Source organism: Palaemon carinicauda, chromosome 1, assembly GCF_036898095.1.
Source record: "Palaemon carinicauda isolate YSFRI2023 chromosome 1, ASM3689809v2, whole genome shotgun sequence".
NCBI classification, from domain to species: domain Eukaryota; kingdom Metazoa; phylum Arthropoda; class Malacostraca; order Decapoda; family Palaemonidae; genus Palaemon; species Palaemon carinicauda.
Window position 1 is genome coordinate 9,247,646 of NC_090725.1, and position 143,254 is coordinate 9,390,899.

General features: G+C 45.8%; 3 protein-coding genes across 9 annotated transcripts in view; 1 reads left to right on the forward strand and 2 right to left on the reverse strand.

Moving 5' to 3' along the window:
- Adar (Adenosine deaminase acting on RNA) overlaps window positions 1-1,239 on the forward strand; it is an 83,857-nt gene extending 82,618 nt beyond the window's left edge. For all 6 annotated transcript variants that reach the window (XM_068379868.1, XM_068379875.1, XM_068379864.1 and 3 more), the window contains exon 13: window positions 1-1,239. This exon is cut by the window's left edge and continues 446 nt beyond it. The gene's annotated coding sequence lies outside the window, so the exon portion shown is untranslated.
- Window positions 1,240-23,582: 22,343 nt separating this feature from the next.
- LOC137641429 (serine/Arginine-related protein 53-like) lies at window positions 23,583-120,607 on the reverse strand. Of its 2 annotated transcripts, XM_068373970.1 has the most exons (6): window positions 120,449-120,607; window positions 66,051-66,176; window positions 45,736-45,864; window positions 45,335-45,513; window positions 41,061-41,284; window positions 23,583-24,749 (listed from the first exon to the last, which is right to left on the reverse strand). In XM_068373970.1, the coding sequence occupies exons 1-6, from the start codon at window positions 120,508-120,510 to the stop codon at window positions 24,660-24,662; spliced, it is 810 nt and encodes a 269-aa protein (XP_068230071.1). In that variant the 5' UTR covers window positions 120,511-120,607; the 3' UTR covers window positions 23,583-24,659. The 2 variants fall into 2 exon arrangements, with proteins under 2 accessions (XP_068230071.1, XP_068230078.1); XM_068373977.1 differs by lacking the exon at window positions 66,051-66,176 and having other exon boundaries at window positions 120,449-120,605.
- Window positions 120,608-120,616: 9 nt separating this feature from the next.
- LOC137646329 (small ribosomal subunit protein bS6-like) lies at window positions 120,617-121,104 on the reverse strand. The gene is made up of 2 exons (XM_068379440.1): window positions 121,021-121,104; window positions 120,617-120,904 (listed from the first exon to the last, which is right to left on the reverse strand). Exons 1-2 carry the CDS (start codon window positions 121,102-121,104, stop codon window positions 120,617-120,619), a joined length of 372 nt encoding a protein of 123 aa, XP_068235541.1.
- Between the last annotated feature and the right edge of the window lie 22,150 nt (window positions 121,105-143,254).

Sequence of the window (143,254 nt, forward strand, 5' to 3'; positions counted from 1 at the left end):
TCATTTCATGCTTCTCATACTGTGTTTTTTCATATCCAGAACTGAACCTTTATACTGTATAGTCATATAATCATTTACAATCACTGTAGACTACAATATAACATTGTGGAAAATTACTCACCGTCACCCAAGAGGAGGATATCTCTCGAGGTTAAATTGGCTCTCGGTTGTAGATTAAATAGTCTAGTAATTTTTCTAAGAACTATTGCCTTTTAGGAGGAACATTTAATTTTTACGCATCTGCACTAGTTGCTATTAAATAAAAAAAATTGGGTAGTAATTTTTCTTGATATGAAATGCCTGTTTATTTTATTTTTTTTTTGCCACCACCCCCTTTTCATAGTTATAGCTTTCGCACAAGTTCATAGGTACTATATAACTTTAATGATTTTATACACTGTTGCATATTAGTAATCTTAATGTACAGTACAAATCTGTATTTATAAAAATTAAGGGACTGATAGCGAATTTTAAGTAAATGCTGCCTAAAATGGATTTAATTACACCAAGAGGAAAAGTAGGTAGCTGCTAATAACTTTACCTTACTGTAATAACTAGTGTAGTAGACTGTATTACTATATTAATGTTGATCAGTATATATTTTTATGTGAAATGTTATGGTTTTCAAATGTCAAAAAAGCTTAATTTTATTTCCAATTCCACAAGTGCATTGAAAATCATTGAATTGGATTATGTTATCAAAGCATATGGATGTTCTATATATTTTCCAAAGTTGTTTAAATAGTTCAAGACAATAAGTTTATTCCTATACCATAATGCTGAGATTGTATGTATATGTGCAACTATATAAGTTTAGCAAGTATGGAGTGGTTAAACATGACCTTGTATCTGTTGGTTCTTTTTACACCTGTTAGATTGAGTGCATGTATTACAATGATTGAGTTAAAAGTTGTTTGTGAAATAGGAATTGACACAAGGGAAAAAATTAACGGGTTTTAAATTAAAGAATCAAAATTGGAGAACTATTTAACTTGAAAATGTTTACAACTTTTCTAGAAAGTGTGTGCGCTTACACATGGAGTTCCCAACTGGGTATGACCTATTATATTGTGGAACTGTTTTGAAATCTACAGCCATCCATTGATCAATTGTATTTGTAAGAGAAATTAGTGTAACTTAGTTTTATCTGTATTGTGCAAAGAAGTTTTTAATATTGAAAGCTATTGGAAATTGTTTGTGTATGCTGTAAGAGCACAAATCAATATACTTTTCACCCTGTTTAATATATTATTAATCCTGACATTATTTGTCCTTTGATTAAGGCAGTTTTACTACTTGCAATGTATTTGAGTTATTTGGTATTATTCCTCTTTTAACATCATCCAGCACAATCCCAGATGAAGCTGGTGGGGGATGGGTAATCTATTTAAAAGGGACTGCTAGGAAGCATAAGTCACAACTGGTGGTCAGTCTTATTGCCACTGTAGATTAACTGCAATGTTAAAACTGTTTTTCAGGACAATCCCAGGTAAAGCCAAGAAAAACACAGAAAACTTAGTGTACAGAAATACTCTGATTAAAACTTAGTTTACGGAATTAAACTGATTCAGCTATTGACGCAGTCTTTTACCACAAGTGAAGCAGGAGATGTTTCTGAAAAGCACTGAGGAACCAACAAGCGCTGGTCGGAAAACGACCATAGATAAAATATGAGTTTGTTCCAACACGGTTACTTACCTAGAACTACCTTCTTAGGAGTTACTGGCTAACTCTACCTAACCGACCAGCTTTTTGTATAGTTTATCTCCCTCTTCTCGTTTTCTATGGGGTCAACCTCTGACAGTGTGGTACATGCCCGAGGCGACCCCGGGGTCAGGCATCGTGCTATCTCAGGTCGACTCTCCAGTAAGTTTCTGGTCGCAACGTGATATACATTTCGCCGCGCTCTCTTACCTGTGCGGTAAGGACCCTCATGTCCCCCGATCCTTTGTGCTTGCCGCGTGTTGCCCACGTGTTTTCATTTCACTTTCCCGTTCATCCTTGTTTCTCTTGGTGTGTTAGCGTTGTGTTATGGAGCATCCTCGTCGTTGCCCTGGGCCTGTGGCTGGGAAGTCTTGCGAGGCTTTCCTCTCCAAGCCTGAGGTTGATCACCACTCCCTATGTTCCACGTGTAGGGGGAAAGCGTGTTCCCCTACCTCTACGTGCCCGGAATGTTCCAATTGGACTGAGATCCAGTGGGTGCGCTTCGGGACGAAGAAGAAGAAGGCAACTAAGAAGATGCCTAAAGATTCAAGCATTTCTTCGCCTGCAGGTTCGCCAGACGATTCGGCAGACCGTAGCGCCCGCTCTTCTTCCCCTACCCAGCGTAGGGGACGGGGTAAGTCCGTTGTGGGGAAGAGGCCCATTGCCCTTCCCCAAGAGTCTGATTTTCCTGTGGGGGATGTGTCCAGTGTGGGGCCTGAGTGGAGTGCAGAAGTGTGGGTAGGAGGCGAGAGCCTGGTGCCCGCAGGTCCCGTCGCCTCGGAAGATCCTATGTGGGGTAGGCAGAGTGCCGATACTTCCCCTTCCTCGTGGCGTGTTTCGAGTGCTTCGACCACGGGGGGAGACACGGAGAAAGGTAGTTAGACGTCTTCGGACCCCGCCACGTGGGTGAAACCTAGGACTCCCTTCAGGTCTCCCGTTAGAGAGCAGGTAGCTCAGTGGCTCTGTAAAGGACTCGCGGGGACCCCTCCGGCTCCCTCGGCTACGCTACCCCCCATGTTTCTGCAACCGCCCGCACCTGAGAAACGACGTGATTTTCCCCCCACGGTCTTGGACGTGTCGGCCGGTCGGAGAGCTCCGTCCTCATCCTCGTCGTCGTCGTCATCAGACTCTTCGTCTTCTTCGTCATCAGAGGACGAAGACAGGAACCTGATCAAAAGGAAGAGGAAGAAAAAGTCTCGTTCCCGCTCGAGGCATGGTAGGAAACGGTCGAAGTCCTCTAAGAAAAAAGCGAAGAGGAGTAAGTCAAAGGACTGGGTGAATGTCACAGTGCCCCGGAGCGAGCTGTTTAGGTTTTCCACAGCCGCGGCCGCTTCCGGGTGGCTCCCTAGAGCCTCGCCTTCGTTGTGTCACCCTCCTAGCTCCTCCTTCGACCTAGCCGTCCGGTGGGAGGACTCAAACCGAGACCCCCGTGCATAGTTTAACCCTACAGTAGCCTCCGCCCCTTCTTCCCTTAAGAAGGATATAAGGAGTATGAAGGAAGGCTTAGCGTCAACCACGGGCACCTTGGAGGCCTTCCTTAAGCACCAAGGGCGCCCGTCGGTCCGCATGGATCCCCCATCCACGGAGCCCCCCGTGGAACAAGGTACTCCCATGACGGATGCCTTTGTATCCACGGGGCAGACCATACCACTGGCAGGCTCGGAGGACGTTGGTACTCCCATGACTGATGCCTTCGTCCCCACGGGGCAGCCCGTACCACTGGCAGGCCCGTCGGGCGTTGTTTTTCCCACCGTCACGGCTTACCCCCGTACGGAGGAACTGGTGACGGAAGACCTGGTGGAAGGAGGGGAGTGCTCGACGGACGACATCTCCTCCTACCGTAAGGTACTGGCCCTCATCCGAAGACACCACCGGTTGGATGAGCCCAAGCCCTCAGCTGCAAAGGCAGTACTTTCCGGACTGTCCAGGATGACCGACAGTCCGGTACAACAAAAGCCATCTCTGTCTCTCCCTCTCGCTCAAGACGTAAAGCTGGGGATGGAACAGATCGATGTATACTTGGCAGGACTAGCAGAAGCCAGAGTTTCTCCAAACTTCTGCCGATCCTAAAATCCCAGAAACGTTTTTACGTTCCCGAAGAGCATCGCGGCGGTCCCCGTGCGGTGGAAGCAGCGGTGTCCGCGCTGAACCAGGGAACCTCGGAAGACGGCATCCACGGCCCCCGTGTGCTTTTCCCCGACGGAAGCATCTATGATGGAGGACATGGCTCAGGACCTGGTCTACGTGTCCTCCTGGTTGGATTGGTGGTCGTGCGCTTTGGTGGGTTTCAGGCATCACACGACCTCTCCCTTCCAGAAAATCAGGCCATGCTGCGGGACCTTGTTAGCTCTGGGGGCAAGGCTTTTATTGACTGGGCTATTCTTTACAGATTCTCCTGTCTTCATACCCCTGACAACACTGAGATTACCAAAGAATTCTTCACCCAAGGGGTTACTACACTAATTGTTCGATTCTTATCGTCCCAGTCTCTGTCGGTAGCTTCGAACTTGGGTCCTGAGAAAATAGAGATACTGTTTTGAGCAAACTAATGCGGAAGTTGCCTGACAGGGAAGCAAGGAGACTGAGAAATTCCTCCGTGTGGGGAATGACATTTTCCCCATCAAGTTGGTAGAGGATACTATGGAGAAGGTGAGGAAAGTGAGAAGAGACGGACCTTAGGCCCCCCCTATGAGGAAGACCACGTTTAGGAGAGCTCCAACGGATGTCCCTCACTCCTCACACCCTTGCTTCCCAGAAGAGAACTTCCTTTAGCCCCTTGGCTTCAAGCCTCGCAACAGCCCACCCGTAGGACCACGGTAGGCCCTCAGTCAGCCTACAGACCCTCCTATGGTAACGCTAGGAGAGGTAGATCTGGCCGCTCCTCCTGGAGAAGGTAGGAGGAGAGGCCCCCCTACTCCTGCAGGAGCCCCTAGTAGGGGGATGCCTCAGACATTTTTGGCAAGCATGGCGGGATCTCGGTGCGGATCCCTGGACGGTGACAGTCCTGAAGGAGGGCTACAGACTCCCGTTCCTGGAAGAGCTTCCCCCTCTCATCCCAGCCCAGAGGGCCGATTGGCTGGTTCCAAAGGACCCTTTGAAGAGGTTGGCGCTACAAGAGGAAGTAGTGGCCATGATCAACAAGGGAGCTCTGGAGACAGTGGAGAACCCCGCCCTGGGTTTCTTCAGCAGGCTCTTCCTTGTGGGGAAATGGACAGGAGGGTGGAGGCCAGTCATAGATCTCTCAGCCCTCAACAAGTTCGTCTCAAAGACGGAATTCAAGATGGATACCCTCAAGACAGTGATCGCAGCCTTGAGGGAGGGGGATTTCCTCATGTCTCTCGACCTCAAGGATGCCTACTTTCAAATCCCTGTACACCCCTCCAGCAGGAAGCTCCTCAGGATCAAGTGGGAGTCCAGGGTCCTGCAGTTCAAGACCCTGTGCTTCGGCCTCTCGACGGCCCCGCAAGTGTTCACGAGAGTGTTCGCCTCGATCTCAGCGTGGGCACACGAGAAAGAAATTCGAATACTCGGGTACCTGGATGACTGGTTGCTGCTTTCTGCCTCAAGGGAACAACTGAAGGAGCAAGGCGATATGTTGCTCGACCTCTGCAAGGTGTTAGGGATCACGGTCAACCTAGGGAAGTCCCAGCTAGTCCCCAGCACCAGGATGACTTACTTGGGGATGGTCCTGGACACCCAGTTAGTAAGGGCCTTCCCCTTAGAAGAAAGGTTGGCCAACCTGGAAAGTATCCTTCAACCCTTCCTGACGGGACAACCCAGGAGGGCCAAGGACTGGCAGAAGTTACTGGGTCACCTGGTTTCCCTGGAAAAATTAGTACCGCAAGGGAGACTCAGGCTCCGCCCAGTACAGTGGAATCTAAAGGAGTCGTGGGTCCAAGGCAAGGAACCCCACAAAGTAGTGCCAGTCCTCCCGAAGACAAGAGAGACCCTTCTTTGGTGGAGCATCAGGTCAAACACGGAGAAGGGAATGCCCTTCGCCTCCGACCCCCGGAGATGCTGTTGTTCACGGACGCATCGAAGGAGGGCTGGGGAGCGCACCTGCTGGGAAAATCAGCAAAAGGGCTGTGGTCCAGCGAGGAGGCGTCTCTCCATATAAACATCCTGGAGATGATAGCAGTTCTAAGGGCGTGTCGACAGTTCGTACACTTACTGCGAGGGAACACTGTGGCGTTAATGTGCGACAACGCCACAGTAGTGGCGTACGTAAAGAAGCAGGGAGGCATGAAGTCAAAGGTCCTCTGCGCCCTAGCCACGGAACTGTTGGAGTGGGCCACAGAAGAAGGGTTGAAACTGACGGCAAGGTTCATTCCAGGAAAGAGGAACGTGATGGCCGACGGCCTCAGCAGGGCGGGCCAGGTGATAGGTTCGGAGTGGACCCTACACCCGGAGGTAGCTCGAGCAGTCATCCTACTGTGGGGCTCCCCAGTGATAGACTTGTTCGCCACATGTCTGAATGCCCAACTCCCCGTGTTCTGTTCTCCAATCCCAGATCCGTCAGCAGCGTTCGAGGATGCCTTCCAACATCCCTGGGACGGTCTTGATGTGTACGCCTTCCCTCCCTTCAGTTTGATCAGGCAACTGCTGAACAGAGTGAGAGGGTCGTCCAACCTGTCGATGACTTTAGTAGCGCCCTGGTGGCCGGAGAGAGACTGGTTCGCAGACCTAAAGGAATTAGCTCTTCGTCCTCCTTGGCCGCTTCCGGACAGGCCAGACCTGCGACAACCTCACTTTCACAGGTGGCACGAAAACCCTCGATCCCTCCGCCTTCACGCGTGGAGGTTATCGAGAAGCTCCTGAAGAAAGAAGGATACTCATCGAGAACCGCGACAAGGATGTCTGGGTATCTACGGCGTTCCTCGGCAGTTGTCTACCAGGGGAAGTAGGCAGTCTTCCTGAAGTGGTGTGCTTCCAAAAACATCAGGCCCTTAGGGGCTTCGATCCAGGACATTGCAGACTTTCTTGTGTACCTGAGAGACGACGTGGGTTCGTCCATCCCAGCCATCAAGGGAGTTCGAGCAGCCCTAGGTCAAGTCTTCCTCCTTAGAGGCATTGACTTGGGAGCCTCGAGGCACATCTCGATGCTCATCCGTAGTTTTGAGCAATCATGTCCCCCCCCAGGAGGTATGGGTTCCGCAGTGGGACTTGGCAAGAGTCCTCAAAGTTCTGTCAGAATCGCCCTTCGAACCTCGCAGGAACTTTTTAGACAGAGAACTCACCCTTAAAACAGCTTTTCTTTTAGGCCTGGCCTCGGCGAAAAGAGTTAGCGAGTTACATGGCCTCTCTTACGAGGTCTCACACTCCAAAGGGTGGAGGGAAGTTGTCTTTAGGTTCGTCCCTAGTTTTGTGGCGAAAACGCAGAACCCAGCGTGTTGGGATCCTCGGTTCGAGGGTTTTTCGGTGCCAGCCATCCCTCGATCCGGCAACCCTAAGGATCTCCTCTTATGTCCCGTACGAACTATAAGAAAATACCTGGAGAGGACTGAAGATTGCCGCCCTCAGATCAAAAATTTATTCATCTCAACAGGACGGGTGAAGAAACCGGTCTCGAAAAATTCCATCTCTTTTTGGCTGAGACAAGTGATAAAGAGAGCCTACGAGGCTTCTGGGATCCTTCTACCTGGAAAACCGAGACCTCATGATATCAGGGCTCGGAGCACCTCTCTGGCTTTCGAGAAGAACATGGCTGTGGGTAAGATCCTGAAGGCTGGGACCTGGTCTAGACAGTCCACCTTCACGGAACATTATCTAAAAGATTGTACGAGAAAATCCTTGGACAAGTTTTCTATTGGCTCGGTCGTGTCGGCCCTTCAGGAGATCTAAGGTCATAGCCACAGGGTAACCGGGGGTGTTAATGCCAAGAGACACTAGTTCCTTCCTTAACCTTACCCCCCCCCCCCCCCTTCCACTTTTTCCTTCCTTCCCCGGGTCGAACGGGCCAGGAAGATGAGGAGAAGACCTTAATCACGGAAAGGTATAACCTTCATGAAATTGGTTTTGAAAAAGGTCAGACATTTAGACACTAAGTGAGTTTTTTGGATAGTTTTCCCCTACTTTTCGTGCAGTTTTCAAGTGGTCTTAGAATCAAGACCTCCTTAGAGGTTCCCTCTCTCGCGTGCCTCCCCGTCGAATCCTGATTCCTGCAGGACACTCCCACCTCCTAAAGTGTAAGTCTCCTAAGAAGGTAGTTCTAGGTAAGTAACCATGTTGGAACAAATCACAAATTTTTAAGTAATTTGTATTTTTCCTAACATACTTACCTAGAACTACCTTCGGGTTATGGCCCTCCCATCCTTCCCCGAGAACCTGCAGGATCTAGTAATACCTATTCCAACGAAACTTACTGGAGAGTCGACCTGAGATAGCACGATGCCTGACCCCGGGGTCGCCTCGGGCATGTACCACACTGCCAGAGGTTGACCCCATAGAAAACGAGAAGAGGGAGATAAACTATACAAAAAGCTGGTCGGTTAGGTAGAGTTAGCCAGTAACTCCTAAGAAGGTAGTTCTAGGTATAAGTATGTTAGGAAAAATACAAATTACTTAAAAATTTGTGATTTTTTAAGCTCGGGAGATAATGTACAAACTATTACAAAGAACCAAATGAGATTCTGTGTCCACTGTTTTTTTTAAGCTAGGGAGATTATGTACAAATTGATTACAAAGAACCAACCGAGATTCTTCTGTTGTCAAACACCCGCTCCTTATTGAGATACAGAAGTGCTATATAAAGCCGGGTGAAGCTGATGGGATCAATTCGGATCTTTAGGCTGGCTCCATCCACACGGAATGAGCTTTGCTCGACGAACTTTGTCTTGGGCGACGTAAGAAGCTGCAAGCAAAGTTAGTATAGGTTTTTTCGTATGATTACCGAAGTAACCAGAGCTATGCTCGTTGGTGGTTAAACACGAGATGCCATTGTCAAACATACAAAGTTTATGCCAATGCTATATTTTTTTTTATCCTCTACTAAACTTTAAAGTTGTCCACGGTACCAAAAAATTGGACATGTTTAAAATTCGAAACTCGATAGTTGTATAAAAACAACCCCTTTTCCGCCTTTAGGGTGTGAGGGCCGATGCTTACTGAAATTGTGATGCAATTTTTTTTATGGGCTGCCAATTATTCATAATTCTTAACCAACTTCTGCATTCAGATTTTCCTAGACTACCATTCTGTACATAGTACTAGGTATGTAATTAATTCCAACAGTTTTGCCTTAACCTTGAGGCACATCACTACCCAGTATTCTAAGTTTTATTCTAGCTGTGACATAAAACCAGTCTAACCTTGAGGCACATCACTACCCAGTATTCTAAGTTTTATTCTAGCTGTGACATATATATATATATATATATATATATATAATATACGTATACATAGCAAATTCCACCCAGACTACAGATCAAAAAATAAATTATGTTAATGAGAACGTATATAACCCAGAGAAGAATATGAAATCAATTAAGTTAACACTTTAAACACTGATGGCCCTAAAAAATGAAAAAATTACATTCGCCGAGTTACGAAAAAACCCTACCAGTGATTAAATCAACTATGGCATCAACTACAATCACTGACCAGAAAAATGAGGTTGAAAATTAGCTTGAGGATCAATGAGGTGGACTCTGATGGAAAAGTTATGCAAACATTGCTGATGAAGAGATCAGAGATGAAGCAGTAAACAAGATTGAAACCATGGTTGCCAACACTGAAACAAGGAAAATTGGAAAATTAAAACTTAAAATACAGTAATACCTTGAGATACGAGCTTAATGCGTTCCGGGACCTGAGCTCGTGTCAATTAGCTCATATCTCGGATCAATTTTTCCCATATAAAATAACTAAAAAAAATCAATCTGTTCCCACCCTCTGAAAAAACACATAAAAATGGTACATTACATTGGAAAAACATTTTTTTAATTGTTCTAATTCACATTCTACACTCACAAAATAACAAATACCTACGTACTGGTTATGATCTGCAATAAAATGTACACTAAACTTTATTCTAATTTTGTTTTAATTTTAATTTTTTTACTTTTCTTCTTCCAGGTTGCCTCTTTTTGCCTTGCCTTTTTTACTCATTCACCTTCACTTTTTGCCGGCCTTTTAAAAGGGACCTATCTAGGGATGTTTGCTTTTGTCTCCCCTTCAAAATGTTATGAAAATGACGTACACAAGTGTCGTCACAAAAAGCTAACGCACGACCACATTCCAACTTGTCCGGGTGCCTCTTCCATAAAATATGAAAACTCCTACCACTTTGCTAATATGTCTCCGATTTCAATCGTAGAAAGGCAGTCCACCTCAAATCCTGTGTCATGAGCTCTTCCTGAAGCTCCTCGACAAGGTCATTCACGCTGCCTCATCTACCTCCAGCCCCATGGACTTTCCAAGACACCATTTCATCCACCACAATAGGTTTGGGGTCATCAGGGTCTGGCGTAATGAACCCTTTCAAAGTCCCTCTCAGCGACGGATGCTGGCCACAATTTCTTCATTGCTGAAGTCAGAGTTCTTCGTGTGACACCCTGCCATGCATCGTCAATAATTTTTAAGCAATGGATGACGATATTGAAATGTTCCTCCAAAATTCACGAAGGATGAGATTGTAGATGTCTCTGACATCGAAGCATTTCTTGAACAAATGCTTTGTGTACAGTTTTTTAAAGTTGGAAATTACTTGTTGGTCCATGGGCTGGAGGAGTGGCGTGGTGTTGGAGTCTCTTCTCCTCTGCCGTGATGAATGTCCTCGGGGCATCTTCTTCCTCAAAACAGATTTTGAGCAAAGTGAATAATCTATTTTTGGGCTCGGGCCATGTCGTCCTGATGGAAGGGTTCCTTTAGGTAGCCTTCTAAGGGATATTTGCTACAGTGATACTCCCAAGAAATAAACAGAAGGTCTCCAGGATTCTAACTCCTGGAGCGAGTATCCAATTAAGGATATATCGCATTATATCAGGGGACATATTTTTTAGATACGACACATAGCAATCTTCATCCCGAATAGATTTAACTCTTTGATGTAAGGGGGAAGCGTGGCGAAAGAAGGGAGTGCCATTCTAGGTACCCGGTGGACCTCCTATCCATACTACTACCGGCCGCCAATCCTTTACTTGTAATTAAGCAGAAATAGCCGCAGATAAAGTAATTTCGGGTGGGGTCAGCCAAAGGGTGGGTCCATCAGGACGGCATGGCACTCTCACCCAAAAATAGATTTTTCACTCAGCTCAAAATCCGTTTTTTGGGCTCGGGCCATGTCGTCCTGATGCGTACCAGAGAATTAACTTGAAAGTACTATATCCGTGGGTTTGTGTATGTGCCTTCTACCTTGAATGGATTTCCTTATCTAGTCTCCTAGACCTGTACATGAAATTCCAGTTAACTCTCATTTCCACTAAGCCTGGAACTGGCTTAGTGCTTCCTGGCCCCTGCGGGGAAAGTGTCGACTTCGACAAAAAGGATTCAAGGTTTGTATTTCCATAGGAACAAAAGGGAAAACTAGAGCTTACCTTTAATTACCATGGAAATCTGTAATGATTTCCAGTTCTCTATATTTATGGGGATTAAATAAAACTTTGGCATGTTTCATTTGTATGCAACTGAGGTAGCAGTAATAAGACGCAGATACGTTTTTGTATCTTTATTTTGCAACTAAATTATCAAATGTAGTTACAACAAAGTATGAATCTGATCCAGCATTAATACACATCAGGGTTCATATTTTCACCTGTAAGGGAAAATATATAATTTCATTATTGGAATAATGCCACTCAATGCAGATGTAAAACCAAATCTGTCTGACTTGCTCAGATTATGGACATGCATAAACACTGTGATGCAAATGTTCACTCGGCACTGGTTTATTGGTCAGATATCGACCTATATGGAACAGTCTGTTAATCATCGTTATGATTTGTACTAGAAGGTACGTATACCCATGCACCCAATACACTGTTATGTCCCAAAACAGTCCACTGTTCATCGCAGCACTAGACGACGGGTTTTATGACACTACCCGCCACCACCACAAAATGTTTTATTTGATGTACTGTACTTGCTTCGCATAGTGTTTGTAGAAGACCCTGGATGATCTCCAGTGTATGAGCGGAGTCTTTCAAAGTCCATATGTTGAAAGAAGTTCAACGAAGAAGCAACTTTCCTCGGATCGTGATCTGCGGGTGTACTGTCAGAATCTGCTCTGCAAGTAAAGTAGGTGAGGTTTGCTCTCAGTTGTCTTAGAGATAGGTTTGATCCTGAGGTTTCACCTTTGAAGAGCTGTCCTCCCTTGAAGTCTGAAGTTCTTCGAAGATAGGCCTTAAGACACTCTACTGGGCATAGAGAGATATCTTCCTTCAGTGGTCATATTCTCCAAGGACCCCATCTCTTAGTGGGTAGCTCATTCTTGGCAAGAAAGGCAGGATCAGGAAAGAGGTTCAGTTCTCCTGTGTCTAGGAACTGAATATGGCCTTCGTTTCTGGATAAGGCCACTATTTCACTAACTCTAGTCCCTGAGGCTATTGCAAACAGAAAGATGACTTTCTGTGTTAGATCCTTTAGAGTACAATCCTCATTGTTTAGGTTTGAAGCATAGTGCAACACTTTGTCCAAAGAGCACATGAGGGGCTTTGGTGGGGTTGCTGGCTTGAATCTAGCACATGCTTTTGGGATCTTATTGAAGACTTCACTACAGAGATCCACCTCAAAAGCATACAGAAGTGGTCTAGTCAGGGCCGACTTACACAAGGTAAACGTGGTAGAAGCCAGGACTTGTTCGTGTAGAATGTGAGACAGAAATTTATCGATATTTCTGTCTCAGCGACGGAAGCTGGCCACAATTTCTTCCATGCTGAATTGAGAGTTTGTCTTGTGGCACCCTGCCGTGCATCGTCAATAATTTTTAAGCAATGGATAATATTGAAATGTTCCTTCCAAAATTCATAAAGGGTGAGATTGGTGTTGTCTGTGACATCGAAGCCTTTCTTGAACAAATTCTTTGTGTACAGTTTTTTGAAGTTAGAAATAACTTGTTGGTCCATGGGCTGGAGGAGTGGTGGTGTGTTGGGCGGGAGATAAAGGACCTTGTAGAACCTGAACTCATCAAGAATGTCCTCTTCGAGACCAGGGGGGTGACCAGGGGCATTGTCAAGGACCAGGAGACATTTCATTGGCAGGTTTTTCTCGGCCAAATATTTTTTGACTGCCGGACCAAAGCACAGATTAACCCCTTCTATGAAGAAATGCCGCGTAACCAAAGCCTTAGCATTAGTGCGCCACATTACTTGCAGTTTTTCTTTCAAGATCCTTTGACTCTTGAAAGCATGTGGGTTTTCCAAATGGTACACAAGCAGTGCCTTGACCTTACACCTTGGCACACAAGGCTAGAGTTAACCAGTCCTTCATGGCTTTATAGCCCAGTAGTCTCTTCTCCTCTGCCATGATGAAAGTCCTCCTGGGCATCTTCTTCCAGAAAAGGCCAGTTTCATCACAGTCGAAGACTTGAGGGGGGATGGTCGGGCGATAACCGAGGCAAAGGTTGTGACGAAGTACACCGCGGCTTTCAAGTCGGAACTTGCTGCTTCCCCATGCCTCACAACCAAGTGTATCACAGTCCAGTTTTTGAAATTATCCTGCAAGCCATGACTGGCTTTGAAGGTTTCGGCTGGCGTCAAAGTCTCCTCTCTCTCGGCTGCTTGCTTCCCTTGCAAGTCATCATAGATTCTGCTGACCTTTTCACATATGATCGTCTCAGTCACACTATCTCCCGCCAACTGTTTCTCCTATATCCATAATGAAAGAGGCCTCTCCATCTCGTCAAGAATATCACTGCACAGCTTGGAAAGGATGGTTACTCCTTTGGGAGGCTTGGTGCTCTTTATAGCATCCTTCTGCTTGAGGATGGTACATATTGTCAATGTACTCCTCTCATATTGGCACCAGCTCAGTCACTTACGCCACTCATGTTTTTACATTATTTCATGCTTCATCTTCTTTGTCATCATATGCATTTTCTTTTCACTACCCTTGTTTGCACTCGCTTGCTTTGGACCCATTGGTTATTTATTTAATTCTGCACTGATTAACGCAAAAAAACACGTATAAAAAGCAAACACTACAGCCGATGTTCGGAGATAACTTTACGCGACGGAGATCGGATGGGAAAGGCCAAGCTATGCTGTCCTGGTGAGAAGCCTCTCACACACTCAGCCACCTGGCAGCCGCATAGGGAACTACCTCATATCTCAAATTTTTTCTCGTATCTCAGAACAAAAATTTGCTCGGAAATTTCCTCGTATCTCAAATTTCTCGTATGTTGGGACACTCGTATCCCAAGGTATTACTGTACATTGATACTCAAAAGCACTTTGTGCTAGGACAAATTATCTCAAGAAAAACCAGCATCAAGTACGTTCCATCAAAGAAGAATTTGGTTGATCTCTTTACCAAGATCATCTGCAGAGAGGACCCAAGAATTAATCACCAAGTTGGGACTATGTCTGCTGTAAAAGACCATTTTTTTGGGCTCGAGCTATGTCGTCCTGACGGAAGTTCTTCAAATGCAGCTTTCTACTTGGGATAATTTTACGAGTAATATACCCGAGAATTTTACCTAAGAAGTATCACAGGGTTCTATCACCTGAAGTGAATATCCTGAGAGATATTATTTATACAACAATGACGTATTTAAAACAAGCTACGCTTATCCTTCCCGAATAGAGTTAACCTTGTCTCGAAGGATGTAGGATAGGATTGGATATGTGGGCGAGAGAGCCGTTACAACTTCCGATCCCAGTGTGCTACTACAAACATGTTTCCTGGATTCTAGCAGTGCCACCTTGATGGTTGTTTGGAGTTTTTCTGTCATTTTGTAGCTTTTTTGAGTGATTTTGCGACCATGGATGCTTTTGCTTCTTCCTTATCGACCAAGTTGAGTACCATTTTCGTTTGTGTTGAAGAACTTTGCATCTCCACTCCGTTACTTTTACGATGTGCATGCTTTTTGTTGCCCGCGGCTGTTGCATGGTTGACGCCGGCGGCTCATGTATCCAAATTGCTCAGAAATGCTTAGTTATTTTGTCATAGTATTGTGACCGCAGGGGCATAAAAACAATTAGAATAGCGCCAACGTATCCCTGCATGTCATAAGAGGCGACTAAAAGGGATGGGACGAGGGGGGTGGGAACCCCCTCTCCTGCATTATAATCCTGTGAGACATCAAAGAGGTGGAGCTGGGGAGAGAGTGACTGCTCCCCACACTCTAGATTTGGGGTGCTTGAATGTAGTACGATAGAGAGTAAAAGATGTAAGATTGAAAGTATGTTTAGGAATAGAAGAATGGATATATTGGCTTTGTGTGAGACAAAGATAAAAGGGAAAGGTGAAGTGATTTTTGGTGAAATGCCTGGTAGTGTCTGGGATTGAAAGAGGAAGAGCAAGAGAAGGTGTGGCTTTATTGCTGAGTGAATGGATGTTAGGTAAAGTAGTGGAATGGAAGGAGATATCATCTAGGTTAATGTGGGTAAGGGTTAGGTTGAGTAGGGAATGTTGGGCTTTTGTCAGTGCGTATGGGCCAGGTTGTGAGAAAAGTGAAGAGCAGAATGAGTTCAGGAATGAGTTAACTAGGTGTGTAGAAGGACTGGGTAGAAGGAATTATGTAGTTGTCATGGGTGACTTAAATGCTAGAGTGGGCGCTGGAGAGGTAGAAGGTGTCATTGGGAAGTATGGTGTACCAAGTGAAAATGAGAATGGTGAGAGACTGGTAGATATGTGCATTAAGAAAGATAAAAATAAATATACATTGGTAAGAGTGGCAAATGGAAAAGTGGTAGAAAGGGCATTAATGGATTATGTTTTGATAACTAAAAGAATGTTTGGAAGATTCAAAGACGTGCACGTGTTTAGGGGTATGGCTAACGGTATGTCTGATCATTTTTTGGTGGAAGGAAAATTAGTTGTAGCAAAAGAGGGGGGGAATAGAGTAGGTGGATGTGAAAGGGAGCTAGTGAGAGTTGAAGAGCTAATAAAACTGGGGGTAAAAGGTAAATATCAAGAAAGGTTGAAAATAGCATATGAAGAAGTGAGAGTAAGAGAAACTGGTAATTTAGAGGGGGAGTGGAAGTTGGTAAATTTAAATTTGGTTGGGATTGCAAGTGATGTTGTGGCAAGAAGTTTGTTGGCGGCAGCATGAGGAAGGGCAGTGAATGGTGGAGTGAAGGTAAAAGTGGAAGAGAAAAAGAGGGCTTTTGAAGAATGGCTGCAGAGTAATAGTGTAGAGAAGTATGAGAGATATAGAGAGAAAAATGTGGAAGTAAAGCACAAGGGAAGTGAGGCAAAGAGGACAGGTGACCTGAGGTGGGGTCAAGGATTGGGTCATTCATATGAAGAGAATAAAAAGTAGTTTTGGAAAGAAGTGAAAAGAGTAAGGAAGGCTGGTTCATGAATTGAAGAGACAGTGAAAGATGGAAATGGAAGGTTGTAAAAGGAGAGGAGGCAAGGAAAAGGTGGGCGGAATATTTTGAAAGTTTACTGAATGTTGACGATAATAGGGAGGCAGATATAATTGCTGTTGCAGATGTTGAGGTGCCAGTAATGGGAGATGAGAATGAGAGAGAGATTACAAGAGAGGAAGTGAGGAGAGCACTAGATGAAATGAGAGTAGGAAAAGCGTCTGGTATGGATGGTGTGAGACCTGAGATGTTGAATGGTTGGTGAGATTGTTTAATGTGTTTTGTGTTGTCAATGGTACCAATAAAATGGGTTTGTGCATGTATTGTACCACTATATAAGGGTAAGGGAGATGTGCATGAGTGTTGTAATTCAAGAGGTATTAGTTTGTTGAGTGTAGTTGGAAAAGTGTATGGTAGAGTATTGATTAATAGGATTAAGGATAAAACAGAGAATGCAATCTTGGAAGTACAGGGTGGTTTTAGAAGAGGTAGGGGTTGTATGAATCAGATTTTTACAGTTAGTCAGATATGCGAGAAATATTTAGCAAAAGGCAAGGAGGTGTATGTTGCGTTTATGGATCTGGAGAAAGCATATGATAGAGTTGATAGGGAAGCAATGTGGAATGTGATGAGGTTATATGGAGTTGGTGGAAGGTTGTTGCAAGCAGTGAAAAGTTTCTATAAAGGTAGTAAAGCATGTGTTAGAATAGGAAATGAAGTGAGTGATTGGTTTCCGGTGAGAGTGGGGCTGAGACAGGGATGTGTGATGTCGCTGTGGTTGTTTAACTTGTATGTTGATGGAGTGGTGAGAGAGGTGAATGCTCGAGTGCTTGGACGAGGATTAAAATTGGTAGACGAGAATGACCATGAAGGGAGGTAAATCAGTTGTTGTTAGCAGATGATACTGTACTGGTTGCAGACACAGAAGAGAAGCTTGACCGACTAGTGACAGAATTTGGAAGGGTGTGTGAGAGAAGGAAGTTGAGAGTTAATGTGGGTAAGAGTAAGGTTATGAGATGTACGAGAAGGGAAGGTGGTGCAAGGTTGAATGTCATGTTGAATGGAGAGTTACTTGAGGAGGTGGATCAGTTTAAGTACTTGGGGTCTATGGTTGCAGCAAATGGAGGAGTGGAAGCAGATGTACATCAGAGAGTGAATGAAGGATGCAAAGTGTTGGGGGCAGTTAAGGGAGTAGTAAAACATAGAGGGTTGGGCATGAATGTGAAGAGAGTTCTGTATGAGAAAGTGATTGTACTAACTGTGATGTATGGATCGGAGTTGTGGGGAATGAAAGTGACGGAGAGACAGAAATTGAATGTGTTTGAGATGAAGTGTCTAAGGAGTATGGCTGGTGTATCTCGAGTAGATAGGGTTAGGAACGAAGTAGTGAGGGTGAGAACGGGTGTAAGAAATGAGTTAGCAGCTAGAGTGGATATGAATGTATTGAGGTGGTTTGGCAATGTTGAGAGAATGGAAAATGGCTGTCTGCTAAAGAAGGTGATGAATGCAAGAGTTGATGGGAGAAGTACAAGAGGAAGGCCAAGGTTTGGGTGGATGGATGGAGTGAAGGAAGCTCTGGGTGATAGGAGGATAGATGTGAGAGAGGCAAGAGAGCATGCTAGAAATAGGAATGAATGGCGAGCAATTGTGATGCAGTTCCGGTAGGCCCTGCTGCTTCCTCCGGTGCCTTGGATCACCGCGGAGGTAGCAGCAGTAGGGGATTCAGCATTATGAAGCTTCATCTGTGGTGGATAACGAGGGAGGGTGGGTTGTGGAACCCTAGAAGTACCAGCCTAACTCAGTTGAGTCCCTTGTCAGGCTGAGAGGAACGTATAGAGGAGAGGTCCCCTTTTTTTGTTTCATTTGTTTGATGTTGGCTACCCCCAAAAATTGGGGGAGGTGCCTAGGTATATGTATGTATGTATGTCTGTATAGAAAAAATGTGTTTTAAAATACTGTATTCTTTTACAATTTTGGGATGATTATGGGTTACATCCCCTTTTTCTATTTTCTGCATGTGCGTATTTTATCAATCTTGACTTGTGCTAACTCTACCATGACTGGTAAATATGTACTTTTGCACCATCCCCTTCTATCACTTAACCTTACGGGGTTCGTGAGGCTGCCCCCCTCTCCCATGCTATTGATGAGTCCTAGTGGGGAGTTGCAGCCCTGAATGTCCTCCTGTTAGCAGTGGATAGTGTTTTACAGTTATCCAAGGGTTACTGTTTTTCATTCATCTCCTTAACCTGAGTGTTTGGCCAGGCAGCACGGGTTATGGGAACTTGTTCCCTGTGTCTAGTTCTTGTTAATCCCTTAGAATGCACTAACCTTGTTCTAATGCTGACAGATAGACCTCCCATTAGTGTCACCTTACCCATTCCTAGGCTTCCTATCATAGTTTTTGGTAGGCTGGCAGTCGTTTGTGAGGACTCGCTCACTGTGCCTTCTTACTGCAAACCATTTAGAATGCCATATTAGTTCTAATGCTAAAGTTAGGCCTTCCTGTCCTGCCATCTCACCTTTGCAATCTGAGAACCAGGTGCCCCTTACCTTCCTTTCATAGAACTCAAGGACCTCCTATTTCTAAAAGCTGAGGTGACTGCTGTTTTTGGTCACCAGATTTGGCGACAAGATACTGACAGTACAACTCCCGCCAGTACGCAGATGACGAAGTTTGGGACACTTTTCAAACGACGAGCCTAGAGGTTGACGACATGCCGACAACTTCTTCTGTGACATCAGACAGGGAAAGGATCCCATTGAATATGGAAACCTCTGATGAGTCCCTACATGTCCATCAGGTAAGTACTGTGCCCAGTACTTTTCGGCTCAATCTCCCATCTCTGTATCTGCTGTCCCCGCCTCCACTCTTACTTCCATTCCTACGCTAAGTACAACTTTGTACCCTGGTCACTTGGAGTTTATGGCATTTATGAAAGATATACATACCACACATAAACGAGCTCAGGCGTCCTTAGAAGCAAAGATAGAGGCTTTTCACCTGGCACCTATGTCCAAGGCTCTACCATTGTCAAACCTACCAGATTGCTTGGCTAAGAATCCTTGGCGTTATGCTGAGCATTTGGCTCTGAGTGAGGGGTACTTCCAAATTGGAGAAGGTATGGAGTCTAGGCCTGCTTCCAACTTTAAATTCTACCCCTCTATTGATAATTATCCTTACTGCTTTGTAAGACTACTCTCGGAAGCGCCCATAAGAGATGATACGATCCCTGAGGAGACTATCACTCTGGACCACACATGGCTCAATCCTTATTGGTTAAGGAACTTAAGATGGCCAAATTCACCAATACTCAACTTGGCGGGCCACCTGTGTTGCTCCCAAAGATACTGTCTTTCCCTTCGCCTCAAAAGTTTAGAGGTTGTGAAGATGGCAATAATGGAAGGTAGACCATTGACAGTATTAGAGGAATGCAAACCAGTTTCCCTAGCCCTTCCTTATGACTTGGATGGTTGGGAAATACGTCCAACACATCTTTGCGGTCAGAAAACTGGATAGGGACACTGGCGACAAACATTTCAATGAAAAGTTGACTAGAATTCCTGAATTCCTTTTGAAGGAATAATTGGAAGTCAAAAAGAGGCTATCTGCTTCTTTGTACCACCAGTCCTATCTGGAAATGTTGACTGGGAACTATTCCAAATCAGAACTATTCACAGTCCTAGCAAAGACTCATCTGGTTACAATCCCCCTTCATTAATCACAGGTTCTTGTTTCGCGGTTTTGTTTTTTCGCGCCCAAGGAAAAAAAAATTCTTTATGATGATTGTTTACCCAACATTAAGAATTTGATTTTTAATAGTTTGTAACAGTATTGGGATGGCCAAGAACAGTGGAATATCTATTAAATAAAAATTCTCATAATAATCGCGATAAAATTTAAGCTAGCCGTTGACCATAAATGAGACTAATTCATCCAGGACTCCTCTTTTCTGCTTCAGGGGAGAGGAAGAAACAAAAGTTTCTCTGCAGGAAAGAACCATGGATTTTCGCCTTGAGTTCATAGAAAGAGAGGAAGACTACTCCAGGGGGATACTGGGCGTTTCTGACAGACGAGCAGGCGGGATATCTGTCGCAAAGGCTTGCGTGACAGCTCAACCAAGGTTCCTGATCAATAGCTGCACTATAGGTAGTAGGGTGGCCAAGGCACCAGCCACCCATTGAGATACTACTGCTAGAGAGTTATTGGGTCCTTTGACTGGGCAGACAGTATTATATTGGATCCCTTTCTCTGGTTACGGCTTATTTCCTCTTTGCCTACAAATACACAGAATAGTCTGGCCTATTTTTAACACATTCTCCTCTTTCCTCATACACTTGACAACACTGAAATTACCAAACAATTCTTCTTCTCTCAAGAGAATAACTACTGCAATTGTTCAGTGGTTACTTTCCTCTTGGTAAGGGTAGAAGAGACTCTTTAGCTATGGTAAGCAGCTCTTCTAGGAGAAGGACACTCCAAAATCAAACCATTGTTCTCTAGTCTTGGGTAGTGCCATAGCCTCTGTACCATGGCCTTCCACTGCCTTGGATTAGAGATATCTTGCTTGAGGGTACACTTGGGCACACTATTCTCTCTTGTGTCTCTTCCTCTTGTTATTTTCAAGTTTTTATAGTTTATATATGAAAGATTTATTGTAATGTTATTATTGTTCTTAGACTCCTATTAGGTTTTTCCTTATTTCCTTTCCTCACTGGGCTATTTTCCCTGTTGGAGCCCTTGGGCTTATAGCATACTGCTTTTCCAACTAGGGTTGTAGCTTGGCAAGTAATGATAATAATAATATCGGGAAGTTCCCTTGAAGGGAACAACAAAGAGGGCCTCCGCAAGGAAGTCTTGTCTGCTGTTGAAGAAGCTCTCGAGGAAGGCTGCAGTGCTGATGTCTCCTTCTTAGGAAAAGGAATCGGCCATGAAGGGGGGTCCTTCAGAACCTTGAACTCCTGCTGCATCAATGTCTTGCCTTTTCCCGCTCTCCCCAGCGAAAGTGATGTTCTGTATTTGCGGAGAGGAGAACAAGGCAAAGGAGAATAATGGGGAGAAGACTTACATCTCTCTGAAGAGAGTTCGGAAGCTCAAAGAGGAGAAAGCTTAGAAAGCTTCTCTTTCCCCGAAAGGCACTGTTCATTAAAGTAGTGTCGTTCTGGTAAACGCTGGCGACAATCGGAGGCTGGTTCCTGGGGTCGCTATACTGTAGTAGCCAGGTCACACATAGCTGTCTGTCTGCCAGCTGTTGATGGAGACTGTAGGTCGTTTGACGATTGTCAAGGCGATCAGCAAATTGGCGAACAACGAGCAGCGCGAGGCTGGTGTTGTTTGCCTTCTGCTCTTGAAGAGCAACGAGTCGTTGGGGAACGACAAGAAGCTGAATGTCGAGCAGATAAATAGTGCTAATAAGCTGGCAAGCAGAGGGCTGCTGGCAATCAGTGAGTTAGCGATCGGCAAGTTGGAGATTGGTGGGTCGGAGATCAGCGGGCTAGAGATCGGCAAGTAGGTGATTGGTGCGCAGATGATCAGTGACCAGGCTGTGACCCTTAGGAGAGCGGTAAACCCTGGAGAGGATTGCAAGCGGCCACCGTCAACGAACGACGAGCAACGAACGACGAGCAGCAGCTTGTAGACAAGTCGGTGATGGAAGATTGACTGGATGGCTGGAACCAGCTGGCGAACCACGAACTGGAATTCGTTGGCGAGCGGATGGCGAGGAGTGATGGTCTATCGAGTGCTGCAAAGCTGGCAAACTAAGAGAACACGGAGAGTCCGTACGTACGGGCGAAGTTCGGGAGCTAGGAGGGGTATTAAGTGCCAAGGGTAAACCTCGTGCATTAACCCAGTTGTTGATGGAGAGTGCTTGGTTAGTTTCCCAGAAGGGAAACTGCGTTTAACTCCTTTAACTCTACTTGGGAGAGCTACCGAAGTAGCGTAAGCTCAAGAGAGAGGTGAGAAGACGATCTATGTCGTCCACATGAGAGCACTCTCTGAAGAGAGACTCGGGAGCAGCTCCTTCATTTATACGTGGGAGGGCCACCAAAGTAGCGAGAAGAGAAGACGATCTTGAGCTGGCTTAGTAAATAGCATGAGCTGGCGAACAGCAGATGGCGAGTACGCGAACGGAGAGCTGTCGATTTTTAAGAAACGGCAAAAGATGAGTCGTCAAACACTGATCTGTGAGTGATACGATTGGTAAGAAGTTGGAGATTGTCTAAACATTGAATCGGTGATTGGCAAGTTGGCGAATTGGAAATCTGGTGACCCGCAAGCAGGCGATCGGCATGGCATGGCAATCGGTGATCTTTGAGCTTGCAATCGGCGATCGTTGAGCTTGCAAACAGCGAGCTGGCTAATGGTACGCTGGCGATCAGAAAGCTGCAAATACTGTAGGCGAGCTGCTGGCAATCGACAATCAGTTAGTTGAAGACCAGCAGTATGGTTCAACGATTGCTGAGTTGTTGATTGTCAAGCTAGAAATCGGTGATCGGCAAGCTGACGATTGGCGATCGGCAAGCTGGAGATCAGCGATTGGCAATACTGTAGGTCAACGATTGGAGAAAAATGAGCTGGCAATTGGCGATCGGCGAGCTGGCGATAGGTGATCGGTGATTGGCGAGCTTGGGATTGGCGAACTGGAGACTGACCATCAATGATGGCAACCCACGAACAGCAGTTTGATTGTGAGAGGTCGGAGGGAAGTGTTGGACAGGCAAATGCCGCAAGGCTGGCGAAGGGCGCACCATTCTCCATACGAACCAAAAGAAAATAGAAGTACAGTTACAGGTGTGTGAATGAAATGGATAGCTACTACCACTAAAAGTCTAATGGCTTGTCTTTCAGCTTTGCCGAATGTAATACCCCTATAAAAAGCATTGTATTCCAGTTACAGTACAAAATACAGTACTGTAATGAAGATGTATTCTGATGTCACGGTGTGTATTACCAGGCCTGTTTTGATGTATCCCGACATCATCCTAGCGAAGGGGTTAAAAATAACAGAATGGGTCATTAGAGATTGCAAAAGAAGCAGGGGAAGGAAGAGAAGATGATGGATTGACGAAGCTAAGAACATTTGCGGGTGTGGAGTGGCATAGAAAGATCATAAACAGACCTCTAATTATTTGATTTACCAGATGAAATGCACTCCTCTTACCAGATGTAACTCATCTCACCAAATGCCAAATATCCTGAAGGAAACTATCTGGTTTAATTAATCTTATAAAGCAAGCTTCATAAAATTGTAAGTAGAGAAATTTCTCAACATTCAAACCAGCTACTAATAAGGCTAACACTGATTACCTTTACAAATAAATTATACTTACTTCACTTACACAAGTTGAATTTGGCATGTTGTTAAACAGTTTCTTCATGAAAAGGTTGTAATTATATTGTGCACTATATAGTCTTTTTATTTATCATGAAAATCATCTTAATTGTTGTTCACTCTATAACAATGTACAATGTACACAAATCTACTCTAGAAATCTTAGAGTAAAAATTGAATATGAACAGGTGGTGCTACAATACAAGATAAATTATACTTGTAAGTTACATCACCTAATAATTTTTAACTAAAAATTATAGTTAATTTCAATTAAAGGCAACAATATATATGCTAAAGTTACATACCTAATTGAAAATTGGGAAAATCTAAATTCTATAATCAATCTACAAAAAAGTCCTTCGCATTTAGAGTTAATATATTTAAGATCATTTGCTTTAATTCATTGTTAATAATTTAAACATGAAAAGCAGAATGGTAATTTTAATCATTACCAAGAAATGCTTCACAAGCCATTGTTGACAATTTAATCAATACTTGGATAACCCACCTAATACTATTCTACCACGTATAATGGATTAAACTACACCAGCTTTAACTAGGCTTGTACTAAAGTCAAAGAAGGGTATTTTAATTATGTCTAGGTTGTACCTGGCACAAAGCTCCTTTCCCTAATCCTGTCGTTCCTAGTATGTGGGTACAATTATGTTAGGATACATATTCTCTGCATCAATGTCAAAACATCTTTCATTTCTTGTGAGCACCATGCCAAGATAAAATGCTACAAGAAGCTGACCAATATTTATGCCAATGTTTTAACACATTCTGAATATGGTAATTTTTTTGCTGCTGTGGACTAATTTTTTTGCTGCTATGGACTTGACAAGGAAAGGTAAAATACATCTAATGATTACTTCTGGGCTAGCAAACTTAAAATGATAAATTTTTAATATTCAGGGGTATCTTAATTTATCAGCATAGTGTTCTTCCACTTTCCCTAGGGAAGGAATTATCAAATCCAATTAATGAGACAATTACAAAAAAAAATATTGAAAATATATATGCAGTCAAAAAAGAAATTCAAATACTTACTAATAATGTACATAAAATATGAACTATTACAAAATTACAGTAACTTTACAGCAGTAGGCTACACTTACCATAAAGAATATTAAACATTAGGTCTGTAAAGTAATTACAAAGGCTCCCCCAACAGGGCTTTCTGTCTTAAGGAAAATATTCGGCGCAAGAACTTTTCTTCGCGCTCTTCATAGTCTCCAAAGAGCTGTGGAAAGGAAAATTATTATTTAATTTCTCACAATGAAACCTTAAGGGTAATATAAAATATATATATAAAAAAAAATAACACTGAGTTTCACAAGGGAATACCTTATGGCCACACTAGGAATGCACTGTAACATGATGTACAATACATAATAACCCTTTTACCCCCAAAGGACGTACTGGTACGTTTCACAAAATTCATCCCTTTACCCCCATGGACGTACCGGTACGTCCTTGCAAAAAAATGCTATAAATTTTTTTTTTTTCATATTTTTGATAAATATTTGAGAAAATTCAGGCCTTTTCCAAGAGAATGAGACCAACCTGACCTCTCTATGACAAAAATTAAGGCTGTTAGAGCAATTTTAAAAAAATATACTACAAAATGTGCTGGGAAAAAATAACCCCTTGGGGGTTAAGGGTTGGAAATTTCCAAAGAGCCTGGGGGTAAAAAGGATAATCAAATCAGTGCTACATTCATCATGAGGTGATTTTGGTAAATATAGCTACAATGATGAAGTGTAAAGTAAAGTAATGTTCAGTAAAATTGACATGGCACAAATTATCACAGTAAAAGAACACATGAAAGTGAGATCAAGATATCACTCAACTGACAATTACACTTGGACAAGGAAGCCTTTCAATCTGTTAATCTGAGTTTTGTCATGCAAAAATACAATCTATATTTGTACAGTATATACTTTAAACATTTACATCTAATAATAATAAAAAAATAAGTTTTTGGTTTTGAAAAAAAAAGTAAAATCTTTGCAAGGGTTGTAATATGACAAATTCGAAGATAATTTGTATTTTTCCTAACCATACAAACCTTAGCTATTTACAAAGGGTATTACTTTTAGCGTAGCTGAAATGGCGAGCCATTAGAATTTAACGAGGGTGTATTACCCCCGCGCTAGTTAGCGGGGGGGTAGGGGAGTGGTAGCTAGCTACCCCTCCTCCCCCTCACACACAGGTGAATACTCACTTTCACTTAGAGGTAGGACTTGTCTTGGGGGACAGGGCTGGCGGGCAAATATGTGTAAATAGCTAAGGTTTGTATGGTTAGGAAAAATACAAATTATCTTCGAATTTGTCATTTGTTCCGTAACCGAAATACAAACCACGCTATTTACAAAGGGTGACTTATCCCTTAGGAAGGGTGGAAAGTCCCCAGCCATACTGGCTTTGGCTTTACCCGGGGACTCAGAATCCGAGTGAGTCGCACTCGAGAAAAGGAGTCCCTGCACCTCACAAGTTCCTTGCACCGCAAGGAACCATGTGGCCTACGTAAGCTTGTGTGTGAAGGAAGAAGTGTGACCCGTCTTAGGCAGTTGACCTGGAGTTCCAGAAGGAACTCTGGGTTAGGACGTTCCCAATACCACCTCGTCAGGGTATGGGGGACGCGACAGTATTGACTCAATACTCGGAACACAAGGAAGCATGGTTTACCTGCAGAGGTTCGAGGTCAGCTATGCAGAGACCAGGATGCTGCTTCCCCGTAGAGGGGATGATGAAGAAAGAAGTAAGGGCCAGACATACTTCTTTCGTTCATGCAGACTAAAACCTGATAACAATGCCCTCAACCTTCTGCTACCTGTCCAAAAAGGAGCCTGAGGTTAGACCAGCTGTTGTGTAGCCACCACAGAGCGATAGAAAACGTATCGAGACTCCTGTGGGTCACGCCCTGCAGGAAGCGGGCTGCGAAGGTCATCAGACGCTTCCAGACTCCAGCTTGTAGCACCTGCGTCACAGAGTAGTATTACTCGAAGGCGAGGGACGTTGCGATGTATCCAACATCGTGCTGTAGGGAGACGTGACGGGGGAGGGTCTGAAGACAGGTCGAGATGAATGTCCTTGAGTCCGGGCTGAAGAGGTGTACTGGTGACTCTCCCCCCATGTCCTCCTTGTGTTCCCAAATCGGCTGCAACTGAGGCCAAACTGCAGCTGTTCCCAGCGCTAACCTCTCGATTCCTGTACTGGCAAGAAAGAGAAGGTCTTGGGACATCAGACACAGAATGGAGACTCAAAATCTTGAATGAATCGGACCGAAGGGTCGGGACCCTCAGATTCTGAGTCTAGCCAACAACTCAGGAGCGAGCCTGAATGTTGCCTTCCCCTCTTCCTTAGAAAGGGGGGGAGTAGTAAGAGACCAAGAAGATTGCTTACACACTGGCCGTGGCCAGAGTGAGCAGAAGACCCAAGGCGGAATACAATCCGAGGCCTGTCGTAAAAGGGTCTTGAGAAGATCTCTTAAAGGACTAAAAGTCCGAGCCATGCTCCAAGTTGGAGGTCTTCCTCCGACTAGGGCAGGGACGATCGTAGCTTCGCATGAGCGAGAATAGATCCAGCGGGCAGGAAAAAGTTATTCCTTTAAGCCTGAAGGTCAGGGAAAGGCTGAGCGACAGGCTTCATTGCCAAGAGCGGAAAGGAGTTTCCTCCCGCCGAAAGGCAATAAGACCGTTATTGCTGGAGAAGAGGCCTCACGGGAAGAGGTATATCTCCCACGGCACCAACCACCTTAGACTCTTCACTTTGCCTGGGAGACCCCTGTGGATGACTATCGCAGATGACGCGACCTCCGTACCGCGACTGTAGCGGGTTGTCTCTTCTAGAGGAGGAAGCGTAGTGTCTCCAGGCATGAAGCCGAAGCGACGCCCCGGTTCGGGAGAGATGTCGCAGTGTGGTTGCTTGAGTAGCCTGCGCCGTGGGAGAAGCTCTCCCGGGAGTTCCGTCAGGGGAAGCAGAGGGTCCAGAAACCGTTCTGCGCATAGTCCCAGTGGAGCTCTCCCATTGAAAGGTTGACAGACAACCTGGTTTTGTTGAGACCCATTGTCCGCAGACAAAAAGGAGGGAAGACGCAGGCGTCGAAGTTGTCCCACCATCACCGGAATGCATCTTGCCAGAGTCTCGGGGTCTGAGACTGGGGGGAAAACTAGCGGAAGCTTGAGGTTCCAAGCTGTCGCGATCAGGTCCCCCAGATCAGCACTTGCTGGTTACCCAAGGTCAAAGACCCCTAGGTACACTCTCTCTATGAGGCTCTGCTTGGATAGTCTGAGAGAAACATTCCCCTGCCTGGAATGAGAGAGCCGATGGTGGAATTGAGAGAATCTCAATCATCCCGGTATCTCTACTGCAAGATGTGAAGGTGTGAAAATGCGTCCCCTGCTGGTTAGCATGAAGTCGACACGCAACGGGGCGACTTGGCAGGAGCGGTAGGACTGAAGAGGGGCCAGACTAAGGCCCTTAAGCCTGCCTGAATGATGGAGAGGTATCCTTCAGGTCTTGACCATAGGCCTGGACCGGAACATGCCCCCCCCCCTTTCCTTTGACGAGTCCGAGAACCGCATCAAGAATGTGGGGAAAGGACGAGAATATCTACTACCATCAAGAGGCTCCATAGGTCAACACCCATTGCAGGTTTAATAGTTCCGCTGGTCCCATAGGGCCAGGGAGTCCGGTTAAACATTGCCTGAAGCCACCGGAACTTGGATCGCCCCACATGGAACTTATCCTGAGGCGACCGTTCGGACTATAAACGGGTCAATGAGGAAAGAAGAACTAGGAAACGTTCCAAGGTAGGGCTGAAAACTCTGCTTGACTGAGAACAGGTACTGCGACTCTCCTCAGTCTTGCCACAGTCAACCGAAAGGAAGGCTCGGAGGATGTGGTAACAGAATCTGGCGTCCCCAGGTGGTCACCCATCCAAGTGCCGACGTTGCTTAACCTCGCTGGACGGACGAGAAGCGGGGTTTCCAACGTGGTAAGGCGGTTGACTCAATATCATGGCCAGATACTCCAGATGTTGAGGCAGAGGAAGAGAAGGCTCCAAGCAAAATACCATGAGCCCACACTCATGGTCAGCATTCGGAAGCTTTTCCCGGCGCTGAAGAAGGTCGAAACCCGAGCCTACCGGAGTTGACCAGCCCTCCAAACAGCAGAGGAGGCGGAAGTCTGCACCTGAGCGGCCAAGAGGAAGGCGGGGAGAGTTCTCTGGGGAAACAAACCTGCTATGCCACGGCGGGATAGCCACACTGCATCATAAGCAGGAATACTTGCAGTTTAGGCTGAATTCGACGAGCACCCTGGAAGATGGATGGAATGGAAACTGAAAGTACCCGTCCTTCCGATCCAGGGTTAAAGGAGTCCTGTCGCCTCGTTACCAGTCTGATCGATTCTGCTGGTCTACGCTGGCCGAAGTTTGTTCGACAAACTTGATCAGGGCTGAGAGGTCGACTATGGACATCCCCTCTCAGATCCTTCCTTACAAGAAAGGATCGACTGAGGGGGCCGGGGGTAAAGCCGTCGATGATCCTAAGGAAGACCTTCGCCTAAGGTATGGATCATTCTGCCCAACCGGGCAACTCTGCTGATGCTATGGCATAGAGGTTCAGAGACACTGAATTCGCTGACAGAGACGGCAGGCGCGATATCCTTGGCTACTCACAGAGATTGTGCGGGAATGGGCATCGGGAAGCTGTCATTCGGATGAGTAACCTTAAGCATCCTCCCAGCGAAAAAACCTGCAATCCTAGAGTTCGTGAACTCCTTTTAGGACTATGCCCCCCCGGGGGAGTCTCCCGTGCCATCTGTTCCTGACAGGAGGAAACTGCAATTGGACACCTTGTCCCAGTTGTCGTAGCCGATAACTTAGGCCGACGTGGTTGAAAGAAAAGGGAGCTGGAGCCCTGCAGAGTCTGGAAGAAAGCGCCTTGGAGGAGTGAAACCGGAAGTCGATTTACTCCGCACAGCAGATGTTTAAGTCTCTGTCCTTGGGCAAAGACAAAACTCTTCTCAAGGATGGAAGGGTGTCTGAGGTCGTTGACCTCCACAGATGAGACACCCGAAGGAAGCCTTCAGTCAGTGCGTCCAGATGGTAAAACATCGAGCTTGTCCGCAAGTAGATACTTAACGACGAAAGGCCAAGGTGCCTGAGCTCGAGAGGAGGAAAGTACCCTTGATCTTCCTGTAGCTTCCTTGAACCAAACCTCGGGCCGTAACCGAGGAGGGAAAGGACCTGGTAAGCTCCCAGAGGAAGAGGTAAGCAGTCACCCCTTGTCCGATGGAGAAATCTTCAACGGAAAGCCCCCCCGCCAAAAATCCTTCCAGGGCGGGAGAAGGGGAGAGTACTCGTGCAGGAGAGGGGACCCTCGAGACCGACCTCTTGGGAACCAACTTCGCCCTGGGGGAAGTCACCACGAAGTCCACTCCTCTCTTTCTCTTCAGCGTAGGAGAGACAGCCGCTGGTTTGTTACCCTGGCCGGTGAGTGCTGGTTTCATAACCCTCATTAACGCCCGTGCCAGCGGATCAAACCATGTCTGCTGCTCCAAGGACACAGAGTCCGAAATCCTCGCTAAGGTGAAAGGGATCGGGCGATCCTTTGGAGAGGACACGACGGTTCCTGCCTGAAAAGAAGGTGGGAAGAATGCTGTACTGACCTGTCTTCATCCTGCACTACCAACCTGTGCTTGGATGGAGGTGATCCCGAGTGCCGCCTAGGAGCACGCGTCCCTGCTGCTACCACCGGCTGTGGAATTCGCCGCGAACTATGGTCGCGCGAGGGCGAACGGTCGCGCAAAGGCGAATGGTCGCGCGGGCGCACAGGCGAGTGGTCGCGCGGGCGCGCAGGCGAGCGGTCGCGCGGGCGCGCCGGCGAGCGATCGCGCGGGCGCGCGGGCGCGCCGGCGAGCGATCGCGCGGGCGCGCCGGCGAGCGATCGCGCGGGCGCGCCGGCGAGCGATCGCGCGGGCGCGCCGGCGAGCGATCGCGCGGGCGCGCAGGCGAGCGATCGCGCGGGCGCGCAGGCGAGCGATCGCGGAGGCGAGCGATCGCGCGGGCGCGCAGGCGAGCGATCGCGCGGGCGCGCAGGGGAATGGGCGTGACGGCGAGGGATCGTGCTGCCGCGTAGGTGAAGAAGATCGCTGGCGGTAAGCGATGGCGAGCAGCATGTGTAGGTGAATGATCGCGTGATAGGGTGCGATGGTGATCAGCATCCGCAAGAGGGCGAGCGTTCAGGGTTGTGCGATGAGGAGCAGCATGCGTAAGCGGGCAATCGTTCAGGGTTGTGCGATGGCGAGCAGCATGCGCAGGTGAATGATCGCGTGAAAGGGTGCGATGGTGATCAGCATCTGCAGGAGGGCGATCGTTCAGGGTGGTGCGATGAGGAGCAGCATGCGTAAGCGGCCAATCGTTCAGGGTTGTGCGATGGCGAGCAGCATGCGCAGGTGAATGATCGCGTGAAAGGGTGCGATGGTGATCAGCATCTGCAGGAGGGCGATCGTTCAGGGTTGTGCGATGAGGAGCAGCATGCGTAAGCGGGCAATCGTTCAGGGTTGTGCGATGGCGAGCAGCATGCGCAGGTGAATGATCGCGTGAAAGGGTGCGATGGTGATCAGCATCTGCAGGAGGGCGATCGTTCAGGGTGGTGCGATGAGGAGCAGCATGCGTAAGCGGGCAATCGTTCAGGGTTGTGCGATGGCGAGCAGCATCTGCAGTTGAGGGTCGCGCGATGGCGGTCAGCATCTGCAGTTGAGGGTCGCGCGATGGCGGTCAGCATCTGCAGTTGAGGGTCGCGCGATGGCGGTCAGCAGCTGCAGTTGAGGGTCGCGCGATGGCGGTCAGCATCTGCAGTTGAGGGTCGCGCGATGGCGGTCAGCATCTGCAGTTGAGGGTCGCGCGATGGCGGTCAGCATCTGCAGTTGAGGGTCGCGCGATGGCGATCAGCATCCGCAGTTGAGCTAGTAGCTGGCGAACCATGTTCCTTCAGAAGTGTTGGAGAACGTTGGTGTGCCAGCTGTAACACACGTGGGCGATCTGGAGATCGCTGGCGAGCTGATGATCGCTGGCGAGCTGATGATCGCTGACGAGCTGACGATCGCTGGCGAGCTGATGATCGCTGACGAGCTGATGATCGCTGACGAGCTGATGATCGCTGACGAGCAGAAGGCTACGCGTGGAAGCCTGCGCAAAGAAGAAGAGTCCTTGACCCCGACCTGAACCGAAGTTCTAGATCGCGAGGGCGAACGTGGGCGCACAGGGCACGTAACAGGAACCACAGGGAAGATCATCTTGAAAGCGCTGACGAACAGGAGAGCGCTGACGAACAGAAGGGCGCGCAGGGAAACCCTGACACGCAAGGGAAGAACCCCCGTGGGGGCAACCCTTTGCCCCGAAGGGATCGTTGTCCGCCGGGAGACTGATGTCCGTCGGAAGACCGCTGTCCGTCGGGAAGACCGTTGTCCGTCGGGAAGACCGTTGCCCGTCGGAAGACGAGATTAGACTGCTGTCCATCTGCACCAAGACGGAAGATCGAGAAAAAGAAGTTGTAGGCTGCAAACGGAGATTCAAAAAGGCGCCTCAAGCACCCTTATAGGGAGATGAGAGGCCCTTACGACGAGGCGGACGGAGGGCCTTACGGCGAGGGAGGCCAACAGCAACAGAAGAAACCTCCGAAGAGGAGTCTCTATGAGTGTACTCTCTCGCGAACGAAAGAGAAACACTTCGTGGAAGAGACTGGTCAGCCAGTGACCTAAGAGGGGCAATCCTCCGAAGAGGAGCTCCTGCAGTTGCCCAGCCCCTTGAGCGAAACTGCAGGTGCGACCGCTCAGCACCAAGAGCATAGTCGCACGAAAAAAAGGCAAGAGAAGAACCCCCCAAAAGAGGAAAAGCTCAAGCCTGGACAGGAAAAAACTTCCCTCGGAAGGAAAGTTATCCGCCCAAGGAGGCAAGCCTCCTGACTGTTCTAAAATGAACTGGAGAGCTGTCCGTCGACACGGGAGTACTACCAGTAGAAGGAGACACGCCCCTGACGACAATACAAGGGGGGAGGCAGCAACAGCCGAATCCCCAGGACTCAACCAGACAGCTCACACCGTTGCTATATTACAGAAACGAACTAGATCGGTAACTGTAAAAAAAATAAAACAAATAATATTAGTACACATTCATTCCCCCGGGAAGGCTCCGAAGAGGAATCCCGAGGAAAAGGAACAAGAATTACACAACAGGCACGTGCCCTCACAACCACTTACACTCGCGGAAGGAGAGCTGTAACCAAAACAGAATTATAACAATTATAATTATGTAACTATGTAATTATGTAATTTAAAAATGAATGAACACTAAAGAAAAAAACGAAAACCCCGAAAGGAATCGTTCTACAAGCTGAAAAATTAACAACTACAATTAGATTCATAAACTAATTGAGACAAAATGTACGGCGTAGCAACCCCACCCACACGGGAAGGAAGCTACAAGGGCGTAGTAAAACATAGTAAAAGGGTGAACGACCTCAAGAGAGAGAGAGAGAGAAAGACCGAAGTCAAACTCGATCGCAACCCATAAAATTAGGCCGTGGTGGCCTAACTGCCGAGGCCTCCACGTAGATATCGTACACTACACACACACATCTGAAAAGGAAACTTACTTATTTCTATACTCAAATATATATACAAACATGAAAACATGTTTACATATATATTGAGTAAAAGAAAAGTAAGCGATTAAGTAAAGACAAAACAGACAATGGCTGCCAAGCGAGGACCAAGACAGACACGTCTGTCACAGTCCGAGCCAAAAGTGAAAGTGAGTATTCACCTGTGTGTGAGGGGGAGGAGGGGTAGCTAGCTACCACTCCCCTACCCCCCCGCTAACTAGCGCGGGGGTAATACACCCTCGTTAAATTCTAATGGCTCGCCATTTCAGCTACGCTAAAAGTAATACCCTTTGTAAATAGCGTGGTTTGTATTTCGGTTACGGAACAATTGTCATTTTCAAAGAGCAAAACATTACCTAAAACAATCTTTGAAAATATCTAATTTCATTCTAAACATTAATGGAGATAATTCTTTGAGTAGTACTTAACATCTTCAACGAATTTATTACCATTATATTCCTATATGGAAGACCTGAAAGACTTGTATGATTATTCTTGCCATAAGTTGATATGATTGCTTGAGTTAGAAGACCTTCAGGAACATTTGTCATAACATATGTTTCTGAATTACTGATACTAAAGCCACCAAAATCCTAATCGCATTTATGACATTGAGATGAAACTGCATTATCCACTACATTTATTATTATTTATTGATTATTAATCATTAATTATCAATTATTAATAAAATTATTAGTTATTAATTGCTAAGCTACAACCCTAGTTGGAAAAGCAGGATGCTATAACCCCAGGGGCCCCAACAGGGAAAATAGCCCAGTGAGGAAAGGACAGTAACAACATTTAAATAAATATTTCCTATACAAACTATAAAAACTTTAACAAAACAAAAAGACAAATTAGAAAGAATAGTGTGCTGAGTGTACCCTCAAGCAAGAGAACTCTAACTCAAAACAGTGGAAGACTATGGAACAGAGGCTATGGCAATACCCAAGACAAGAGAACAATGGTTTGATTTTGGAGGGGCCTTCTTCTAGAAGAGCTGCTTACCATAGCTGAACTCTTCTACCCTTACCAAGAGTTAAGTAGCCCCTGAACAATTGCAGTGCAGTAGTTAACCCCTTAGGTGAAGAGGAATTGTTTGGTAACCTCAGTGCTGTTAGGTGTATGAGGACAGAGGAGAATCTGTAAAGAATAGGCCAGACTACTCGGTGTATGTGCAGGCAAAGGGAAAGTGAACCGTAACCAGAGAGAAGGATCCAATGAAGTACTGTCAGGCCAGTCAAAGGACTGTTTTTAGAGGAATTGTGCATGCTGTATAATGCTTTTCATAATTTTTAACATTTCTATTTGCAGCCAATTCTAAGTCTTACATTTTCTTTCATTACTCTCAATATTACAATGTATTCAAGAAACTTTATTTGGTTGAGCCCAAGTTGTGAAATTATCTTCCTAATCATATACAGTACATGATCAATGATCATCTTCGTCTATCTATTACTACAACTACTTTAGTATTACTTTAATTGTAAATAAATGATTACTAGACTAAAAGGAAAAATATTTTATGATCTGTTATTTATTTACCAAAATGAAAGAAAAATAAATTGCTAATGTGGCTAATATGCGTAGTAGCATTGTGTGTCCGTACATACCAAACAGTACAGTTCATTGTGATTTTTAATATATGTACTTATTGTTATAAAATTATTTGTAAATAAATAGTTATTAGATTAAAAGGGAAAATACGTTATGATCTGTTATTTATTTACTGAAAAAGAAAAATATATCGCTACAATAGCATTGAGTAGGATAATGAGACCCCAAAGGCTCAGCGTAACCGTCACGAGAACCCGAGGTGGAGGATTTTTTGACCCCTCATCACCCTAGGGGTGCTCCTCCCCCTATGGTAAGGAGACGCCCAGGGTGACAAGGGGTCAGAAATTCTTCCCCCGATGGACCCCGAAGGTGAACGCCTAGCAGGTTCCTCAGGAGAGGGAGTCTGTTCAGTCACAAGAAGCCAGTCACAAGCTTGCTCTCATGAACAAGAGTAATGTTCTCCCGATGGAGGACATTGCCCAGGACTATGCTTTCCCCCAGCCCTAGGTGGAGAAGCATAGGCATAAGTCACATGCTGGTCGCGGTTTACTCTTTCTCGCTGACAAGAGAGACGTCCTCCCAAAGGAGGAGCTTGCCTTGGACTTTGCTCTCCCACTGCCCCAGGAGGAGAAGCGTAGTAGACCTCGGCGTCGCCTCTGACTGACAGCCAGCAGCACCAAAGTGATCTGGTGCCGTGTCCAATGGGAAGACTCCACCTCCTTAGAAGTAGGAGTGCGCTTCCTCTCGACACCTAACTGAAGAAGTTCAAACAAAACTTCCTTCGAAGGGGGAACATCAACATCCAATGAAGGCGAAAACTGAACCGAATCAATAGGGAAAACGGTACTATTCTTCGATCCTCAAGGTAACCTGGGGTTAACAAAGCTGCGCCGCTACTCTGCCATTCACCAAAGAGGACCGGGGAAGGAACAGATTCGGGAAGAGATTGGGGAGTCAAAGAAGAAGTCCGCGATTTCTTCGACTTTGAGAAGACCACGAAGGAGAAGAATTTCGTTTAGATTTCTCATTTTTCCTGCGCCTAAACCTCTCCCACTGGGAAGCAGAGCACTCCCCCCAACACTCAGGACAAGTATTATACCAATCACACCAATGGTCCCGGAAACAAGGAAACAGCAGGTGCGGGTCCGTCTCAAGGGCGGACATGAAGTTACCGCAGGAGTGGCCTTCAGGACCAAGACAGGTATACATGACCAAAAAAGAAACCAAGCACACCTGAAAAGAGAAAGTAATAAAAGTATTATTTAAATGGCAAATCTTAACAGCAGGAGAAAGCAGCAACGTCCGCACTCTACCAAGACAAAAAGCAAAGTGGGTGCTCACCCAAGGTATGTGGGTGAGCGGGGTAGCCGGCTACCCTACCCTTCCCACTAACTAGCAGTTGGGACAAAGTCTTTGCCTCACGCACTACAGTGTGATACATATGACTTTGCACTGGTCCGTCGCCCTTGCTGGAAGCTCATCTTACTTGAGGACTCCTTTAGGCATGAGTCTAACAGGTTACTTAAGGCCTCGATCTGGGGAGCAGACTTCTTCCCAGAGGACGTGGTACATAGCACCCTCGGAGAAGCAGCCAGAGTCAACCAAAGCCTCAGAGTCCGGTGGGGTCTAATTCCAAAAGAAAATTCGAGCCCACCGGACCGCAATCACGAGGCAGGAGATGACCAAGGAAGTTTCAGTCCTTCCAAAGGCCACAGGCTCAGGATGTGCTAAAGGCAATGCCAGTATCCCAGGTGAGCCAGCCTTCCACCTCAAGAACCCAGCTACAAAATCAATATGTGTGGGTAAGCCGACCACCTCAACAACCGATAGCCACTACTCCGTTTATTGCGTCTCCAGCGTATCATCTTTCCTTCGAAACACAGGGAGTGTTTCACGGATATAATATGCATGCGAGAGGTAATAGAGCTAGGGGAGCCTTCCTGCATAGGGGACTCCCCAAGTAGGAGGAAGGCTGTACTTCTTTCGGAGCCGTTGGGCGTTCAGCAATTGGCATACAACGTCGTAATGAAAGTTCTGGAGTGGAGATGGATGAAAAAAGCCCCCTCCACCAACCAGTTTTTATCAGATTCCAACGGCAGACTTAACACTTTACACAGGAGATCTTCTGAAGAAAGCAATAAGAGGTAATATGCTTAAAAATTTCAAGCACGTTTGTTCAGAGTGCCTAAGAAAAACTCGGACAAACGAAGAGTAACCTAGATCTGTCCTATTTGAATACATATATTCAATGCGACTAGTTCCATATGATGACCGTCTCACAGGTGAGGACCTTTTGTCCTCATGGGGCCGTCACCACCTCTATAGATCTTACAGGTGTTTATTTTCATAAAATAAGAAAAAATTATAAATCTCATCTGTAATGCCTAAGGTAAGATGTCACTATTAGCTAGAGAGAGTGGTGTAATTATTCCATGGTAACGTAAAAAGACTAAAATAGCTCTCCCATATTCAGAAATAAAGGCTAGAATCCTAAAAACTTAGTTGGTTGACTGAAGACAGGAGGAAGAGGGGCTAATATTAGGGAGAGGAGATTTATTAGTGAAATTTCCCATTGTGAACTTATGTGATATGCAGCCATGTGCTAGACTCTTTTGTAGCTTATAATAATAATAATAATAATAATAATAATAATAATAATAATAATAATACATACATATATACATATACCAAGGCACTTCCCCCAATTTTGAGGGGTAGCCGACATCAACAATGAAACAAAACGAAAAAGGGGACCTCTACTCTCTACGTTCCTCCAGCCTAACAAGGGACTCAACCGAGTTCAGCTGGTACTGCTATGGTGCCACAGCCCACCCTCCCCCGTTATCTACCACAGATGAAGCTTCATAATGCTGAATCCCCTACTGCTGCTACCTCCGCGGTCATCTAAGGCATCGGAGGAAGCAGCAGGGCCTACTGGAACTGCGTCAAAATTGCTCGCCATTCATTCCTATTTCTAGCATGCTCTCTTGCCTCTCTCACATCTATCCTCCTATCACCCAGAGCTTTCTTCACTCCATCCATCCACCCAAACCTTGGCCTTCCTCTTGTACTTCTCCCATCAACTCTTGCATTCATCACCTTCTTTAGCAGACAGCCATTTTCCATTCTCTCAACATGGCCAAACCACCTCAACACATTCATATCCACTCTAGCTGCTAACTCATTTCTTACACCCATTCTCACTCTCACCACTTCGTTCCTAACCCTATCTACTCGAGATACACCAGCCATATTCCTTAGACACTTCATCTCAAACACATTCAATTTCTGTCTCTCCGTCACTTTCATTCCCCACAACTCTGATCCATACATCACAGTTGGTACAATCACTTTCTCATATAGAACTTTTTTTACATTCATGCCCAACCCTCTATTTTTTACTACTCCCTTAACTGCCCCCAACACTTTGCAACCTTCATTCACTCTCTGACGTACATCTGCTTCCACTCCACCATTTGCTGCAACAACAGACCCCAAGTATTTAAACTGATCCACTTCCTCAAGTAACTCTCCATTCAACATGACATTTAACCTTGCACCACCTTCCCTTCTCGTACATCTCATAACCTTACTCTTACCCACATTAACTCTCAACTTCCTTCTCTCACACACCCTTCCAAATTCTGTCACTAATCGGCCAAGCTTCTCTTCTGTGTCTGCAACCAGTACAGTATCATCCGCAAACAACAACTGATTTACCTCCCATTCATGGTTATTCTCGCCTACCAGTTTTAATCCTCGTCCAAGCACTCGAGCATTCACCTCTCTCACCACTCCATCAACATACAAGTTAAACAACCACGGTGACATCACACATCCCTGTCTCAGCCCCACTCTCACCGGAAACCAATCACTCACTTCATTTCCTATCCTAACACATGCTTTACTACCTTTGTAGAAACTTTTCACTGCTTGCAACAACTTTCCACCAACTCCATATAACCTCATCACATTCCACATTACTTCCCTATCAACTCTATCATACGCTTTCTCCAGATCCATAAACGCAACATGCACCTCCTTACCTTTTGCTAAATATTTCTCGCATATCTGCCTTACTGTAAAAATCTGATTCATACAACCCCTACCTCTTCTAAAACCACCCTGTATTTCTAAGATTGCATTCTCTGTTTTATCCTTGATCCTATTAATCATTACTCTAACATACACTTTTCCAACTACGCTTAACAAACTAATATCTCTTGAATTACAACACTCATGCACATCTCCCTTACCCTTATAGTGGTACAATACAAGCACAAACCCAATCTACTGGTACCATTGACAACACAAAACACATCTTAAACAATCTCACCAACCATTCAAGTACAGTCACACCCCCTTCCTTCAACATCTCAGCTCTCACACCATCCATACAAGACGCTTTTCCTACTCTCGTTTCATCTAGTGCTCTCCTCACTTCCTCTATTGTAATCTCTCTCTCATTCTCATCTCCCATCACTGGCACCTCAACACCTGCAACAGCAATTATATCTGCCTCCCTATTATCCTCAACATTCAGTAAACTTTCAAAATATTCCGCCCATCTTTTCCTTGCCTCCTCTTCTTTTAACAACCTCCCATTTCCATCTTTCACTGTCCCTTCAATTCTTGAGCCAGCCTTCCTTACTCTCTTCACTTCTTTCCAAAACTTCTTCTTATTCTCTTCATACAAATGACCCAATCCCTGACCCCACCTCTGGTCAGCTGCCCTCTTTGCCTCACGTACCTTGTGCTTTACTTCCACATTTTTCTCTTTATATTTTTCATACTTCTCTACACTATTACTCTGTAGCCATTCTTTAAAAGCCCTCTTTTTCTCTTCCACTTTTACCTTCACTCCATCATTCCACCATTCACTGCCCTTCCTCATGCTGCCTCCAACAACCTTCTTGCCACACACATCACTTGCAATCCCTACAAAATTTTCTTTTACTAACTTCCACTCATCCTCTAAATTGCCAGTTTCTCTTACTTTCACTTCGTCATATGTCATTTTCAACCTTTCCTGATATTTACTTTTTACACCCGGTTTTATTAGCTCTTCAACCCTCACTAGCTCCCTTTTACATTCCCCTACTCTATTCCCCCACTCTTTTGCTACAACTAATTTTCCTTCCACCAAAAAATGATCAGACATACCTTTAGCCATACCCCTAAACACGTGCATGTCTTTCAATCTTCCAAACATTCTTTTAGTTATCAACACATAATCCATTAATGCCCTTTCTACTACTCTTCCATTTGCCACTCTTACCCATGTATACTTATTTTTATCTTTCTTTTTGAAAAAGCTATTACTTATCACCATCTCTTGCACGACACACATATCCACCAGGCTCTCACCACTCTCATTTTCACCTGGTACGCCATACTTTCCAATGACACCTTCTACCTCTCCAGTGCCCACTCTAGCATTTAAATCACCCATGACAATTACATAATTCCTTCTACCCAGTACTTCTACATACCTAGTTAATTCATTCCAGAACTCATTCCGCTCTTCTTCACTTTTCTCACTACCTGGCCCATACGCACTGACAAACGCCCAACATTCCCTACCCAACCTAACCCTTACCCACATTAACCTAGATGATATCTCCTTCCATTCCACTACTTTACCTGTCATCCATTCACTCAGCAATAAAGCCACACCCTCTCTCGTTCTTCCCCTTTCAATCCCAGACACTCTCCAGACATTTCACCAAACATCACTTCACCCTTTCCTTTCATCTTTGTCTCACACAAGGCCAATACTGTACATCCATCCTTCTACTTCTAAACATACTTCCAATCTCACATCTTTTACTCTCTATCGTACTACATCCACGCACATTCAAACACCCCAAAACTAGAGTGTGGGGAGCAGTCACTCTCCCCCCAGCTCCATCTCTTTGTTGCTGTCTCACAGGATGTATATACAGGAGAAGGGGTTCCAAGCTCCCTCGTCCCGTCCCTTTTAGTCGCCTCTTACGACACGCAGGGATAACGTTGGCGCTATTCTAATTTTTATATGCCCCCGCGGCCACAGGGGACATAATAATAATAATAATAATAATAATAATAATAACAATTAACAATACTAAAAATGATAATAATAGTAATAATAATAATAATAATAATAATAATTATAATGATAATAATAATGAAGATGACTTTATCCTGACATCACCATATGTATTACCAAACATGTTTTGATGTATACCGACGTCAACGAGGCGAAGTGGTTAAACTATTCCAAATTATCTCAGGTTTTTAAGGTCTGATTTATACAAATAAAAGAGTCATAAATAATTTCTTACCTGAGGACTAAACAAACTGTCATCACTCATAGAGATGAATTTTCCGCCTTTAGCTGATATTTCAGCTTGAGTTCCAAAATTAAATTCATCTCCATTATTGGCATCAACTTCTTTGTTTTCAGGCTTATTGCCTCTTGATGACTTGAATGCTTCTTGTATAAAGGAACCTGATCCAATTTCTTCTACAGCATTGTTAAAGGCAATCTTATCACTTTCAGAAATATCTGAAAAGATATCAAATGAAATAAGGCAAAATTTATATAGTAAGTGTGAGCACTAATGAAATCCAATTGATAAAATGCTAGTTATTGAAATTCTGTTTTCTAAAGTATCATCTTCTTTTACTAAACAAAGCAATGAAACTAAGCAAATATTTACCCTTGCCTACTTCCCTCTGGTGATATGATAACATGTTTCTGCATCAATAAATATTTTGCCATAAGTGCCCATCAAACACTTTATTTCATAAAAATATTCCCAAAAAATCACTGCTTCATCCAAGACAAAGGAGATTTATATCTGAGTGAAGGCAGGTTCTGGGTGTAATCGCAAGTGTGTACAAAAATCAGATAGCAAAAACGCATGCATAGGATTGGTCAAGCAAATGTTCAGTACTTAGAGAGCCATTCACCTTGCTTACTAGTGCCAGGAGCTGTCATAGTAAAGATTTTCTTACAGCATACTGACAGTGATCGGGGAATGCTCTTGCAGTTTCTATTCATAAAAAGGTGATTTCTACATAATTTCTACGTAAAAGAAAGTCGTCTAACATGAATACATTCTTTATGGTATTAATATTTTAAAAAGGAAAAATTTTTCACGTAATTTTCATGTTTCATTGCAAAGATATTCTGCTTACACCATGGAAAAGTTCAATTATTCCTCAACGTAATGGAATAAACTATAAGTTCATATCTGTTAAAGGTTGGGAGTTCCAAGGCTCAGAAAAAGTCTCTCTGCCAGTGTGTAAATTGTGCTTCTGCATGTCATTGTAACATAAAAATGTAAAAAAAATGGCCTAAAAAGAAGGAAAAAAACAAACTCTAGCAATCTTACCTGGGAAGACTTGTCTTGATGTATGGGACTCCAAGGGAGGAGACTGAGAGAAAGGCTGGTCACATGCACACTGCTTTCACACTGCCAACCATACCATAAAAATCAAGACAAGAAATTCCCTGTCCCGGAGGAACTGGAGAGGTCAGACAATAGCTTGAGCCACTACCAAAAGGCAAAGAACAAAGGTGTCCAAGGATTTGTGCATGAACTCCCTCAAGTAAAAGGCCATAAAGGTGGTCTGGCGTTTCCAAATGCCAGCCTTCAGCACTTGGCCTACTGCAAGATTTCTCTTGAAAGAGTGTGGGGGCAATGCCCCTGGTCTCGTGAGCTTTAACCCTCGCTGATGCTTGGACTCGAGGAAGTTTCATACGCCTTGCGGATGGTTTCACGGATCCAGAAGGATATCGTGTTCCTCGACACCTCCCTCTTGGCTCTGCCGGTGCTAACGAAGAGTCGTCGAGATTCAAGTCTGAGATGCCGAGTTCGCTTAAGATAGCGCCGAGACACCTGAACCGCCACTCGCCGCATCTAGTAAGGAAGGAATAGTGAAGGCCTCGAACCTGGGATCGTGGATCGCTGGGTTCTGAGTCTTGGCCACGAACTCTGGCACAAAACTCAAGGAGATCTCCTTCCAACCCTCTGCATGAGTGACATTACAAGAGAGGCCGTGTAACTCCGCGACTCTCTTCGCCGATGCTAAGGCTAGCAGAAAAACAGTCTTAAGGGTCAAGACATGCATGGCTCAAGGATTCGTATGGAGCACGAGTAAGAGACCCGAGAACTAGAGTAACATCCCAGTGGGGAACTCGAAGTTCCCTTGGGAGACACAACTGTTCGAAGCTCTTAATGAGCATAGAAATCTCTGGGGCGTTGGAGATTATGCCCTTCAGACGGAACAGCGTTGCAAGGGCAGACCTGTACCCTTTAATGGCAGAAACTGAAAGCAGCTTCTCTCTGCGAAGAAAGACTACGAAGTCTGTGATCTGAGTCTGAGAGGCTCCGACCAGAGAGATACCCCTTCCACTACACCAATCACAGAAGACCAACCACTTTCCCTGGTAGACTGAGGAGGAGGATCTTCTAAGGTACCCTGACATCTCTCTCACAGCAAGTCGCAAAAAGCCTCGCATTCTGAGGAGATGCTGGATAGTCTCGCATGCGTGAAGTCTGAGCAACTGCACCGCCCGGTGGTACCTGCTCGACAAGGGTTGCCGAAGAAGACTGGGCCAGTGTGGTAGCTCTCTCGATGCCTCAACCAGGAGCGACAACAGATCAGGAAACCACTCCATGTGTGGCCATAGTAGAGCAATGAGAGTCATCCTGAGTCCTGGGGTTACTAGGATACGGGACAGGACTACACAAAGCCAGCAAAAGGGGCGAAACGCGTAGCAATCCAGTCGATCCTAAGGATGTTGCAGTGCGTCCTCGACCGCAGCCGCGGGATCTAGTACTGGAGAGCAAAACACGGGAAGCTTGGCGTTGTGCCGTGTTGCGAATAGGTCGATGCATGGTTCTCCCCAGAGGTCGAGTACTCGACTCTCTACCCAAGGGTGAAGAGACCATTCTGCCCCTATTACCGGGTTTCTGCAACTTAGAGAGTCTGCCAAAACATTTCTCTTGCCTGGAATGTACCTGGCTAACAAGGTTAGGTGTTGACTCTCTGCCCATGGAAACACCCGCCTCGTCAATGGCTGCAAGGGACGTGAGAGCGTGCCCCTTTGCTTGTTGACGTACGCAACCACGGACACGTTGTCGCTCATCAGCACTACTGAGTGCTCTCTCAAACGAGCCTGGAAATGAATAAGTGCTCTCGAGACTGCCATCATCTCCAGCACATTGATGTGCAGGTGTTTCTCCTCTTCCGACCACACACCTGACACGACTAGGTTTCCCAGGTGTGCACCCCAACCTTCCGTAGATGCATCTGTGAAAAGACGGAACTGAGGTGGAGGAGGGTTTATGTGAAACCCTCTCATGAGGTTTCTCCTTGTTTAGCCACCAAAAGAGATCCTCCCTTACCTTGCGTTCCATGAGAACTGGATGAGAGGGAGGATCGGTGGCTGCCGACCACTGCTCCTTCGGACACCACTGAAGGGAGCGGAGATGGATCCGCCCGAAAGGAACGAGCTTCTCCAGCGAGGAGAAGTGACCTAGAAGAGCTTGCCACTGGAGGGCTGGAGGTTATTCCTGCAACAGGAACGGCTGCGCAACCTCTCTGAGTCTGCTGATCCGTTCTTCCAAGGGAAAAACGCGAGCTGCTGCCGAGTCGATCAGCATTCCCAGATACTTCACCTTCTGGTTGGGAATGAGGTTCGACTTCTTGTAGTTCACCACGATCCCCAGATCGCGACAAACTGCCAGAAAGGTCTCGTTCCTGAATCAACTGCTCCTGCGAGGGAGCAAGAATCAGCCAGTCGTGGAGGTACATCAGTAGGCGGATCCCCCTCAAGTGGGTCCAAGCTGCTACCATCGGGAACACTCGCGTGAACATGTATATGAAAAAAATCCCAATTTCCTCTTATTCATTGAGAGCTTTTCTCTACCTGAACAGTACACATATCATCTGTACTATAAATGAATTTGGTGGATACATAAGATGAATATTCTGAATATAGCTTGGCTGTTTATACAAATTTGTTCAAAGACCTCAGTGCAAAAAAAGGTTGAGCAAAATTTAATAGATGTCAGAACAAAATAGGCTAATGTAAGAGGCAGTTTGAAAACAATAATATGAGGCCAATAGAGCATTTTAAAAATCTCTTGAGTATGGAAGATAGAAGAGAAGCAAGTCTTAATGAAACAAGAGTGGAAAGGTTTCAGCTAAGCATAAGCCTTTGTGGAGGTAAATGTTAATGTAAGCATGACAACTGAAGGAAACTTAATAAATCAGAACTTCATGAGATTTCCATAAAGATATTGTAGTAGTGATGATATTCTGCTTACAATCACAATTTTACTACCTTACATGATCAGTTTAACAAATACACTCTTTTAACAGTCATACTTGTGCTCTTTCAAGCAACCTAAGTCTTCCTGACAATACAAGCAATACACAGAAACAATTACAGAAAATTCTGTCCAGTTACTTTTCCCCGCTATTATGTCTCCTCCTTTTTACTCAAACCATGTATATTCAAGAATCTATGATTTAGTAGTCTATTCCTTCTCTGAGGAAGCCTAAATGAAATTAATAGGGTTTTCACAGAGATGCTTCTTACCTATTTCAACTACTTTCTGCTTAACTGGAGGGGGTGATGGTGATTTTACTTTTTCTTTATTTTTCTCCACTTCTTTCTTTTCTCGATCTTTTGTTGATCCTCTACTACTGTAATCTCTATCTTGGCTGCTTCTTGCTGATCGGGACTTGGAATACCTACTGCTTCTTTCTGATCCAGAACTGAAAAAAAATTTGCCGGTCATCAAATATGGGTATATAACTAAGGGGCTGAACAAAATTTATGACTCCTTTTTCAAGTGTACTGTACTTTCTAAAATGAATGATTTACTGTGAATAGATTACTATTTATGTGTGCACTAACCACAACCCAGAAGGGTAGAGAGTCCTTTTCTTATACAGTTATATACAATATTTCTAGTAAAAAAATCCAAATTAACAAACCTAGAGCTCCTTCTCCTTCGCTTATGCTTTGATCTTTTATGCTTTCGACTAGATCTGTCCCTTGAGCGACTTCTTGAGTAACTACGCCGACGTCGGTGACGATCACGATCCCTACTTCTTGAACGAGTCCTAGGGAAACACATAAAATAAAATATTGTTAATATATCATTCAAATACAATATAATCTTACTACAATGGACCTTTCACTAATATACTGCATTTTGGTAAAAGAATGATTTGTAATAAAAAAAATATAATTCAATAAAAATAGATATGATGTATAAGTGTGAGTGCACTATGTAAAAGTGTAAGTGTTACACAACCTGGGAGCGGATGCTACTTACTATTGTGTATGAGCAAGGGAGATACAACAGCCTAATTTGACTTTTGCATTTTGCTCTACAGTACTCTCCTTTATGAAAGAACTTTAACTAATGCACACAACGATTTCTATTCACTTTCTGGATTCATTCTCGTATTAATATTATGTCAGAAAATTAGTAGTCTTGAAAGTAAAGAAATGCATTTTAGTAAAAATAATGAACTGTGCAAACTCACAATAGAGTTAAAAATATGTAGGCCAAAAGTTGAAGAATAAGGTTACTAATAAGAATAAATAGATGAACCTCTAAAATGTACATGGCATACATGTATTACGTTCGTATAACATTTTATAGTACAGTACGAATGGAATGATAAAAATTCCTGTAATAATTGATATAAGGTAGAATATTCTATATAGGTTCTAATTTTATGCTCAGAGTGAGGAGTGATTCAAGTAAAAGTGTTAGCCATCAGCCATCATACTGATTACTCTCTCAACGAAAAAGAATTTTATGCAATTGGGGAACATGGTAAGAAATGTAAACATGACATCATTTACAAAGACTTTCTTATCATTACACAAACATCAAACAGGTCATCATTGGTAATTTTGGAACCACATTACAGTCAGTTTCAACCATCATAGAAAAATTCAGAAAGCTCTGTTCACTTACAAGTGTTGTAGTTCAGGGGTGACTTTTATATGATCTGCCCAGTTTTTAGGTTCTAACTTCTACCGTATTCGTTAACAATTACCTTTCCATGCAGCAAGACAGTCTTAAGAGTCAAATCTTTATTTGATGACATCCTCAAAAGCTCAAACATGGTATTATTGAGGAAAAAGGTCATATCCCACTCTGGGGGTCTGAGATCCTGGAATGGGAAAGACTGTTCGAAGCTCCCCATGGGAATGACAACTCTTAGGAAGCAAAGACGTCTATACCCTTCAGTCAAAAGCCCTTACAGCTGAGCGGTAGCCTTCCGTGGCCACAACTGAGACACTTATCTCAGCAAAGGAAGACAAGGAAATCTGTGATCTATGCTAGAGAAGAGTAGGCCATAAGGCCAGTTCTCACAGGACTTTAACCTGAAGAACAAGCAGATTGGGATACCACTCAGCATAAGGACATCTGGGAGCTTTCATGGTCACCCTAATTCCTGGCATAATCAACACTGTTGATCCCAAGCCAAATCAGGCTGAAAGGCGTAAACATCCAGATGATCCCTAAGGTGTTGGAAGTCATCTTCGAACACAGCCCGTGGGTCACGAATGGTGCTATTAAAATTTGTTGTGGGTTGCAAAATAATAGAGTTGCTTTTTACTTTTACATTTAAATATTGTATTTTCATATTCTGTATACTGTATCTCATCTACCCTAATATTTTGTCTATGAATTATCTTCTTGCTTCAGACTTGAACAACACCCTACCCCTAGTAAGGTGTATACTTTATCATCAGCTAGTAATGAGAGCTAGTAATATTTAAGAAGGTCTAAACGTGATAGCACCTTACATCCCGGCCTGGGCCGTAGTGCAAGACCATGAACCCGGCCACCACGGAGCTGGGAACCAGCCGGGTGACATCCACCCCTCTCGAAAGAGAGGTAGTGTCGCTGGGAGACATAATCCTGTAACTGTGGCTGCCTTTCCTGGACTTCTTTGACCTCTTCCTCTTCTTCAGCTGAAGAACTCGGGTATAAAACCCCACTCACAAGTAACAGCAAAGCATATGCACATATGAATATACAATTATACATACATGTGTATTATAGCATATATCAGAAAGATTAATATCACAAAGACATCTATGATATGAAGTATATAATTTATAAGCCAAAAATCAGGGATTTATCAAGTTAGGTCAACTTTAAGAAATAAAAATTCATGAAGCTTGTGAATCTCTTTGCATAAGAATGCATTGAGTTTGTACATTCCATGTCATATATTTAAATTAACATAAAAACTTTCTTTTATAAAACTAGATTCTACAATATTTTTTTTCTAATGTGTTATTAAAATTAACCAATTTCTTTGTACATGATCAATTAGTTCCCAGGCTCGTCTTCTTCCCTCTCTCGAGCAGACAGGACACCAAAACTCCCCAGTCATTTTTTTGGTGAGAGACCAATGGGGGGGTGAGCCAGAGATGTATTGACTGACTGGCCAGGTTGGTTAGCCAGTCACAACAGCTGCTCGTGCCCAAATGGGGCAACACTCAGTCATGTGGGTTCAAAATTAATAGTGTGATCTTGATCACTAACATAAACTAAGGTTGCATTATTATCGTGAGCATATCTTACATTTTTCTTATACTGTACAATCTTCTTTTCAGGGACTTTACTTGATTGACCAATATAAAAATTTTTCACATGAATGACAGGTGATATGATATATTCATCATTTGGTAATTTCAGACAAATTCTTTATGAGTTTCAATTTGGTATTGTTCTTAAATGATACATTAACATTTTTTAACAGTTGTGGAATATCTTTAACATGACAAATTCGTAGATAATTTGTATTTTTCCTAACTATACAAACCTTAGCTATTTAATAGGGGTATTATTTTCGGCGTAGCTGAAATGACGAGCCATTAATTTTTTAACGAGGGTTGACTACCCACACCGCTAGTTAGTGGGGGGGGGGGTAAGGAGGGTAGCTTGCAGCCGCTCCCCCTCACACACCTGTGATTGAGCTCACTTTGCTTGGAGGTAGGACTTCAAAGGGGATAGGGCTGGCGGACAAGTTTGGTTAAATAGCTAAGGTTTGTATAGTTAGGAAAAATGACAAACTTGTAACAGAGTTTGTATTTTTCCTAGCATACAAACCCGAATTCTTTACTATAGGAGATATTCTAGCACGAGCTGGAAAATACAGCAGAAAAACCTTAACAAGGTCATTAACGACCAGGCAGGTAATTACCCACCTGTTAGTGGTGGGGGGACCGCTGGTCGGTAGCTGCTGTTTACCTTCAATCGGATTCTAGCTTGGACTGTCCTAGGGGGCAGTGATGGAGGGAAGATTTGTGTAAAGAATTCTGGTTTATATGTTAGGAAAAATACAAACTCTGTTAAAAGTTTGTCAGTTGTTCCTACACTTGATACAAACCCTTATTCTTTACTATAGGAGACTTAGTCTTGAGGCCAGGGTGGCCAAGGAGTTCCCTATTTCTAGGGAAGATAGTCCTCAGACTAGACTCTTTTGAAGCAACAATCTTACGTTAATCTTCTTTCTTTGTAGATGCCCATAATCTCAGTACGACTGAAGGTTTGTAGCTTCGAGGAAACAAATGTTTCAGGATGAAGTGGGTCAGGAACCTTCGACTCAGACTCCTTCAAACTTAGGATTCCCCCGACCTTGCAAAGGGGAAACCTCGTGACCATGAGTATAACTTATACCCTGTGAGAGGAATCAGACGAGTATCATACCTTATTTCCATTGGTGAGTCCATCTGAAACTGGATACAGACTAGGATCCCCAGATGGGAGGGAGGAGGAGACGAAGAAGATAGATGGATGTCCTTCTTAAAACCTAGCGTAACCCAGTATCCTCAGCCAATGGTTACTGTCCCCTGAAAGGGCGTAAGGTAGCTACAGCAACCGTTCACCTGTCACAATAAGCCCTATAGAAAAGGTGTCTAGAGACCTATGTGTCACATCGCTCAAATAGTGAGTGGTGAATGTAGATTGGCGTTTCCAGACCCCAGCACTTAAGACTTGGGAGACTGAGAGATTTCTCTTAAACGGCCGTGAGGCAGCCACTCCCCTAACATGATGGGCTCTGGGTTGTGCTGCCTCTGGGTCTCCGTGAAAAGACCTCGCAAAAACTTTCTTGAGCCTGAAAGGGATGGTCTTGCGAGAGGTTCTCTTCTTTTTTTCTGGCATGGTCTTGCGAGAGGTTCTCTTCTTTACCTTGTTGGTAGTAAGGAAGAGATGACGGAGACGTGGTCTGAAAGGTCTGGTGCGCTTCAGATATTCCTTTAGTGCCCTGACTGGGCATAGTAATGAGTGGTCTGTATCCTGTGTTACCTTATTGAGGGTGGAAAATTGAAATTCTCGAAATCTCTCATCGGTGGATGAAGGATTATGAGTCTAGCCACCAAGCACAGTACGAAGTTGTGAGACACTTCCCCCTCCCCATCCCTTAGAATGGGTGACGACGTAAGACCGGCCATGTAGCTCACTGACCCTTTTAGCCGAGGAGAGAGGTACGAGGAAGATGGTCTTAAGGTTCAGAGAGTAGCCTGAGGCCCTTAAGGGCTCATAGGGCAGACACTTAAGGGAACGTAAGACACGTCTCACGGTGATGGTTTAATCTCAACTGGGGGCCAAAATCACTCAAAACCCCGAATCAACCAAGGTGATGTCTTCTGAGGCGGAGAGGTCAACCCCTTTTCAGTCTACAGATAAAGCTCAAGGCTGAGCGATAGCCCTTGATCGCCGAGACTGAGAGGAGCTTTTCCTCACTGTGGTACAAAAGGAACTACTGATTCCTTCCTTTTGAGAACCCAATTGCTCCACATGGTCGCTGTTGTAGCAGTTAAGAAGTCCATTGTCTTGGCCCCAGCAGTTAGGACTTCCTGTAGGGACTGCCTGGAGTCTTGGTTTGACAAGTCCTCGTGGCTCGCGAGGTAGCCGACTGTATCAGACCACGTGTCAAGCCAGAAGGGACATTGAAGTCGCTTCCATTGCCGAGGCTTCTGTGACTGAGAAGAGCCTGGAAGAGTAGTGTCTCTTCGAGGATTAGCCCGGTGTGAGCCTCGCCGTGAGGGGATCCAAGATCAGAGGAGAAGGGTTGATGTCTCTGATCTCGGCGAACAGACCAGGTTTAAAGGTTTAAAGGTCGCTCAAGAATGGCAGAGGCAAGGGACAGTGACATTGCACTAGCAGTTAGGACAATGCCCTAGAGACTGACCATATATTATATGGTCAACGACCAAGCCTCCTCTCCATTCCAGCTAGGACCAGGGAAGGCCAGGCAGTGGCTGCTGATGACTCAGCAGATAGATCTATAGGCTCCCCCAAACCGCCCAACCTTAGCTCACAAGGATGGTAAGGTTGCAGGCACTAATGGCACTAACGAGTCTGAGCGGAACTCGAACCCCAGACTGTCAAACACCAGTCAGAGACGTTACCAATCAAGCCCCAGCCAGAAGATCAATTCTGGTCTTAGGGTTTGGGTTGGACGACATAGCCTGTCTAAGGCTGGAGCGTCAAGAGGTTGAGAAGACAGATGCAAATCGCCGAGGCATGAGATATTACACATAGTTCTTAGAGTCCTTAAATAGGAGGATTCTAAATCCCTCGACGGCAGCTCTCCCGAGGAATCCTCAGGCTGTGCTAATTCCTCGTGTGTTATTACAGGGAAAGTGGAGACGCGAGTAGCAGACAAACCTTATGTCTTACCCCTCGTATCTTTCTTATCGAAAGGGGAAGAACGGTAGAAGTCGGAGTGTCTGGAGGTAATGGCGAAGACCGTTGACGAGAGTCGGAAGACTCTGTCATAAGAGTAAAACTCTTTATGACGATGGTTGCGCGCATAGCGCTAATTGCGTGCGTGCGCGGACCCTCTGTGCTAATTGTTACGAGAGCCCGACGACTCAGCGTAACTGAAACTCGAAGGTTCAAAGTCGTGTGAACTCGTAAGTCCAGCGCGACAGAGGCCCGAAGGACTCCTAAGGTCATGAGAACCCGTAGGATCAACATGACGAGAGTTCAAAGGCTCCCTATCACGCCCGTTGAAAGGGTGATCGTCACGAGACCCCGAGGGGTCAACGTGAGGAGAACCAGTAGGTTCAAAAAGACATCTCCTTACAGCACGAGGGGGAGAACATCAGGGATGAAGATAACTCCTCCGCAGGGTAGATTTGTTCTCCCGAAGGAAAATGTCGCTTGAGACAAGGCTCTTGCTTCGCCCCTGGAGGAGAACCAAAAGCGTAAGGGGGAGGAGCGTGGATCAGCAAACTCCTACAAGTTTTCTCTCGTGAATGGGAGGAAGGTTCTCCGGAAGGAGATCACCTAAAACAAGCTTTCTCCCTGCTCTATGGGGAAAAGCGTAGGCGTAATAACCTCTCTCTCGCAAACAAGGGAGAAGTCCTCCCGTAGGAGGATACTGCCTAAGGCAAGATTTCTCCCCGCTCTATGGGAAAAAGTGCAGGCGTAATAATTTCTCTCTCGCGAACGAGGGAGAAGTCCTCCCGAAGGAGGACATCGCCTAAGACAAGCTTTCTCCCAGTTCTATGGGAAAAAAGCATAGGTGTAACAATATCTCTCTCGCGAACGAGAGAGAAGTTCTCCCGAAGGAGGACATTGCCTAAGACAAGCTTTCTCCCAGTTCTATGGGAAAAAAGCATAGGCGTAATAATCTCTCTCGCGAACGAGAGAGAAATTCTCCCAAAGGAGGACATCGCCTAAGGCAAGTTTTCTCCCAGTTTTATGGAAAAAACGTAGGCGTAATAATCTCCTTCTCGTGAACGAGAGAGAAGTCCTTCCGAAGGAGGACATCGCCTGAGGTAAACTTTCTCCCAGCTCTTATGGGAAAAAAAAAGTGTAGGCATAATAATCTCTCTCGCGAACGAGGGAGAAGTTCCCCCCGAAGGAGGAACAAGCCTTAGACTTGCTTTTTTCCCAGCTCAAGAGGAGAAAGCACAGTCTTCGGGGACAAGAGAGCAGAGGTAAAACTCATCGAGCTGTTCGCAACTCTTCACGAAGGAGGGAAGGTTGCTGAATGGCTGAAGTGGGGAAGCTTTCCCTCGGAAGGGGGTAGTTTTCTCACGCAGCCCAATTCCGAGGAAGGTTATCACACCCTCGTAAGGGGAGGTTCTCTAACCCCTGGAGGCGAACCTCCTGGTAGCAATCTATGTTTCCCAACAAGTTGATCAAGTTGCAGGTTGACAACGAGTGCTACCTCGTAACATGGGCAGCACATGAGCTGCCACATGAAGCGCAGGATAACGAACAGAGCGGCCGAAGCCCTCGGCATTGTGTTCTACGTCGCTGCTATCTGGGTGTTTTCTTTTAGCCTCTCTAACACGTTTCCTCTTTCCCTCCTGCTCTCAACCGAAGAGAAGAAGGGCCGAACCCCTGCATCTTCTTCCGAGGTTTCCGAGAGACTCGTAATCCTTAACTCATTAGGGAGCAAAGGAACTGGGTAGGTTGTCCTCTCTGAAAAACGAGAGCGAGGGAGTGACCCCGCGAGTGTATGACCAGATTTGCATATGTGGCGCTAATTGCGTGCGAACACCTTGTGTGACGGGAGTCTGAAGACTCTGCCATAAGAGTAAACTCTTGATGGTCATGGGCGCAGTGCTGGTTGAGCATACACGAACACTCCGCGCGACAAGAGTCCGAAGATTCTCTGTCATAAGAGTAAAACTCTTAGTGACTTGTTTCACGAGAACCAGAAGTTTCAGCATGATCATGTGTGCCCCTCGAGGTTATGTTGCAAGAACCCGAAGGGCCAGAGCAACAGGAAATGGAAGTTTTCCTTGTCACGAGACACCGAAGTGTCAGCGAGACTAAATGCACGAGAGCCCGAGGTTTCAGCAACTTGGGCTGCGAGAAAACAAAGGGATAGCGCACCGGGAAACCGAAGTTTCCTTATCACGAGACCCCAAAGGGTCAGAGATCGAGAAGTCGAAGGCGAGAGCGATCTTCTCTGAAGATAAGGAGTGAAAGCGAGGAGAAGCGCTCTATCTGACTTTTCTAGAGCGAACGGAGACCCTCAAACTATTATGTGAAGAAGAGAGTTCGAGGTCAGGACGTGCTTTGCCCTTGGCCGCGCTCCTGGGTTCTTAGATGATCCCTCGCAAAAGAAAGACGACAGCGAGGCAGAACGATAACGAGAGGGAGCGTCCTTCTTAGGTTTGTGCAAAGAGCGCATATAGTCTCGAGGCGAGACATAAGGCGAGGAAGAGCGAGAATGATGATGTCTCTTTCTATATCGCTTGTCTCTTCGGCGAAAACATCTAGGTGAAGGCGTAAACGGGCGCGCGGGAGAGTGTTCTCGCATGTCTGTGCCAGCCGTATGGCGCGCGTGCAGAAGAAAGTTCCCTAGCGCGCGGGCACACAGTGGATTCATGCAGGGCGCGCGGGAGAATGTTGGCGCGCATCCCTAGGAGAGGATTCATGAGCGTGTGCATGGCGTGTGCACATATCCTTGTGGATTCGCGCGGGAGAAGGCTGGCGCGCCGGTAAGCACTGGCGCGTTGATAAGGGTTGGTGCGCGGGAGAAGGCAGCATGGCTGACTTGTCAGAAGTCCTGCTATCAGTAGAAAGTTGGCGCGCAGGTTTTACCTGGCGCGTAGGATGGTGCGCAGTATGGCGCGCAGAAGTGAGATGTTGGGCACGTATGTGCACGTGCAGGAGAATGTTGGCGCTGGAGAGCGCTGGCACGTAGGAGAGCACTGGCGCGCAGGAGATTGATGGCGAGCAGGTGAGCGCTGGCGGGCAGGTGAGCGCTGGCGGGCATGTGAGCGCATGGCGCGTGATGAAGCTATGCTCTTGTTGGAGCGTATCCACATGTTGGTGCGTACGCTCTTGATGCCCTATGTTAGGGTAAGGAGGAAGCACTCTTCTTAAGTTTGTGACGAAAGCGCTTATAGTCTTGCGGCTAAACATCTCGTGAAGAGATAGAAGGCGAGGAAGAGCGAGAACGATTATGTCTCTTCCTATGTCGCCTGTGTCTCCGGCGAGAACGTCTGGGCGAAGGAGTGAGCTCTTCTTTTCCTCTTCTTACTCTCCCTCCTAGCCTCCGAAGAGGGCGAGGACGATGAAGAAGAGGAGGAGGAGGTACTGCGATGTCCACTTCTACATATTTAGCAGGGGGAGCCTCAGAACACCTATGACCTCTGTAGCCAGGGCTTAGGGAAAGAGGATCCACCTCCAGCGGCGACATAAAGGCGCCTGGAACACTTCCTCGTAATAGAGGACATCACATCTAACAAAGAAAAATGATTAATCAAAAAAACAAAAAAGAAAGGCTAGTCTGCCAGTCAAATAAAAGCAGGAGCAGCGGTGTTACCAATGCGACGGCTAGAATTCGATTGAATGTAAACAGCAGCTACCGACCGGCGGTCCCCCCACCACCAACAGGTGGGTAATTACCTGCCCGGTCGTTAACGACCTTGTTAAGGTTTTTCTACCATATTTTCCAGCTCGCACTAGAATATCTCCAATAGTAAAGAATGAGGGTTTGTATCAAGTGTAGGAACAAATACAAATTATCTACGAATTTGTCATTTGTTCCGTAACTGGAATACAAACCACGCTATTTAATAGGGGTGAATCACCCATTAGGAAGGGTGGACGTCCCAGCCAATCTGGCTTTTTAGATTTACCCGGGGGCTCCTTATCTGAGTGTGTTAGCACTCAAAGAATAAGAAGTCCCTGCGCCTCAATAAAACCTTGTTACGCAAGGTTCGCGGCCTACACAAGCTGTGTGTGAAGGTATGTAGAAATGTGACTCGTCCTAGAAAGTTATTCCGAGTTCTTTAGACGGAAAAACTGTGCACTAGGACTTTCCCAATGCCACCTCGTCAGGGTATGGGAACACAAGAGTATTAATCTTAATATTAGGTACACAAGGGAGCATGGTTTACCTGCAGTGGTTTGAGGTCAGCTGTGCAGAGAACCCAGGATGTTGCTTTCCCCAAGAGAGGGGAGAATGAAGAAAAGAATAAGGGCCAGTCAAACCTTTTCATTCATGCAGACTAAAACCGGTTAACAATGCCCTCAACCTTCTGCTACTTATCCAATAAGGAGCTTGAGGTTTTAAACCAGCTGTTGTGCAGCCACCACAGGACCGATAGAAAACGAATCGAGTCTCCTGTGGGTCACGTCTTGCAGGTAGTGGGATGTGAACGTTTTGATGTTTCCACACCCCAGGTTGAAGAACCTGCGTCACTGAGTAGTTTCTTTTGAAGGCCAGATACGTAGCTATGCCCCTGACATCATGTGCTCTGGGGCGACATGACGGAAGAGGGTCAGGATTCAGTGCAAGGTCAATGACCCTGCGAATCTATACTGAGATGGTGTTCTTGGTGACCCTCATCTTGGTCCTTCCTGTGCTGACGAATAGTGCAGGCACACGAGGACGGGCTGCGGCTGTTCTCTTGAGGTACAGCCTCAAACTCCTTAATGGGCACATTAAGAGATGGTCTGGGTCATCTGTTACGGTACGGAGACTAGAAATTTGGAAGGAGTCGAATCGAGGATCCGCTACTCCCGGGTTCTGAGTCTTAGCAATAAACTCAGGGACGAAGCTGAACGTTACCTCTCCCTTTCCCATTGAATGGGCGATGTCGTATGAGAGACTATGAAGTTCGCTGACTCGCTTCGCCGAGGCCAAGGCTAGCAGGAACACCGTCTTCCAAGTTAGATGGCGATCTGTTGCCTGGCGTAATGGTTCATAGGGAGGTCTCTTAAGAGACATGAGAACTCGAACCATGTTCCATGTGGGAGGTCTCACTTCTGACTGGGGGCAGGTAAGTTCATAACACCGTATGAGCAGAGAAAGTTCTAGCGATGAAGAAATGTCCATTCCTTTCAGTCTGAAGGCGAGGCTGATAGGCGCATATCTTCACGCATATACACAAGGAACTCTGCTATTGCTGGAATAGTGACATCGAGTGGAGAGATACCCCTTCCACGACACCAACCACTGAAGACTTTCCACTTTGCCTGGTAGACTGCAGCTGATGATTTTCGCAGATGTCCAGACATCCTAATCGCAACTTGTTGCAAAAATCCTCTCTCAGAGAGGAGATGCTGGATAGTCTTCGGGCATGAAGTCGCTACAGCTTTGTAGAAGATTTTGGTGTGTGGTTGTTTGAGTAGATCGTGTCGCAGAGGGAGTTCTCTTGGTAGCTCCGTTAGGAGTTGCAGAAGGTCCGGGAACCATTCTGGGTGATGCCATAGCAGAGCTATGAGGGTCATTGAAAGATTGACCGATGTTCTGGTCTTGTTGAGTACCCTCCTCATCAGACACCGTTGGAAAGCATCTTGCCAGAGAGCCTTGGGGTCTGGGACTGGGGAACAGTACAGCAGGAGCCTAAGTTCAGGGCCGTTGCGAAGAGGTCCACAGTCGGAGAACCCGAGAAAGTCAAGACTTTGTTGGCTACTAGATGATCCAAAGACCACTCGGTACTCACTATCTGAGATGCTCTGCTCAGGTTGTCGGCGAGCACACTCCTTTTGCCCGGAATGAAGCGTGCCGATAGTGGTATTGAGTGGATTTCGGCCCATCTCAGTATCTCTACAGCTAGATGGGATAGTTGCTGCAAAAAAGTACCTCCTTGTTTGTTGATGTAGGCCACTACTGTGGTGGTGTCGCTCATCACCACCACAGAGTGACTTGCCAGGTACTGTTGGAACTGTTGAAGGGCCAGGAATACGGCCTTCATCTCTAGGAGATTTATGTGGAGGTACTTTTCTGACTCTGACCAGAGGCCAGAGGTCGTGTGGTGCAGCACGTGGGGCCCCCACCCTTTGTTTGAAGCGTCCGACAACAGCATCAAATCCGGGGGGAGGACGAGAAGATCCACTCCTTTTCGTAGGCTCTCGTCTGCCACCCACCACTGGAGATCCGTCAGTTCCACAGGTCCCATGGGGATCTGGATGTCCGGGGAGTCGTACGCTTAATTCCACCGGGTCTTGAGTCGCCACTGGAGGGACCTCATCCTGAGGCAACCATTGGGAACTAGACGGGCCAGCGATGAAAAGTGACCGAGGAGACGTAACCACGATTGGGCTGGAAGTTCTTCTCGTCTGAGAAAAGATCTTGCGACCTTTCTCAGCCTTGTTATCCTGTTGTCTGATGGGAAGGCTTTGTGGAGATTGGTGTCTATAATCTTTCCTAAGTATACCAATCTCTGTGTAGGAAGCAGAGAAGACTTCTCGAGATTTACCATGATCCCCAGATCCTGGCAAAGCCTCAGAAGTTTGTCTCAGTGTTGAAGAAGGGTTGACACCGAGTCTGCTAGGATTAACCAGTCGTCCAGATAACGGAGGAGACGGATGCCAATCCTCTGTGCCCAAGATGATACTAGGGTGAACACTCTGGTGAAGACTTGTGGTGCTGTGGAGAGACTGAAGCACAGCACCTTGAACTGGTACTTTCTGTTGTCTAGGCTGAATCTTAAGTACTTCCTTGAAGACGGATGGACTGGGATCTGGAAGTACACGTCCTTTAGGTCCAGTGTGCACATGAAGTCTTGCGGTCTTACTGCTAGTCTGACCGTGTCTGCCGTCTCCATGCTGAACGGAGTTTGTTTGACAAACTTGTTCAGAGCTGAGAGGTCGATAACTGGTCTCCAGCCTCCAGATGCCTTCTTTACAAGAAAGAGTCGACTAAAGAAGCCTGAAGATCCGTCGAGGACCTCTTGGATAGCGTCCTTCTTCAACAGTGTCTAGACTTCTGCCCGAAGGGCTTGCCCCCTTGCCAATCCCACAGCAAGGGAGTTCAATGACACTGGATTCGTCGTCAGGGGAGGTAGAGATGTTATGAACGGGACGCGATATCCCAGACTGATCACGGAGATTCTCCAGGAATCGGCCCTGAGTTGCTTCCACCTGTTTGAGCAACTTTGTTGGCATCCCCCCTCTGGTGGACATGCAGGGGGACTGGCTATCCTAGCGTTTGCAGCCTTGGCTGCTCCCTCTAGGATTCTTGCCTCCCCTGGAAGACTTTTTGCCTTTCCTTTCTTTGACAAGAAAGGGCTTAGACACCAAGGTCTTCGCTCCTGTTGTCGTCTTAGTGGTCTTGACTGGACGGGACTGCTGTGGTGATGGAGGTTTATGGGGCTTGGATGTTAAAGCCCTAAGAAGGAGGGAGTCATGATGAGACTTCCTCCACCTCTCAGCGGCATGTTCCACATCCTTAGGCTCGAACAAGACGGATCCCTCTAGGGAGGAATGTGTGAGCCTATTGATCTCGGTGCTAGGGACCTTCTGATGGAATCTCTCAGCTACTGCATCCCGACGTTTCAGGATGGTATTTGCCCACAAGTTCGAGACTTGGCGGGCCAGAAACTCGATCGTGCGAGTACCTGAGAGAAGGAAGGTTTCCATAGCTTTCCTGGTACGTTCTTTGGAGAAATCCACAGAACGTATCAGGATACCTAAGGTCCCCAACCAGATATGGAGCCACGAAGTGGCTTGCATAGCACACTTCACAACTTTCTCCTGGTTGAGGATCTCGGCTGCCGAGAACAAGACCTGGCGGTTGGAGAGTCTCTCAAGAGGGACTCCCCTGGTTAGCTCTTCCAGCGAGTGGTGAAGAGGAAGAGCTAAACAAGGCTCCTCAATGATCTCGAAGTACTTCCTCTGCTGTACGCGAGGAAGTGGGAGGAGGTTGTTGGTGGCACTGGAACGGTTGGAGGAGGACATCTCGGAGAGCTGTTGTGAGATCTTGTCCCTGGTACTCTTAACCCCTTGAGACCAGGGCAGTATTGCACTGGTCTTGGAGGGTTTCTGAGCACCAAAGACAAGGTCCAAGACTGTGTCCTTGCCCTCTCGAAGAGGGATCTCTGGGTCGGAAAACCCGTTGAGAGCCCTCATTAGAGTCAGAACTTGCCAAAATGCATGTTCTGACTCTTGCTGGTCTCCTCCTGCTGTAGGACTTGCAGCGAAGTCTCCTTCTATCCCCAAAGGCTCTTCTTGGGGAGAGTCGTGGACATTCCCTGAGTGGCTAGCTGGCTCCATCCTAGTCCTAGTAGAGGACTTCGGCAATGTTTTGGAGTCCTTAGATTCCTTCCTGGGAAGGATGTAGGACTCCAACATTGACGAGGGTGGCATGTTCCTTTCAATCCCCGACTGAGTAGACCCCTCGGCGCGAGGAGAGGTTTCCCCCATTGGTGCGATGGGGGAAAGTCTCTCTTCGCGTGATTCCCTTGGGGACGGGAAATCTTCGTCCGAAAAGGAAGGAGAGGCAATCTGAGGAAAAGAAGGAACCTGCCTCGAAGGTCTGCGTGGAGTCAATTTCGCCCTTGGGGAAGTGACCGCGTCTGGAACTCCTCTTTTTCTCTTCGAAGGGATAGAAGAAGCCATGGTTCTGTGTCCCAATTCAGAGAAGACAGGCTTGAAAGCCTGCATTACGGCTCTGATCAGTGCACTGAACCAGGGCTGTTGGCTGAGATGCGCTGTCAGACATGCCCCTTGCAAGGACAGGAATTAAAGGATCCCTGGGAGGAATCCCCATCATTGGTGGGTTCGCTTGTGGTGGCTTTGGGATCCTGGACCCCTCTGGATGTTTCCCTTCTCCCACAATGCGCGGCGGTATGCGCTTGCGGGGAGGGGAATGAGGCGATCGCGACCTTGCCGTGTGTAGTTCAGTAGTCTCGCGCGCGGGAGGATGTTGACGGGCGCGCGTGCGTGGGCGTGCAGGATTAATACGTTTAGTGCGCGGGCGCGCAGTTGAATCATGTGGGGCGTATGGGAACGCAAGAGAATGTTGGCGCGCATCCTTTGGAGTGGATGGGCGAGCATGCGCAGGGCACACACTGGGACGCAGGAGAGCGCCATTGCGCAGGAGGTTGATGGCGCGCAGGTGAGTGTTGGCGCGCAGTTGGGCGCGGGCGCGTAGGAGAGTGTTGGCACGTAAGCGCAGGGCACGCAGGCACGACCTGGCGCGCAGGAGAACGTGGGTGCATATGTGCATGAGGGCGCGAATATCGAGTGATGGAGCGTATGCGCGTGTTGGCCCATACGCCCTTGATGCCCTGTGTTAGGGTATAGTGATGGGGCTTGACGAGCTACTAAGGAGCGTTCGTCAGGTCTCGTTGGCGCGTAGCGCGTGTATGTTTGGTGCGCAGTAGCGTGCTTAGGTGGAGCCTTGTTAGGCCCATGTAGACATGGAGACGGCAGGTCGGCAGGTCGGCAGGTCTGTCGGATGGAAGATCGACGTGTCCTTTAAAAGGACGACCTTCCACCGAAGGAGATCGCGAACGATCTGCAGAAAGGTCCAGGACCAGTGCAGGAGCAGTGATAGATGATTGGTCTCGAGGCTCCTCTGCGGTGGACTGCATCGAAGATGTTGAACCAAAGAGGCGCCTCCTCACCGCAGGTGAAGGAAGGCCTCTAAGGCGAAGAGGAAGGCGAGCCTTCCGACGAATGCGCCCTCTGGATGCCGTTGGATCAGCAAGCTGACCTTCTGCAGTCCTCCGAAGAGGAGTCTCTATAAGTGAACTCCCCCGAGAAGTAGAAACACTTGCAGGAGAGACTGACGATGGACTTAGTTTCTCCCTCGTAGGTTGAACAGGAACGGGAGAAACTAAGCCATCAGCTACCGTAGAGTTTGGAGAGGCAGAGGTGATGGGTGATACCACATTGGATACCTGTGACACCACAACGTCGACAAGAGACTGAGGATCAACCTCTGACGGTGACGACGATTGCTTGACAGCGGCACCCAATCGGATGTAGTTAAGCAAAACCTCCTTGGAGGGCGAACCCGTAAGCCCCAAGGAGGACCAAAGCTGAAATAAGGAGGTTAGTGACATATTCTCCCCCGGGGGGAGAGGTGAAGTTGCTTCGCTAGGGGAAGCAACATCATCTCTCGAGTCCCAAGTTGGTAAACAATACATCAGTCTACGCTGCCACTCAACGGTCTCTCGAAAGAGACCGACCGAGTGGGAGCTTCGGAGGAGGTTTGGGCAACGGAAAAAAAGGCCTTGGGTTTTTCTCCTTTCAAAGAAACCTTCGAAGGAGAAATATCCCGTTTGGACTTCTTCTTCGGTCGTCGCGAAAACCTCTCCCACTGGGAGGTAGACCACTCCCTACTCTCACTACACCTGTTGTTGCTATCACACCGTTGGCCCCTACAAGAGGGACAAAGGGCGTGAGGATCAGTCTCGACCGCCGACATGAATGTTCCACAGGGGCAGTCGGGAAACCCAGGACAGGTGCGCATGATCGCAGAGGCCAACTTCACATATACAGAACTAGAAAAAGAAAAGACAAAAGCAATTAAATGGCTGCCAAATGACGGCGAGGATGAGAGCGGACACGTCCGACCACCATCCGAGCCGAGAGCAAAAGTGAGCTCAAGCACAGGTGTGTGAGAAGGGGGGGTAGCAAGCTACCCTCCCCTACCCCCGCTAACTAGCGGTGTGGATAGTAAACCCTCGTTAAAAATTAATGGCTCGCCATTTCAGCTACGCCGAAAGTAATACCCCTATTAAATAGCGTGGTTTGTATTCCAGTTACGGAACAAATACAAATTACAGTACAGTCCTTTAAAGGTTTGTCATTTCACTGAAGTGTTTCACAAATGTTGGTTATAGTTATGGGATAACACTTTCCTTCATGCACATTGCAGTATGAAATTAGCCTAAGATATAGAAACCTTTCTTATTTTGGTTATTCTTACATGTGATTCATATTGCTAACATCTGTGAAGCCAGAGCTTCTTGGTCTTAAAATAGATAAAAAAATTCTTCTTTCTACCCCTCGACTTTATCCATCCCTTCCAAGAAACAGCCAGCACAGTTTCCTTCTACTACTGGAAAAATGAAGTCAAGCCAGGTAGTCATACGGGGATCTGCAAAAATTCCTTGAAGAGATCTGTAGTTGCAAATATCCATATCTTTCCAATTTTATAATTTAAAGACCATGACTTGACCCATTAAAACGATGTTTTCTTTGGGGTTACTTCAAACTCAATCTACTTTTTTGTTTTTCAACCAATTTTTTTAATCTATAAACCATTTGAAAGATAATTTTGCATACAAAAAGGTGTATAGGACTTTGGAAAATCTCTAGCATTTTAATTCTCTATCTTTTCATGTCTGAATCACATGCATGTTTTTACCCTCCCTGTACCCTATATATTGTAAAAATCTGTCATTAAATCATTCCTCTAGAAGAAGTCAAAGATTAAACTAATCAGCATTCACTCAATATTTTCATTTTCTATTTATTTTTGCTTTTAAGCATCATGTGTCCCTGTGAGATTATGCAAAGAGGAATATCATACGCCTCTTTCAGACTTTTTGAACTATCTATCCTGTCTTGGAATATGTCCTTAGAGAGTTTTCAGATGCCTCACATGAGCCCATACCACCAAGAATACCTGTGGTTCCTTCATAGAATGTTGCGATGACCAAATCATTCTGAAATGCATGATAACAAAAAGCCCATTGGAAATAGATGATAGACCCTTTGGGGATATACAAAAAATCATACTAGAAGAACATATAGGTGTAAAGAAAACTGAAAACCAAAGTTCATTTGGAGACCTTGCAAAAAAAAAAAAAAGCCATTTTGAAGCATCAATAACATTGGAATAGAAAGATATAATTTGAAGCCTTTGTTATGAGGAAATGAGTAAATAAGTATGCAGAAAACTGAAACAAAACCTTGATAAGAAGATAAATGTATTAATAAAAAGAAGTCCTTAGACCATTAATCAGGACTGTGTTGTTAGCCTGTCAAATTAATGCTTAGATCATAATTTGAAATCGGCCTTGGTGGTACTGTCTAAATTTTTCCATGTCATCGAAAGCTATAATGATGAAGAAATTATAAAGGGAATGTGCAACCTTGAAAATTTTGTGATATTTTTGTAGAGCAAGGAAATATGATTAAGGGAATTACGCTATATATGGCAATATAAAAAAAAACAAAAAACAGTGGTCCCAGATTACCCAAAAAAGATTCAAGAAAGCCATTGCAGAGATAAAGGGAGATGTAGATATGAAATTGTCAAAAGCTGACAAATCCGGAACACTTATAATTCTAGATCAAAATGATAGCATACAAAAAATGGGAAACCTCTTTGAGTGATGAAAAACAAGCAAAAAATTCGGAAAAATCCTACTGATACTGTTAACGGTAGTTACAGTAAAAACAGTGAAATAGTTACTGAAAAGGAATGAAGGGTGGATAAAAAGTTTTGTGCAATCTCACCAACACTACCATATATGTATGGGACTATTAAAAGCCAAAGGCCAAATTATCCTGCTTGGCCAATAACTAATTCTATGGGTTCAGTAGCATATAACTTATCTAAATAGGCTGCCTAATTAATATCCTCAATCCTATAGTTAGTAGCATGAACCAAATGTAAAAAATAATGTAGATCTAACAAAATATTGAGAGTATAGATTATCAGTTCTTCTATGCTTGTCAGTTTTGAAGTAGAGAGCAATGGTGCAGCACCAACTGCTGATCTGTGGGCGAGTGTTGATGCGGCAAACGCTGACGTTTAAGCAAGCACTGATGTGCGCTTACTACTAGAAACTCCGTAAACACTTTACGCGATGCTGGGCGGTGGTCTGTAGGAATGTGGGTGGCCAAACGCCATTCCGACGTTGAGTTGCTTTGAGGGGTGAAGCGTGGGGACCCAACGCGTTGGTCGGTAGGAGGACAATGGTCGGTAACCTCGGGACGAGCAGGCGAATGATGAACAAGCAATTGACGCGCAGGCAATTAATGAACAGGTGATTGGCAAGCGGAAGGATGACGAGAACCAGGAGACTAGGAGACAGACGAGCAGGAGGTCAGCGAGTATGCTATCAACGAGTTCAGTGATAAGCAGCAAAGTCTGTAGGAGAAGGTCTGGAGGTAGGTGAAGGTCGGGAACCAGGTGAAGACGGATGATAAGGCTCCTCCGAGGAGAAGTGCTGCAGGGACGAGGCTGACGAGCCAAAGAGGCGTCTTTTTGCCGATGGCAAAGGAACACCTCTAAGGCGAAGAGGTGGAGGGGTCTATGACCACGAAAGCACCCCATGGGAGCCGGTGGATCAGCAAGCTGACCGTCAGCAGCAGCAGCAGTCCTCTGAAGAGGAGTCTCTATGCGTGAATTCCCTCAGGAGGGAGAAATACTCGCAGTAGAGACATGCCTAGGACTTTGTTACCCCCTCCCCCAAAGGATGATCAGAAAGGGGGGAAGCGCAGTCTTCAGTTACGTCAAAAGAAGCAGGAGAGGCAGGAGAGTTAGCCGGTAGGGCAGCAGACAAGTCCTCTGACACCGCACTGTCGATGAGGGCCAGAGGATCCACCTTTGAGGTCAGAGAAGGCTGCAAACCAGCACCCCGGTGCAGCAGCTTCAACAGCACCTTCTTGGAGGGCAACCCGGTAAACCCCAGGATGACCAAACCTGAAAAAAAAGATGAGAAAGAGTCATGGATACCCCGGGAGGAGAGGAGGGGCCTCTTCGCTAGGGGAAGCAACACTGTCTCTCAAGGACAAAGGTTGTCCAGAAGTTAAGTGGCCTGTGCTACTGCTCGACGGTTCCCCAGAAGAGGCTGAACGAGCAGATGCTTTGGAGAAAGGTTGGGAAGCGGATGAAGAAGCCTTGGGTTTCTTTTTCTTCGAAGTAACCTTCGAAGAAGAAGACTCCCGCTTAGACTTTTTCTTATGCCGTTGCCCAGACCTTTCCCACTGGGAGGCAGACCACTTCTGACACCCATTACACTTATTAAACTTATTACATCATTGACCCCTGCAGATCGGGTAAAGGCTATGAGGATCAGTGTACTCAGCGGACATGAAAAGTACCGCCGGTGTTGCCCTCAGGACTAGGCCAGGCACGCATATCCGCAGGGAAGGCGTCAACACACGCAAAAACACTGAAAAGAAAAAGCAAAACATTAATGGCAGTCCAAAAATGCAAGGATGAAGAGCAGCAACGACCATTCATCTTCCGAGCCAAAAGCAAGGTGAAGCACAGTCACAGGTGTGAGTAAGAGGGGTAGCTAGCTAACCCCCTAACCCCCGCTAACTAACTTGAGAGGCGGTTAAGTCTCGCTAAATTTTAATGGCTCGTCCTTTCAGCTTCACCAAAAGAATACCCCTATAAATAACATAAGTTTGTATTAAAGTTACGGAACAACTGAATTTCCAAAATTCCAAGCAGAGGTTTTGAGTCGCACCCCTTAACAATTCAATTACCGTTCTAGTGATGCTGAAGATATATCCCTATTTCAAAGGATGAAAGGTCTTTATATGAGTAAGAACAAACACTAATGAAATGTCTTCTAATTCATAACTCACCTACGCAAATAAGATCCACTACGAGATTGACTCCTAGATCGACTAGAAGAATGTCGCCTGTGCCGACGTGACTTCTTGTGGCGGCGATGATGACTTCTGGAGCTTGAACTACTACTACTGCGAGACCTAGAAAAACTTTGAAATCAGGAGAAACACTGTTGACGTAAGATGAATAGTTAGCTATAAAAAGAGTAGATATGGATGTAGCATGCTAGAGACCAATAGTATGGCCCAGATATCACGGAGAAAGACCACATACAGGAACCTTAGTCAGATGTAAATTCAGGGGGAGGCTATATTAAAAAATTTTGGTGAGAGATAATTCCATGTCTAAACCAATGCAGAGAAAATCTGCACCTAAAATTAAAATGATATATTTCCAAGTACATTAGAGTAATATGACAAATTCGTAGATAATATGACAAATTCGAAGATAATTTGTATTTTTTCTAACCATACAAACCTTAGCTATTTACAAAGGGTTACCTTTTAGCGCAGCTGAAATGGCGAGCCATTAGAATTTAACGAGGGTGTATTACCCCCGCGCTAGTTAGCGGGGGGGGGTAGGGGAGTGGTAGCTAGCTACCACTCCTCCCCCTCACACACAGGTGAATACTCACTTTCACTTAAGAGGTAGGACTTGTCTTGGGGGACAGGGCTGGCGGGCAAATATGTGTAAATAGCTAAGGTTTGTATGGTTAGGAAAAATACAAATTATCTTCGAATTTGTGATTTGTTCTGTAACCGAAATACAAACCACGCTATTTACAAAGGGTGACTTACCCCTTAGGAAGGGTGGAAAGTCCCCAGCCATACTGGCTTTGGCTTTACCCGGGGACTCAGAATCCGAGTGAGTCGCACTCGAGAAAAGGAGTCCCTGCACCTCACAAGTTCCTTGCTCCGCAAGGAACCATGTGGCCTACGTAAGCTTGTGTGTGAAGGAAGAAGTGTGACCCGTCCTAGGCAGTTGACCTGGAGTTCCAGAAGGAACTCTGGGTTAGGACGTTCCCAATACCACCTCGTCAGGGTATGGGGGACGAGACAGTATTGACTCAATACTCGGAACACAAGGAAGCATGGTTTACCTGCAGAGGTTCGAGGTCAGCTATGCAGAGACCAGGATGCTGCTTCCCCGTAGAGGGGATGATGAAGAAAGAAGTAAGGGCCAGACATACTTGTTTCGTTCATGCAGACTAAAACCTGATAACAATGCCCTCAACCTTCTGCTACCTGTCCAAAAAGGAGCCTGAGGTTAGACCAGCTGTTGTGTAGCCACCACAGAGCGATAGAAAACGTATCGAGACTCCAGTGGGTCACGCCCTGCAGGAAGCGGGCTGCGAAGGTCATTAGACGCTTCCAGACTCCAGCTTGTAGCACCTGCGTCACAGAGTAGTATTACTCGAAGGCGAGGGACGTTGCGATGTATCCAACATCGTGCTGTAGGGCGACGTGACGGGGGAGGGTCTGGAGACAGGTCGAGATGAATGTCCTTGAGTCCGGGCTGAAGAGGTATACTGGTGACTCTCCCCCATGTCCTCCTTGTGCTCTCAAATCGGCTGCAACTGAGGACAAACTGCAGCTGTTCCCAGCGCTAACCTCTCGATTCCTTTACTGGCAAGAAAGAGAAGGTCTTGGGACATCAGATACAGAATGGAGACTCGAAATCTTGAATGAATCGGACCAAAGGGCCGGGACCCCCAGATTCTGAGTCTAGCCAACAACTCAGGAGCGAGCCTGAATGTTGCCTTCCCCTCTTCCTTAGAAAGGGGGGAGTCGTAAGAGACTAAGAAGATTGCTTACACACTGGCCGTGGCCAGAGTGAGCAGGAGACCCAAGGCGGAATACAATCCGAGGCCTGTCGTAAAGGGTCTTGAGAAGATCTCTTAAAGGACTAAAAGTCCGAGCCATGCTCCAAGTTGGAGGTCTTCCTCCGACTAGGGCAGGGACGATCGTAGCTTTGCATGAGCGAGGATAGATCCAGCGGGCAGGAAAAAGTTATTCCTTTAAGCCTGAAGGTCAGGGAAAGGCTGAGCGACAGGCTTCATTGCCGAGAGCGGAAAGGTGTTTCCTCCCGCCGAAAGGCAAAAAGACAGTTATTGCTGGAGAAGAGGCCTCAAGGGAAGAGGTATATCTCCCACGGCACCGACCACCTTAGACTCTTCACTTTGCCTGGGAGACCCCTGTGGATGACTATCGCAGATGACGCGACCTCCGTACCGCGACTGAAGCGGGTTGTCTCTTCTTGAGGAGGAAGCGTAGTGTCTCCAAGCATGAAGCCGAAGCGACGCCCCGGTTCGGGAGAGATGTCGCAGTGTGGTTGCTTGAGTAGTCTGCGCCGTGGGAGAAGCTCTCCCGGGAGTTCCGTCAGGGGAAGCAGAGGGTCCAGAAACCGTTCTGCGCATAGTCCCAGTGGAGCTCTCCCATTGAAAGGTTGACAGACAACCTGGTCTTGTTGAGACCCATTGTCCACAGACAAAAAGGAGGGAAGACGCAGGCGTCGAAGTTGTCCCACCATCACCGGAATGCATCTTGCCAGAGTCTCGGGGTCTGAGACTGGGGGGAAGAATAGTGGAAGCTTGAGGTTCCAAGCTGTCGCGATCAGGTCCCCCAGACCAGTACTTGCTGGTTACCCAAGGTCAAAGACCCCCAGGTACACTCTCTCTACGAGGCTCTGCTCGGATAGTCTGAGAGAACATTCCCCTGCCTGGAATGAGAGAGCCGATGGTGGTATTGAGAGAATCTCAATCATCCCAGTATCTCTACTGCAAGATGTGAAGGTGTGAAAATGCGTCCCCTGCTGGTTAGAATACGCCAGAATCATGAAGTCGACGCGCACGGGGCGACTCGGCAGGAGCTGTAGGATCTGTAGAGGGGCCAAACTAAGGCCCCTAAGCCTGCCTGAATGATGGAGAGGTATCCTTCAGGTCTTGACCATAGGCCTGGACCGGAACATGCCCCCCCCCCCCTTTTCCTTTGACGAGTCCGAGAACCGCATCAAGAATGTGGGGAAAGGACGAGAATATCCACTACCATCAAGAGGCTCCATAGGTCAACACCCATTGCAGGTCTAATAGTTCCGCTGGTCCCATAGGGCCAGTGAGTCCGGTTAAACATTGCCTGAAGCCACCGGAACTTGGATCGCCCCACATGGAACTTATCCTGAGGCGACCGTTCGGACTATAGACGGGTCAATGAGGAAAGGAGAACTAGGAAACGTTCCAAGGTAGGGCTGAAAGCTCTGCTTGACTGAGAACAGGTACTGCGACTCTCCTCAGTCTTGCCACAGTCAACCGAAAGGAAGGCTCGGAGGATATGGTAACAGAATCTGGCGTCCCCAGGTGGTCACCCATCCAAGTACCGACGTTGCTTAACCTCGCTGGATGGACGAGAAGCGGGGTTTCCAACGTGGTAAGGCCGTTGACTCAATATCATGGCCAGATACTCCAGATGTTGAGGCAGAGGAAGAGAAGGCTCCAAGCAAAATACCATGAGCCCACACTCATGGTAAGCATCCGGAAGCTTGTCCCGGCGCTGAAGAAGGTCGAACCCGAGCCTACCGGAGTTGACCAGCCCTCCAAACAGCAGAGGAGGCGGAAGCCTGCACCTGAGCGGCCAAGAGGAAGGCAGGGAGAGTTCTCTGGGGAAACAAACCTGCTATGCCACGGCGGGATAGCCACACTGCATCATAAGCAGGAATACTTGCAGTCTAGGCTGAATTCGACGAGCACCCTGGAAGATGGATGGAATGGAAACTGAAAGTACCCGTCCTTCCGATCCAGGGTTTAAGGAGTCCTGTCGCCTCGTTACCAGTCTGATCGATTCTGCTGGTCTACGCTGGCCGAAGTTTGTTCGACAAACTTGATCAGGGCTGAGAGGTCGACTACGGACATCCCCTCTCAGATCCTTCCTTCCAAGAAAGGATCGACTGAGGGGGCCGGGGGTGAAGCCGTAGATGATCCTAAGGAAGACCTTCGCCTAAGGTATGGATCATTCTGCCCAACCGGGCAACTCTGCTGACGCTATGGCATAGAGGTTCAGAGACACTGAATTCGCTGACAGAGACGGCAGGCGCGATATCCTTGGCTAATCACAGAGATTGTGCGGGAATGGGCATCGGGAAGCTGTCATTCGGATGAGTAACCTTAAGCATCCTCCCAGCGAAAAACCTGCAATCCTAGAGTTCGTGAACTCCTTTTAGGACTATGACCCCCCCGGGGGAGTCTCCCGTGCCATCCGTTCCTGACAGGAGGAAACTGCAATTGGACACCTTGTCCCAGTTGTCGTAGCCGATAACTTAGGCCGACGTGGTTGAAAGAAAAGGGCGCTGGAGCCCTGCAGAGTCTGGAAGAAAGCGCCTTGGAGGAGTGAAACCGGAAGTCGATTTCCTCCGCACAGCAGCTGTCTAAGTCTCTGTCCTTGGGCACAAACAAACTCTTCTCAAGGATGGAAGGGTGTCTGAGGTCGTTGACCTCCACAGATGAGACACCCGAAGGAAGCCCTCAGTCAGCGCGTCCAGATGGTACAACATCGAGCTTGTCCGCAAGTTAGATACTTAACGACGAAAGGCCAAGGTGCCTGAGCTCGAAGAGGAGGAAAGTACCCTTGATCTTCCTGTAGCTTCCTTGAACCATACCTCGGGCCGTAACCAAGGAGGGAAAGAACCTGGTAAGCTCCCAGAGGAAGGGGTAAGCAGTCACCCCTTGTCCGATGGAGAAATCTCGAACGGAAAGCCCCCCCGCCAAAAATCCTTCCAGGGAATGACGGGGAAGGGCTAACCCAGGTTCAGGAAAGAGGAATGTTGCTCAGATCTCCCTTAAGTTTCTCCTATTCTTGCAAGTGCCATGCTCTGCGTTTACGGGGTGAGGCCGTGTTCTGGAAATACACTCCAGAAGAACTCGCCAGGCTGGCCATGCTGCGAAAACCCCATTGGGAATTGTGGTCGCAATCGCCCTGGAGCTCGCGCGACGGAAATTCAAAGAAGGTGAGCGAAGGAGCACAGAAGGAGGGCGAGCGTGGTAGGAAGGGCGAGAGCTGGTGGTCGGCGAGCGATAACCCATAGACGAGCAATGGATACTGCAAGAAATAAGCTGACGTTTGTGCGAAGAAACACTGTAGGTTCGCGCGATGGAACACCATCCGTCTGCGCGATGGAAAAACCGTTGGTTCGCGCGTGGGCGAACACTGGAGAGCATGGGCGCGGACGCGCATGAGCGTAGACGTGCAGGCACGTGGGCGTGTGGGCGCGCAGGCGAATGGTCGCACGGGCGCGCAGGCGAGCGGTCGTGAGGGCGGGCAGGTGGATGAGAGCGAGTCCGAGGCGGCGAACGCAAGCGTTAGCGCGATGGCGAGGAAACGCGCTGCCACGTGGGCGAGGAAGACCGCTGGCGATATGGATCAACAAGCGATCGGTGGTGAGCTGGTGAGCGCTAACGCTCAGGTTGGCGATGGCGCGTTGTGTTATGCCGACGCGATGGTCGAGCAGCATGCGCAGGTGAGCGATCGTGTGTTGGCGAGCAGTATGCGAAGGTGAGCGATCGCGAGCAGCATGTGCAGGAGGGCGATCGCGCGATGGTGATCAGCATGCGCCGGGTCGCGCGATGGTGATCAGTATGCGCAGGGTCGCGCGATGGTGATCAGCATGCCAGGGTCACGCGATGGCGATCAGCATGCGCAGGTGGGCGGTCGCGCGATGGCGAGCAGCATCTGCAGGTGGGCGATCGCGCGATGGCGAACAGCATCCGCAGTTGAGGGTCGCGCGATGGTGATCAGCATGCGCAGGGTCGAGCGATGGCGATTAGCATCCGCAGGTGTGCGGTCGCGCGATGGCGATCAGCATCCGCAGTTGAGGGTCGCGCGATGGCGATCAGCATCCGCGGTTGAGGGTCGCGCGATGGCGATCAGCATCCGCAATTGAGGGTCGCGCGATGGCGATCAGCATCCGCAGTTGAGGGTCGCGCAATGGCGATCAGCATCCGAAGTTGAGGGTCACGCGATGGCGATCAGCATCCGAAGTTGAGGGTCGCGCGATGACGATCAGCATCCGCAGTTGAGGGTCACGCGATGGCGATCAGCATCCGCAGTTGAGGGTCGCGCGCTAGCGATCAGCATGCGCAGGTGAGCTAGTAGCTGGCGAACCATGTTCCTTCAGAAGTGTTGGAGAACGTTGGCGTGCCGGCTGTAACACACGCGGGCGATCCGGAGATCGCCGAGAGACAGGTGATCGCTGGCGAGCTGATGATCGCTGACGAGCAGAAGGCTACACGTGGAAGTCTGCGCATAGAAGAAGAGTCCTTGACCCCGACCTGAACCGAAGTTCTAGATCGCGAGGGCGAACGTGGGCGCACAGGGCGCGTAACAGGAACCAACAGGAACAGCAGGGATGATCATCTTGAAAGTGCTGACGAACAGGAGAGCGCTGATGAGCAGAAGAGCGCCTGTGCGCTAACACTGAGCAGGAGCAGGAGAGAACACAGCAGAAGGGCGCGCAGGGAAACCCGGACACGCAAGGGAAGAACCCCCGTGGGGGCAACCCTTTGCCCCGAAGGGATCGTTGTCCGCCGGGAGACTGATGTCCGTCGGAAGACCGCTGTCCGTCGGGAAGACCGTTGTCCGTCGGGAAGACCGTTACCCGTCGGAAGACGAGATCAGACTGCTGTCCATCTGCACCAAGGCGGAAGATCGAGAAAAAGGAGTTGTAGGCTGCAAACGGAGATCCAAAAAGGCGCCTCAAGCACCCTTATAGGGAGATGAGAGGCCCTTACGACGAGGCGGACGGTGGGCCTTACGGCGAGGGAGGCCAACAGCAACAGCAACAGAAGAAACCTCCGAAGAGGAGTCTCTATGAGTGTACTCTCTCGGGAACGAAAGAGAAACACTTCGTGGAAGAGACTGGTCAGCCAGTGACCTAAAAGGAGCAATCCTCCGAAGAGGAGCTCCTGCAGTTGCCCAGCCCCTTGAGCGAAACTGCAGGTGCGACCGCTCAGCACCAAGAGCATAGTAGCACGAAAAAAAGGCAAGAGAAGAACCCCCCAAAAGGGGAAAAACTCAAGCCTGGACAGGAAAAACTTCCCTCGGAAGGAAAGTTACCCGCCCAAGGAGGCAAGCCTCCTGAGAGTTCTAAAATGAACTGGAGAGCTGTCCGTCGTCACGGGAGTACTTCCAGTAGAAGGAGACACGCCCCTGACGAAAATACAAGGGGGGAGGCAGCAACAGCCGAATCCCCAGGACTCAACCAGACAGCTCACACCGTTGCCATATTACAGAAACAAACTAGATCGGTAACTGTAAAAAAATAAAACAAATAATATTAGTACACATTCATTCCCCCGGGAAGGCTCCGAAGAGGAATCCCGAGGGAAAGGAACACAAGAATTACACAACAGGCACGTGCCCTCACAACCACTTACACTCACGGAAGGAGAGCTGTAACCAAAACAGAATTATAACAATTATAATTATGTAACTATGTAATTATGTACTGTAATTTAAAAATGAATGAACACTAAAGAAAGAACGAAAACCCGGACAGGAATCGTTCTACAAGCTGAAAAACAAAAAACAACTACTATTAGATTCATAACTAATTGAGACAAACGTACGGCGTAGCAACCCCCCCACACGGAAAGGAAGCTACAAGGGCGTAGTAACACGTAGTAAAAGGGTGAACGACCTCAAGAGAGAGAGAGAGAAAGACATAAGTCAAACTCGATCGCCACCCATAAAATTACGCCGTGGTGGCCTAAGTGGCGAGGACTCCACGTAGATATCGTACACTACACACACAAATCTGAAAAGGAAACTTACTGATTTCTATACTCAAATATATATACAAACATGAAAACATGTTTACGTATACTGTATATTGAGTAAATGAAAAGTAAGCGATTAAGTAAAGACAAAACAAACAATGGCTGCCAAGAGAGGACCAAGACAGAGACGTCTGTCACAGTCCGAGCCAAAAGTGAAAGCGAGTATTCACCTGTGTGTGAGGGGGAGGAGGGGTAGCTAGCTACCACTCCCCTACCCCCCCGCTAACTAGCGCGGGGGTAATACACCCTCGTTAAATTCTAATGGCTCGCCATTTCAGCTGCGCTAAAAGGTAACCCTTTGTAAATAGCGTGGTTTGTATTTCGGTTACGGAACAATTGTATTTTTCCTAACTATACAAACCTTAGCTACTTAATAGGGGTACTGTATTACTTTTGGCATAGCTAAAATGACGAGCCATTAAATTTCAACAAGGGTTAACTACCCATACCGCTAGTTAGCGGGGGTAGGGGAGGGTAGCTTGCTACCACCCCCCCCCCTCACACACCTGTGATTGAGCTCACTCTGCTTGGAGGTAGGACTTCATGGGGGATAGGGCTGGCAGGTAAGTTTGCTTAAATAGCTATGGTTTGTATAGTTAGGAAAAATACAAATTTTCTATGAATTTGTAATTTTTTCCGTAACTGGAATACAAACCACGCTATTTAATAAGGGTGACTCACCCATTAGGTAGGGTGGACATCCCAGCCAATCTGGCTTTGGCTTTACCCGAGGGCTCCTTATCTGAGTATGTCAGTACTCAAAAATAAGGAGTCCTTGCACCTAGCAAAAACCTTGATACGCAAGGTCCGCGGCCTACGCAAGCTGTGTGTTGAGGTATATAGAAGTGTGACTGTCCAGGTAAAGTTATTCCAAGTTCTTGAGAAGGAAAAACTGTGTAACTAGGAATTTCCCAATACCACCTCGTCAGAGTATGGGGATGCAACAGTATTAGTTTTAATACTAGGTACACAAGGGAGCATGGTTTACCTACAGTGGTTTGAGGTCAGCTGTGCAGAGAACCCAGGATGCTGCTTTCCCCAAGAGAGGGGAGAATGAAGAAAAGAATAAGGGCCAGTCAAACCGTTTCATTCACGCAGACTAAAACCGGTTAACAATGCCCTCGACCTTCTGCTACTTGTCCAATACGGAGTTTGAGGTTTTAAACCACCTGTTAAGTAGCCACCACAGGACACATAGAGAACGTATCGAGTCTCCTGTGGGTCACGTCTTGCAGGTAGTGGGATGTGAACGTTTTGATGTTTCCACACCCCAGGTTGAAGAACCTGCGTCACTGAGAAGTTTCTCTTGAATGCCAGGGACGTTGTTACGCCCCTGACATCATGAGCTCTGGGGCGACGTGAAGGAGGAGCATCTAGATTCAATACATGGTCTATGACCTTGCGAATCCATGCTGAGATGGTGTTCTTGCTGACCCTCCTCTTGGTCGATCCTGTGCTGACGAATAGTGCAAGCACACGGGGACGGGCTGCGGCTGTTCTCTTAAGATACAGCCTCAAACTCCTCACTAGGCAGTGTAAGAGATGGTCTGGGTCATCTGTTACAGTAGAGAGACTAGAAATCCGGAAGGAGTCGAATTGTGGAACCGCTACTCCCGGGTTCTGAGTCTTAGCAATAAACTCAGGAACGAAGCTGAACGTTACCTCTCTCCATCCCCTTGAATGGGCGATGTCATATGAGAGACCATGAAGTTCACCGACTCGCTTGGCCGAAACCAAAGCTAGCAGGAACACCGTCTTTCAAGTCTGGTGACGATCGGTTGCCTGGCGTAATGGTTCATAGGGAGGTCTCTTAAGAGACCTGAGAACTCGAACCACGTTCCATGGGGGAGGTCTCTCTTCTGACTGGGGGCAGGTAAGTTCATAACTCTGTATGAGTGAGGAAAGTTCTAGCGATGAACAAATGTCCATTCCTTTCAGTCTGAAGGCGAGGCTTAAGGCTGAGTGATAGCCTTTTACTGCCGAGACTGACAGACGCATTTCTTCACCCAAATACATGAGGAACTCCGCTATTGGTGGAATAGTGGCATCGAGTGGAGAGATACCGCTTCCACGACACCAACCACAGAAGACTTTCCCACTTTGCCTGGTAGACTGCTGCTCATGACTTATACAAGTATCCAGACATCCTAGTCGCAACTTGTTGCGAGAATCCTCTCTGAGAGAGGAGGTGCTGGATAGTCTCCAGGCATGAAGTCGTAGCGAAGCTACAGATTTGTGGAATATGTTGGTATGTGGTTGTTTGAGTATATTGTGTCATGGAGGGAGTTCTCCATTAGGAGCTGCAGAAGGTCTGAAAACCATACTGCATGATGCCATAGCGGAGCTATAAGGGTTATTGAAAGATTGACCGATGTTCTGGTCTTGTTGAGAACCCTCCTAATCAGACAGAACGGGGGAAAGGCGTAAGCATCAATGTTGTCCCACCGTTATTGGAATGCATCTTGACAGAGAGCCTTGGGGTCTGGGACTGGGGAACAATACAGGGGGAGACTGAAGTTCAAGGTCGTTACAAAGAGGTCCACAGTCGGAGAACCCCACAAAGTCAAGACTTTGTTGGCTACTAGATAATCCAAAGACCACTTGGTACTCCCTATCTGAGATGCTCTGCTCAGGTTGTCGGCGAGCACATTCCTTTTGTCCAGAATAAAGCGTGCCGATAGTGGTATCGCGTGGATTTCGGCCCATCTCAGTATCTCTACTGCTAGATGGGATAGCTGCTGCGAAAAAGTACCTCCTTGCTTGTTGATGTAAGCCACTACTGAGGTGTTTTCGCTCATCACCACTACTGAGTGGCCCGCCAGGAACTGTTGGAACTGTTGAAGGGCCAGAAAGACAGCCTTCATCTCTAGAAGATTTATGTGGAGGTACTCTTCTGACTCTGACCAGAGGCCAGAGGTCATGTGGTGCAGCACGTGGGCCCCCCGCACTTTTTTTTTTAATCATCTGAGAATAGCATCAAATCCGGGGGAGGACGAGAAGATCCACTCCCTTTTGTAGGTTCTCGTCTGCCACCCACCACTGGAGGTCTGTCAGTTCCGCTGATCCCATGGGGATCCGGATGTCCAGGGAATCGCGAGTCTGATTCCACCAGCACTTGAGTTGCCACTGGAGAGATCTCGTCCTGAGGCGACCATTGGGAACTAAACGAGGCAGCGATGAAAGGTGACCGAGGAGACGTAACCACGTTTGGGCTGGAAGTTTTTCTCGTCTGAGAAAAGGTCTTGCGACCTTTCTCAGCCTTGTTATCCTGTTGTCTGATGGGAAGGCTTTGTGGAGATTGGTGTCTATAATCTTGCCTAAGTATACCAGTCTCTGTGTAGGAAGCAGAAGAGACTTCTCGAGATTTATCATGATCCCCAGACCCTGGCAAAGCCTCAGAAGTTTGTCTCAGTGTTGAAGAAGGGTTGACACCGAGTCAGCTAGGATTAGCCAGTCGTCCAGATAACGGAGGAGACGGATGCCAATCCTGAGTGCCCAAGATGACATTAGGGCAAACATTCTGGTGAAAACTTGAAGTGCTCTGGAAAGACCAAAGCACAGCACCTTAAACTGGTACTTTCTGTTGACTAGGCTGAATCTTAAGTACTTCCCTGAAGACGGATGGACTGGGATCTGGAAGTACGCGTCTTTTAGGTCCACTGTACACATGAAGTCCTGAGGTCTTACTGTCAATACTGACCGTGTCTACCATCTCCATGTTGAACGGAGTTTGTTTGACAAACTTGTTCAGGGCTGAGAGGTCGATGACTGGTCTCCAGCCTCCAGACGTCTTTCTTACAAGAAAGAGTCGACTGAAGAAGCCTGGGGTCCTGTCAAGGACCTCTTGGAGAGCGCCCTTCTTCAACAGGGTCTGGACTTCTGCCCAAAGAGCCTGCCCCTTGCCGATCCCATGGCAAGGGAGTCTATTGACACTGGATTCCAGGTCAGGGGAGGGAGAGATGTTATGAACGGGACGTGATATCCTAGACGGATCACAGAGATTGTCCAGGAACCGGCCCAAGTTACTTCCACCTGTTTGAGCAACTTTGTAGGCATCCCAACACTGGTGGAAACGCAGGGGGGGTGCCTATCCTAGCGTTTGCAGCCACGGCCGCTCCCTCTAGGATTCTTTCCTCCCCTGGAGGACTTTTTGCCTTTCCTGTCCTTGACAGAAAAGGGCTTATTAGACACCGTTGTCTTCGCTGATGGTTTCGTTGTCACAGTCTTGGTTGGACAGGACTGCTGTGGTACTGGAGGTTTATAGGGCTTGGATGTCAAAGCTCTAAGGAGGAAGGAGTCTCGATGAGACTTCCTCCACCTCTCAGCAGCAAGTTCCACGTCCTTAGGCTCAAACAGGTGGGCCCCCTCTAGGGAGGAATGTCTGAGCCTATTTATCTCGACGCTGGGGAGCTGGTGGAACATTTCAGACACTGCTTCTCGACGTTTCAAGATAGTGTTTACCCACAAGTTCTTGAAACTTGGTGAGCAAGAAACTCAATTGTGCGAGTGCCTGAGAGTAAAAAGGTCTCCATTGCCTTCGTGGTATGCTCCATGGAAAAATCCTCGGATCATATCAGAATACCTAAGGTCCCTAACCAGATGTCCAGCGATGAAGTAGCTTGCATCGCATACTTAGTGACCTTTTCCTGGTTAAGGACTTCAGCCACCAAGAACGAGACCTGCCGGCTGGAGAGTCTCTCAAGAGGGACTCCCCTGATTAGCTCTTCCAGAGAGTGGTGAAGTGGAAGAGCTGAACAGGGTTCCTCCAGGATCTCAAAGTACCTCCTTTGCTGTACGCCAGGAGGGGGGGGGAGGAGCTTGTTTGTAGAGCCAGCACAGTTGGAGGAGGCAAACTCTGAGAACTGTTGGGCGATCTTGTCCCTGGTACTCTTCAACCCCTGAGACCAGGGCAGGGCTGCTCTGGTCTTTGAGGGTTTCTGAGTGCCACAGACGCGGTCTAGGACTGTGTCTTTGCCCTCCCGAGGGGGTATCTCTGGGTCGGAAAACCCATTGAGAACCCTCATTAGAATCAGAACCTGCCAGAATGCATCTTCTGATACTTGTTGGTCTCCTCTTGATGTTGGACTCGCAGCAAAGTCTCCTTCTGTCCCCAAGAGCTCTTCTTGGGGTGAGTCGTGGACATTCCTTGAGTGGCTGGCTCTCCCTTCTAGTCCTGGTGGAGGACTTTGGTAGAGTCTTGGAATCCTTGAACTCCTTCCGAGGAAGGAGGTAAGACTCCAACATCGAAGGTCTGAGTGTCATGTCCCTCCTGATCTCTTGAGGGGAACCCTCAGCGTGAAGGGAGGTTTCCTACAACGATGGGAAGGAGGAGTGCCTCTCCTCGCGCGATTCCCTTGGTGAAGGATGGACTTTATCAGACAGGGAGGGAGAGTATCCCTGGGGAGATACCGGAGGGCCTGGCCTTGATGGTCTGCACAGAGTCAGCTTCACCTTCGGGGAAGTGACCACGTCGGAAACTCCTCTTTTCCTCTTCAAAGGGGTAGAGGAAACCATGGTTCCGTGTCTTTAGTCCAGAGCTATAGGTTGCTCTGACGAGCGGTCGGACAGGACAGGCTTGAATGCCTGTGTTACAACTCACTAAGGCACTGAACCAAGGTTGCTGACTGACTGATGCACTGTCAGACAGATCCCCTGAAGAAAAAGGGACTGAAGGTTCCCTACAAGGAGTTACCGTAATAGGTGGGTCCGCCTTAGAAGGAAGTTTAGGGATCCTGAACCCCTCTGCTTGTGCCTGTTTTCCGTTTGCGGGGAGGGGAATGAGGCGATAGTGACCTTGCCGGGTGTAGATCATACGCCTGTGCGCGGGAGAATATTGTACGTGCAGGAGAGTATTGGCGCACATGCACAGGTGAAAGTTGGCGTGCAGGCGCGTACGCATGTCTTTCTGCGTGCGCGCAGGAGAGACTTGGTGCGCAGGAGAGCGTGGATGTTCAGGAGAGCGCTGACGCGCAGGTGAGTACTGGCGCGCAGGTGAGTACTGGCGCGCAGGTGAGTACTGGCGCGCAGGTGAGCGCTGGATTGCACTTATCGTTTCACCTACAGTGTGTTGGTGCGCAGGAGAATAATGGCGCGCAGGCATTTGTTGACACACAGGTGAGTACTGGCGCGCTGGTGCACAGTAGAGAATTGGCGCGCAGGCTGGCGCACAGAAGATAATTGGCACGCAGAAGGTAATTATTGCGCAGGAGAGTGTTGGCGCACAGGAGAGCGCTGGCGTGCAGGTGAGGGTTGGCGCGCAGGTGAGTGTTGGCACGCGGGAGAGCGCTGGCGCGTAGGAGATAGTGGGCGCATATGCGCAGGGTGCGCAGAAGATTGCTGATGCGCAGGAGAGCACCGACGCTCAGGAGATCGTGGGCACAAAGGAGAGTGCAAGCGCGTTGTTGTGCGCTAGCGCGTGGGCGACCCTGGGCGTGTGAGCGCAGGTGAACGTGGGCGACCTTGGGCATGTGAGCGCAGGTGAACGTGGGCACGTGGGTGCAGGGCGCACACGAGAATGTTGGCGCGCAGGCGCATAATCTTGCTGCCTTCTATGAGGACGAGCAGGTGAAGGGTCGCGCCGAAGCGCTGTAGAGTGCTGACGAGCGCTGATGTCCTGTAGGTTGGCGAGCTGCAGGGCGATGGCGCACAGCTGCGCAATTTGGTAGAGCTTCAATAGGCTTTACCGGTGACAGGAACGGTGATGGCAGGTCAGCAGGTCTGAAAGGTGGATGGTCGATGTTCCCTTTGTAAGGACGAGCATCCACCGAAGGGGATCGCGAATGATCAGCAGAGAGGTCCAGGACCGAAGTCACAGGACTAGTTGCAGTGACGATCAATGGATGAAGGTCAGATGACTGCAGCGGAGGCTCCTCTGCAGAGGACGGCTGTGACGACGATGAACAAAGAGGCGTCTCTTCACCTGCGCCCTCTGGAGGCCGTTGGATCAGCAAGCTGATCATGCGCCGCAGCAGTCCTCTGAAGAGGAGTCTCTATAAGTGAGCTCCCCTGAGGGAGAGAAACACTTGCAGGAGAGACAGACGTTGGACTTAGTTTCCTCCTCGAAGGATGTTCAGGAACGTAGGAAACTAAGTCTGGAGGGGCAGAGGAGTTGGATGATAACACATGAGACACCTATGACACGTTGACGAGGGTCAGAGGATCTACCTATGACGGCGACGATGACTGCTGAATAGAAGCACCCATGCGGATGAACTGTAGCAAAGCTTCCTTGCAGGGCGGACCCGTAAGCCCCAAGGAAGACCAAATCTGCAAAAGAGGGTTAGTGACAAGGCCTCACCCGGGGGGAGAGGTGGGGCTGCTTCGCTAGGGGGAAGCAACATCATCTCTCGAGGACCGGGGTTGGCCGACATTAACTTGGTCTACGCTACTACTCGACGGTCTCTCGTAAGAGGCTGAACGAGTAGGAGCTTCGGAGGAGGGTCGGGGGACGGAAGAATAGGCCTTGGGTTTTTCTCCCTTCGAAGGAACCTTCGAAAGAGAAATATCCCACTTGGACTTCTTCTGTCGTCTCCCAAACCTCTCCCACTGGGAGGAAGACCACTCCCTACACTCATTACACTTATTTACGCTATCACACCATTGACCTCTGCATACAGGACAAAGGGTGTGAGGATCAGTCTCCACCCAACATAAACGTCCCACAAGGGCAACCGGAGAGTCCAGGGAAGGTGAGCAAGGTCGCAGAAGTCAACTTCACAAACACACACTAAGAGAAAAATAAAAAGCAAAAGTCATTAATGGCTGCCAATATTCGGCGAGGATGAAGAGCGGCAACGTCCGTTCACCATCCGAGCCAAAAGCAAAGTGAGCGCAATCACAAGTGTGCGAGGGGGGGGGGGGGGGGGCGGTAGCATGCTACCCTCCACTACCCCCGCTAACTAGTGGTACGGGTAATTAACCCTCGTTAAAAATTAATGGCTCGTCATTTCAGCTACTCTGAATGTTATACCCCTATTAAATAGCGTGGTTTGTATTCCAATTACGGAACAACTAATGGTTTTTGCTGGGCAATGAGCTCGCTTCGCTCACGGAAAAAGAAAAACATCAAGCTCCTATGTACTGGCAAGCGGTACATGCTGAGCTGCACACGCTAACCTCATTGATTATTATTTCTTTGATAATTAAGTTATTTGCAGTGAAAACAGGTGTCTTCAAAGAAAATGGACTTTTTCTACAAGAAGCACCTGTTTTTTAGTAAAGCTTTATCTGCCCATAACATGTTATTTTCCTTAGTAAAATAAATTTTTGAATATACTTACCCGATGATCATGTAGCTGTCAACTCTGTTGCCCGACAGAAAAATCTAAGGTCGGGATACGCCAGCGATCGCTATACAGGTGGGGGTGTACACAACAGCGCCATCTGTCGAGTAGGTACTCAGGTACTTCTTGTCAACAAGAACTCAATTTTCTCCTCGGTCCACTGGTTCTCTATGGGGAGGAAGGGAGGGTCCTTAAATTCATGATCATCGGGTAAGTATATTCAAAAATTTATTTTACTAAGGAAAATAACATTTTTCAATATTAATCTTACCCGATGATCATGTAGCTGATTCACACCCAGGGGGGTGGGTGGAGACCAGCATACATGTTAACATTAGAAGCTAAGTATCCCGTATTTCATTTTAGCAGTTATTCAAAATAACAAACATAAAATAAATAAGTACCTGGTAAGGAAGTCGACTTGAACCATTACTCTGCCTTTTTAAGTACGTCTTCCTTACTGAGCCTAGCGATCCTCTTAGGATGCTGAGCGACTCCTAGGTGCTGAAGTATGAAGGGCTGCAACCCATACTAAAGGACCTCATCACAACCTCTAATCTAGGCGCTTCTCAAGAAAGAATTTGACCACCCGCCAAATCAACCAGGATGCGGAAGGCTTCTTAGCCTTCCGTACAACCCAAAAAACAACAATAAAAAGCATTTCAAGAGAAAGATTAAAAAAGGTTATGGGATTATGGGAATGTAGTGGTTGAGCCCTCACCTACTACTGCACTCGCTGCTACGAATGGTCCCAGGGTGTAGCAGTTCTCGTAAAGAGACTGGACATCTTTGAGGTAAAATGATGCGAACACTGACTTGCTTCTCCAATAGGTTGCATCCATAACACTCTGCAGAGAACGGTTCTGTTTGAAGGCCACTGAAGTAGCGACAGCTCTAACTTCATGTGTCCTTACCTTCAGCAAAGCATGGTCTTCTTCCTTCAGATGAGAATGGGCCTCTCTAATCAAAAGCCTGATGTAATAAGAAACTGCGTTCTTAGACATCGGTAAAGCAGGTTTCTTGATAGAACACCATAAAGCTTCTGATTGTCCTCGTAATGGCTTTGTACGTCTTAAATAGTACTTAAGAGCTCTTACTGGGCAAAGTACTCTCTCCAGTTCGTTACCAACCAAGTTGGACAGGCTTGGGATCTCGAACGACTTGGGCCAAGGACGAGAAGGAAGCTCGTTTTTAGCTAAAAAACCAAGCTGCAAGGAACATGTAGCCGTTTCAGATGTAAAACCTAAGTTCCTGCTGAAGGCGTGAATCTCACTGACTCTTTTAGCTGTTGCCAAGCAAACGAGGAAAAGAGTCTTTAATGTGAGATCCTTAAAAGAGGCTGATTGAAGCGGTTCGAACCTTGCTGACATCAGGAACCTTAAAACCACGTCTAGGTTCCAGCCTGGTGTGGCTAACCGACGCTCCTTTGAGGTCTCAAAAGACTTAAGGAGGTCCTGTAGATCTTTGTTGGTGGAAAGATCTAAGCCTCTGTGGCGGAAGACTGCTGCCAACATGCTTCTGTAACCTTTGATCGTAGGAGCTGATAGGGATCTTACATTCCTTAGATGTAAAAGGAAGTCAGCTATCTGCGTTACAGAGGTACTGGTTGAGGAAACTGCATTCGCCTTGCACCAGCTTCAGAAGACTTCCCATTTTAACTGGTAGACCTTGAGAGTGGATGTCCTCCTTGCTCTGGCAATCGCTCTGGCTGCCTCCTTCGAAAAGCCTCTAGCTCTTGAGAGTCTTTCGATAGTCTGAAGGCAGTCAGACGAAGAGCGTGGAGGCTTGGGTGTACCTTCTTTACGTGCGGCTGACGCAGAAGGTCCACTCTTAGAGGAAGAGTCCTGGGAACGTCCACTAGCCATTGCAGTACCTCGGTGAACCATTCTCTCGCGGGCCAGAGGGGAGCAACCAACGTCAACCGTGTCCCTTCGTGAGAGGCGAACTTCTGCAGTACCTTGTTGACAATCTTGAACGGAGGGAACGCATACAGGTCTAGATGGGACCAATCCAGAAGAAAGGCATCTACGTGAACTGCTGCTGGGTCCGGAATCGGTGAACAATAAATCGGGAGCCTCTTGGTCATCGAGGTAGCGAATAGATCTATGGTGGGCTGACCCCACAGGGCCCATAGTCTGCTGCAAACATTCTTGTGAAGGGTCCACTCTGTGGGGATGACCTGACCCTTCCGGCTGAGGCGATCTGCCATGACATTCATGTCGCCTTGAATGAACCTCGTTACCAGCGAGATCTTTCGATCTCTTGACCAAGTGAGGAGGTCCCTTGCGATCTCGAACAACTTCCTCGAATGAGTCCCTCCTTGCTTGGAGATGTACGCCAAGGCTGTAGTGTTGTCGGAGTTCACCTCCACCACCTTGCCTAGAAGGAGGGACTTGAAGTTTCTCAAGGCCAGATGAACTGCCAATAGCTCCTTGCAGTTGATGTGAAGTGTTCTTTGCTCCTGATTCCACGTGCCCGAGCATTCCCGTCCGTCCAGTGTCGCACCCTAGCCCGTGTCCGATGCGTCCGAGAAGAGAAGGTGGTCGGGGGTCTGAACAGCCAATGGTAGACCTTCCTTGAGAAGAATGCTGTTCTTCCACCACGTCAGTGCAGACCTCATCTCTTCGGATATTGGAACTGAGACCGCTTCTAGCGTCATGTCCTTTCTCCAGTGAGCAGCTAGATGATACTGAAGGGGGCGGAGGTGGAGTCTCCCTAACTCCATGAACTGGGCCAGCGATGAAAGTGTCCCTGTTAGACTCATCCACTGCCTGACTGAACATCGGTTCCTTCTCAGCATGCTCTGGATGCATTCTTGGGCTTGACTGATCCTGGGGGCCGACGGAAAAGCCCGAAAAGCTGGACTCTGAATCCCCATACCTAGATAGACAATGGTTTGGGATGGGACGAGTTGGGACTTCTCTATATTGACCAGGAGACCCAATTCCTTGGTCAGATCCATAGTCCATCTGAGATTCTCCAGACAGCGACGACTTGACGGAGCTCTTAAAAGCCAGTCGTCCAAATAGAGGGAGGCTCTGATGTCTGCCAAGTGAAGGAATTTGGCAATATTCCTCATCAGTTTGGTAAACACAAGAGGTGCCGTGCTTAGGCCAAAGCACAGGGCTTGGAACTGGTACACGACCTTTCCAAAGACGAACCTTAGGAAAGGTTGGGAGTCTGGATGGACGGGGACATGAAAGTACGCGTCTTTTAGGTCCAACGAGACCATCCAGTCTTCCTTCCTGACCGATGCTAGCACCGACTTCGTCGTCTCCATTGTGAACGTCTGCTTGGTGACAAAAGCATTGAGAGCACTGACGTCCAGCACCGGTCTCCAGCCTCCTGTCTTCTTCGCTACCAGGAAGAGACGGTTGTAGAAGCAAGGGGATTGATGGTCCCGGACTATGACTACCGCTCCCTTTTGTAGCAAGAGAGACACCTCTTGCTGCAAGGCTAGCCTCTTGTCCTCCTCCTTGTAGTTGGGAGAGAGGTTGATGGGAGTAGTTGCTAGAGGGGGATTGCGCCAGAACGGAATCCTGTACCCCTCTCTTAGCAACTTCACAGACTGAGCGTCTGCACCTCTGCTCTCCCAAGCCTGCCAGTAGTTCTTGAGCCTGGCTCCCACTGCTGTCTGGAGAGGAAGGCAGTCAGATTCTGCCTTTTGAGGACTTGGAACCCTTCTTCTTTTTGCCACGATGACTGTCGGCACGGGTACCTCTTCTGCTGGAGGTTCTGCCACGAAAGGGCGGGATGAACCTAGATGCTGGTGTGTCCATCCTAGGTCTAGGCACGGAAGGTGAAGAGACTTTACGTGCGGAAGAAGCCACCAGGTCATGGGTATCCTTCTGGATCAACGAGGCAGCAATCCCCTTGATCAGCTCTTCCGGAAAGAGACACTTGGAAAGCGGAGCAAACATCAACTCCGACTTCTGGCATGGTGTGATCCCCGCAGACAAGAAGGAGCAAAGATGATCTCTCTTCTTAAGCACTCCAGACACATACGAAGCCGCAAGCTCACCAGACCCATCCCGAATGGCTTTGTCCATGCTAGACATGATAAGCATGGCAGAGTCCTTATCCGAAGGGGAAGTCTTTCTGCTTAACGCTCCCAAACACCAGTCGAGGAAGTTGAAGATCTCAAAAGCACGAAAAACTCCCTTCAACAGATGGTCCATGTCAGAAAAGGACCAGCAAATCTTAGATCGTCTCATAGCCAGCCTGCGGGGAGAGTCAACCAGACTTGAGAAGTCGCCCTGGGCAGAGGCAGGAACTCCCAAGCCGGGTTCCTCTCCCGTGGCATACCAGACGCTAGATTTGGAAGCAAGCTTGGTAGGCGGAAAGATGAAGGCAGTCTTCCCAAGTTGCTTCTTGGACTGCAACCACTCTCCCAGTACCCTCAAAGCTCTCTTGGATGAGCGCGCGAGTACGAGTTTCGTGAAGGCAGGAGCTGCTGACTGCATGCCTAAAGCGAACTCGGAGGGAGGTGAGCGCGGGGTTGCAGACACAAACTGTTCCGGATACAGTTCCCTAAACAGTGCAAGGACTTTCCTAAAGTCTAAGGAGGGAGGCGTAGACTTGGGTTCTTCAATGTCGGAGTGCGGATCGTCCAAATGCGCAGCTTCGTCGTCATCAGATACTCCATCATCCGAATGCTGAGGAGGAAGTGGCAAAGGTGGAGCAGAAAGCTGAACGGCTGAATCCGGCAGCACGGGTGCATGCGTAGCTGCACCGGATCCAACATCATGCCGCTGCTGGTCAGTCTGCGAGCTGGCAACAACAAAAGCGGAGTGCTGGTGCGTGGGAGGGACTGCCGTGGGTTGCGGAGCATGCCGCATTGCGTCAAAACACGGCAGCTTGACAGCACCTTCCCACTGCTGATGCGGTAGCTCACGCATGTCAACGGAGGGTGCAGCATGAAAATGCGTCTGGCAGGGACGACTGCGCATCGGTGGTGGAGCTCTCACAGGTGGAGTGTGGGAGCAGGCAGCCGCAGTATCTGCTGAGCGCACAACCGTGGCAGGTTGTAGGTTAACAGGTGCAGTGTCAACCTTCTCAGCACGATACTCCTGCATGAAGGAAGCAAGCTGAGACTGCATAGTCTGCAGCATGGACCACTTAGGGTCTACCGTGGTTGGTGCGGCAACAGACGGAGTGGTTGCCTGCTGCGGAACCACTCTACCTCTCTTGGGAGGTGTGCAGTCTTCGGAAGACTGCGGCGAGTCCGAACTGACCCAGTGGCTACACCTGGGCCGTTGGACTCGCTCGGAAGGGACCTTACGCTTGAGAGGTCGTGAGACCTTGGTCCAACGTTTCTTCCTAGAAACTTCTTCCACAGACGAGGAATGAGTGGGCTCACTCGTCTGTTTGTGGATGGGACGATCTCTGACAGATACGTCCGCAACCACTGAGGGTACATCCGTACGCTGATCAAGGCCTGTCGAACCCTTTGGTCCTTCGACATTGCTTCTCCCCTGGGCTTGGGAGCTTGCAAGAGGTCCCGGACTGGGAGGACGACTGGCACGAACAGATGTACCCTCATGCGCAACACTGACACTGACACTTTTCACCTCACTTGCACTCACTACACTTCCCACTGCACTTTTCGCTTTCAACTCTTTGACATCGGCCAAAAGTTGATTCCGGTCATTAGCTAATGACTCCACTCTGTCACCAAGAGCCTGAATGGCACGCATCATATCCGCCATGGAGGGTTGAGCACTAGTAGCAGGGTCGGGAGTCACCACTACAGGGGAAGGAATAGGTTGAGGGGCATGGGGAGAGGAAAAATCAAACGAGCGAGAAGAACTCCTCCTGATCCTATCCTTCTCTAGCCTACGTGCATTCTTTAGGAATTCGTTAAAATCGAATTCCGAAAGCCCAGCGCATTCCTCACATCGATCTTCCAATTGACAGGATTTACCCCTACAATTGGAACAAACGGTGTGAGGATCTATGGAGGCCTTCGGAAGACGCCTAGAACACGCCCTAACGCTACACTGCCTGTACTTAGGGACTTGAGAATGGTCAGACATCTTGAATTCTTGAATTAGCCAAGGGGGAAATCCAAAATCTAGCAAAGTTCATTAACAATTAATCCAAATCTAATCAAAAAGCTTGATAAGCTAATGATAATAGTTCCTGAATAACGAAAGCTAAAATCTAGAGCAAATACACCACCAAAATCGTGAAAAACAACTCCAGAAACAACAGCGTATCCAAGTAGGTCTTGCCGGTGGCACGACAGAGGAAAAATTGAGTTCTTGTTGACAAGAAGTACCTGAGTACCTACTCGACAGATGGCGCTGTTGTGTACACCCCCACCTGTATAGCGATCGCTGGCGTATCCCGACCTTAGATTTTTCTGTCGGGCAACAGAGTTGACAGCTACATGATCATCGGGTAAGATTAATATTGAAAATATAAATTTACCGTTACCAGTCAGAGATGCTATGGCTATAGTGAGTAGGAAAAAAGGTATGATTGTAGTGTATTACAGGGCAATGTAACCTAGGGAAAAAACTATTATTTTCTGTAGAAAAAATTCCGCTCTCTTCGAAAATGACACTCGTTCCCGTTGCAAGTGAATAGTTTCAGAAATATATATATATATATATATATATATATATATATATATATATATATATATATATATATATATATATATATATATATATATACAGTATATATATATATATATATATATATATATATATATATATATATATATATATATATATATATATATATATATATCTATACCCAACGATAATGGGGGACCCCCTGTGGGAACCCAGCGTTTTGGGTGGGGAAAACATAATGGTAAAATGGTATTTTCATTATAAAATAAATTTTTGAACATACTTACCCGGTAGTTATATATATAGCTTACGTCTCTGACGTAACGGCAGAAAATTCAAACCTCGCGCCAATCGCCAATTGGATAGCCAGGTGTACCACCCCTGCGCCCTAGCGAGGTATCTGGGAACCATTCCAGGAACCCTCATATATTCCATGCCTCTAGTCTCTTAGAGGGAAGGAGGGTGGGACTTAAATTATATATAACTACCAGGTAAGTATGTTCAAAAATTTATTTTATAATGTAAATACCATTTTTAAACAAAAGACTTACCCGGTAGTTATATATATAGCTGATTAACACCTTTGGTGGAGGGTTAGAGACAGCTAGTATATCTGGAATTCTGCTTAAGAGTTAACTAAAACAAACTTAAGGGTTTGTACCTGATAAGGAAGCTGACTTCAACGATACTCTGCCTCATTATGTCTGCTAGCCTTATGAGATCCAGCGGTCCTCCCAGGGAGCGGAAGATCTCGTAGGGACTGTCAAACCGGGGTATATACATCATTATGACAGAACCTCCTCCAATAACCCGTTCTGGGAGCTCTCAAGGAACAAATTTGACCACCTGACAAAATCAATGATTGTGGAAGACTGACACAATCTCCACAAACAACCATAAAAAACAATTAAAAGTACCAAGAGAAGAAAAGGTTATTGGGATTATGGGAACAGTGGTGGATCCCTCGCCCACTATTGCACTCGCTGCTACGAATGGACCCAGAGTGTAACAGTCCTTGTAACGAGTCTGAACACCTTTCAAATAATATGATGCGAACACAGATTTGCTCCTCCAGAGGTTGTGTCCATTATGCTTTGAAGTGATCTGTTCTGTCTGAATGCTGCCGACGTTGCTACTGCTCTGACTTCCTGAGTCTTGACCTTTAAAAGACCAAGGTCTGATTCATTACAATGAATATGTGCTTCCTTAATCAAAAGCCTGATAAAAAATGACAAGGCATTTTTAAACATCTGTAATGAGGGCTTTTTGACCGAGCACCATAAAGCTTCAGAATTGCCTCGTATATCTTTCGTCCTATCCAAGTAGCATCTCAGAGCTCTTACTGGGCATAAGACTTTCCAACTCTTCTCCAACCAAATCAGTAAGATTTGGAATCTCGAACGCTTTGGGCCAAGGTTGAGAAGGGCGTTCGTTTTTGGCAAGAAAGCCATTACTTGTAAGGCACAGACAGCTTTACCATCACGGAATCCAATGCTTTTGCTAAACGTATGCATTTCACTCACTCTTTTGGCTGTTGCAAACCTAACCAAAAATAAAGTCTTCATAGTAAGGTCTTTCATAGAAGTTGAACCTAGTGGCTCAAACCTGTCGCTCATAAGATACTTCAAAACAACATCCAGATTCCATGCTGGAGAATCTTGGTTTCGTTGTTTTGTAGTCTCGAAAGACTTAATAAAATCTTGCAGATCCTTATTGTTAGAAAGGTCAAGGTTTCTATGTCTGAACACAGTTGCTAACATGCTCCTATAACCTTTAATAGTAGAAGGGGAGAAATTGCACTTCCTTCGAAGGTGGAGCAGGAAGTCCGCAATTTGAGCTACAGAGGTACTGGATGAGGAAAGAGAGTTGACTCTACACCACTCTCTAAAAACCTCCCACTTGGACTGATAGACTTTGATAATCGAAGTTCTTGCTCTTGCAATGGCCTGAGCTGCCTCCTTCGAAAAGCCTCTAGATCTAGTGAGTATTTCGATAGTCTGAAGGCAGTCAGCTGAAGAGCGTGAAGATTTTGATAGAATCTTTCCAAGTGGGGTTGTCTAAGTTGATCTACTCTTAATGGAAGTATTCTTGGAGTGTCTACCGCCCATTCCAGTACCTCTGTGAACCATTCTCTTGACGGCCAATAGGGAGCCACTAGGGTCATCCTGGTCCCTTTGGATGTTACAAATTTCTGTACTACTTTGTACAGGATCTTGTATGGTGGGAAGGCGTACAGATCTAGCTTGGACCAATCCGTAAGAAACGCGTCTATGTGGAGTGTTTTTGGATCTGGCACCGGGGAGCAATACGCCTCTAACCTCTTTGTCTTTGAAGTTGCAAAGAGATTTATGCATGGACGACCCCAAAGACGCCATAGGCTCTTGCAAACTTGAAGGTTGAGTGTCCACTCAGTCGGTAGGATCTGACCTCTTCTGCTGAGGCTGTCTGCCATTACGTTTTTCTCCCCTTGAATGAATCTTGTTAGAAGTATAACGTTCCTCTCTCTTGCCCACAAAAGGAGATTCTTTGCCGTCTCGTACAGAGATATCGAGTGAGTTCCCCCCTGCTTGGTAATGTACGCCAATGCTGTCGTGTTGTCCGTATTGACCTGAACCACTTTGATGGTGACTGATTCCTCGAAACTTTTGAGGGCTAATAGAACTGCCAACAATTCCTTGTGGTTTATATGTAAAGACTTTTGGTTCTCTGACCATAGTCCCGAAGCTTTCAACTTGTTTAGGGTTGCTCCCCATCCTGCGTCCGAGGCGTCGGAGCATAACACAAGGTCTGGGCTCTTTTGCGATAGGTCGAGACCTTCCTGGAACTTGTTCGGTTCTTCCCACCACCGAAGGCAGTCTTTGATGGCGTTCGTAATCGGAATAGACATCGCCTCTAGATCTTTCTCCTTGTTCCAATGGCTGTTGAGATGGAACTGGAGAGGACGAATGTTGAGTCTTCCTAGGGAAACACATTGTTCCAAGGAGGAGAAGGTTCCTACTAGGCTCATCCACTTCCTTGCTGAACACATATTCTTGCTTAGAAACGACTGGGGTTTCAATCTGGCTTGTTCCATCCTTAAAGGAGACGGAAAAGCCCGAAAAGTCTGACTCCGAATCGTCATTCCCAAATAGAGAATCTCTTGAGATGGAACCAAGAGAGACTTTTCCTTGTTTACAAGGAGACCCAGCTCTTTTGAGAGGTTCAATGTTGTCTGAAGATCATTCAGGCAGTGATCGTATGAGTGCGCTCTGAGAAGCCAGTCGTCGAGATACAGAGAGGCTCTTATGCCCCTTGAATGGAGGATCGTTGCTACATTTAGCATGAGCTTCGTAAAGACCTGGGGTGCTGTGAAAAGGCTGAAGCATAGGGCTCTGAATTGGAAGACATCTCCCTTGAAGACGAACCTTAGGTAAGGTCTGAAGGTCGGATGGATAGGGATGTGGAAGTAGGCGTCCTGGAGGTCTAAAGAGACCATCCAGTCGCCCTTCCTTACTGCGGCTAGCACTGATTTTGAAGTCTCCATAGAGAACTTCATCTTCAGGATGAACTTGTTCAGCGCACTCACGTCCAGGACTGGACGCCATCCCCCCGAGTTCTTGGGTACCAGGAACAGTCGGCTGTAAAAACCTGGTGAATAAATATCCTGTACCTTCTCTATGGCTGCCTTTTTTAACATAAGAGACACTTGGGTCGATAGAGCTTGTCTCTTTGCCTCCTCTCTGTATCTGGGAGAGAGATCCACAGGAACTAAGACCAAAGGAGGACTCCCTTGAAAGGGGATCTTGTAACCCTCCTTCAAGATCTGGATAGACCACTGATCTGCTCCTCTCTTCTCCCACGCTCGCCAGAAGTTGAGTAGTCTGGCCCCTACTGCCTGAAGGCAAAAGCAGTCAGACCCTGCTTCGCCCTGCTCTAAAGCCTCTTCTCTTATTCCTTCTGGCTTCAGGTCTGGAACTACCCGTGCTGGAAGATCTCCCTCGAAAGGGCTGAGAAAACTTGGGAAAAGTTTCTTCATTAGGCTTGCGACTGGTAAATGAGGGTGGAAGAGCTTTTCTGGCTGTCTTAGAGACAAGATCCTGAGTAGCTTTTTGAGCCAAGGCTGCCGATATCTCCCTGATTAGTTCTTGTGGGAACAACAATGGAGAAAGAGGCACATACAACAGCTCGGACTTCTGGAAGGGAGTAACCCCCAGCGAAAGAAATGAGCATAATTGATCCCTTTTCTTAAGGATGCCAGCAGAAAAAAGCGCTGCTAGTTCGTTGGATCCATCCCGCAAAGCCTCGTCCATACAAGACATCAAATGGACTAGGGCAGAGGTATCCCCCTCTTTAAAAGTAGTGAATTTTTTACCCAGAGCTCCAAGAGTCCAGTCTAAGAAGTTAAAAACTTTGAAGGCTCTAAATATGCCCTTGAGCAGGTGGTCCATCTCCGAAGTAGACCAGAAGATCTTGGTCTTCCTCATGGCCGACCGACGAGGAGCGTCTACGAGGCTTGAGAAATCTCCCTGGGCAGAGGCAGGTATCCCCAAGCCGAAAACTTCTCCTGTCTCGTACCAGATACTAGACCTGGAGGCCAGTCTAGCCGGAGGAAAGGAGAAAGCTGCTTTTCCTAAGGCTTTTTTAGACTGTAACCAGTCACCCATCAATTTAAGAGCGCTCTTAGATGAGCGCGATAACACCATCTTGGTAAAGCGAGCTTTCTTAGAGGCCTTCCCAATAGTAAACCCAGACGGTGGCGAACGGGGAGCCACTGGCACAAAAAAGTCTGAGAACTCCTCCGTAAAAACTTTCATCAGTTTTTTCAAGTCGGCAGAATGACGAAAAGAAACAGTCCTCGTCATCCGACACTTCATCAAACTCCATAGGAGAAAGCTGGCCCTCTATATCCTTCTCTGGCAACGTTCCTTTGGGAGCAGCAGTGTTGAGAGCAGTTTCCTTCTCAAAAATATCCTGAGTACCAACAGCAATAGAAATAGGATCATTACGAAAAACATCAAGCGGGCGTGACACTTGCGGCTCAGCCGAACGCTCGCAATCAACTTGATTGGAGTCAAAGAGTTCCTAAACTTGAACTGCATCAATGTCTTCTTGGAAAGAGTGAGCCTCATTATCATAATCCAGACTAACATCCGAAATATGGTAAGGGATAGGGCGTTCAGGATCATATCCTGAAATGCGCTTGCCGTCAATTCCTGACAAGCGTTCGACGCTGCGAACCGCTTGTTGTTCAGCGACTTGTTCGTCTGTTTTCCGTTCGGAAACATGACCTGGAGGACGTTCACTAAAATAATTTGAGGAGTGAAGAGCATCCTGAAATGTAGGACGTTCGACAGCCTGTTTCGCAGGACGTTCGGCAGCCTGTTCCGAAGGACGCTCGGCAGGCTGTTCCATAGGATGTTCGGGAGCCTGTTTCGAAGGACATTCAATAGCCTGCTTCGAAGAACGAACGGCAGCCTGTTTCTCAGGACGTTCAGCAGCACGTTTGGAAGGACGTTCGGTAACACGTTTAACAGGACGTCCAACGTCTTTCTTTGAAGGACGTTCAAGCACACGATCTGACGGAAGGATCTCCTTGCGCTTGTAAGGGCGTTCATGTTCTATATAGGGGCTGTCAACTGCGGACTTAGGTGAACGTTCACGATCACTTCCTAAAGGATGTTTATAGAGGCTAGCAGGAAGCTTAGATCCTCAACTATGAGGGCGTTCGAGCACACGTCCTACAGGACGTTTCAAAACTTGTAGAACAGCCTGCTTGCTGTCTCAATCCCGACCAAAACTGTCACGTGTGCTGGTTTGAGGTTTGTCGCTACGCTGATAGTTCTGCATGTCTTGCAGCATAACAAAATTAGGATCTGAACGTTGTGAAATCGGTGATGAAACTACAACGTTCTCCTCATCGCTCAAAGGAACAGAGCGCCTGGAAGGTGAAAACCAGTCTGAAGGCTGCGCTTGCGGCTGGAAAGAGGTTAAGCCTGGTCCTGACTGCATAGGAGGATCCTTGGAAGCGTCCAACCTCCTATAAGAACGTTTAATCGGAGGACTTTCAAACGTCTCTGGTGTATCCCAGTGACTACATCCAGGACGAGAACTAGCAGGACGTTGGTAGACCTTATCATAGGTCCTCTTAAGAGGTCTGGAAGCAAGTTTCCAGCCTCTTTTAGGCAAGGGGTCATACGAAGACGACGAGAAACACTTAACCTCACCTTTCCATTGGTGAGGGTGAACGTCCTGGGAAGCGCCCATAGGTAGGTTCGAGGGGACGTCTGCTCATGTATTCAAGCCTCTCGTCTCCTTTCGCCTTTCGACATTCCTTCTCCCAGTGGTTGGGGAGCTTGGAAGAGGTCTAGGACTAGGAGGACGACAGACGCAAGCAGGCGCACCCTCCACTGCACTTAACTTCACTGCACTTTTAGCACTTTCACCTTTCAACTGCCTTACATCAGACATCAGCTGTGTTCTGTCCGCAGCAAGCGATTCCACTTTAGAGCCCAGCGCTTGAATCGCCACTAACATATCTTTGAGTGACGACTCATTAGCAGTTGCAATAGTGGGATCAGGATCTACCACTACCAGGGAAGGAACAGGATTAATGACATGGGAAGATGAAAAGTCTTTAGAAGAGCGAGAAGAACTTCGCCTCAATCTATCCCTTTTGAGTTTACGTCTATACCTATCAAACTCAATCCATTCATGCTCTGATAGTAGTACACACTCATCACAGCAATCTCCTAAATCACACTCTTCACCTCTGCAAGCAACACAGAGAGAATGGGGGTCAAGTGAAGCTTTTGCCATTTGGGTCTTACACCCACTACTCACACATAACCTAAAAGTTATAGGGGGGGTGGCCATTTTGAAAATTTAAAGAGAAATCAGACAAGCAAAGGTCAAAAATTTTCTAATCCAAATCAAGTTAAAGAATATCCAAAGTGAGATTAAAAAAACAAGCGGAAGTCAACAACCAAAGTTTTGTACTTCACAAAAATAAGATCAATATTGACGAGAGCAGAATTCACGTGTCGCCGATAGCGACGGCAGAGAATACATGAGGGTTACTGGAATGGTTCCCAGGTACCTTGCTAGGGCGCAGGGGTGGTACACCTGGCTATCCAATTGGCGATAGGCGCGAGTTTTGAGTTTTCTGCCGTGACGTCAGAGACGTAAGCTATATACAGTATATAACTACCGGGTAAGTCTTATGTTTAAAAACAAGCCTTTTCTTCTCAATACATTACTGGATAAACCGATGAAAAAATACGGTAACGTTGAGCTGCGCAATCTAACATTAGCAATGTTAGCGTAATATGCTAACATTAGCAGTGTTTTTCATTTATTTTTTGTCATTCTACGTTTCGGTTGTAGTCGCACCCGTTTGTTCGTTTGTACATAGCAGGTTTCAACCTTCTGCGCATAATTTCCTCCCCACTGCGTACAGACTCCACCTCCACCAATAGGATTTCTTCTTCTCTACCCGCCATATTCAAATATTCGACTTCACCCGCTTTATTCAAGTATATGACTTGAACCAGTACAACTATTGCCATCCCTTTTATGTAATACCCTCGTATACATATTACGTTTGACCCCAGTATTACTCGTTTTATTATCCCATACCTTATAAAATCACCTCATTTTATATTACCATCAAATATTTATCATACACTCCATTTTATCTTTCTATATTACTTTTATACATTTTGTTATTACCTTGTCACTCCCAGATTTCACATAAATACTTGCTCTGGACAAGTTTCCCATTCTGGTTCGTTCATGTTTACTCTCTAAACTCTGTTGCTTTCCGTTAACCAATCACGAACCCATACGTATGGAAAGTTTGCACAGGGGGGTTAATATGACAAATTCGTAGATAATATGTTATTTTTATTACTAAAATAAATTTTTGAATATACTTACCCGATGATCATGTAGCTGTCAACTCTGTTGCCCGACAGAAATCTACGGTCGGGATACGCCAGCGATCGCTATACAGGTGGGGGTGTACACAACAGCGCCATCTGTGGTCAGGTACTCCAGTACTTCTTGTCAACAAGACCTCAATTTTCTCCTCGGTCCACTGGTTCTCTATGGGGAGGAAGGGCGGGTCATTTAAATCATGATCATCGGGTAAGTATATTCAAAAATTTATTTTAGTAATAAAAATAACATTTTTCAATATTAAACTTACCCGATGATCATGTAGCTGATTCACACCCAGGGTGGTGGGTGGAGACCAGTATACATGTTAACAAAGAAGCTAAGTATCCCGTATTTCATTTTTATTAGTTATTCAAAAATAACAATAAAAAATAAATAAGTAACTGGTAAGGAAGTCGACTTGAACCATTACTCTGCCTTTAATAAGTACGTCTTCCTTACTGAGCGTAGCGGTCCTCTTAGGATGCTGAACGACTCTTAGGTGGCTAAAGTATAAAGGGCTGCAACCCATACTAAAGGACCTCATCACAACCTTTAACCTCGGCGCTTCTCAAGAAAGAATTGACCACCCGCCAAATCAACAAGGATGTGGAAGGCTTCTTAGCCGACCGTACAACCCATAAAAAGTATTCAAGAGAAAGGTTAAAAAGGTTATGGGATTATGGGAATGTAGTGGCTGAGCCCCCACCTACTACTGCATTTGTTGCTACGAATGGTCCCAGGGTGTAGCAGTTCTCGTAAAGAGACTGGACATCTTTGAGATAGAATGATGCGAACACTGACTTGCTTCTCCAATAGGTTGCATCCATAACACTCTGCAGAGAACGGTTCTGTTTGAAGGCCACTGAAGTAGCCACAGCTCTCACTTCATGTGTCCTTACCTTCAGCAAAGCAAGGTCTTCTTCCTTCAGATGAGAATGTGCTTCCCTAATCAGAAGCCTGATTTAGTAAGAAACTGAGTTCTTAGACATTGGAAGAGAAGGCTTCTTGATAGCACACCAAAAGGCTTCTGATTGTCCTCGTAAAGGTTATGACCTTTTTAGATAGTACCTAAGAGCTCTAACTGGGCAAAGTACTCTCTCCAGTTCGTTCCCCACCAAGTTGGACAGGCTTGGGATCTCGAACGACTTAGGCCAAGGACGTGAAGGAAGCTCGTTTTAGCAAAAAACCGAGCTGCAAGGAACATGTAGCCGTTTCAGATGTGAAAACTATGTTCCTGCTGAAGGCGTGGATCTCACTTACTCTTTCAGCTGTTGCCAAGCACACGAGGAAAAGAGTTTTTAATGTGAGGTCCTTAAAAGAGGCTGATTGGAGAGGTTCAAATCTTGATGACATAAGGAACCTTAGGACCACGTCTAGATTCCAGCCTGGAGTGGACAACCGACGTTCCTTTGAGGTCTCAAAAGACCTAAGGAGGTCCTGTAGATCTTTGTTGGTGGAAAGATCCAAGCCTCTGTGGCGGAAAATCGCTGCCAACATACTTCTGTAACCCTTGATCGTAGGAGCTGAAAGGGATCTTACGTTCCTTAGATGTAACAGGAAGTCAGCAATCTGGGTTACAGTGGTACTGGTTGAGGAAACTGCATTGGCCTTGTACCAGCTTCGGAAGACTTCCCATTTAGACTGATAGACTCTGAGAGAGGATGTCCTCCTTGCTCTGGCAATCGTTCTGGCTGCCTCCTTCGAAAAGCCTCTAGCTCTTGAGAGTCTTTCGATAGTCTGAAGGCAGTCAGACGAAGAGCGTGGAGGTTTGGGTGTACCTTCTTTACGTGAGGTTGACGTAGAAGGTCCACTCCTAGAGGAAGAGTCCTGGGAATGTCAACCAGCCATTGCAGTACCTCTATGAACCATTCTCTCGCGGGCCAGAGGGGAGCAACCAACGTCAGCCGTGTCCCTTTGCGAGAGGCGAACTTCTGAAGTACCCTGTTGACAATCTTGAACGGCGGGAATGCATACAGGTCGAGATGGGACCAATCCAGCAGAAAAGCATCCACGTGAACTGCTGCTGGGTCTGGAATCGGAGAACAATACAACGGGAGCCTCTAGGTTATCGAGGTAGCGAACAGATCTATGGTTGGCTGACCCCACAGGGCCCAAAGTCTGCTGCAAACATTCTTGTGAAGGGTCCACTCTGTGGGGATGACCTGACCCTTCCGGCTGAGGCGATCTGCCATGACATTCATATCGCCCTGAATGAACCTCGTTACCAGCGTGAGCTTCCGATCTTTTGACCAGATGAGGAGGTCCCTTGCGATCTAGAACAACTTCCTCGAATGAGTCCCTCCCTGCTTGGAGATGTAAGCCAAGGCTGTGGTGTTGTCGGAGTCCACCTCCACCACCTTGTTAAGCTGGAGGGACTTGAAGTTTATCAAGGCCAGATGAACCGCCAACAGCTCCTTGCAATTGATGTGAAGTGTCCTTTGCTCCTGATTCCATGTTCCCAAGCATTCCTGTCCGTCCAAAGTCGCACCCCAGCCCGTGTCTGATGCGTCCGAGAAGAGACGGCGGTCGGGTTTCTGAACAGCCAAAGGTAGACCTTCCTTGAGAAGAAAGCTGTTCTTTCACCACGTTAGAGTAGACCTCATCTCTTCGGAAACAGGAACTGAGACCGTCTCTAGCGTCATGTCCTTTATCCAGTGAGCAGCTAGATGATACTGAAGGGGGCGGAGGTGGAGTCTCCCTAACTCGATGAACAGGGCCAGCGATGAAAGTGTCCCTGTTAGACTCATCCACTACCTGACTGAGCATCGGTTCCTTCTCAGCATGCTCTGGATGCATTCTAGGGCTTGGTAGATCCTTGGGGCCGACGGAAAAGCCCGAAAAGCTCGACTCTGAAGCTCCATACCCAGGTAGACAAAGGTCTGGGATGGGACGAGCTGGGACTCCTCTAAATTGACCAGGAGGCCCAGTTCCTTGGTCAGATCCATAGTCCATCTGAGATTCTCCAGACAGCGACGACTTGTGGGAGCTCTTAAAAGCCAGTCGTCTGACGGAGCCGGACACAAGATCATGGTACTGCTGCACAGTCTGTGAACTGTCAACCATGGGGAAGCGAGGAAGTACAGCGACAACCCGAAACTGTCTAGACTGTCTGGGTAGTACAGACAACTCCTTATCGGGTTGCTGAGGTTGCCGCCCTGCGTCACAACAAGTCACCTCTGCTGGTTGTTGAACGTCTTCCCAGTGACACACTGACTCCGTAAACAAAAAATCCTCTAACAAGGACTAAGCTTGGACTGCATGTCTTGCAACAAAGCTCAAGGTCTATGGGAGCAGGTGTGGCAACAGACGGGGTTAGCGACTGAAGCGGAACCATTACCCTCCCTGGAAGCATGTTATGCTTAAATAAAAGTCCATAGGAGGCTAAGCAGCTTAAGGCTCCTCTCCAAATGACAGAGTCCTCAAGGGAATATCAGAAGGAGGGAGTATAGCACTTTCTCATCTACAGGAACCATATCCGAGAAAAGCTAAGTTCTCTCAGTGAGGGTTTCACTGGTGCAAAAGCAGCAGACCAGAAGGCAACGTTATGAAACTGCTTGACAGTCTTGTGAGTTGGCAACAACCAAAGATGTGTGATTGAGGAGCATGCGGTAAGGTATGCAGAGCATGCTGTAAGGTATGCAGAGCATGCTGTAAGGTATGCAGAGCATGCTGTATGCAGAGCATGCTGTAAGGAATGCAGAGCATGTTGTATGCTGTAAGGTATGCAGAGCATGCTGTAAGGTATGCAGAGCATGCTGTATGTAGAGCATGCTGTAAGGTATGCAGAGCATGTTGCATGGCATGCGGCTTATGCTGCATGGGATGAGGCTCATGCTGCATGGGATGAGGCTCATGCTGCATGGTATGAGGCTCATGCTGGGTTGAGGAGGATGCCGCATAGCATGAGGCTCCTGCCTCATGGGTTGAGGAGGTTGCCGCATAGCATGAGGCTCCTGCCTCATGGGTTGAGGAGGATGCCGCATAGCATGAGGCTCCTCATAGCATGAGGCTCCTGCCTCATGGGTTGAGGAGGATGCCGCATTTGAGGAGGTTGCCGCATAGCATGAGGCTCCTGCCTCATGGGTTGAGGAGGATGCCGCATAGCATGAGGCTCCTCATAGCATGAGGCTCCTGCCTCATGGGTTGAGGAGGATGCCGCATAGCATGAGGCTCCTGCCTCATGGGTTGAGGAGGATGCCGCATAGCATGAGGCTCCTGCCTCATGGGTTGAGGAGGTTGCCGCATAGCATGAGGCTCCTGCCTCATGGGTTGAGGAGGATGCCGCATAGCATGAGGCTCCTGCCTCATGGGTTGAGGAGGTTGCCGCATAGCATGAGGCTCCTCATAGTGCTGGAACACGGCAACTCCCGATGCGGCAGCTCACGCATGAAAGCAGGAGGCGCAGCAAGAACATGCGTCTGGCAGGGTGGACTGCGCATCGGAGGTGGAGCTCTCACAGGTGGAGGGTGGGAGCAGGCAGCCGCAGTATCTGCTGAGCGCACAACCTCGGCGGGTTGTAGGTTAACAGGCTGCATTGTCAACCTTCCAGCATGATACTCCTGTATGAAGGAGCAAGCTGAGACTGTATATTCTGCAGCATGGACCACTAGGGTCTATGAAAGACAACAACAAACGGAGCTACTGTCCGTTGTGACTGAGGGTCTAAAACAGCTGGTGCGGCAACAGACGGAGTTACTGCCTGTTGCGGTACCACCTTGCCTCTCTGGGAGGTGTGCAGTTGTCGTACTGCAGCAAGTCCGAACTGACCCAGTGGCTACACCTTGGCCGTTGGACTTGCGCGGAAGGGACCGACTTGCACTTAAAAGCTGCAAGATTTGGTCCATGGTTTCTGCGAGAAACCTCTTCCGCAGACGAGGAATAAATGGGCTCTCTCGTCTTTGTGTGGGTGGGGTGATCACGTCTGCTACGTGAGTGGATACACCCGAAACCACGGAGGGAAACGTCTGTTCGTCGATCAAGGCCTGATGAACCCATAAGTCCTTCGACATTACTTCTCCCCTGGGCTTGGGAGCTTGTAAGAGGTCCCAGACTAGGCGAACAACTGGCACGAACAGACGAACCCTCGAACGCAACACTGTAACACTTTGCGCTATCACTTTATCACTTTTGATTTTCTGTTTGCACTTATTTCACTGAACTCGAAACTTTAAGTGGTTTGTACCTGAAACACGCAATCCTATCCTTCATTAAAAGTTAGTAATTGCGAAAACAGTATTACAATGTAACAGAAAAACATAATGAAAGATAAAGAATTCAGTGGCTGGAAAAGAGACTAAACACTAGATCAAATAAACTACGTTTAAAATCTCTCACCGCATAAAGACTGGGAACAAGAATAAAACTCTAGAAACGTTTTACCTTCTTCCCCTAAAGAGACTAGGGAGAAGAGCAAAAACGATAACAACGTTACCCGCTTGAACGAAACGTTTATCCTCCTCTCTCTCCCTCCGTCTCTATCTCTCTCTCTCTCTCTCTTGACTTAGAACCTGAGAGAAGAGCCCAATTATATATCTCGTTAAAACATATTATTTGTTAAAGGAAAAAACTGAAAGATTTCCCAAATAAAAAGTTCCTTTATTAGAATTAAAACCATTTAAGCTAAGAAAGAATGAACAAAACGCTAGAATCGGTTTACTCTTACTGCAACGTGAAACCGTGAATACTCTCTCTCTATCGTAACGATAGAGCGCAAGTTGAACGTTCTGAACGTCAACAACTGCGGAGACAAAACAAAACGTTAGTTCAACTTTGAAAAACAGTACGAGACTATCAAAGAAATTCTTTCAAAAACATTAAAATTAAAATAGCATAAAATCTTAACAGGAAAAACGAAATGACGGGCTCAATGTTAATTAACTTCGGTTCCAAGTAATGACCGCCTACTATTAGGAAAGGTCGCATATAAACAAACATAAAAATTAATTTTTATAAGTTTATAATAAAAGGAAGTTAATCGAAGAGGCCTATAAAAGGCGGAGAGATATAAAATAAATCTATAACTTTGTTAAGCAAAATTAAGAAAGAGAGTCGATACTCTCTTCGACACCAACACTTCCGTCTAAGGGAAGGGTCGGCCATTTAAAAGTGAAAGAGAGTTCATACTCTCTTCGTCACCATAATTAAATCAAATTAATTCCAAAAGCTAGCTAAGCTAATGATAAAGCTTCCTGAATAGCGAAAGCTAAACTCTAGAGCAAATACATCACCAAATCGTGAACAATAACTCCAGAATCAACAGCGTATCCAAGTAGGTCTAGCCGGTGGCACGACAGAGGAAAAATTGAGGTCTTGTTGACAAGAAGTACTGGAGTACCTGACCACAGATGGCGCTGTTGTGTACACCCCCACCTGTATAGCGATCGCTGGCGTATCCCGACCGTAGATTTCTGTCGGGCAACAGAGTTGACAGCTACATGATCATCGGGTAAGTTTAATATTGAAAATTGTATTTTTCCTAACTATACGAACCTTAGCTATTTAATAGGGGTATTACTTTTGGCGTAGCTGAAATGACGAGCCATTAGAATTTTAACGAGGGTTTACTACCCCATCGCTATTTAGCCGGGGTAGGGGAGGGTAGCTTGCTACCCCCCCCCCCCTTTACACACACCTGTGCTTGAGCTCACTTTGCTTGGAGGTAGGAATTCAAGGGGGAAAGGGCTGGCGGGCAAGTTTGATTAAATAGCTAAGGTTTGTATAGTAAGGAAAAATACAAATTATCTACGAATTAGTCATTTGTTCCGTAACTGACATACAAACCACGCTATTTAATAGGGGTGACTCACCCATTAGGAAGGGTAGACGTCCCAGCCAGTACTGACTTGTTGGCTTTGCCCTGGGGCTCGTTATTTGAGTGTGTCAGCACTCAAAAATAAGGAGTCCCTGCACCTCGCTAGAACCTTGCTACGCAAGGAATTCGGCCTACGCAAGCTGTGTGAAGGTATAATGAAGTGTGACTTGTCCTAGGAGGTTGACCTGAAGTTCTTTAGATGGAAACTTTAGGCTAGGACTCCCAATACCACCTCGTCAGGGTATGGGGACGTGACAGTTAAAGCTTCATACTAGGAACACAAGAAAACATGGTTTACCTGCAGTAGTTTGAGGTCAGCTATGCAGAGAACCCAGGATGCTGCTTTCCCCAAGGGAGGGGAAGATGAAGAAAAGAATAAGGGCCAGACAAACCTTTTCATTCATGCAGACTAAAACCGGGTAACAATGCCCTCAACCTTCTGCTACTTGTCCAATAAGGAGCTTGAGGTTTAAACCAGCTGTTGTGCAGCCACCACAGGGCTGATAGAGAACGTATCGAGCCTCCTGTGGGTCACGTCTTGCAGGTAGTGGGCTGTGAAGGTCGTCTGACGCTTCCACACCCCAGCTTGAAGAACCTGCATCACCGACAAATTATTTTTGAAGGCCAGGGACGTAGCTACGCCCCTGACATCATGTGCTCTAGGGCGACGTGACAGAGGAGGGTCTGGATTCAGGGACAGATGAATCACCCTACGAATCCATGCCGAGATGGTGTTCTTGGTGACCCTCCTCTTAGTCCTCCCTGTGCTAACAAATAAGGCTAGCACCTGAGGACGGACTGCAGCCGTTCTTTTGAGATACTGTATAGCCTCAAACTCCTTACTGGGCATAGTAGGAGATGGTCTATTACAGAACGAAGACTCGAAACTTGGAAGGAGTCGAACCGAGGGTCCGTTACTCCCGGATTCTGAGTCTTAGCAATAAACTCTGGGACGAATCTGAACGTTAACTTCCCCCATCCCCTTGAATGGGCGATGTCATACGAGAGACCATGAAGTTCACTAACACGCTTGGCCGAAGCCAAAGCTAGTAGGAACACCGTCTTCAAAGTTAGGTGGCGGTCTGAAACCTGGCGTAATGGTTCATAGGGAGGTCTCTTAAGAGACCTGAGAACTCGAACCACGTTCCATGGAGGAGGTCTCACTTCCGACTGAGGGCAGGTAAGTTCATAACTCCGTATGAGTAGGGAAAGTTCCAGCGAAGAAGAAATGTCCATTCCTTTGAGCCTGAAGGCTAGACTTAAGGCTGAGCGATAGCCTTTCACCGCCGAGACTGAAAGGCGCATTTCTTCCCGCAAATATACGAGGAACTCCGCTATTGTTGGAATAGTGGCATCGAGTGGAGAGATACCCCTTTCACGACACCAACCACAGAAGACTTTCCACTTTGCCTGGTAGACCCCTGCGGATGACCTGCGCAGGTGTCCAGACATCCTAGTCGCAACTTGTTGCGAAAATCCTCTCTCAGCGAGGAGATGCTGGATAGTCTCCAGGCATGAAGTCGAAGCGAAGCTACGGCTTTGTGGAAGATGTTGGCGTGTGGTTGTTTCAGTAGCTCGTGAAGAGGAGGGAGTTCTCTCGGGGGCTCCGTAAGGAGTTGCAGGAGGTCCAGAAACCACTCTGCGTGATGCCATAGCGGAGCTATCAGGGTCATCGATAGATTGACCAATATTCTGGTCTTGTTGAGCACCCTCTTCATCAGACAGAACGTGGGAAAGACGTAAACGTCAATGTTGTCCCACCGTTGTTGGAAGGCATCTTGCCAGAGAGCCTTGGGGTCCGGGACTGGGGAGCAGTACAGCGGGATCTTGAAGTTCAGCGCTGTAGCGAACAGATCCACAGTCGGGGAACCCCACAAAGTCAGGACTTTCTTGGCTACTTGAGGATCCAAAGACCATTTGGTACTCCCTATCTGCGTCGCTCTGCTCAGACTGTCGGCGAGCACATTCCTTTTGCCTGGAATGAAGCGAGCTGAAAGTGTGACTGAGTGGACTTCGGACCATCTCAGGATCTCTACTGCAAGATGGGATAGCTGTTCCGAGAAGATACCTCCCTGCTTGTTGATATAAGCCACTACTGTGGTGTTGTCGCTCATCATCACCAAAGAGTGGCCCGCCAGGACCTGATGGAACTTCTGAAGTGCCAGGAATACGGCCTTCATTTCTAGCAGGTTTATGTGGAGGTACCTTTCTGATTCTGACCACAGGCCTGAGGTCCTGTGGTTCAGAAAGTGGGCCCCCCACCCTATCTTTGATGCGTCCGAAAACAACATCAAATCCGGGGGAAGGACGAGAAGATCCACTCCCTTTCGTAGGTTCTCGTCTGCTAACCACTACTGAAGGTCCGTCTGTTCCGTGGGACCCATAGAGATCAGAGAGTCCGGGGAATCGTGTCCTTGATTCCACCGAGACTTGAGTCGCCACTGGAGAGATCTCATTCTGAGGCGACCATTGGGAACCAGACGGGCCAAGGAAGAGAGGTGGCCGAGGAGACGTAACCACATTTGGGCTGGAAGTTCTTCTCGTTTGAGGAAAGGCCTTGCGATCTTCCTCAGCCTTGCTATCCTGTCGTCTGATGGGAAGGCTTTGTGGAGATTGGTGTCTATGACCATGCCTAGGTATACCAGTTTCTGAGAGGGCTGCAGAGAGGACTTCTCGAGATTTACCATGATCCCCAGATCCTGGCAAAGTTCGAGAAGCCTGTCTCGGTGGCGAAGAAGGGTTGCCTCCGAGTCTGCTAGGATCAGCCAGTTGTCCAGGTAACGGAGGAGACAGATACCGATCCTGTGAGCCCACGATGATATCAGGGTGAACACTCTAGTGAACACCTGAGGAGCTGTGGAGAGACCGAAGCACAGCACCTTGAACTGGTAGATCTTGTTGTCTAGGCAAAATCTTAAGTACTTCCTGGAAGACGGATGGACTGGGATCTGGAAGTACGCGTCCTTTAGGTCCAGTGTACACATGAAGTCTTGCGGTCTCACTGCAAGTCTGACCGTGTCTGCCGTCTCCATGCTGAACGGAGTCTGTTTGACAAACCCGTTCAGGGTCGAGAGGTCGATGACTGGTCTCCAGCCTCCAGACGCCTTCTTTACAAGAGAGAGTCGACTGTAGAAGCCTGGGGACCAGTCTGCCACCTCTTGGAGAGCGTCCTTCTTCAACATGGTCTCGACTTCTGCCCGGAGGGCTTGCCCCCTTACCGATCCCATGGTAAGGGAGCTCAATGACACTGGCCTCGTTGTCAGGGGTGGTAGAGAGGATGTGAACGGGACGCGATAACCCTGAGCGATCACGGAAGTCGTCCAGGTATCTGCCCCGAGTTGCTGCCACCTTGTCGCGCAACTTTGTAGGCATCCCCCCACTGGTGGACATGCAGGGGACTGCCAATCCTAGCGTTTACGGCCTCGGCCGCTCCCTCTAGGATTTTTACCTCCCCTGGAGGACTTCCTGCCCTTCCTGTCCTTGACAGGAAAGGGCTGAGACACCTTTGGCTTTGCTGCTGTCGTCTTTTTCGTATTCTTAGCTGGAAGGGGCTGTTGTTGTTGCTGGAGGTTTGTAGGGCCTCGATGTCAGGGCCCTATGGAGGAGGGAGTCCTGGTTGGACTTCCTCCACCTCTCAGCGGCTAGCTCCACGTCCTTAGGCTCGAACAGACTCTTACCGAGCACGGAAGAGTGTCTGAGCCTGCTAACGTCGGAACTGGGGACTTTCTGGTGAAATCTCTCGTCAACTGCGTCTCGACGTTTCGGCATCGTATTGGCCCACAAGCTCGAGACTTGGTGGGCCAGATACTCAATGGTCCGCGTGCCAGAGAGTAAGAATATCTCCAGTGCCTTCCTGGTGCTTTCTTTGGACAGGTCCTCAGACCGCACCAGGATGCCCAGAAACCCCAGCCAGATGTCAAGCCACGAGGCTGCCTGCATGGCACACTTCGCCACCTTCTCCTGGCTTAGGATCTCAGTAGCAGAATACGAAACCTGCCGGTTGGAAAGTCTCTCTAGAGGGACTCCCCCAGTGAGTTCTTCCACAGAATGGTGAATGGGAAGACTCAAACAAGTCTCCTCTAAGATCTCGAAATACCTCCTCTGGTGGACTCGAGGAGGAGGGAGGAGTTTGTTACCGGCGCTGGATCTGTTGGAGGAGGCAAGGTCGGAGAGCTGGCCTTCGACCTTGTCTCTGGCACTCTTCATCCCTTGTGACCAGGGCAAGGCTGCACTGGCCATAGAGGGCTTCTGGGTGCCGTAGACTCGGTCCAAGACTATGTCCTTACCCTCACGAGGAGGAATCTCATGGTCCGGAAACGCGTTGAGATTTCTCATGAGGGTCAGAGCTTGCCAGAACGCATGTTCTGACTCTTGATGCTCTCCTCCCGAAGGGCTAGCAGCAAAGTCTCCAGTCCCCAGTGGCTCTTCCTGGGGGGACTCGTGGACATTCTCCGAAGATCTAGCTGGTTCCTGTCTGATCCTTGCAGAAGACTTAGGCAAAGTCTTTGAGTCCTTCGTCTCCCTCCTGGGAGGGATACAGTACTCTAGCAACGATGGATGCAGGCTCTTCTTCAACCCCGTGTGGGGAGACTTCTCAGGGAGAGGCGGAGTTTCCCCCATTGGTGCGATGGGGGAACGGACCGGCTCGTCCGACTCCCCTGAGGATGGGAAATCCTCGTCCGCAGGGGAGGGAGAGAAAGTCTGGGGGGGGGAGAGGGATCCTTGCGCAAGGATTTCCGAGGAGACAGCTTAGCCCTTGGAGAAGTCACCACGAAGGGGACTCCTCTCTTCCTCTTCAGGTGAGACGAGGTAGCCACTGCTTTGACCTAGCTCAGAGAATATAGGCTTAAAAACCTGCAGGAGAGCTCTGACTATGGTACCAAACCAGGGCTGTTGGTTGACAGTCGCGTTGTCAGACACTCCCTCTGGAGGGATGGGGATCGATCGATCCCTAAGAGAAGACAATAAACGAGGGTTCGCCTGAAACGGAGCTGAAAGAGAGTCCTTAGACCTATCCGGGAACCTCCCCTCCTCCAGCGAGCGCGCTGTTCTGCGCTTGCGAGGGGGGGAACGAGAAGATGATCTGTCTGCCTGAAGCCCCATGAAGTCGCGTGCGGGATCGCGCTGGCGATCGCAGCGCAAATCGCGCGATGAGCCCTGCCCTGGATCGCGCGCGGAAGGATCGTGCGAGACAGTAATTTCGCGCGTGCACGCGTGAGGGTGTGAGGGCGAGGGCGCGCATAGGTGATGGCGAGGGCGTGCGGCGCGCAGGGGCTGGAACGTGGGGAGGGACTGAAGGCTGGATAGGAGCTGGAGCGTGAGCAACCTTTTGCTCGCGCGTGAGCGGGTGCGCAGGAGAAATATTCCTAGCGCGTGGGCGTGGAGCGCGCGTGTCAGGAAGCACGGGGCGAGGATGCGATTGCGCAGCCTCATAAGACCGCAAAGGTGAGCTTTCACGCTGGCGCGCAGGAGAACGTTGCGCAGGTGGTGCAGGAACTGCCCTCTGAGGAGAACGAGGGTGCGCAGGAGATCGTGGGCGCGCATAGCGCGCATCAGGATGCGGGCGTAAGGGCGTGTGCTGCTGTGATGGGCGTGCAGGGCGCGCAACAGGATTCAGGCGCACTGGCGTGCGCTGCTGCGATGAGAGCGCTGGGTGCGCCACAGGATCCGGGCGCGCAGGTGTGTGCTGCTGAGTTGGACGCGCAACAGGATTCGGGCGCAGGGTGCGCCACAGGATCCGGGAGCGCAGGTGTGCGCTGCTGAGTTGGACGCGCAACAGGATTCGGGCGCAGGGTGCGCCACAGGGTCCGGGCGCGCAGGTGTGCGCTGCTGAGTTGGACGCGCAACAGGATTCGTGCGCAGGGTGCGCCACAGGGTCCGGGCACGCAGGTGTGCGCTGCTGAGTTAGACGCGCAACAGGATTCGGGCGCACGGGTCAGGGATCCCGAAGGACGACCTTCCACCGAAGGAGATCGTGAACGATCTTCGGAGAGGTCTAAGGTGGTAGCTGGCAGGATCGGTGAACGATGAGTCTCCTCCGCAGAGGACTGTGGGGACGACGAGCCGAAAAGGCGCCTCCTAACTCCCTTGTGAAGAGAAGGAAGTCCTCTATGGCGAAGGGGAGGACGAGCCTTCCGCCTTATACGCCCTCTAGGGGCCGTGGGATCAGCAAGCTGACCTTCATAAGGCCTCCGCAGAGGAGTCTCTGTAAGTGAACTTCCCCGGGGGGGGAGAGTCACCAGCAGGAGAGACCGTGGGACTAAGTTCCACCCTCGAAAGATGTTCAGAGGGGGAATCAGAGCCTTCAGCTACCTAAGCAACAACAGGAGCAGTTTGATCCGACACACTGGAGGCCTCCGTTATAACAACGTCGACGATAGACAGAGGATCTACGTCTGCTATCGCCGGCGATTGTTTAACAGCTGCCCCCAGCTTGATCATATCAAACAGGGCTTCCTTGGAGGGTGAACCCTGAAGCCCCAAGGAAGACCAAAGCTGTAACAAATCACGATTAGGCACAGTGAAATCAATATCCTCCTCTGAAGGAGGAGGGGCAGCTGCCTCGCTATGGGAGGCAACTACCTCTCCCGTACCCCGGGATCAGTCAACAGAACAACGGTCTACGCTCCCCTTCGACGGCCTCTCGGAAGAGACCGATCGAGTGGGATCTTCGGAGGAGGTTTGGGCTACGGAAGAAGAGGCCTTGGGATTTTCTCTCTTCAAAGAAGCCTTTGGAGGAGAAATATCCCCTTTGGACTTCTTCCGGCGCCGGGCAAAACCTCTCCCACTGGGAGGTAGACTACTCCCTACACTCACCGCATACATTACCCTTTTCACACCGTTGGCCCTTACAATGAGGACACAAGGTGTGAGGATCTGTGTGTACCGCCGACATAAAGGTCCCACAAGGGCGGTCAGGTAAACCAGGACACGTACGCATATTAATAGAGGCCAACTTCACACACTCTGTAGAAAAAGCAAAACAGATTAATGGCAGTAAAAGCGAGGGTGAGAGCAGACACATCTGTTCATCACCCGAGCCAAAAGCAAATTGAAGTACTGTATTCACCGGTGTGTGTGCGGGGGGGGTAGCAAGCTACCCCTCTCTACCCCCCGCTAACTAGCGGTGGGGTAGTAAACCCTCGTTAAAACTCTAATGGTTCGTCATTTCAGCTACGCCAAAGTAATAACCCATACTAAATAGCGTAGTTTGTATTTCAGTTACGGAACAATGTTATTTTCATTAGTAAAATAAATTTTTGAATATACTTACCCGATAATCATGTAGCTGTCAACTCCGTTGCCCGACAGAATTCTACGGAAGGGATACGCCAGCGATCACTATACTAGAAGGGGGTGTACTCACCAGCGCCACCTGTGGCCAGGTACTGCAGTACTTCTTGTTGACACCACCTCAATTTTTCCTCGGTCCACTGGTTCTCTATGGGGAGGAAGGGTGGGTCAATTAAATCATGATTATCGGGTAAGTATATTCAAAAATTTATTTTACTAATGAAAATAACATTTTTCAATATTAAACTTACCCGATAATCATGTAGCTGATTCACACCCAGGGAGGTGGGTGAAAACCAGTGTACATGACTATAAGTAAGCTAAGTATCCCGTATTTCATATTATCAGTTATTCAAAATAACAATGAAATTATAAGTACCTGGTAAGGAAGTCGACTTGAACCATTACTCTGCCTTTAATAAGTTCGTCTTCCTTACTGAGCGCAGCGTTCCTCTTAGGAGGCTGAACAACCCTAAGGTGCTGAAGTATACAGGGCTGCAACCCATACTAAAGGACCTCTACACAACCTCTAACCTAGGCGCTTCTCAAGAACGAATTGACCACCCGCCAAATCAAAAAGGATGCGGAAGGCTTCTTAGCCTACCGTAACAACCCAAAAAACAACAATAAAAGCATTCAAGAGAAAGGTTAAAAAAGGTTATGGGATTAAGGGAATGTAGTGGCTGAGCCCTCACCTACTACTGCACTCGCTGCTACGAATGGTCCCAGGGTGTAGCAGTTCTCGTAAAGAGACTGGACATCTTTAAGATAAAATGATGCAAACACTGACTTGCTCCTCCAATAAGTTGCATCCATAATGCTCTGCAGAGAACGGTTCTGTTTAAAGCCCATCGAAGTGGCTACAGCTCTCACTTCGTGGGTCCTTACCTTCAGCAAAGCAAGGTCTTCATCCTTCATGTGAGAATGGGCTTCTCTAATCAGAAGCCTTATATAATACGAAACTGCGTTTTTGGACATAGGCATCGAAGGTTTCTTGATTGCACACCATAAGGCTTCTGACTGTCCTCGTATAGGTTTTGACCTATTAAGATAGTATTTCAGAGCTCTGACAGGGCAAAGAACTCTTTCTAGCTCGTTACCCACCATGTTGGAGAGGCTAGGAATTTCGAACGATCTAGGCCAAGGACGTGAAGGAAGTTCATTCTTAGCTAAAAATCCGAGCTGTAAAGAACATGTTGCTGATTCGGATGTGAACCCAATGTTCTTGCTGAAGGCGTGAACCTCACTAACTCTTTTAGCTGTTGCAAGGCAGACGAGGAAAAGAGTTTTGAGAGTAAGGTCTTTGAAGGAAGCTGACTGGAGAGGTTCGAACCTAGGAGACATAAGGAACCTTAAGACTACGTCTAGATTCCAGCCTGGAGTGGATAAACGACGTTCTTTAGAAGTCTTGAAAGATTTAAGGATGTCTTGAAGGTCCTTGTTGGAGGAAAGATCCAAACCTCTGTGGCGGAGAACTGAAGCCAACATACTTCTGTACCCTTTAATCGTAGGAGCCGAAAGGGATCTCACATTCCTTAGATGTAATAGGAAGTCAGCTACTTGGGTTACAGAGGTATTGGTAGAGGAAACTGCATTGGCTCTGCACCAGCTTCGGAAGACTTCCCACTTGGATTGGTAGACTCTACGAGTGGATACCCTCCTTGCTCTGGCAATCGCTCTGGCTGCCTCCTTCGAAAAGCCTCTAGCTCTAGCGAATCTTTCGACAGTCTGAAGGCAGTCAGACGAAGAGCGTGGAGGTTTGGGTGTACCTTGTTTACGTGAGGTTGACGTAGAAGGTCCACTCTTAGAGGGAGAGTCCTGGGAACGTCGACCAGCCATTGTAGTACCTCTGTGAACCATTCTCTTGCGGGCCAAAGGGGAGCAACCAGCGTCAGCCGTGTCCCTTCGTGCGAGACGAACTTCTGAATGACTCTGTTGATGATCTTGAACGGCGGGAATGCATATAGGTCGAGATGGGACCAATTCAGCAGAAAAGCATCCACGTGAACTGCTGCTGGGTCTGGAACTGGGGAACAGTACAAAGGAAGCCTCTTGGTCATGGAGGTGGCGAACAGATCTATCGTAGGCTGACCCCACAAGGTCCAAAGTCTGTTGCACACGCTCTTGTGAAGGGTCCATTCCGTGGGGATGACTTGATCTTTTCTGCTGAGGCGATCTGCTGAGACGTTCATGTTGCCCTGAATGAACCTCGTTACCAGAGTGAGATTTAGACTTCTTGACCAAATGAGGAGGTCCCTTGCTATCTCGTACAGCTTCCTCGAATGGGTCCCTCCCTGCTTGGAGATGTAAGCCAAGGCTGTGGTGTTGTCGGAGTTCACCTCCACCACCTTGTCTAACAGGAGGGACTTGAAGTTCATTAAGGCCAGATGAACTGCCAGCAGCTCCTTGCAGTTGATGTGGAGCGTTTCCTGTTCCTTGTTCCATGTTCCCGAGCATTCCTGTCCGTTCAAGGTCGCGCCCCAGCCCGAGTCTGATGCGTCCGAAAAGAGATGAAGATTGGGGGTCTGAATCGCTAACGATAGACCCTCCTTGAGAAGGATGTTGGTCTTCCACCACAAGAGAGAAGTCTTCATCTCTTTGGTGACAGGAATAGAGACTGCTTCGAGCGTCAAATCCTTGTCCCAGTGAGCTGCTAGATGGAATTGGAGAGGGCGGAGGTGGAGTCTCCCTAACTCGACGAACAGGGCTAACGATGACAGGGTCCCTGTTAGACTCATCCACTGTCTCACCGAGCAACTGTTCCTCTTCAGCATGCTCAGGATGCATTCTAGGGCTTGGCTTATCCTTGGGGCCGATGGAAAAGCCCGAAAAGCCTGACTCCGAATCTCCATTCCCAGGTAAACGATGGATTGGGAGGGAATGAGCTGGGACTTTTCTAAGTTGACCAATAGACCCAGTTCCTTGATCAAGTCCAAAGTCCAGTTGAGACTCTCCAGACAGCGACGACTTGTGGGGGCTCTTAACAGCCAGTCGTCTAAATAAAGGGAGGCTCCGATGTCCGCTAAGTGGAGGAATTTTGCAATATTCCTCATCAGACGCGTAAACACCATAGGAGCTGTGCTTAGGCCAAAACACAGGGCTTGGAATTGGTACACAACCTTTCCAAAAACGAATCTCAGGAAAGGTTGGGAGTCTGGATGAATAGGAACGTGAAAGTAAGCGTCTTTCAGATCCAACGAGACCATCCAGTCCTCCTGCCTGACCGCTGCTAGGACCGACTTCGTCGTCTCCATAGTGAACGTCTGCTTGGTGACATAAGCATTGAGCGCGCTGACGTCCAGCACCGGTCTCCAACCTCCTGTCTTCTTGGCCACCAGAAAGAGACGGTTGTAGAAGCCCGGGGATTGATGGTCCCGGACTATCACCACTGCCTTCTTCTGTAACAGGAGCGATACCTCCTGGTGTAACGCTAGCCTCTTGTCCTTTTCCTTGTAGTTGGGAGAGAGGTTGATGGGAGAAGTGGTCAGAGGGGGATTGCGGCAGAATGGTATCCTGTAACCCTCCCTTAGCCACTTGACAGACTGGGCGTCTGCACCTCTTCTTTCCCAAGCTTGCCAGAAGGTCTTGAGTCTGGCTCCTACTGCTGTCTGGAGAGGAGGAGAGTCAGTGTTTGCCTTTTGAAGTCTTGGGACCTTTCTTAGACCTGCCCCTGAAAGAGTCTGGACGGGTACTTCCTCGGCTGGGGGCTCTGCCACGAAAGGGCGGAATAAATCTTGTAGCAGGAGTATCGGCCACTGGGGTGCGGTAAGTTCTGGGAACTGAAGGAGCAACCTTAGCCTTACGAGCTGAAGAGGCCACAAGGTCATGAGTGTCCTTCTGAATAAGGGCTGCAGACAAATCCTTGATAAGCTCTTCGGGGAACAGGAACTTAGAAAGCGGAGCAAAAAGTAACTGAGACCTTTGACAAGAGGTGATGCCAGTAGAAAGAAAAGTGCAAAGTTGTTCCCTTTTCTTGAGTACTCCTGAAACAAACATTGAGGCAAGTTCGCCGGACCCATCCCGAATTGCTTTATCCATACAGGACATTATAAGCATGGCTGAGTCCTTGTCAGCAGGGGCAGTCTTCTTGCTCAAGGCCCCCAGGCACCAGTCGAGAAAATTGAAAATCTCAAAGGCACGAAATATACCCTTTAAGAAGTGGTCTAAGTCGGAAAAGGTCCAGCAGACCTTAGAGCGCCTCATAGCCGATCTACGTGGAGAGTCGACCAAACTTGAGAAGTCAGCCTGGGCAGAGGCAGGGATTCCCAAGCCTGGTTCCTCTCCTGTGGCATACCATACGCCCGCCTTAGAAGTCAGCTTAGTAGGAGGGAACATAAAAGAAGTCTTCCCTAGTTGCTGTTTGGACTGCAACCAATCCCCTAACATTCTTAAAGCTCTCTTAGAGGATCTAGCAAAGACGAGCTTAGTATAGGCCGACTTAACAGTTTGCATGCCTAGAGAAAACTCAGATGGAGGAGAGCGAGGAGTAGCAGAAACAAAATGATCCGGGTAAACCTCTCTGAAAAGAGCCAGGACCTTGCGAAAGTCAATGGAGGGAGGAGAAGACTTGGGTTCCTCCACGTCCGAAGAGGGATCATCTAGGTGCGCAGCTTCCTCCTCAGAAACCTCATCACCTGAGTGTTGCGAAGCGAGAGGTAAAGTTACAGCGGTGTGCTGAACAGCAGAATCCTGACAAGCGGGTGCATAAACACTTGCGGTTTCATCCTCAAGTCTCTGTTGAAGAGGATGAGGGCTGGTAACGACAAAGTCAAGAGGCTGGGATGAAGGAGGTTCTGCGGCGGTTTGAGGAGCAAGTGTGGAGAGAGGCGACTGTATTAAAACCTGAGGTTCAGGCTGCAAAGACTGGTCAAGTAGAGTAGAAGAAGGTAGGTGCATGCGTTGAGGTGGTTGACTCCTAGCATGAGTTTCCTGTCTCAAGAGTTGCGCTTGCTTCAAGGGTTGAGGTGGATGCGCAGTAGCAGGTTCCTGTCTCACGAGTTGAGGTTCTTGAGGTGTGAGCTGCGAGAGTTGAGGTAGCGGCTGCGCAGAACGCAGTTCCTGTCTCACGAGTTGAGGTTCTTGAGGTGCTAGCCTCAAGAGTTGAGGTTCTCGCCTTGAGGAAAGTGGAGGTAGCAGCTGCGAGAGCTGAGGTGGCTGCCTCAAGGATGGTAGAGGTTGTCGTACCTCAAGAGGTTGTTGCCTCGAAGATGGTCTAACTGCAAGAAACTCTTGCCTCAAAGGAAGAGGAGGATGTAAGGCATAAGACTCCTGTTCCCATTGTTGAGGTTGCCTTAAGGAAGGTGGAGGTTGCTGCACAACGCTGGTAACTGGCAACTCCCAACGCGGTAGCTCACGCATGGAGGTAGCTTGAGGAACCTCAACTTCGTACGTCTGGCAGACTGGACTGCGGTGAGGAGGAGCGCTCGCAGGAGGAGGTGTAACCTTCTCTGCCTGAAACTCACGCATTAAGACCGCAAGCTGCGACTGCATGGACTGCAGCAAAGTCATCTTGGGATCAACAGACGATAAGGTTTGTTGAGGCAAAGCCTTAACAGAAGATGAGGTCTGTTGAGGCATCGCCTTACCTCTCTTAGGAGGTGTGCAGTCACCTGATGACTGCGGAGAGTCAGAGCTAACCCAATGACTGCATCCGGGTTGTTGAACTCGTGAGGTCTGGACTTTACGTTTAAGAGGTCTTGAGACCTGAGTCCAGCGTTTTCTCCCCGAAATTTCTTCTGCAGACGAGGAAAATAAAGGCTCAATCGTCTGCGGGTGGGAGTGACGGTCTCTGTAAGACACGCCCGCAACCACCGAGGATACTTCTGTGCGCCGATCAAGGCCTGCCGAACCCTTTTGCCCTTCGACATTGCTTCTCCCCTGGGCTTGGGAGCTTGCAAGAGGTCCCGGACTGGGAGGACGACTGGCACGCACAGAAGTACCCTCACGCACAACACTGACACTGACACTAGCACTCGGCACCGCACTGACACTAGCACTCGGCACAGCACTGGCACTACCACTTCCCACTGCACTTTTCACCTTAAGTTCCTTGACGTCCGCCAAGAGGAACTTGTGGTCACTCACTACCGATTCCACTTTGTCACCTAAAGCCTGAATGGCACGCAAAACATCGGACATATCAGGCTGAGCACAAATAGTAGGTTCGGGGGTAGCCACTACAGGGGGAGGAAAAGGTTGAGGATCATGAGGTGAGGAATAAAGCGAAGAGCGAGCAGAACTCCTCCTAACTCTCTCTCTCTCTAACTTAGTGGTATATTTAAGGAATCGAACAAACTCAAGTTCCGAAAGTCCGGCGCATTCCTCACATCGATCTTCCAACTGACAGGATTTTTCCCTACAGTCGGAACAAGCGGTGTGAGGATCAACCGAGGCCTTCGGAATACGCCTAATACAAGTCCTACATCGTCTATGGGGAGGGGCTTGAGAAAGGTCGGACATCTTGAATCAAAGAGCTAGTCAAGGGGGATTCCAAATAAAGCAAAAGATCGTTAACCATTAATCAAATCAATATAAAAGCTATCTAAGCTAATAGAAAAGTTTCCAGTATAGCGAAAGCTGAAATCTTAGAGCAATACTTCACCAAAAACCGTGAACAAGACTCCAAAATTATAAGCGTATCCATGAACGTCTTGCCGGAAGCACGACAGAGGAAAAATTGAGGTGGTGTCAACAAGAAGTACTGCAGTACCTGGCCACAGGTGGCGCTGGTGAGTACACCCCCTTCTAGTATAGTGATCGCTGGCGTATCCCTTCCGTAGAATTCTGTCGGGCAACGGAGTTGACAGCTACATGATTATCGGGTAAGTTTAATATTGAAAAAATATATTTTCTGTTCAAAATGAGAATCTGTAATACAGTACAACTTTACCGGGAGCCTTTGTAGTTTATGGGTACAGCCCTTTGACCGGCCGAAAATCAAGTAAAAAAAAGTCCGAAATTAGCTATTTGTCACGAGAATGGTCACGGAATGAAATAATATTAAATTAACTAGTTTTGTAAATACTTGTCCCAACAATCTACATACTAGGACCACTCTGGTCATGGATGTCGGAAATGTGCGAGAAAAATGGACAACTAACCCAAATTCCCCTCCTAACCTGGCCTACAAGCCATGTCCTTACCTTCCTCGTGACCTAACCGGGGGAGTTAACGCCCCCCTGCGACCCCCTAACCACTGTCACTAATATACAAACCCCACAAACCTAACCTAACCGAACCTGGTAGTTCCCAGGTCACTACCCCTATCCGGGGGCAAGCCCCCGGACCCCCTTCGTAAGTCTCTCTCCTACACAAAAAAAAAGGTATGGGCAGCACCCAAAATTATAAACCACGTTGTCATAATAAAAAAGTTACTCAGGCTTACCTTAATATTCGATGTCACTAAACCCAAAATCCTCGGGTTCTTCCACCTTCACCAATTTTACACTTCTCACATGTACCCCTAAAATCACCTAAAAGCCCTTCTCGAAATAAATAATGAAAAAATTTGGGGCAAACTCACGTAGGAGTATATACCTTAGTCTTAATCGAATCAATTTGATCAATATGAGTGATAAACTCAGCAACATCACTCAAAGAGAAACTGTACGAAACACGTATATCCATTACGGCGGTTAGAGTTGGAAAGGGTCGACTCCAGGTCAATCTCAGGTCATGTGGGGGGGGATTAAAAATTTGAAATCACACGGCCAACAAAAGGGTTAGTTCGGTTGCTTTGTTTGACACTGGCTTTATCTACCGAAACATCTTAACTAGATGTTGGCTAACCTAATCTTTGGTTGTATATAAAACAAATTAGTATTCGGCATAATTTCAGGACATGTCCCAACGAAATAACAATCTTAACAAGAGGTTAAAAATGAAGATTGTTGGAATTAGCGAAAACATAAGTCCGAACATCGATAACTATTCAAGCTTGCGCCACCAGCTGATAGGAGAACCGAACGCCGCCAAACGGTTGTTGTTAAAGTCAAGTAGGAAACAATGCTTGCAGGAAATTTTACGATCGAGTAAGTTGGCCGTGGCTTCAGAGGACGATGCATTATAATGACCTTTCCCTAACCTAACATTTCATGATAATTATCCTAGAAGTACAGTATCAAATTTCACTATAAATGACGTGTCCCTAAAAACTACAAACTTAACGGAAACCTAAATATGTAGATTGACGGGACAGTATTAAATTGTAAAACCGAAAGTTTCTTAGACTGGGATGACACAGGCTCTATCTATCGGGAAAGTTGGAAACTAACCAGGAGCTACCCGTGACTTGCGTTCGGACCGTGCTGAACTTAGAAAATATTGCTGTGGTAAAGGTAAATTATGATATTATTCAAAATGATAAAATAACATCATATTATGGTATGTTGGATCATTGTAAAGAACATCTTCCCCATAATGAAAAACGATTTGGCTAGTAATAAGAAAGATATCGTCCTGTCCCCAAAAACTACAGACCCCCCCTTTATCGGAAAAAATAGGGCCCACAAGATCAGTTTCAGCAAAAGGGAACACAAATGTATGCAATCCAAGGTTAGGTTAAGAATAAAAACATCAAGGTTTAATGTTTACCAATTGAAGGTGATGAATGCAAAGAAGGTGATGAATGCAAGAGTTGATGGGAGAAGTACAAGAGGAAGGCCAAGGTTTGGGTGGAGGGATGGTGTGAAGAAAGCTCTGGGTGATAGGAGGATAGATGTGAGAGAGGAAAGAGAGCGTGCTAGAAATAGGAATGAATGGCGAGCGATTGTGACGCAGTTCCGGTAGGCCCTGCTGCTTCCTCCGGTGCCTTAGATGACCGCGGAGGTAGCAGCAGTAGGGGACTCAGCAGTATGAAGCTTCATCTGTGGTGGAAATGTGGGAGGTTGGGCTGTGGCACCCTAGCAGTACCAGCTGAACTTGGCTGAGTCCCTGGTTAGGCTGGAGGAACGTAGAGAGTAGAGGTCCCCTTTTTTGTTTTGTTTCTTGTTGATGTCGGCTACCCCCTAAAATTGGGGGAAGTGCCTTTGGTATATGTATGTAATTGTAATACTTTGTATTGGGTTAATGTCTATTTGATGAAGGGCTTGGAGCCTTTGTACTTCAGCGGCCAGTTCCTCCGAGCATAAAATAGACTCCAAACAAACTAAACTCCAACCCCCGTAACTTAACCTACCAGCCGTATCGATTGATTGATTGATTTGGAGTTCTCTGGCATCCTGACATCAAAATAAGCTGTATCCTTAACTACTTGAGTGACAGGGGGCTAACGCCCCTGCCCCCGCGATCCCCTTTACACAGCTATATTCTTAGTCAGCAGTCATCATGAATATACCTCGAGGGCTTTTATAAACTTACGGGGGTGTATGTATGATAGCGGCCACCTGTATGTATTATGATTATGATGTCTAACTTAGAATACGGCAGTGTAAGGGGGGTCACAGGAGACGTTAGCCCTCACCCCACACCCCGTTAGGTAAGTAGGTAAGGACACAGGTTGTAGTTTAGGTTAGGGGGGGGGAAGTTTACGTTAATTGATGTCCATTTTTTATGAACGCGTGAGGAACCGGCCGCTGATATACAAAGGCTCCAACTTACGGACAACTACAACATAGCCTAGTTTTCCGGGTCAGCTTTAGGCCTAACCGGCATTACCCTGATTTCCTGAACAGAGATTTGAGGGATCAAAAAAAAAAAAAACTCTTACCTGCTCTTGCGGTGTTTTCGTGCCACTCTTTCTCCATCTGAATCACTTGAATATCTTCCCATACTTAATAATAATTAAAATCTCATTAAAGTTTCAATAATGCGCTCGAAAACAATATTTAGTTTCACTTTCCACATCTCATAAGCTGTGCCTCTCTAACGGCTCTCCTCAAGTACAATTGTCCTTTTCATTAACAGATTCTTTGGTATTTTCTGTTTTTCTTATATCTCCACCCATCTTCTGTTTATATATTAATCTTAAATGTCTTGTTACGTTGATATTGTTATTATCCTTTTCATTAAAAGATTCTTTGGTATTTTCCTTTTTTCTTATATCTCCACCCATCTTCTGTTCATATATAAATCTTACAAGTCTTGTTTCGTTGATATTGTTATTATCCTTTTCATTAAAAGATTCTTTGGTATTTTCCTTTTTTCTTATATCTCCACCCATCTTCTGTTCATATATAAATCTTACAAGTCTTGTTTCGTTGATATTGTTATTATCCTTTTCATTAAAAGATTCTTTGGTATTTTCCTTTTTTCCATCTTCTGTTCATATATAAATCTTACATGTCTTGTTACGTTGATATTGTTATTGTCTTTTTCATTAAAATATTCTTTGGTATTTTCCTTTTTTCTTATATCTTCATCCATCTTCTGTTCATATATAAATCTTACATGTCTTGTTACGTTGAAATTGTTATATTCTCGCATAAAATTAATCAAATTCCTTATTTATATTTATTGTAATACATTGTCCTTTCTTAAACATTTTAGTACCAGAACATAAGGGAAATATAAAGGGGACCCCGGAAGAAATTATCAGAAAGCGGATTTTTTTTCCCACAGAGTTCCACAAAGCTATGAAGTACCATTATTTGTACCTTATGGTATTTTCAAAATTCAAGACTGTCACCAAGATGGCTAGTGTGTCGATAACAAATGCATAAATTGCAATAAATCCAGTTTATGAAACTACATTTTATAGAAATGTACGGTATATTTCAACACAACATAATTCCAATCAAAATATGGCAGCGCTGTCACATATTAACATTCAGGGATGAGCCAAGATGGCAAACAAATTTGCCGTTAATCTAAATCGAAATAATAAAGATATTTTTGTAGCTTCAACAATAACAAGCAAAATATGTGCATGTGTGAAGCTAGAACAAAACTGTCATGTGACTTGTGTCAGTGGTGACAGATCTACATTCGTGGTGTTGAAGTGGAGGTAAATATCACGTGACAAGTAGGTTAACTTCTATCCTGAAGTACTGAGTGCCCACCTGGTCCCTCCTTGTGGAGTATGTTTTATTCTTGATGGAGGTCACCACATTCAAAGCTTGCTATGGTCACAGAATGTTACATATCATCAAGTGCTAAACGTGGCCACCAAGTTTCATATATACTTGAACGTTAGGGGAAGGATACCATAATTGTGTTTGATGGGTATGGCAGCGACAAATAGACCTATGTAGCAGAGGAACATCGACATGCAAAAGTTTCGGTTAAAAAAAAGGGGTAAAATGGAGGGCACTGAATCTTCACCGGCACAAATCGATGAGGTACGCTTCGCCCATCGCAAAAAGTACAATAGGGGTTTCATGTTAGACGGAGATCATACACCAGAAGATGAAGGAGAAATTTTTGAGAACAATCGCAATCATGGACGGAGAATCGATGGGCCATGGGTGTTCGGGTTGATTCAAGGACGAGATGTGAGTTACTTTTATGTGGAGAGACGAAATGCTGAAACGTTAATACCAGTAATCCAAAGGGAGATGGAAGTTGATTCAGTAATTCACTCTGGCGAGTGGCTGCTTATCGCAAACTTCAGCATTTAGGATTTGAACATCAAACTGTTAACCATCAGCACCATTACGTTGACTCTGTTACTGGTGCTCATACGCAAAGAATGGAAAGGTCTTGGCTTGAAAGTAAATTCAACATTATGAAGAAAAGGCGCGGAGTTCCAATTTATCACTTCCAATGGCATCTTGATGAATACTGCTGGCTATATTCAAAGGGAGCTGATACCCACCAAACACCCTAGCTAATTAGGCTCACTTTGCTCACCAAAGTATCTCTGATCCCCCAAGAAAAAACTGAAATGATGCCCCTGTCCCAGGATGACAAAAATGACTTATGAAGCTCGATTTACCATTGAGAACGGAAAATGATGCTAAAAGTGGATGCTTGGCTATGTAGTTAGTTATCTCTGTCCTCTCCTGGGGTGGTGAAGCGGCGTCTCCCAGATCTAGCATGGCTTTTTAATCATTCTCCTTCTTTGTATCGTTTTAGCCATCTATACACAGTTTTCTTGATGTTCGGACGATTACCTTTTTTTAATGCAGCTATATTATAACTCTCAGAGCTAGTGGTAACGTTTCCCGTCGAAGTGTCACATGTAACAATGACAATTTTCTTTACTCTATTTTCATCCTATTTCATTTAGATTGTGCATAATAGAGATAAGAGAGATTACTCGAGTAGATTGGATCATGGTGAGGGATAGATAAAGATAGTTTGGGCATGTTCTTCTCATTCCCAAAGAGAGATTGGCTCACCAAACTTTCAATTGGGCTCCCCAAGTCACTAGAGGAGTTGGAAGACCCAGGCCTACATGGCTGAAAACTATGAAGTATGACGTAGGAGATGATGAATAGAGAAATATTGATTTTAAAGCTTAAAATAGATACGACTGACGAAATCTAACGGAAGGCCTTTGCGCCAATAGGTGTAGGAGGAGATGACGACAATGGAGTTTAGTTACTCCTGATATTATCGTTTTCGTCATTTGAGCGATTTTATTTGCATTGCTCTCTCCGTTTTCTTTCTATGGAGATTATAGGTAGACTGTGAAGAGGATTGTGTGTTTACAATATAAGCCGCACGTCCATTGGTTATTTTACGTTATTCCTTAAGCTGTGAATTATTCACACTGGATTCAATTATAATTTAGATATTATTACATCATAAGTACTTACATTTTTATCTCTCTGACTCCAACTCAAGTTTGATAGTTTAGGAAAATTTAGTTGTCCATTATGTACTGCCCTTTGTTGAGTATTCTTTAATCATTTCATTTTTTTCTATGCCGGACAGTTATGATTATTCTTATGTATATTCCTCTGGAGCCAAAAGATTACTCCATGTTTTCTGTATTGGAAACACATAAAACTCATTTTCTATTATTATTATTATAATTATTATTATTATTATTATTATTATTATTATTATTATTATTATTATTATTATTATTATTATTAGCTAAGATACAGCCCTTGTTGGAAAAGCAGGCTGCTATAAGCACAGGGGCTCCAACAGGGAAAATAGCCCAAAGACGAAAAAAAATATATATATAACAGAGGTAATGAACAATTGGAATAAAACATCTTAAGAATAGTAATACCATTAAAATAGATCTTTCATACATATACTATAAAAACTTAAAAAAAAAAAAAAAGAGGAGAAATACGATAGGATAGTGTGCCAAAGTGTATCTTCAAGCAAGAGAACTCTAACCCAGGACAGTAGAAGACCATGGTTTAGAGGCTATGTCATCACATAAGACAAGCAAACAAAGGCTTGATTTTGGAGTGTCCTCCTGGAAGAGCTGCCTACAATACCTAAAGGATGTCTTCTATCCTTACTTGGAGGAAAGAAGACCTTGAACAATTATAGTGCAGCAGTTATAGTATTGCATTGAGCGAAGCAGAATTGCATGGTAATCTCAGTGTTGTCAAGTGTATGAGGAAAGAGGAAAATGTAGAAAGAAACAACCAGACTATTCTGTGTATGTGTAGGTGAAGGAAAATGAGTCGTAACCTGAGAGTAATCCAGTATAGTACTGTAAGGCCAGTCAAAAGACACAATAACTCTCTAGTGGTAGTATCCTATTTCAACTGTTGGCTAGTGCCTTAGCTAACCTACTACCAACAAGCCCATTAAGACCAGTGTTGTAATCTCGATATGACGCATCAAGTTACGCTGAATCGAAAATGTACCTAACAGTTCTATGATGTTTGGGGCAAGGTCAATCGGATCACCGTTGAAGACAACCTCATTTGCCTTGAAGATGTTAGTGTGTACGGTTATTCAAGTTTTGCCTGCTGTATTGGCATTAAATCTCGGCTCACCACCTAGACATTTCCCTTGAACTAACAACCAGTTGCAGAAGAGGACAGAAAAGTTCCTGTGATCTTGACATTGTTATGATGGTACTCATAGAGCGTAAATGGAAAATCATCCTCGATCCCTTGACCTCGGTCTACTGAAAAACAGGGGACCGCAGCGGTGAGCCAGTAGAAAAATGTTAATCTCAATACTTACTTTTACTTTACTTTTAGAGGTTTATTTCTCGCCCTCCATCAAACACTAAAGGTCTGTTCAGGCGGGCCTTGGTGTATGAAAAAAATAATTCCTTTCCAGTTAATATTTTGCTCTGTATCGTTATCAGTTATTTCGCTAGCATTTGTATTCAGGCTTAATAGTTTTCAGGTCACTATTATAACACTTTCTAAAAAGATAAGTTTTCAGGTTTTTCTTGAAGGCAGCCACATTTGTGCTATTCTTGACATCGAGTGGAAGGTCGTTAAAGAGTCTCGGTGCAGCATAACTGAACGTTCTTCCTCCTATTGCATGATTCACACTAATTTCGAATAGTCTATGTGGGTCATCTGCATGTCTAACTCTTACAGTGGCGCTGGTAGCTTCAGGGTAGGGGATCAAGCAATCACGAAGATATTTTGGCTTATCACCTGTAAGTGCTTTATGAGTCAACAAGCAAATTTTAAATTCAATCCTAGCCTTAACAGGTAACCAATGTAGATCGATCAGTGCAGGAGTTATTCTCTCCCGAAATTTAATGCCTTTTATCAGTCTAGCCGCCCGGTTTTGCACATTTTGAAGCTTCCTTAGTAGTGTATTGGGCAATTTGTAGTACAGAGAATTGCAATAATCAAGCCTTGATATTACATGACTCACCACTAAAATTTTTGTACTGCCCTCTGTTAAATATTTTCTAATAAATGCTATGTTTCTCAGGTGATAGTTACACACTTTCACTGTGTTCACAATTTGGTCCTTCATTGACAAATTACAGTCTATCAGTACACCCAAATTTTTCACGACAGGCACAATCCCAACATCAGCATCACCAATTTTTATACTTTGAATTAACTGGTAATTCTTCAAAGCCACCCTATACGTAGCCATAGCTAAAGACACAGTCTTATAGGAAACTAATTATGTAATTTCTATTTTTACATGGTCACTTGATCCTTTAGCTTAGATCATACATGGTTTTAGTTCACTGTCTGGTTTTGACATTCAGATCTGTGTATCTTCCTAATCGGGTAGTTGAATCAGTAGAACTTCAAAAGTTCAAAGTTGGAGCAAATGCTTTTTTGTTGACCAGGCGGACATGAGTCTTTTTATAGTTGATACATGACATATCTGTTTTTGACGTTGTTAATAGTTTATAGATGACATATCTCTTTTGACATTACTTTTTTTAGAATGATTTATTGTTAATTTGTTCTCTTCAGTTATTTATTTCCTTATTTCCTTTCCTCACTGGGCTATTTTTCCCTATTGGAGCCCCTGGGCTTATAGCATCTTGCTTTTCCAACTAGGGTTGTAGCTTGGATAGTAATGATAATAATAATGTAGAAATTCTTGTAATTTATGATTGTGGGTTTTACGACCATGTGTCTGACCTCGTGTTTTATTTTTACTAAGGTATAGAACGTTTCCAAAAGACCTCTGGTCTAGATTTATTTTTGCTTGGCATTATTTTTGTTAATTGTTGACTTGTGTATGTTGTAAATTTGGTTGACTAACCCTTTATTCATCGTTGATTTTAAAATGGTCAAGATGACCTTTTGTCTATTTTAAAATTATCGTAGTTTTTTTTTTCAAAATAAAGGATATATATATATATATATATATATATATATATATATATATATATAGATAGATAGATAGATAGATAGGTAAATAGATAGATAGATATATAGATACAGTAGATAGACTGATATAAGGCTCTAAAAGTCTAGATAATGGTTGTGCAGATGTAGCAATTCCACCACTAATTAATAAAAAGAGGATTTAGGTAAATTAGTCCCAAGGGCGAGAGGAGTAGCTCATAATTTACGTTCACTAGATCTGTTGATTTGGCTACAGGGACCATCCAGTTATAAAAGTCGAATTATATATATTTTTTTAATATGGAGAAATAGGGAAGCACATACAAGGAATCTAATATAGATTAATTTAGATATATATAAATAAATTATCTACAGTTTTGTAGTAATCATATGACATTAAACTGCAAATAAAACACATCGACGGTAAAGGTAGAGAAATGTAGTTAAAGAGGTAGGAGAAGATCAATATTGGGGAACATACTTTTAAAAACAGGCTATGCGATAAGTATAGCATTGAAACTGAAGATGTAAAAATATAGAAAGAAAGAATTCAAGGAAGAAAGGGAAGATAGGCTAAAGTGAGTGATCAAATGAATAGAAGAAATATAAGAAAAGAAAGTAATATTGGTGAAGTACAGAGTTTGTAAGGGGCAATGGCAGAAGGAATTGCATGGGTGAATACTAAGATTGATTGACTGATTTGAAGTTCTCTGGCAAATACAAGGTTCGACATGATAGACTATAAAATATAAATTCTTAGAAACAGGAACGAAAAGGATAGACTTGATATGTTGTGCAGAGAAGCGGATGTACAATAGAGAATAGGGAATTAAGAAAATTTGAAGCAGCAACATAGAAATTTGGAATCAAGGACATTAGAAGTGGCTACTTAAGAAGTAAAAATAAAAGTAAGCAAGGTGTAGGAGGTAACTAATTAATATGAACTTTCTGCAGAATGAAGCAGTTTGAACTTTGCACCTACACAATAATAATAGTCAGTCCACAATCATGAGGAACATGGAAGTTTTGGAACTAGAATGCATTCAGCGGCTAGGGCACAAATGTTGACACGAACCTCTCTGTCAGACCAAAACTAAACAGTTCAAACGGCTGTTCAATATCGTGTAAAAAATATTTTTAGTAAATGTAAAAAATAAAGAAAACAAAATATCGTCTTCAGTGTGATATATTAGTATCATAATACACTTGACTATAATGGTGAAAGTTTTAAGACAACGTTTCGTGGTCTGTTGGAGTTGGCCTGCCGCCTGTCGCCATACGCAGTTTCCAGATATGGGAATTTATCCTTAGATTTGGGAATTTTGGATGTCTGATGGGGAAATTCTGTACGAATTTTATGAAGAAGAAACAAAGATGAGTAAACCTTTATATTGTTGCAATTAGTTTACTTGCACTTATATGATGTATAGTGAGTTATTTCTTTATTATTAAAGCCTACATGAACAGAAGAAAATATGTTTGTGGAAATGGGAATTTTTGAGTTGTTTTGGGGATATTTCATCATGAGTTTTGGGGATATTTAGACTAATACATCTGGTAACACTGCCCATACGTATTGACAGCTGTGTTTCGTCATAATATTAACTGATAGCAGTGTACTAACTATTTTTGTTTTGTTTATTATAACTGCTTTATTATCTGTGATTACTAAAACAATAAAAACTCTATTATTTGTGATATGTGCTGTGGTAATAATGGAAAAATTTGTATAAGAGTGCAAGTGTAACTATTCCGTGTGCACCTTAGGTGAGTTATTCAATTGTTACAATTTGTTTTGATAGGGTTATAATATCTTAACATTCGCTATCTAATGATATATACTTATAACTTCAAAGGGTTACCATTTACAGTTCACAACTGGTAAGTATTTATCCCTGTATGAACAATAGTGAAATTAAAGTCTCCTTATTTTCCCCCTAACCTAATCTAGGACAAAGTACCTTTACATATGCGTTTACCCTCCACAACCACCTTTTATATTTTCCATTGAATATTTTAGTATCAGAACGGTTTATGGATCAATGGGGTAAATATTGCTTAAGTAATGAGTATATAATTATAATTACTGTGCACATTCAGTTATAGGGAAAAATTACAGGTACGGACGGGACAACAATTTGAACAGAATAAAATAATATTGCCTGTAGTAAATAATGTGCTTTTGCTGAATTTGAGCTGTATTTCAACAACGAACAACTTGTTAGACCTTAGGTCCCCTTATTACCTATGGCCACATATGGAAACCAGGGCTTCAGTCGGGGAACCACAAACACACCCGTGTTTAATTATGAATGAAATGAAGGTAAAATTAATTGAATGCACAATATTAACTATAGACTAAAACACTTTTTTCCAATATTGAAAGTATTATCGGGCTCACTTCACCCGTGGTTCTTTAATTGGGGATTTTTCTTATAAAACCATTAATAGTATTTGCTCCCCCGTACAATCGCTTCACTCGCGAGAAAAGAAAAACATCACTGCTCCTATGTACTGGCAAGCAGTACATGCTGAGCTGTGCATGCTCCCCCCATCAATTATCATTTCTTGAATAATTATTTCCGGGGTATTTTCTTTTAAAGAATTCTATGTATTGGCATGCGGTACATGCTGAGCTGCGCACGCTCTCCCCCATTGGTTATTATTCCTTTAGACATTATTTCTAGGATATTATTAAACCCTAATAATATTTTTTCTTTCAAGTCACAGCCCCTAAAATTCACTTTTAAATAATGTCTTACCTTATGATTTGGACATCGATGGTTAGGGATTACTGGGGTCTTCTAGCACAGAAGGGATGGAAAAAATTGACGCAACAACGTCTTTTTTTCTTACAAGGAAACAGTATCACGCGAACAAAGGCCTTAGAAGGGACTGAAGGGAACAAATTGAAGTGGCCAGTGGATAAAAGGACATAACAAAAGGGGTGGGGTACATAACCCCCATATATTAAGTTTCTGTATGTAAGGGTGTAATCAGTACAGCATTTGTCATGTAAATTTGACCTGTAAAGACCAGAGCAGGTGTTCGATGTATGAAAACTGGGTAAATATATGATACTTTACCTACTAGCAAAACTGGAATTCACTACAAGAAATGGACAAGTGCTGACTAGTTTGGTATTTTTCTCTTTATGTTTAATAGGGGCTGGGGCATAATAACTTAGTTATTGTTCGATTAAAATGTGAAGTACGTTTTTCAGTCTAAGTCCATTGTTTACATCTGAGGGACTGAAGGGGACTTATTGCGCATGCTTGGTTCCAATCAGTCTGGGGAGCTTTCTGTGTATTTACAATGCCGTATCTGCTAGGTGGTTTTTTTTTTTTTTAAATCAATTAAGCGCTTACAAGTACTTCTTCATAACTTCCCGTTTGTTTCTTCTACAGCAGCCATTTTTTTCCCACCATCACCTTCAGTTTCAAGTTCCCCCACCATCACATAAAGACGTTTCTAAGAGGGAACTTAGGGAAGTAAATCAATCTATTTCAAATAGTGTAATTTCATTTATGTCGGCAATTGATTATGATGGAAATGCTCTCCGTTCTATGTATACCTTATGTTACTCTTGTGAAATTAAGAAATAACGGCAAAATGATGATGCACCTTTTTATGAATAGAACTCACCTGGCAGTTATATATATATATATAGCTTAGTCTCTGACGTTCGGCAGAATTTTTCAAAAATCCCGGCAACCGCCGTGTGGTGGTTGTGCGCTTAGGTGGTTAACAACCCTTACAGGGTGGTACTTGGAATTATTCCCGTTTTCTGTTCCTCAGATCATCTCTGCCGGCCGGATCGACAACATCGTTGGTCTGCCATTAGAGTTTTTTGTTTCGCTTTCCCTGTGTCGCTGTACCGGACTTCTTTTTGGTGAAGTACATTGATTTGGGGATTTGGCTTGTGTTTATGTTTATTCTGATATTTTTTGTTTTGTTTAATATGAGTGAGAAACTCCATTTTCGTGTGTGTGCGAATGAGGAATGCAAGGTGAGGTTACCGAAAGTTTCGGTAGACCCTCACACGGTTTGTTTGGGTTGCAGGGGTTTTGATTGTGCTCTGGATAATAGGTGCAAAGAATGTAAGATTTTGAATGAGAAAGTTTGGTTAGCTATGAAGCGCTATGTGCGCAAATTAGAGCTAGATAAAGTTAGGAGAGCTGCTAGATCTAAATCTAAGTCTACCAGTGAACCTACTTTAGATATTTCCATTGAACCTTTAATTAATTCCTCTTTGAAAGTTGATCCTTCCCCTGAGGTAGTAACTCCTGCCCCTTCTACAGGATCTGTATCTGCGGATGACCCTCTGTACGCCAGGATGGCGGCCGAGTTGAAGGCTATTAAAGATCAACTTGCGGCCTTAAAAGGTAAGAGTGAGTGTGAAGTTAGTGTTTCCAAAATGCTAAATGGGCCTTCAAACTTAGGTGTTAGTTTATAATTGAGTCCTTTACGTACATTTACCTGTATGTATACATTATCACCCACGGTATATGTTTTAGTTGGCTTCGCTAATTTTATCATGATTCCTTTTCATTATGATTTGTGATTCTTCTAAATTCTTTCAAAGGATATCAAAACGACTTTTGCTTGCATTTATACATTCTTTTAAGGGATTTGATAGATTAGTTGTAGGCGTTAATACATGGAAAGGCGTTCTAACTGGGGTACCATACAATGCCTCGTGCGGTGACATTTTAATTGATATATGATGTGAATGATTCAGAGTACTCGGTACCGCAGGTATTGCAATATCCCAGTTGGGGTCTGATCCCCCTAGTGTTACTCTTAATATATTTAAAACCTTCCTATTCGCTCTTTCCACTAACCCATTCGACTCTGGGTGATGTATCATGGTATTTATTTTCTTTATGCTAAGGAATTCACACAATGAGGTAAGAAAGTGATTATTAAATTCTCCACCCGAGTCTGAGATTATCATGTGTGGAATTCCATGTTTACAAATGTAACACTCGTAAAACTTCCTAGTGCATTCAATTGCAGTTTTAGTTTTAAGCGCTATTAGTTCTGTATATCGAGTTAAAGCATCTACAATTACTAAGAGGTGCTTATTTCCTCTGTCTGACTCGTAAAATCCTGTTAATAAATCTAAATGTATCCTTTCAAAGGGTTGATTGGGCACGGGATAAGCCCCTAGGCTGACAGGTGTTTTCGTATGCCCTTTGTTTTCCTGACATGTGCGACAATTAGCTATGTGTTTTTTTATATCTGTAAGCATCGTATGCCAATAAAACAATGATTTGGCTTTCTGTGACATTAATGAGAACCCCGGGTGTCCATGCAATGGATTTGCATGCAACCAATTTAGGACAGTGGAAATAAGTGAGATTGGTACCACTACCTGGTCGTTAGTTACATGTGGTGTATTGCGGGTTTTCCTTGTCACGGTCCTACACAGAATATTGTCTTTGATTATGTAATTCTGCTGCTTATACTTTATATATTCCTTTTCCTTATGATTGCCTTTAAAAGCATTTATAATTTTTTATGATTTCTGATCTTTTCTTTGCTCAGTCTGTAATAATTCAGCACTCCAGCCCAAATCTTCTTGTTCAGATATCGTTTTAACAATAGGCATGGATGTTGATATATCTATTAATTCAGCTAAAGGCTCCGTACAAGATGACACGGGGTTGCGTGATAATGCATCAGCAATGATATTTGCTTTCCCAGGTAAATACCCGATTCTTGCGCCAAAGTCTTAAATGATCAAATGCCACCGAGTTCGTTTGGGGCTGTGGCTGAAGCCTTTAAAGAAGTCGATAATAGCTAGCCCTTCCTTGTCTATTACTGCATACTTACTTTCAGAAGTTCTCAGTTTTCAAGAATAAAAAACTATCGGGAAAAATTGTTTTTCATATTGCTGAAGCAACTCCTAAGTCTGAGGCGTCTGTTGCAATGAAGAATTCCTTACCGAAGTCAGGAAATTTTAAGATAGGAGAACTACACAGTTCATCTTTCAAGGTATTAAACACCTGTTGATGCTGCTCAGACCATATGAAATCTACGCCCTTCTTCGTAAGATCAGTTAAGGGAGCAGCTATTAATGAATAATTGCGTATAAAACGCCTGTAATATCCACTACAACCCAGAAATTGCTGTATTCCCTTGACATTAGTAGGTATCAGAAAGTTACGGATAGCCGACACCTTATCATGGACTACTTTAAGACCTTGGCTTGACACTGTAAAACCCAAATAGACTAATTCCGTTTTGAAAAATTCACACTTACTAATCTTTACCCTTAAGTTATGTTGTCTTAGTCTCTGTAGTACTAGTTCTAATTTACGTAGATGTTCTTCTAAGGTGTTGGAAAAGATTACAAGGTCGTCCATATAGGCATGCAATATATCCCCTAGCAAGTCTCCAAACACTATGTTAATCATTCTTGTAAATGTTATGGGAGCACAACGTAAACCAAAAGGCATCCGTAAAAATTCATAATGTCCCCTGGCTGTGCTGAAGGCTGTGTATGGGATACTATCTTCTTCTAATGATATCTGGTGAAAGCCTTTAAGTAAGTCCAAACTGGTAAAATATTTATTCTGACCCAACAAAGATAAAATATCATCAGTACATGGTACTGGGAATCGATCAGGGATCGTCTCCTCGTTTAGGCGACGGAAGTCTACGCAGATACGCCATGTTCGATCTTTTTCCGGTAACTCTATTAATGGAAAATTATAAGGGCTGTTTGATTTCCTAATGACTCCTTCTTCTAGCATTTTACCTACTTCATCATTTATTTCATTCTGGAATTTCATAGGGAGTCTGTACGAGGGTACATAGATAATTTTCTGCTTGTCCTTTTACCTTATTTGATGCTCGATCACATTTGTTTTTCCTAAGGATTCATCCGTAGTGGAAAAAACATCATGATATTCAGTTAAAAGTCCAAAAATTTTCTGCTGAATTTCTTCATCTTAAATGTCTTTATTGATTTTATTTTTTATAGATTGCAAAAGGGATTCATCCGCAACTGATTGAGCGTGATTGATTTCAGTAACGCTAAGAATACGATGTTTATAAACTTCTACATCCAAGATATGTTGATTTTTGTGAATTACTAAAGTGGTATTTAAATGATTACAGACTTCAATATTACATTGTTGATGTGAGCCTACTGTATAAATAGCTTGTGTGACAGACAATCCGTTAGTTTTCAAAGTGTCGGAAAAGATTAATATTTCAGATCCCGGTAATGTTTTCGTTACTTGCACTATTAAATTCGAAGGTACGTTCGGCTCGATAGATTGCGTGCAAGATGATATTACGGGTGAACGAGAATTCTTTTGGGTCACGTATATTATTTCTTTATTAGTGAGACAAGTTATTGGTTCTTCAACATACTTCACTGTTTTATTTGTCGTCTCCTTTTTATCCAAAACTGATTTTAAGGTATTAGAAGACTTATAGAATTTTCCTTTGATATACACGCCGTGCTTAGCAGGGGCTAAGATAATGTTTTGATTGCCCATAGATGGGTATCCTATAATTACAGCTGGATACATATCAATGTTTTGTACAACAACAAATGTATCGGCAAACGTGCGCTTACCGACCTTGAACTGAACATGAGTTACGCCTATTACATTTAATTCATTATTTCCTATACCCGAGAGTCTTACTCTGGATTTTTCTATTGGGAAGGTCGAAAACAACAAATGATGTGTCCTCAAATCCATGATATTACGTGGACTACCAGAGTCAAAAAATAATGTAAATGATCTGTGTTCTAAATTTACAGCATATAAGGTTGGTCGTAACTCATTTTGGCTTATTATAGTATGAATTCGTTGCAAATCTACGGGAGCATGTACTGATTTATTTAATTCGGCCGTGTGTTTCATAGGAAAATCTATTGCCTCACAATGATCTGATAAAACATTAAATTGATTATTCAATACTACTGATGTTGACATGAATGACCTTGACCCAACATCACTCTCTTCCCCACTGGAGTTAATTATGTGGTATTTGCTTTGCTCTGCACATTCTGAAAATTAGTCTGACCTTGCGAGGTCTGGTTTGACGACCCAGGATCAGCGTTATTCGAAGAACTGTTTGTTTGTTTTGGATTATGAACTACATTGACGTTTGGCTGTTTCTTCTTATTGAAATGAGGATTTTTCTTTTTATTTCCATATGGAACTGACTGTGGAATTGACTGTGTATTTCTAGGATTCTGTTGTCTTACGCGAGTAGCACTGACTATATGAAAGTCGAACTATTATGTAACGAACAGAATCTAGTTCTGCAGTCCGCAATCAAGTGACCTTGACGTTTGCAATTATAACACGTCATTCCTGCAACTTGACTATTATTAACTACGTTTACTTGTTGTGGCTTTGTTTCATTTTTTTGCAAAAACTTGGGTTAACATGGGATCAAGATCAGGACACTTAGACATATGTTTCTTTATCTGTTTATATACATCCAATTCCGTATATGCAGGCGTTAACTTTTTATCAAAACACCGCACTAAAGCTTCAAGCAACATAAGTGTCATGCAAGTTAAATACATTAATCGTAAGAAATCTTTCACGGAGATATTATCTCTAGTAACCCAAGTGGAATTACCTAAAATACCTTGATATTCGTTAAGCCTATCGACTATGAGAGCTGCTCTCTCAATAACATTAAGCTGAGTCATAGTGGCTTGATTAAGTGTATTTCTTAATGTTAAAACTACATCTAAGGCTTCTTCACCTCCATAGACCGCACGTAGCCTAACTTTGAAATCATCCCAGGTAACTGCTTCTTGAAATGAAACACCCCTCAAATACGCACTCGCATCTCCTTTAGAAACGTCTATAAAACTTTTAGCTTCTTGTAATTGTACAAACGGTTCTTATTTGTTTAGCATTTAAATGGGCATCGACGGATGAAATCCATGACTCCACATTCTGAGCCAAGAACCCATTAACCCGACCTTGAAAAGGAAGGATTGCAGAGCGAGCATTTACTAGTGTCACAATGGGAGGGGGGTTACCATGTCCGGGGGTTGGGTTACTCGGTCCAGGGTTGGGGCTCACAGGGGGCGTCATGTTTACGGTATTTCTTTTTCTATCTCTACGACCCCTTGCAATCCTATCAAAATATCTATATGAATACAGACGTCCACTGCGTGAACGCATAAGCACTAAATGATAAAGATTATAACAAAATCCCCCAAAACAATGATATTAATACAAAGATATTTCCTGAGAACTTCTTAAAGAAAACGGAATACAAAGATATTTCCCGAGAACTTCTGAAAGAAAACGGAATTAGCACAGAGAGAAAAAAAATTCTAGACGAGAATTCGAAGTTGAACTCAGTTTCCTTCAATGAAAGGAAATTGAAGATTAGCAAACAACTCACCCCAGTAATAATGGACGATTGACTCGTGATAACTACACTTCACTGCTCAAAACTGAAATGAATAAGAAAATTGTACTTAGCTTCGGTTTATATGGCGAAGTGTGATGTCGTCATTTCCTCTCTCTCTCGCACTGGATTGTTCCTTCCTATTGATGTTTGGGTGAATGTTTTCGGTCCAATTTCCGTTGAATGTAGTGCTTCCTGGATATGTTTCTTCAATGTTTTGTAAATGTTGAATGTCTGTCCTTGGTTTTCTTAGGATGTTGATTGAAGATCCAGTTCCTCAGTTTGTATAACATTCATTTGTTGGTATTAAATGTTTAATTTTTTCGGTGGACTATGATACTTAGTCAAAATTGTAGATTCATTACTGTTGATTTCTTGAAGATCTTCCTCTGGTTCTTAGAGTTTTATTCGCTGGTTCTTGAAGATCTTTCTCTTGTTCTTAGAGTTTTATTCGCTGGTTCTTGAAGATCTTTCTCTTGTTCTTAGAGTTTTACTGCTGCCACCATTTATTGGTGTGCTACTGTTGTTAACACACATTTGGGTTCTCTTCAAATGTCATCTTAAATGTGTTATAGATTAGATTTAGTATGTTACATCTTCAAGTAAAGTCTAAGTAAGTTAACTTTAAAGTAGTTTATTCTTTAAGAACAGTGTTAACATCTCCATCACAGGAGTATAGTTGGTTTGGTCGGATGACCATTCCGTATGACATCTCAAAGTGAACTGCCACCAATATCCAATTTCACGCTAAAGTTTATACAGTTATCTCAGCACTCAATGATTTATAGTAAACACAACATTAATACCGGAAGGTACTTGTTCCGTTCTCACAGACAACTTCTTTCTCACGGACTTGGTTGTGTTTACTCTTCATGAAAAATGTTACATTGCCTGAGGTTTGGCATTCGCATCCTGCCTAGAATATGACTATGGCATTTCTCACACTTCTCTTACTTCCACAGTGACCTGTAGGTCTCGTGTTTTAAACAAGTGATATGTAATATATTACATATATATATATATATATATATATATATATATATATATATATATATATATTGACTCGTGAATACTTTTTAATAGAAGTTTTAGATCCTATTTTATCTACATTAAACGTATTTATCATATTGCTTTTAATATATTCAGGTAATTGCGAGTCAGTACTTGGAAATCCTAAGTATCTTCTCATCCATCTAAATCCCTGCAATAAAATCCGCTATCATGACCTTTGTCGTATCTTCATCCTTATTTGAATCTTGAATTACCAGAGAGAAGTAGTAGGATATGACGCAATTTTCCTTGAACGGCCATCATGAATCCACGTAGGCAGTGTTGCCAGATGGGTTAGTGTAAAAATCCCCAAAAATCATGATAGAAAATCCTCAAAACAACACAAAAATACCCATTTCCACCAATATGTTTATCTTCTGATCACGTAGGCTTTACTCATATAGAAATTACTCACCATACTTCAGATATGCTGCTAAGTAAACTAATTGCAACATTATAAATATTTACTCATTTTTGTTTCTTCTTCATAGAAATTTGTACAGAATATCCCGAGCAGACACCCAAAATCCCCAAATGTAGTGATAAATCCCCGTATCTGGCAACACTGCATGTAGGTTTGGACCAGTTCAATACGAGTCGCACACACGATTGAAGATTATATACACCGACGTGGAAAATTGCGTCATAGCTTACGTGTTCTTTTTTATCTTTCATGATGAACATATGATATTCGTCTTAAAACAATATACAACAATATTTTATGGTCTAAGTGATCATTTGCCTCAAAAGTGAAGTTTGTCAATCTATGGTAATCAAATCAATCGAGAGAATTAGCAGTATTGAGCTAGAAAAGCATTCTGATAGTGCAGACCTCCACCACGGCAGCTTATTTCTCGACCTTTTGGTTGACCCTGACCTTTAACCTAGGACTTTCAAAATTGAATTACTTCTACGTCTCAATATAACAATTAATCCCTGAAAGTTTCACTTCTCCATGAGTAAAATTGTGGCCTGGAAATTGTTCACAAACAAACGAAAAGACAAATAGGGGCTAAAACATAACCTCCTTCCAACTTCGTTGGCTGAAGTAATAAGTTGAAGTCAACCGATCATAGACTAGCGAGAAGTAAAATTTGGCTACAGTAGATCAAAGGAAAGAAAGAGAAAAAACAATTTTAGAAAAAGAAAATAAACACTCCTGTAATAAGAGAAAAATCTGATGAGATAGTTTATTAATAGAAAATAGGTACTCCCAGAAATAGAAGCAAGTAAAAAGAATGGACGAACACCAAAAACATAATAAAGATGTGAAAGGAGGGTAAAATCCAAAGGAGGTGGAATAGAGTTAACAGAACTATCTAGAACAATAAGCAAACTAAAACACAAGACATTCGTAAACACAATTAAGGAAACGAGAATTATCAAGTTAATGAAAAGAAGACTTGGAACAGGATGCCAACAGAGCTATGCTTTCAAGGATGGAAATGAAAATATCAGCAAAAGAGATGGGGCGATAAAATTGCAGAGGATTTCTATATAATGCTATACAATAGTGATATAAGACATAACGTTGTCGATAGAAATAGTGAAACACCTGAGCCGGTGCCTAAAGTAACAAGAGAAGTAAAGAAAGCATTAAAAGGCATAGAAAGCGGCAAAGCAGCTGGAGACGATGACCTAATATTTGATTTAATAATAGATGGAGGAGATTTAATAGTAGTATAACTGGCTGGACTTACACAAATTGTCTGCAAAAATGCTCTACACCTACAGCTTGAAAAAAAAAAAAAAAAAAAAACATTATTATTACAAAGATCATATTAGGTCAAGCAGAAAGACAGCTAGACTTTGATTAACCAAAAGCATAGCAGAAAGACCGCTAGAATTTAATTAACCAAAAGCAGAGCAGAAAGACAGCTAGACTTTATTTACCAAAAGCAGAACAGAAAGACAGCTAGACTTTAATCAACCAAAAGCAGAGCAGAAAGACAGCTAGACTTTATTTACCAAAAGCAGAACAGAAAGACAGCTAGACTTTAATCAACCAAAAGCAGAGCAGAAAGACAGCTAGACTTTAATTAACCTAAAGCAGAGCAGAAAGACGGCTAGAATTTAATCAACCAAAAGCAGAGCAGAAAGACAGCTAGACTTTAATTAACCAAAAGCAGAGCAGAAAGACAGCTAGACTTTAATTAACCAAAAGCAGAGCAGAAAGACAGCTAGACTTTAATTAACCAAAAGCAGAGCAGAAAGACAGCTAGACTTTAATTAACCAAAAGCAGGCAGGTTTTAGAAGCATGTATTCAACAACTGACCATGTCCATGTAATTAAGTAGCTAATGGAAAAAAAATCACTATGTATAACATTTATAGACCATGAGAAAGTTTTTGATGTTAAAACTTCAGCGGTAACGAAAGCACTTCAAAGACAAGGAATAGATGAATCTTAAGTTATCGCACATGAAGATAGCTATGGGAAGTACAGCAATCCCAAAATTACATAGAATTATTGAGAAAATTTTGAGCGGGAAGGGAGTTAGACAGGGAGACCCCATCTCCTAAATTATTCACAGCGTACCCAGAAGAATTTTTAAATTATTTAGTTTTGTAAAATGCAGGAATTGATATTAATGGAGGATACCTCAAAAGCTTAATATTTGCAGAAGATATACCTCTATTTATTGAATCATGGGAGGAATTTAATTACAGAAGATGATAACATATTTGAATAGAGAAATCAGAAATGTAGGACTGAAAATGAATAAGAGTAAAACTGAGATAATGTTCAATGAAAATGCAGAAAGACAAATAAGGGAACGAACAGAGAGAGAGAGAGAGAGAGTATGTGAAAATGGGCTATAAAAGAAAAGAAAAGGGGGTCGTTTCTCTAAAAGATATATCATTATCTGTTGATTACTTTTCGTTAGTAATGGTTCTTGTAATTACTTTTCAAAGGCACGAGTAGAAGAATGCATGGCTTCGTTATTTTGTTTGTTTAATTAATGAGGCAGCAATACCATGTAACAAAATTGGTGCTACTATATCGTGATTCCTACCCTCATTTTCTGTTCCTACCTCAATATGGGGATTCAAACCTACCATAGGGTGATTCCTACCCTCATTTTCTGTTCCTGCCTCAATGTGGGGATTCAAATCTACCATAGGGTGATTCCTACCTTCATTTTCTGTTCCTGCCTCAATGTGGGGATTCAAATATATCTTAGGGTGATTCCTACCCCCATTTTCTGTTTCTGCCTCAATGTGGGGATTCAAATCTATCATAGGGTGATTCCTACCCCCATTTTCTGTTCCTGCCTCAATGTGGGGATTCAAATTTACCATAGGGTGATTCCTACCCCCATTTTCTGTTCCTGCCTCAATGTGGGGATTCAAATCTACCATAGGGTGATTCCTACCCCCATTTTCTGTTCCTGCCTCAATGTGGGGATTCAAATCTACCATAGGGTGATTCCTACCCTCATTTTCTGTTCCTGCCTCAATGTGGGGATTCAAATCTACCATAGGGTGATTCCTACCTTCATTTTCTGTTCCTGCCTCAATGTGGGGATTCAAATCTACCATAGGGTGATTCCTACCTTCATTTTCTGTTCCTGCCTCAATGTGGGCATTCAACTCTACCATAGGGGGATAACTATCCTCATTTTCTGTTCCTGCCTCAATGTGGGCATTCAAATCTATCATAGGGTGATAACTATCCTCATTTTCTGTCCCTGCCTCAATGTGGGGATTCAAATCTACCATAGGGTGATTCCTACCCTCATTTTCTGTTCCTGCCTCAATGTGGGGATTCAAATCTACCATAGGGTGATTCCTACCCTCATTTTCTGTTCCTGCCTCAATGTGGGGATTCAAATCTACCATAGGGTGATTCCTACCCACATTTTCTGTTCCTGCCTCAAAATGGGGATTCAAATCTACCATAGGGTGATTCCTACCCCCATTTTCTGTTCCTGCCTCAATATGGGGATTCAAATCTACCATAGGGTGATTCCTACCCTCATTTTCTGTTCCTGCCGCAATATGGGGATTCAAATCTACCATAGGGTGATTCCTACCCCCCTTTTCTGTTCCTGCCGCAATATGAGGATTCAAATCTACCATAGGGTGATTCCTACCCCCATTTTCTGTTCCTACCTCAATATGGGGATTCAAACCTACCATAGGGTGATTCCTACCCTCATTTTCTGTTCCTGCCTCAATGTGGGGATTCAAATCTACCATAGGATGATTCCTACCCTCATTTTCTGTTCCTGCCGCAATGTGGGGATTCAAATCTATCTTAGGGTGATTCCTACCCCCATTTTCTGTTCCTGCCGCAATATGGGGATTCAAATCTACCTTAGGGTGATTCCTACCCCCATTTTCTGTTCCTGCCTCAATGTGGGGATTCAAATCTACCATAGGGTGATTCCTACCCTCATTTTCTGTTCCTGCCTCAATGTGGGGATTCAAATCTACCATAGGGTGTTTCCTACCCTCATTTTCTGTTCCTGCCTCAATGTGGGGATTCAAATCTACCATAGGGTGATTCCTACCTTCATTTTCTGTTCCTGCCTCAATGTGGGGATTCAAATCTACCATAGGGTGATTCCTACCTTCATTTTCTGTTCCTGCCTCAATGTGGGCATTCAACTCTACCATAGGGGGATAACTATCCTCATTTTCTGTTCCTGCCTCAATGTGGGCATTCAAATCTATCATAGGGTGATAACTATCCTCATTTTCTGTTCCTGCCTCAATGTGGGGATTCAAATCTACCATAGGGTGATTCATACCCTCATTTTCTGTTCCTGCCTCAATGTGGGGATTCAAATCTACCATAGGGTGATTCCTACCCTCATTTTCTGTTCCTGCCTCAATGTGGGGATTCAAATCTACCATAGGGTGATTCCTACCCACATTTTCTGTTCCTGCCTCAAAATGGGGATTCAAATCTATCATAGGGTGATTCCTACCCCCATTTTCTGTTCCTGCCTCAATGTGGGGATTCAAATTTACCATAGGGTGATTCCTACCCCCATTTTCTGTTCCTGCCTCAATGTGGGGATTCAAATCTACCATAGGGTGATTCCTACCCTCATTTTCTGTTCCTGCCGCAATATGGGGATTCAAATCTACCATAGGGTGATTCCTACTCCCATTTTCTGTTCCTGCCTCAATGTGGGCATTCAACTCTACCATAGGGGGATAACTATCCTCATTTTCTGTTCCTGCCTCAATGTGGGCATTCAACTCTACCATAGGGGGATAACTATCCTCATTTTCTGTTCCTGCCTCAATGTGGGCATTCAAATCTATCATAGGGTGATAACTATCCTCATTTTCTGTTCCTGCCTCAATGTGGGGATTCAAATCTACCATAGGGTGATTCCTACCCTCATTTTCTGTTCCTGCCTCAAAATGGGGATTCAAATCTACCATAGGGTGATTCCTACCCACATTTTCTGTTCCTGCCTCAAAATGGGGATTCAAATCTATCATAGGGTGATTCATACCCCCATTTTCTGTTCCTGCCTCAATGTGGGGATTCAAATTTACCATAGGGTGATTCCTACCCCCATTTTCTGTTCCTGCCTCAATGTGGGGATTCAAATCTACCATAGGGTGATTCCTACCCTCATTTTCTGTTCCTGCCACAATATGGGGATTCAAATCTACCATAGGGTGATTCCTACTCCCATTTTCTGTTCCTGCCGCAATATGGGGATTCAAATCTACCATAGGGTGATTCCTACCCCCATTTTCTGTTCCTGCCGCAATATGGGGATTCAAATCTACCATAGGGTGATTCCTACCCCCATTTTCTGTTCCTGCCGCAATATGGGGATTCAAATCTACCATAGGGTGATTCCTACCCTCATTTTTTGTTCCTGCCGCAATGTGGGGATTCAAATCTATCTTAGGGTGATTCCTACCCCCATTTTCTGTTCCTGCCGCAATATGGGGATTCAAATCTACCATAGCGTGATTCCTACCCTCATTTTCTGTTCCTGCCTCAATATGGGGAATCAAATCTACCATAGGGTGATTCCTACCCTCATTTTCTGTTCCTGCCGCAATATGGGGATTCAAATCTACCATAGCGTGATTCCTACCCTCATTTTCTGTTCCTGCCTCAATATGGGGAATCAAATCTACTATAGGGTGATTCTTGCCAAGCAACCAAATAATGTAATATTCCCCTTCCAAGGTGTTACTATGAGAGTGACACTTCAATTAAGCCTTACCAAAACCAACAAAACAAGCAAATAGTGTAAAGAAAACGACCATTTTACCTAACCTTACCTAACCTAACCTAACTCAAAGTGCGTTTCATGGATTTTTTCAGCATGTTTTATAGAATAGAATAGATTAAAACAGTGTCAGGAAGTATGTTTTATCTATCATCCTTTGGGAGGAATCACCTCATACCCGAAAAATAGGGTAGGAATCAC

Bases quoted from the DNA above. Each gene is read 5' to 3' on its own strand.
- LOC137641429 (XM_068373970.1), bottom strand. From the start codon at position 120,510: ATGGGAAGATATTCAAGTGATTCAGATGGAGAAAGAGTGGCACGAAAA. The intron at 45,514-45,735 runs GTTTGTTAATTT...ATTTTTTTTCAG, and splicing joins CGAAGGAGAAGGAGCTCTAG to TTCTGGATCAGAAAGAAGCA. The intron at 24,750-41,060 runs GTAAGAAATTAT...TCCTTTCCACAG, and splicing joins ACAGTTTGTTTAGTCCTCAG to CTCTTTGGAGACTATGAAGA.
- LOC137646329 (XM_068379440.1), bottom strand. From the start codon at position 121,104: ATGGATGAAGATATAAGAAAAAAGGAAAATACCAAAGAATATTTTAAT. The intron at 120,905-121,020 runs GTAAGATTTATA...ATATATGAACAG, and splicing joins ATATCAACGTAACAAGACAT to AAGATGGGTGGAGATATAAG.